General features: G+C 28.1%; 2 protein-coding genes across 3 annotated transcripts; one reads left to right on the top strand and one right to left on the bottom strand.

Moving 5' to 3' along the window:
* The first annotated feature begins 908 nt into the window (after positions 1-908).
* Positions 909-68,591, top strand: LOC129960258 (protein FAM135A-like). Of its 2 annotated transcripts, XM_056073536.1 has the most exons (23): positions 909-1,142; positions 3,655-3,709; positions 6,436-6,567; positions 13,153-13,232; positions 15,541-15,680; positions 17,947-18,017; positions 18,432-18,605; positions 19,592-19,624; positions 25,762-25,861; positions 26,685-26,838; positions 29,787-29,836; positions 30,619-30,684; positions 30,982-31,211; positions 32,634-32,812; positions 34,477-36,223; positions 50,212-50,271; positions 51,188-51,297; positions 56,900-56,991; positions 57,088-57,185; positions 61,358-61,509; positions 61,618-61,728; positions 61,820-61,936; positions 65,356-68,591. In XM_056073536.1, exons 3-23 carry the CDS (start codon positions 6,491-6,493, stop codon positions 65,559-65,561), a joined length of 4,047 nt encoding a protein of 1,348 aa, XP_055929511.1. In that variant the 5' UTR covers positions 909-1,142; positions 3,655-3,709; positions 6,436-6,490; the 3' UTR covers positions 65,562-68,591. The 2 variants fall into 2 exon arrangements, with proteins under 2 accessions (XP_055929511.1, XP_055929512.1); XM_056073537.1 differs by lacking the exon at positions 19,592-19,624.
* A 23,590-nt stretch (positions 68,592-92,181) lies between these two features.
* Positions 92,182-102,292, bottom strand: LOC129960628 (uncharacterized). The gene is made up of 2 exons (XM_056074171.1): positions 102,156-102,292; positions 92,182-94,743 (listed from the first exon to the last, which is right to left on the bottom strand). The coding sequence occupies exon 2, from the start codon at positions 94,721-94,723 to the stop codon at positions 92,489-92,491; it is 2,235 nt and encodes a 744-aa protein (XP_055930146.1). The 5' UTR covers positions 94,724-94,743; positions 102,156-102,292; the 3' UTR covers positions 92,182-92,488.
* Positions 102,293-121,896: the final 19,604 nt, after the last annotated feature.

The following is a 121,896-nucleotide window of genomic DNA, read 5'->3' as shown; positions in this document are numbered from 1 at the left end:
TTTATTTCTCATTTTTCTACTTATCTGAAATGAGCAAACACTCCAGATACTTTTGTACATATCCTGATTTTGATTAAATGTTTCTGTTTTAAAACTACATAAAGCTTTTAATAAAATGCTCTAGATCGTCCTTTATTTACTGATTTAATATAAAATAAACTGATGCTAATTTTTATAAAACTAACAAAATATAATTACAGAAAACCTTTGCTTTTGGAAAAATTTTCTATCTCAACTTGTGCAGTATATAAAACAGGAAAATTATACAGTTTAAGCAAACTAACAGGAACTGCAATAAATAACTCACATTTTACAAATAATTCTATTTTCACCTTTCTCTTAATATATGAATTTCATATTTTAAATTGAAACGTAGAAAACGGCTAACAGTTTCGAGAAGATAATAACCTTCCTAGTGCTTCATATATATTTTTTAAGTTATTACTTTTAACATAACTTTCAGTATTTATTTCAGTTGCAAACTTTAATGACGAGCTAAGATGTCTTCCTTTTCAAATTACCTTCATAAATTATAAAAATAATTAACTAAAAGGATTAATAAAGAAAATCAGGTGTGGAAGTGCATGTGCATACAGAAATTTGGTGATAATTTTAACTTGAAATGGTCTGTATATTAAGTAGTATCTTTAAGTCTTTCGACCGGAAATGGTCCGGAACTGCACCTGATCTGTCTTTTCTGTTTATCCAGTGTATTGTTTGTAAAATTAAAACGCATTAATCATAATATTTTATTTTATATTGCTTATTTATTATAAATTCTAATTCAATATTTACGTTTTAATATCAAAAACCTTTCGATATATTCGCTCGGGAGCCATACTGAAATCGTAATCTAAATCGATTAAAGTACCTTGCAGAAAAACAAGCAGACAAGATTTTGAGTGCTGACGATATATCAACTTCATGTTTTGGTTATCGTGCAAAGCTGTACTCTTTAATTTGTTTTGGTTTTTTTTTCTGTCGTGCATATGCTAAAGTTGAATCTGCTGCAGCTTTAATATGCATAATGTGAAATGCTCAAGGAAAGCATTATATTATCTAGCAGTTAATTTATATTTGAATAAAATAATAACATGTTAATGATTTGGAGAAGAGTTCCTAGAAGCGATCGATGATTTTTGGTAAGGATGGCATAGTTTTTTTCCAGCTAATATGCTTTTGCTGCATTTGCAAAATGTTATGCAAATTGTACAAATTCTCCGCTTTCAGTTTTTCTGTTTGCAACCTTATTTGAAAAAAATATTTAACGTAGGATATAGTTTCTTACTCAAATTAGTTTCGATTTTGAAATTTGTGCAACTATTGAGATTTTTGCATAGCAATTTTTACCTCAAAATAACTGCACAAAAAAGCTACATTTCTTATTATGATTTTTTTTATATGAGCATAATTTCTTTTTGAAAAATAAGTATATTTTTCATCCTAAAAAACAATATATATATAAAATAAAAAGTCAAATTTGCATGCATATATCCATTGTTTGCAAATGCAGTTTTAAATGCTATGCAACATATCTTATTAATATGTAATAACTTTTTATTTTCCAATAATCTTTCATTTCCTTATGATCCCCCACCCCTTTTTAAACTATTGGAATTCCCTGCATGCATGTGTGTGTAATTATAAACAGTGAACTTGTCAAATGTCATTTCAGTTTATCCTAATCTGGAGCTGCAGTATCCTGATTGACAATTTCTTTCTCATGCTTTTTTAATGCATGCATCTGATTGAAATAATTTCTTTGATTAATATTAAATAAGAAATTCATCAATTCCTTTGACACATTATTAGTTGATTCTTGTAAATTATTATAATTTAACAAATATTTAGACAATCTTGTAACTTCTTGTATTTTCTTGCTAGGATTCCTTCTGTTAATATTGTTTAATTAAAAGAAATTCAGTTGTCAATTACATCACCAATATTAAAAATTCTCAAATCATTTTTAATAATGACAACATATGATCTGAATTCCATTGAATGGATATGATGTATGGTATATTATATTATTCAATACATTTATGCTATAAATATTGATTTTGTAATTTTTAGATTTCTTATTCATTTCTTTGACTGAAAAAATTATTTCTTAGTGTTTATTTTCTTTTTATTTGCCTCACTGCAGGTCCAATATTGCAGAAAAATTGCTAGACCTAATAAAGTATTTCTATAGACAACATACTTCTTCAGTTGCATTTGCAGATTTCTAATTAAGATTATAATTAAAATTTTTACATTTTCAACTTTTCTTAAAAGATAGATGGTTCATATTAAATTTTAAAACCAAATAAATTTTTTATGTTCTAATTACTTATATAATGAGCACTGTGACATCAAAGGTAATCTTGGCTGTCTTTAAATTCTTTAAAAAATTAGCAGTTATTTTATTGCTAGAATACTTCAAGCTGATTTCATCAATACATTAGTTTCTTTTACTGAGATATGTGCTCAAAACTCTTATAGAATCATTTAACTCATTTACACATCCCTTGAAAATATTTTAATACCATAAATTGCTTATTATCATTTTCAATATTTTCTGAAGCAATGCAAAAGACTATAATTTTAATTGTATATTTCTAGAATATTTATATTTCTAATAATTTTCATTGATATCAATATTCTTATCAATTATTATTCCATTAAATATGCTCATCAATTTGAAATAAAAAAAATATTTCAAACTTGTTAATTGTATGTTGGGCTTTAATATTATAATTTTGTATGCCATAAGTGTAAAATATTGTTAAAATAAGAAAGATATCATTTAATATTCATACATATTTAATTTTCTGTACTGAATTAATACATTTTAATATAAAGTATATTAATTAAAAAATTATTACTGAAATATTCTATATATCAATGTATAGGTATGGGCAGGTCTGAAGTTCTTTAAATGACAACTCAATTCTTCTTATGATTTAGGGAAAGGTTCTGTTATTAGTTGCTATTAAAATTTTTGCTAAATCCATGATTAATATCAATGCAACACTCTCTGTAGTGCTGAACAGAAAATTGGAGAAGTATAGCATGAACACATTCAGAATTTATATAGCTGCCAAAGGGAATTTTCAACTAAATCTAATTAAGTAAGTATTTATTTTGGGTATGTGCTTCTCTCATGATAATATAGCTTCATGTGGCAAAGCTAAAGTTACAGAAATTAGACTCAAAGAATCGTGGTAAGCCAAAATGTGCATAGTCTCAAAAATTAAAGTTTGTATTTAAACAGGTAGAAAATAATTAATTTTAAGAATAGATAGATTGAGTTTATATGCATATATATAGTTCTATTAATTTTCAAAATATTTGGACTGTTGTTGGGGAAATTTAGTTTGCAACTATATGAATACTTTCCCATTTTAGCTATTTGGAATACAATGAGTTTTTTCAAATACAATATATATATATATATATATATTTAAGTGAAAAAGCTTCTTTATAGTTTATTTTTTAAAGTATTAAAACAAAATGTGTGTCAGAATATGAAATTCATGTAAAAAATAATAAATTTGCATTGAAAATATAATATAATTATGAATTTTTACTGATCTATATAGTTAGAATATTGTCTGTGAAACTATCATTTATAAAATTTACTGAATTAATATTGTGAATTTATTATAATAGGTTCTGACACTTTTGAAGTTCAACTAGTCTTGTTACTACAATAATGTTTTGCCTCGTAAGTATTTCTTGAGTTCAAAATTTTCAAATTATGCCCTGGTAAATAATTTCATACTTGCTTCAAGTTTTGATTATATGCTGAAATTATAGAATTCTTAGCATTATACTTATGTATTATTTTTATATTTAAAACTCTGTATATTGATATTAGTTGTATATTAGTTAACCTATATAATTGTTGCATCAAAACCTTCAGATATATATGAAGCATTTGACTATATATTTACTTTTGTTATTTGTAATTAATTACAAATAAATTGTTTAATTTTCAAATGCAGAATTTTGGACAAGTATATAAGTATTAAAAAGTGATAATCTGTTTGAGATAGCTAATGCTCTTAAGAAAGGTCTGATCAAGCTTTTAATTCAGTATAATTCTGTTATTATAGGGGGGGGGGATCAAGTTTATGCATGTGATTTTGCTTCTCATCTTGTGATTGCTTTTATTATTTTGCTTTAAAGCATTATTGAGATTATCACGAAGTACTAATAAGTGCATTTTAACAACAGGTTTACTTATGTTTTGTTGAATAGAAGATTAATTGTTATTGAAGAAATGGTCATATAAAAATCATTATGGACAAATTTAAGATTTAAAAAAAATTAATGTTATATTGCTTAATGTATGTTAGAACATTTTAATTAAAAATATATGTCTGATTATAAGAGTTCCTTAAGAAATTCAACACATTAATTATTATGAATTAAAAAGAAGCAGGCATGTACCAAAAAAATATATCCATTGTCCTATTGATCTATAATATTATAACTTATAAGAACTCGAATATGGGTAAAACTGTAGGTTATGTCAGTACAACATTCTATTAAATAGCCCTAAACAAAATCTCGGTGTATTTAAAACTAACTAATAAATTTAAGCAAAGTTCACTTTTTAGCTCTAATAACCAGTATGCAGTATAATAAAACTCTATAATGTTGAACAGCAGCAACAGCTATTTAATTTTTTAGAGCTCGTGTGATGATTATAAGGTGTATCAAAGCACATATTTTGTCACTTATTGTCATTGCACTTATTTTGTCATTCACAGATAAAGCTAATGGTAATTTTCTGCATACCATAAATTTCATTTGTCACTGATTTATTTCATAACCAGTAGCAACTAGAAAAAAATTATGACCACAATCCTACTCTATCTCATTAAGTGTAGATTAAATATAATTGTTTTACCTTCATATAATTACGTAGTTTTCATTGTTTGAGTTAAGGTAATTTCATTTAATTGATTCTTAGCATCTAAAATATACAAGTGTCCATAATATAAGGGACTATGACATTTTATAAAAAAAAATAACAGATTTATATTTATTTCATGAATATGAAATGCAAACAAACCTGAAGTTAAAATATAAGCAGAAAAATAGCAATTCAGATTTATTAAGTTAAGTATATATGTTATAACCATTTTTTCGCCTACAATAGCGATGTCCTCAAAGATGAGAATCCTCATATTCAAGAATTTCAACTTTTTAGCATCAAAAAAAAAAAAAAAAAACATTTGGATTTGGGGCTTTTTCTAAACTTAGTAGTATTATCTTAAGAATTTGATTACAGTGGCTTCTATGAAACTTTATAATGTTATGCATCCACATCTTATTTTAATTCAAACATACCATAAATTGTATATAATCTTGATCTGATTATCCAGAAGAATTTGAGTAAATGCTTCTACTCATGTTGCCACAATAAGCCTCTGTTTGCTAAGTGGTAGGAGATTCTGCTCTGTCATGCATCTCCCAAGTGCATCCCATATACCATGGGAATACAGTTGGATTATTATGCAGGCCACTTTATTTGATATATCCCTTCTCTTTAAGAAGGAAGCCAACAAATTTTTTGTTGAAAATACCCAATGAAACACATCTAATTGGTGTATGGGCAAGCAAACAGAGTTTTATCCCCTGGTTACTAACTGTTATAATATTATTGTGCCTATATCTGTATGTTTCCATTGTGCCAATATGACAGCTGTTATCTGATGATTTCTTTTGGCTTTTATAAGTGTATAATGCTTTATATTTATAATAGTGTTCATGACTATAATATCTTTCTAATTTTAGTGACTATTCTAGTTTCATAAAATCTTTTCCTCAAGCATACATTTCGAAATTTCAAATTTGTATGCAATATCTTGATTTAATTATTTTTCTCTTATTTATCCACAATGTTTTTATGAATAAAATTATCTGCATGCATTCTGTGACTCGTTTAATTTATTATATGAAAATTGAAAAAAAAATTCAAATCATCTACACAAAACATAGACTGTCTTTTTTTCATATTTTCTCTTCTCCACTTTTTATTTTGACTGAGAAGCTTGTGATATAATTAAAAATAAATATATAATTATCAACCAACCAGTAATGCCTATTTCCAATACCTGGAAACTATTTTAGCTTCTCTGAGTATTAGCATTTTATGTTTGTCTCTTAATCTGTAGACACCAGTAAGCAGTGAAGCAATTTGAATGGTGGATTCCTAAGTTAAATTTTACGTTCAGTGGACACTAACATGTGCAAATACATATAATTTTTAGTACATGATTGTGATTTTGGTTCCTCCAGATTAGTAGTAGTTATATTTTTTCTTAAGGTTTAATAGAAAATAACTGATTTTATATATTTATTAGATGATTACTGTAGGAAATAAAATTTTTGAACTGTGTTATAAATATATTTTATGCCATTAAAATGTTTTCTTTTCAGCTCTTAAGAAATCCATAATTATCAATGCCAAACATCAGAGCTAAGTGGAAGGAATATGGGTGAATTGCAGTGTACTCTGGAGTTTTCTGTTGAGCTTCATAAATTCATAAATGTTGACTTGTTCCAAAGAGGGTAGGTTTTAATTGGACACTTCTGCATTACTTCATTATTGTTTGTAAGATTTGAATTTTGTAAGCTATTTTTCCCTTATTTTCTTGTGTATTAGTTCTATAATTTTTTAAGTTATTCGATCTCAATGACTATAGAATATTTTGATGATTTTAGAACTATTAACTGTCAATTAATATATTAATTTTGCTAAAATGGATTTCTTGAACATGGCGCCATCTATTATCCAATATGAGAAATATTAGTTTTTAGATTCCATAATATTTATAATTATAAAATATATTGAAAAAATAAAAACAAAGTTTTTAAGTATACTTTTAGTGGTGTAGTAAAAAGTAAGAGATGAAAAATTTTATTAAAAATCTATTAGTCTCATTCCATATATAAAGTAATTAAGAAACAATGCAAATATAAAATAGAAATTCTGGACACTCATTACATGATAAACTATATAGTAAATATGTTTGAAATTCTAGCTTTTTTAGATTATTTCTAACAGCTTCAGAACATCCATAATTACATCATCCATTACATCCATAATTTTGATAAAAAAGGTTAAAAATAAGAATATTATGAGGAAATAAGAATTAAAATATTTATCCTTAAAATGAGAGTTATATTAATTCGAACTGAAATATTGATACCCTTGTAGAGTATTAAATTTACAAATTATGTTCAAATTAAAATATTATTTTTTAGAAATCTAGTGTATTAATCGACGGCAATTTTCTTCTCAGTGAAATTTTATGCATCTGTTTAAGATATGGATATAAACTTCAGGGAAACTGGTTGATCTGATATAGTTGTTTTCACACGCTATTGTCCCCTCAGGGGCTCACCTATTATAGGTGAGATGGGTGTCCCAATCATGAGGTTACCAGGGATCTTTACTTCCTTATGTTTTTAAGACCACAATGACTATCAAAAGAAATTGACTGAAAACTAGAAAATAATAAATATAATTTTTTAAGCACTTCTATCAATGCATTAAAAAATTATTATTTTAACCATAAATCTGGTGGTAAATAAAAATGCTAAAAGCATGAGGCACAAAAATAAATAGAGGGCTATAAAACTACAGTAAATGCCACAGGGAGCAAAGAATAACCCCATGATTCATTATATCATAATGCAAACAGATAAATTTGATTAAGATTTCGAGTTACTAAAAGCTTTTTTATCTTCTGAACCTCAATCTATTACTATTTTTGTTTTGCTTTTCAGATTTTTGATAGCAGTTACTTTTCTTTATAGTGGAGTAATAAAAGCATTTTTTAAAAGTTTTTTTTTATATTAATTATTTTTACAATTTTGCAACGCTCTAAAGAGAGTTCAGCAATATTGCAAATAATGATTCTTGAAAAAATTACTAATTACTTTTTAAAAAATCATTATTTGATAAATTTTTGCCAATAAAATTTCTAAAATTTAAATACATTATACATAATTTTACTGTTATAAACGTGTTTTCAACAACCTGTTAAAAAAGGTTTGCTCTGTTCCTAAAGACAAATAAATAAATTAAATAGCAGATTTCTTTTTACAACTTCTGCACCTATGTATTTTCGATGAGAATTTTATAAGTTGCTGTGAATCAATAGTTTGAAAGGCAACTTTTTATTGAGAGAAAATTCCTGATTTTCACAGAATATAAAAACAATCAAGTCCAGAAATTTGTATTTTTTAGCAGGCCGGTTTAATAAGTAGGCAAACTGCGTAGGTGCTTCGCAGCTCTAGAAAACCCTGATGTGTAAGTTTTTTTTTTACACCTATTTTGCAGAAAAAATTTAATTTACTATTGTCGTGCACTCGAATTTGTTCAAATAAAAAAATATCTTGTAAATTTTAGAACATTATTCTAACAGCATTCGTAATTAATTTTCGGCTTCTATTTTAAATGGTTTAATTTTAAATTTTATTTTAAATGGTTTTGTAATCGTAACGTTACATATTGCTTTAAAATGTAAAAGCTGTTGGATTAGATGATTAAATGCTACTTAGACTGTATTAAAAAAAGCTTTTTTTACGATTAAAAATTACTTAAAATTTTTTTATAGGTGAAACACTTAAACTAATGTTTTTGAAAATTATCTGAAATTAACTGTTTTAATATTTTGAGTTGTCGAATTTTACTACTTAAAGCTGCGAGTTGAGAAATTAAAACCAGTTAAAATTATTTGGTGTTGAAAGTTGGGAAGCAGAAAGGTGGCCCTGCGGCTTACATTGTCTGAGGGCCCCTACAGGGCGTAATCCGACCCTGATCGCGATAATCGGGTGTCGGAGCCATTGTGATGGCTTCATGGCGGAAGCCAATGCTTTTTTCTGCGACTTTTGTGGCTTCCCTTTATCAATTCATCTGATAATTCCATGGTTAATTACTTAAAGATGTAATTTATCAACTTGCAAGTAATATTTATTCTATGCAAGATCTCTTTAAAGACAGACTGAAGAAAAAAAATGAACGTTTTTCGGTGACTTTTATGGCTTCCCTTTGAGTCTTTCAGACTAAAGAACTCGGCATCATTATTAAGTAGCTGTTTTCTTTCTTTTGAGTGGCCATTACCCTTCTCTCAACCACACAAAATTTTTAAATTAAAATTTTAAACAGTTTCTGACAGAGACTTGCAATAAAAGAATATAGTGTTTCCCAAAACCAAGAACCTATTTCTTTTCATTATATTATCATTCTGAAGAAACAAAACGTGAGTAGCTGTTAACTTTGATATGTAGCATTTGTATGCAAATAATTATTGTTTTAATTGTGAATATTTTTAACTATGCGTTTTCTGTCTATCACTAATTTTAGGCAAATTCTAAATTAGAAAGAGGAAAATCTGCGTACTTTGTATGAAAGTTACTTATACTCCTAAAACAAAAGAATTTGAATGTTTTTTCCTCTAGTGGAGAAATTTATTCCATAATTTGACTTTTTATGAAACCTGTATAAAAAGTAATACTGCTCTGTATTAAATTAATCTAATTTTTTAAAGTCAACTTATCTATTTTTTAAATCTTTTCTTAATAAATATATAATTACCATAAATAAATATTTGATATTATTATTCTTTCTTGTTAGTACATACAGTCCTTGCAAAAAGCAAATAAGCTCTTCTGGGAAGTATAACATTAAAATTTCTCACAGTAACAGCGAGAAATAAATATCGATGTCATAACTTATTACGATAAATATTTACCGGTGACAAAACTGGAAGGCTGAATGACAGCACACTGAGCAAGCATATTGAACATTTCCTCAATATGGGTTGGGTTGACGGGGCACCTAGCCCCGGCAAGGGTTTATTTCCGGTAATGGAAGTCTGCAGAGAGCCTAGCAGTCAATCTATTGCCGTTGTTAGCTATGATACGCTCTGGGAATGATCTAAACATATTCAACATTTCTCTCAATATAGCCTACTGTTCCATTAATCGCCATCTTTCGATGAATTTTTGAATAAAGACTGTTTATATAATATTTGGTTGAATGGTCCGTAAATTAAATTTTGTCTCATTCGGAACAGCAGAATGCATGCGAATACCATCTGAAATGGCTAAATTATTTTTCGCTAACACTATATCCATTTCGTTTTTCTCCATCCACTACTTTATTTCATATTTGCGTTGAAATCTATTTTAGCTTAAAATTAATGTTCTGTTTCTCATTACGTTTATATATTTCAGCGTAATTGGAAATTTAAGAAATTTTATGTCAGATACCCTACAAAATAGTCACTAATATCCAATGAAGATATCTGTAATAACAATCCGTGTTTTTTATAAATTCAGGATTGTTTCATCCAGGTCGGGATTGTTAAACTGACAAAGTATGCTACTGATTAGAGGCCTTATAACTTTGGAAAGCCCCGGAATCTCGAGAATTTTTTTTATGGATGTTTTAGGGCTATCTTATTTTGTTTTCTTTTGATTTATTATGTTCATATATTTAAATATGTTCTAATTAAAATCATATATTATTTAAATTTTCAGAAGGTTATTCTGAGGTGCCCCCCCCCATGTTTTCAAAGTTGATTGCAGATGTGTTTTTTTTTAATTGGTTGATTAATTTGTGAGTCAACAATCATGGTCAACTTTATATTTAAGTTTAGAATGTATCAAAAGAACTATACTTTTTTTTATAAATTTGTTTGAAAAATTTTAATTACATTAAAAAATTCTTTTATGTATATGAGCTACTAAAACTGACTGTCTGGAAGACAGCCACAATTAAATGTTTTATTATTTCAGTTTGCTATAATATATGTTATTTAAAAAGTACTTATTTAGAGATTAAATTAAAATCAATAAAAATATGAATAGTTGTAGATGGGGGGAAAAAAGGACCTAAATCTTGCATTGTTTTAGGACCTTTACGGAGCTTAATCTGGCGCTGCTTTTTAGGGTAGTTTTAGATATAATCTCTCAAAAAAAGAATCCAAACTGTTTCTTCACATGGTTGATAAATTATTGTTCTTTGAAAGAAATTATCTGTCTCTTTATAATGAGGACTTCTTGTGTGTATGCAAATTTTTCTTGTTTAAGGGGTCATCTTCATTTAAAAATTTGCATTAACTAAATTTTTTCAAAAGATAAAATCCTATTTTAAGTACAAATGCAAAATCTATATCAAATAAACTTGAATACTTAAAAAAAAAAAAAAAACCTTTATAATTTCAGGGAAGCCATCCATCATTTATGAGGTGCTTAAATTATGATTGCTTAATATTAAATGAAGGTTTACGTTTCTTCTGTATATCACACTATAGTCGGCCGATAACAACAATTATTACTTTACTTTAAAATGTTGCTTAACACATTTCGTTAGTGTGTATTTTTAAGATTTAAAACAAAATTTAACAACTTGCGGTAGAAAGACGTGTCACGCACTTCGAGATGCTTTTGTCACAGAATCGCCAACGACATGCTGTACATGTCAGTAGGCAATTGTTACAGAAGTAAAAATGGTGTTCGCAACCCATCGACTGAGATACTTTGCCGGAACACAGTCTTAAATCGAAAATTAATTCATTTAGAAGATATAAATCTTTTTGAGATTTCTATAATGTGTCGGATGCTTTGTGTGCCCTTCCTGCGAGTTACAGTGGATTGTTACAGGAAATCTGTCTGTTCGGCTGTTTGAATATAGTTAACACGATAACTACAAAACAACTAGAGCTAGACGGATGAAATTCGGTACAGAGATGTAGCATCTATAGCATAAACACCTACCAAATCTTAAGTCAAATTTATCTAGGAGTTGACCTTCTGTCATGTTTTAGAAACATGTAAATGCGATAACTTGAAAACGCATTGACTTAAATATATGAAATTTGGTATATGATTTTGTAACTGTAATTGTAGCTTTGTGTCAAATTTTAATTTCAGGGAAAACGCTTAAAATATAAATTTGATTTTCGGATTCTTTTCACCGCATTTCTTAGATTAATCATCCCCCTCCCCAAAAAAAAAACTGGCCAAGGGTTAGGGTTACTCGATAGATTCAGTAAACACGCTAAATTCACGCCAAAAGTTAATATTTCGTGACTATTATACTCCAATGCCAGGCAAAACTTTCTCTGCCTTACTTACAGTCCACGATTTTTTGTGAGGAGTGGGAATAATACCTTTATGAGAGAGTATGCGAGAAAGTTTTGGCAAGACCACTACCGCTAGTTATTAATTATTAAATTATTTTGAAAACTTCTAATAGAAAAATATCGAAATTGTGAATCGTCCTCCGATGAAGCAAAAACCAAAATATTATTCTGCCAAATTTGAGTCACTTCCGTTCGTTAGATAAATCAAAATTTAAACGTGTCCAGAATTTTAACATCTCCACCTTTTACAGGATTCTCTCAACGTACCATGCATTTAGTAAGAGGGAAAAATAAAGCTAAAATGAAGTAGAAAAGAAAATGCCTTTGGATTAATTTATAGGTCATGCATCATTTTTCTTTTAACATTTTTGCAAAATTGCAATTGTTCAACAGATGCATTAATAACAATATGTGAAAATATATAACATTGGATGGCAAGTCGCTTGAATGCTTACTTTTAAGTATTGCAGAGATTTGTTATTTAATTTCCACCATACTTGGCATTGTATGTCATACTATGTATAACTTGTAATGATATTATTTATGCAACTGTAGATATGTATATCATTAAATCTGGGTTGCACCCTTTATTTAGTGCATCTATTTCTTCTATTTAATTCATTGGCAAATCTATTGTAGCAGACCTTTTTGAGTTTGCAATCTCATTTTCTGTTGTAAAAAAGGACTGGTTATGTATCATAACCCTTAGAGTTTGTCTCTTGAATTTTTAATCGCTGATATATTGAAAAGGAATAGATGTCTAGCTACTTCTGTTTTATGTTTCTTTGGAAACTGCAAATATTTGGAATCAAATTTTAAAAAAATCTTGGTTTAATGCATTTAATTGATAACGACATTATATTAAAAGTAAATTATAAGTATCATAATTGAATAAATGGCACAAATGCGTTTTAAAAAAAGAGAAGTGATTGATTATCAAAAAATTTTATATATATATGTTTCATTAATAAAATTGCATAATATATTTTCTCCCTAGTTTTTACCAAGTAAGGAGTACATTGAAAGCATCACCAAAGCTTCCAGTAAAAGTTGAAGTTAATTTGCCTAAGAATTCATGTAAGTTATCCAACATAATATTATTTCTTTTTCCCTTAGATGAAGCAATAGTTACGTAATATATTTTACTATACAGGGTGTCTCAAAAACCTTGCCTGCGGCTTTTATTCCTAAAATATTGATCGTAGACATATACTATAAATTACAAAGTTGCGTAAAAAAAGGTGCAAATGGCTATGAAATCAATTCAAGTTTTCAGGGGATTAAACTTTAAAAAATACAAAATTTAAATTTTTATATGGACCCCGTACAAAAAAAAAAAAAAAATCCCAGGGATTAAAGTGTGCCCCATCCTCTAATAAGGTCATGTACAAAATTTCAGAATTTTATTATGGAAATTCTCAAAGATATGTTAAAACGAAGTTGGAGAAGGATCAATCACAAATTAAAATGCAATTGCTTACAGCTTCAGTGCAAATGACGCGACGCAGAATTGCATCATAAGAAAATTAAATATGTTTCATATCTTTAGTTTTAAATACAAATTTTAAAATCTATGCTTCCGAAAAATACTTTAAAATTTTATATCATGAATTGCAGAATATAACTTAAAAATAGCACAGTCAGTGAACTTGTAAAAAAATCTTATGTAATCTTTCATTAAAGTAATCTTTCCTTTAAGTTATTATTTTTACGTTTTTAATAATTCTGAACCAATAAATTATATTATTTATTTATTCAATCATTACTTTCTTTGTTAATTTGTGTACGACCTCTAAAGCACGAGCATCCGAAATGATCTTTTTCTTTTTGCGAACTCATATAAAGGCATCGAAAAGTGGTTTAAGTCAGCATTTATATTGTTTCATATCTTCAAGATTTTTTGTGATAAATTGCTGACATTTTCTATACGACCTTGTTAGAGGATGGAGCACATTTTACTCATTGGGAATTTTTTTTGTACGGTGTCCTTATAAAAATATAAATTTTGTATTTTTTAAAGTTAAATCCCCTGAAAACTTTAATTGATTTCATAACAATTTGCACCTTTTTTTACGCAACTTTGTAATTTACAGTATATATCTATGATCAATATTTAAGGAATAAAAGCTGCGGGCAAGGTTTTTGAGACACCCTGTATATTGTGGTATTGAAATATCTTATATTAATATTGTTTTAAATTTTTGGACTTTTATACGAGTAAAAAAAAGAAAGGAATTCAAAAACAATTTTTGCAGCAATTAAAATTATGCTCACATTATAAATCCATCCTGTAAGTGACCATTTTGCCTGAATCAGTTTTATTTTCCTTTAATTCGAATTGTTTCACTGTTATTATTAAATTTATTTTTTTCCACCACAATTAGCTGGCATATGAATCTCTCTGTTTCAAAAAATTATATTTCCTGTGAATAGATTGTCATGACAATTTTCATGTATTTATTATACCGTATGTACCATATAAAGACAAATAGCATTGGATATTACCATAGTCTAATGCTATTTGCCTTTCATAAGTTATTTAACACTCAGCATATTTGTCCTAAAATCCATATTGAACTTTCAAAGTAAACATTATCAAGAAAATGAAATTAATCTGAATGGGATTTTCTTGAGTTTGAAATTTTTTTTTTTTTAAATAACTGGTTTGGAACTTAAAAGTTTAAATGCATGAAATTTGGGAACTGTAGTTATAATGAGTGACTTTTTTTTGTACGTGTTTTTATGTACTTTTTAAATTCTTTGAGCTGTTGCTCATCTTGTATGTTTTTCTCCTTAGTAAAAAAATTGTTAGAACTTAACATTTCTAATGGAAGAACCTAAACCTATCAGCAAAAACTACTTTAATTACTAAATGGAAATGGGTAAGAATGTAATGGGTACTACTTTTTATTCTCCATTTGTGGTGTACTTATAATGTTATTTATTAATATGGCAATGTAAATTAACTGTAATTTTAAGTCTATAGGATATGGAAAAGCTGAATTATGTCAGTGTATTTAGTGTGGCATCCTTTTGAATAATTTAGGATAAAATAATGTGAACCCATTTTGCTCGCATATATTGCATGTTTTACATAAATTATTTCATGAAAAACATGCAGGCATTAACTTATTTTGCACAAATACATGCATTTTAGCTGTTTGATGCATATTTAGAGTGTACTTTTTCAAGACATATTCTTTACTAAATATTTATCTTTATAAAGCATTCAAAAGCCAAATAAGGGTATAAAATTTTTTAATTCATGTAGAATAGAGTAACATCGACTTTTTATCAATTGTTTCCAATTTTAAAAATTTGTTTATGTTGCAGACTTTTATACTTCATTAATAATCTCTCTCTCTCTCTTTTTTTCGTATCTTAGCTTGTACCCTTGTATTTCCTGCCTGCATTGTAAATGGTACAGCTGTTAGTAAAACATTTCAGATCCTTTATAAAAATGAAGAAGTCATTTTGGATGACATAATTATTTTTAAAGTGCATACTCTTGTTGAAGGTCACAGGGTAAGCATTTATTTTTTATATCTAATTTTAAATTGTTTAATTTTACAGCATTTATATAATATTTAATAACTGTAAACAGAAATTGTGCTTATTTCATTTATAGTAATTAAAGCGTTCCCTTTAATATTAATGCAATGTAATTTTAAAATATTTCTGAATAGGAAGGGACAATTGTCTTTATTTTAATTTAATTCTTTAGAAATTGGAATTATAAATGGTTATTATATAAAATGATAAGTTTTCTTTTATTCAGATTATTTGCGAAATCCGAAGTTTTCAACATTTCAATTATTGCTATTTTATAAGCATCTGTCTTCTGTACTGTTTTTGTGAATCTAAAATTGTGGATGAAATTAAAATATGAACTTTTATTTGTGCATGTTTTTGGGATTATGCTTAAGAAAGATGATAATTAGTATTTATTTTAAGCGTGCTTTTTTTTTTCATTAGTAAAGGTATTTAGAAATTCGGATCTACTCGATGACAGTAGCAATCGCACTTATGCAGTATTTTTTATTTTTGTAGTGATATTGCATTAAAGAAAAAATATCAGTAACTCAGACAAATGAGCCAGCTATCGGACGAATTATTATTCTAATATACATTTTCAAAATGATGGTGTACTTAATGAAAGAGAGCAACAGCCATATAGCTAATGAGTTTCAGATAATAGTAATATATATGCTGTATTTTTAAAAGCCCAGGTCTAGATCCCAATATTTAGACTTTTTATTTTAATACACGAAATTCAATTTTTTCACCTGTGTTTAATTCTTTTTGATATAAATAATTATTTATTAATATTGATAAATTGATTTAAAATATATAGAAATATATTAGATTGTTAAAATTAGATATATGTCATTTGTTTTTAATATTTTTTGCATAAACAGGTATTATTATATTAATATTATTTTGAAATCCTCAGCATTCATTACTTAACATCCATCTACTAGTGTGAGCAGAATTGCATTTGAATGGTTTGTAAATATAACATTCAAAAAATGATGTTCAGGCTTCTGTTCAGTTGTTATGAGTGCATTATATTGATCTAGCGATTGTAAATGACACCTGGAACATAATATTCATTTTTTAGTCCCCTATTCCTCCCTTGCTTCATACATCCACTTTTGGCTTTTAAAAAATGTACAATAAATGCAAAGATATTGACTTCACGGCGCCCCCTCTCTCCCCCTCACACATTTACGAGACTGGTGTCCAGAGCAATTATATCTCTTTGTCCATCCTATTTTATGTAACTATTTATTTATGACATGTCTGATGATTATGTTAAAATACATGGATGTAGTTGGCCTTATTAATTATTGTTATTCATATGGCTTAACCATGCGATTCTTACCTTACATTGCAATTATTGGTTTGTTCAGAAAGTTCCTTCTGCTCTCCGAAAGCTGACATGCTATTATCAACCCTTGAAATTAGATATTTTCTTGAAGGAGGTGCTTTTGCCAGTATTTGTTTCTCTCCACTATCAACACTGGTATAATTGTTTCTGCTATGTTGTGACTGTAAAAATAGTGAACGAAAAAGTGCATTTTTTTATATTTAAACTCTTTTCTTTACTATAAAATAAGAATGTTTTTCAGGCAGTTAAAAAGATATGTACAGTTAACGAAGACAATGCTGTAAGTGCGTAAATGTTTTGTAAATTCAGACTAGACTGATTTCACATTTAAGACCGGTAGTGCCCCAGTAGGCAATCCGTAGTTGATGACAATCTAATTAAGGCGATGATCATAAATAACTAAATTATTTGCATTCTTGAAATAGCAGAGGGACTAGAATTGTCGAATTTGATAATTTAGAAATATTTGATACGCTTTGGATAGTCGTCTTGATTTTTAGATACTTCCCTAAATTTAGAGAAAAATTTACATGGACATAAGATCGTCTACAATAATGATAAGCAAAAAATGTCATGGAGTTATTCGGGTAAGCCGCCATTAACCGCCCAAATACTTATATCCATTTTCAGAATGTTATACTTGTTCCTTATGGGAGTAGAAGAGCATATTTTTATTAGCTGCTGTAGCCCAATCAAACAATTAATTCGATTAAATATTGTAGCCAGCTAAGCAATTTAATTCAAACCAGTGACCAGTTTTCAGAAGCGTGCAGTAACCTTTGCAATTTTGAAAAATTTATATGGAATAATATCTCTGTATATTTTATAGAAGTTAATTTTTTTGAGGTAATCAGATATAAAACGTCACATCGTTTTTAAATTTAATTTTGTTTTTTGTAGGTCAGAGAGTCGCTTTTAAAGGCAGATTTCCAGATACTTGTTGAGTTGTGGTTCACGGACCAATCATTTGGGTAAGTAAATCTATGATCTCAAGTTCTAATAAATAAGCTATTCTTTACTAGTGACGTCCTTGCGGAGTAATATAACATTGAAGGCATTAGATGCTATCTTCAAGGATTAATTTATTAATTTCCCGCCTATTTAGTGAAGCTATGTCAAGAGGTCTGGGATCGATTGCTATCGTGAATGTTTATCAGAAGTCTAATTTCTGCCTTCAAGCTTCTCATTACTAAGAAGCCTAAATGCAGAAATTAAACTTAAGCACAGTGTTTGTCTAAACAAATGTATATGTGATAAAAATATTTTTTTATATTAGTGTTTGATTGTCTTTTGTTGTCATTAGAGCACATGCACTCATCTACCAAGTTATAAATGTCAAATTTCCGAAATTCATATAACTCATTTCCCCTCTTGTTTCTTTATAGACCTGACCAACATAATTCCATCCATTGTGTCAGTACAAGAACTTTACTTCTGCATTTTGATCCAGCTAGAGGATTACATCACCATATACCATTATTGTTTGATTACTTCCATTTATGTGCTGTAACTATTACCATCCATGCATCTATTATAGCTATTTGTCAGCCATACCTCAGGTAAATGCATTTAATACTTTGATACGATTTAATTAATTATATATAATTAAATATATTTTTGATTTCGTTTGTGCTGAGTATTTTTCCTGTTTTTACTGATGTTTTTTGTCAATTTATATTTTATTCTATAAAATGTTTAAATTTATGCAAAAATGTAATGTTTGCATGGGCGAAAGTAATTATATGTTTCTAGTCTCCTAATATTCAGTGGTTTTCAGTGGTAAATCAATAGTTTTATTCTCTTATTAACTTTTTCTCCTACTTTGTAAGAATATTATACTCCCTTCCTCGGAAAAGCATTGATTTATTTTATTTGCTTTCCATATCATTTTGGTAAAATTGATGCACAGTTTCTAATTTTTTCTGTTAAAAATCATTTGTTTTCTTTACTTCTCACATTTCTTATCTCTTAAGTCTTTTCTTTTGAAATTTATGGTTTCCTTCTTTTTTAATAAAAATAAAAAGGTAGTGTGTGCATTTTTGAAAAATTCATTATGCTAATTTTTCAGTAATAGTTCTTTATTTTCATCCATTAACTTCATTTCTAGCAATAAAAGTTTTTTTTGGTTATAACAATTTGTTTCCTTTTCAATTGTTTTAAAACGAATTTTCAGATTTAAAAATAATAAATCTAAATTTTATAGTTCTGTTAACTGTTTTTTCAAAAGTGTCTTCAGTAGTCATATTCATACATTAAGTTTGTAAAACTGCCTTTGAGTTTTCTTCTTTGAACTTCTTTTTGCTTTAAACTTTTATATAATTTTTTTCATTAAATATACAACCTCATCTATATTTCCTATTGTACAACTATTATGTTGTTTTTCTTACCGTAACTGTAACTGTAATAACAAAAATAATTAAATTAAAACCATTTTGCTGTTTCCCCCATTTACTATCTAATTAGTTTTTAACAAAAACCTCGTTTCTGAAATCGAAATAGCTTTTGTAATTTCTATTTTCTGTAATCGCACAACCTGTCCATTCAGGAAAGGTATGATTGTGTCTTTCCATCAAACAAGGTAAGTTATTCTGTTAGAATAATAATTAGAATTAATTTAGATTAAAAATTGTTATTTCTTAAATGAGGTTTCAAATTTGAAGACGAAATTTTAAATAATTCATGTGCATTTAATTAAATTTAAAATGATTATGAATTTTTAAAGGTATTATCGAATTTAATACTTATCTACTTCAAAGATTCTGTTAATATTCACTTGAAAAATGACAGTTACTTTTTGATTGATATCACAATTGCAGAGGAGTACCCGCATAAAATTACACCCTGTGCAAATACCAAAATAGCGCCCTCTCTTTTTAAAGAATTAAAAAAAAAAAAAAAAATTACAATTTGTATAGTCAACTTTACTCTGAAACTTTATGCCAGGAAAAACTAAGATTAAGTTTGTAATTAAATCTAAATAATAGTATATAAACCATTTTTGAACTTATTCATTATTCGCCAAACTACCGTTGATTTCCTAATGTTACCCCGCTTCAATTTACTTATTAAATTTACTTAATTTTTGGCACTCTGAAAGCATTAACTACTTCAAACAATTGGAATATAATGGAAAATGCAAAAAGGACTAGTGCATAAAGAAAAGTGTTAATATTTAAACTAAATTTTGATGTATGAACAAAATGAAAATGTCTTGCACATTTTGCTGTTAATTAAATGAAGGATTTTTAAAAAAGAATTGAGACTATTAATTTATTGTTTGGACCAAGCATGAAAGTAATTTGAGTTACAAAAAATTTCATATTGCACTGATATATATAAAATACATATCTAAGCTTCACTACTGCTGAGTAACAAATTAATTGCTCCAGATGCTTTCATACTGAAAATAAGAAATGTTATCTTGTGAAGTGTACAAATACATATGTCTAGAACAGAAGTCGTAACTAACATTTGACTCATTCATTTATTTAAAAAATGTATCACATTCCAAATATGATTCTAAAACAGAAATGATCATATGCGTTTAATAACATGCACAGGGAAAAAAAGCTTACATTCATAAACTGTGAAATATCTATAGGGCTTAAATTTTTCGCAAAAAATCTGATTTGTATAAATTTTTCAGCTTTTGTAGTGGTAGGCAATTGAAATTGTTATAACAATAATTACATTTATATGATAATTTAAAAGTTATGCATTTAATCTAGCTATATCGCATTTTTTAATACTAATTTATGTTTACTATGTAACTCACAGTTTCATATGAAATGCACAATAAAAATATCTAGCTGTAGAATAGCTGAAGAAGTTATACAAATTTTCTAAATAGTTTGTACGTCACATTTAACATTGAAATAAAAAACTATGCGATGCTTAAAGTTATGCAGAGAGAAAAAGAAAGCCTAAATTTCGTATGCTGTAAAATCATTTACTTTCTTTTCATAGTTTAAGAGTGAAATAAAATCATTGATTAAATAAAGTATCTGATAAATAATGATGTTTATCAGTTGAAAAAAAAATGCTTTAGAAACTTAATGAATCAATGAAGTTTGAATTAAATTTCAGTAATGAAAATTACTGTTGCAAATCATATTTAAAAATGTGTTAAAATTACCGTAAAATTATACATCAAATTTATATCACTGAAAGGATAATTTTTTGAATTTCCAGATTTAGTAAAAAAAAAAAAAAAAAATGTTCTATAATATTTTTTAAGGTATTGATAAAAAAAACTTTGAAACTTTGTTAACCTTTTTTAATTAATTAAAATTATATTTAAATTTTCTAAAAAGTTTTTTTCTTAAGACTTTTTAGAAAATTCCATGTCTTCAAAGTATATTTGTGCCTAATTTGATCCATTTAAATCAAATGATCTAACTGTAAACGCCTCAGCATATAGATAGCAACAGATAAAACATTGTTTTTGTTAATATTAAAAGATATAATTACATAATAAATAATTAATATGGATAGTTCTTAGATCTAAAACGCATTAGAAGTTCATATTACAAAAATGTTTTTTAAAAATTTATAATGTTTTGAAAATTTTGAAAGAAATTTTGCTGAACTTTCTTAGAAAATTTGATATGTTATAACTATAATCATTTAAAAAAGGGTTTAAATGAAAAATTCGAAGTTATTTGTGTGAAAGTTTTATATATATTAGAAAAATTGGAACAAATATACATTTCATTGATCTCATACTTGAAGAAACTTCGATGAAATGCACACAATACAATTAATCAGTTAAAACACACACACAATTAAGAATAATGATGTACAAACCATATAAATGTTATTTTTTTATCCATTCAAACTTTAAACATTGATAATTTGGTACTGACTTCCTTTGCACTTTATCAAACATGCAAAAGCATTTTTTATGCTCTTTGAGTGTAGAAAAAAATATTTTGTTCCTAATTTGTGCTATAAGTATGATTAAGGTGGCTATGATACTTTGTCGGCATAAGAATATAACATCGAGGAGATCTTAGGATGGTCGATTGTTATGTTTTCATTTCTAAAATTCTTTTTTTTACTGTCAAATATGCCCACCCCCCCCATTGAGGTCCAAATATTTGAAAAGAACCTTAACTTTTCAGACACAGGGTTTTGATTAATAGATGTGTTAAAATTTTCTGTTTATATTTTTATTTGTGCAAATTAGTTTGAACTTCTTCTCTGCTTGTCAAAAAAAAGGGGGGGGGGGAAAGGATTTTTTTTCTCCCTCTCTTGATTGGAATCACTTTAGTTTTTAAAAAATTTGAGAAACAAAAATTAAAGATAAAAAAGGACTTTTCTGTTAAATGCAACAAACTAGTCCTTAATTTTGCACTTCCTGATAAGGATATCCAAATCACATTCTCTGTCTGCCCCAACTAATTGATTCCTTATGCAGTTAAATTAGCATCCATTCTTTGTTTTTCATGTTACGTTGTGTAATTTCTAGTTGCATTGCATATAGTATATTTATAAGTTCCTCATCGCTGAAGAGTTTATCAGTTGTATGCTTCGATTGGTAGCAATTTTTGTGTGGAGAATATTTGTGTTTTGTTGTCAACGTTCATCAAATTCACGACATAATAATATTCCACTTTTTTTTTTTTTTTTTTTTTTTTTTCTAACTCGTAATGGAAACTTTCGAGAATATAGATGAATTCATTTTCAAGCCCGAAATGGGTAAAATAGAAGACTGTTTCGTGTAAGTTTGTTTATCCGACGTTTGATTGAAAAATTTTCGAACCAGCTTTTTGGCAATCGTAGAATTGTGTATTGCCCATAGGCAGCTTCTGATGTATAAAACATTGACAATCAAAATAATTTATTATTAATTATAATAATACTTTGATTATTCATTCCTTTATGCATCATGAAAGTGAACAATATTTTCAATTGCTTTACTTTGACTTTTATCTATTTTAATTAGGCTCATAAAAACCTTTTGATTTGAAATTTTTCATTGATCAGAGAGCTCAGAATAATAGTCTAGATTTTTTAGTTTGAAATGAGTATATGAAATTCTAATTAATGCATTCAGAAATCTTTTTAAAAAATTGTTTCTGAGATACAGTATATTTTCTAATCTTAAAAACATTTCTGACCAAAACATTTCTTTTCCATTATAGATGTTAATTTATGGGTATTTGGGTATTTCAAACATTTAAATGCACATATTTATAAAAAAAGAAATTATTTATATTATAAATGGAATTGCCGTGCATTATTTTGCTAATATAACACATTTATGTTCCTTTTATTTATTAATTTCCCCCTAGTTTAGCTTTTGTTGTTGCACATATAATGCATAATTGAACTATATCATGAATATATGATTTTTTCTGATTCTACATCACAGATTTTTACAGATTGATTGGCTACATCATCCAAGTGAAAAAAAAGTTTTGTTTGCATTAATTAAATATTTGTTCAATTCTATTTTTAGTAATTTTTTTTGTTTTTCTTTTCTTTTCCATTAGTCTTGTTAAATTATATTTAATTATCATAGAAGAATGTCCGTTTATTTTTATGAAGGATTTTATCAATTATTTTTTTAAAAACCTTATATAATACATTTGCACGTTCAAATTCAAAGAAACTGAATTTATAAAAATAATTGACATTTGAAACGCGATTCCTAATTAGTCTTTTTTTTTTTTTTTAAAGATTTGATTTGAGAATGAAACTTTAATTTATTTGATATTAGTATATCTTCAATTTACATTAAATTTATTGTTTGCTATGATGTAACCATAAACTAAGCATTTTTGAAAGTTGGGATGTGTAATTTAGGTGGTATCTGCGGGTTGGGCGAGAACTAAGAAACAGTATGGAGGGTAAGCAGATGATCGACTCGTAATTAATTTTTTTGTCTTGGTATTGAAATTATAAACTTGAACATGTATATATCAAGCGTTTATATAATTCATACTCTAATTCAAAACATAAGTGTAGTGAATGTAGTAAAATATTTTTTTAAAATTTGTTTTAATTTGCCTTAATGCTAAGTAATTCCTTCATAAAATGATGACATGAGTATGGAATATAAGACGAATCTTGTTTTCAAGATCAAAGAATAAAGTGCATTATGTTCTTAACTCCTTAGACACGTTTTCTGTCAGTAAATGATTACATTTTTTAAATTTAAAATACCATTCATATTTTTGAGGGAAGTTTAATTCAAAGACTACACTGTTTGAAAGATTTCGAATACTTATCATGGCTTAAATTATTTTCCTATACTATTCTAATTAAAAATAAAAGCAGTGCCGGAACGACATTCCACCTCCATGACATTCCTGACATGCTGTTCTAATGAAGAAAATAATGTGTGCGGAATGAGACGCGTGAGGATAGAACCTGGGACCTTTAGGTTAGCAGTCCAGTAACTTAACAATTATACCAAAACGATCGTTCGGGTAGAAGAGTTGTTACTGGCTTATATGCGATTCACCACAAATGTTTCTTGGTTGCTTAGGGGAGGGAGGAGGTATTAAACTAATCTTGAACCTTGTGCTATTAAATTTTTTGTCATAATTCTGTTCATATATATATTTGCATATATTTTATGGTTTTTTACTGGTGATATCATTGAAATATAGTTAAATATTTTAAGGAAAGCGTATTTACTAATTTTACCACCTTTAAACCAAACTTTAGAATCGGGTATCTTTCCATCAGTTCATTAAATCAGTCTCCATGTGATTTGGGATTCATGGATTTGCTTTCATTAATTCAAGCAATTCTGGGGATATATATAGTGATTTTGTATTATTTAGTGATAATGCGTAATATAAAAATGAAATAAAATAAAGTCTGGAACAGTGCTGTTTAAAAAATTAATTATGGGCAACTTGGAAAAACGGTCAAAATTCTCTTAATAATTAACTAATAATTAAAATTTCTAATTAGGGATTAAGCAAGTTGAGGGCAAGTTGTTTTAATATTCCAGGTTCCAGACTTGGGCCCGGAATATTAAATAGTCTGCCGGGCCATGGCTGCAAAATACGATCAAATCGTGTCTGAATTAACAAATTTAAGAAGCAGGAATGAAAATAATAATAATCATTCTTTTTATACCATATGTCCTTGCAAAAATGAAGCAAAATTGTTGAAATAATTCGAATAAAGTTAAAAAGAGGTTTTTTTTTTTTTTTTTTTTTTAAAGTAAAGTATTATATGAAACTTAAATGTGTCAGCGAATTGCAGCTTGCATTCTTTGTTTTGTCGTAATTTCCTTTTTCTCTATTTTGATTGCAAATATGAATAGAATTTGTAGTAAGTGGGATACATTAAAAAAAAGTATGCATTTTTATGTTATAGAATTCTATAGAGATTTTACAGATTTTTATTACTTAAAATTAGATGGAATGGTAACAGTAGATCCTCGAACAGTACTATTTGTAAATGGATGATATCTGTAGAGAATCTAAAGAGGATTTGAAACGTTAAATTCAAGATGTCCTGTTTAGAACTTTATTAATGTAACTTCCATTTAGGTAATTATCGTTGTATAGAAAAAGAAAGTTGTAATTTTTGTGGTAAAACAATAATCCTCTGGTAATTCAAGGGATCCTTCAATAAAGGATTTCCTGTATTAGTAACATTGAATAATTTTGACCAATATGTCATCCTATTTATTTCATGTGATATTTTTTCAATTTAAAAATATTAATGATGATACATTTGCATTTTTAGTATACAAAAGCCCTCTAAACAAGCGTTTCTCACTGGAAGTCCACGTCTTTCAAACAAAAAATCTCATTCCAGTATGGAGACAGTATTTTTTGGACCTCAGGTAAATGGACTCACAATATATATATATATATATATATATATATATATATATATATATATATATAATATTGAAAAATCTCAAAATTTTACACTTTTATCAGTATAGATTTACCATCTGATCAAGCTGTGTTGTAGCTTTTAAACAATGCAAGTATCTATCTTCCACTGTTCTCTCTACCTGACTTAATGGACTAGATATTTTTTTTCCTGGTTCTAGTATAATCGTTTTCTAAATATCAAATATCTTATTGCAAACTGAAACAACAAAACACATAATTGAAATCCCCTTCAAAATATAAACTATGTGTTTGCATGAATGGGAAAATTGTTATAGTGTAGTAAACTTGCTGTATATTGTCTGAACCTTGTTTGCAGATAGGAAACAAAAATGCACTTCTCTTAACTAAGTAGTTCCATGTGTTTGGTATAGAATTCAGGTCAATGTCACTTCATTTTCTCCATTTGTAAAAGTGTCTAGCTGCAGTACTAAATACCTCATGCAGTACTGTTATTGTAATTTTCTCTTTATTTTACTTTAGTAGGGAAATTTTGTCAGGACTTCTGACTTGAATGTCAGCCATCAAAGAGTTTTTAAGAAAAATGAACCATACAGATCTGTAATCAAATTTGGAAACCTGAAATATGATTTTTTTTTTAAATTCGAAAAAAGAGATTAAAAGTACAATACATTTGTAGTTTTAATATTTTGTAATTTAAACTGGAACTTCTCCAGATTAAATTTTTAAAATGTCCTATTTTATTTATGAACTCTTGGTAAATATTATTAGAAAATGCTTCTTTTCTTTTCTTTTTCCTTTTATTAGGTGGGGCGTTCTGTGCCATCTGCCACTCGTTTATATAGAGCTCACCTAGTTCACTGGGAACTCTGTAGCATCTTGCTTTCAGCTCATAACTGTTTATGTAGAAAATTGTTGGAATATATGACACTGTTACCTCCTTGGCAGCAATTAAAATTAGGTATTATAAATTTTGGAATTTTTTAAATATTTCTTTAATTGATTTAAATCTTTGATTTTTTAAAAAATATTTTAATTGAGTGAGATATCAATACCGCTTGAGATAATTTTCATAAAGGTTTTATGAAAATATAATTTTTTTATTTCTTTATTATAGTAAAGATTCTATTTAGGAAACTGTTTAGTAAGATAAATTAAATGATGATATTTAAAACTGATTCAAGAAGCATTAATTTTATGCATTATGTAGGGTGTGCACTCTAATAGTGGCTCAATAGCTGATTTCGAAATCATTACAAACGTACATATATTTCTAACTAGAAAATACGTTAAATGCAGCAAGGACTTATATTGTTTCATTTAATAAGTATACTATTGAAAAATTTATGAAATCTTAATTTTTATACTGCTCTCATCATTGATAGTCATATTTCGTAAAATATTAATCACACATTTACATCTTAGACAAAAAAAATTCACTCTTCTACAATAATAACTGACCAAAATATGAAGTTTTGAATTTAATAATTTTAGATCATGGGGCAGCCTCTTGGAGGATACAGTCAATTGATTGGATAAGGCAATCACTATGACAGCCGAAAGTCGTTTTAAATAGTGATATTCAAAGCTTCATAAATTGGTCAATTTTTTATCGCAGAAGAATAGTGTCTTTTTGATTAAAATATTGGTTTTTATTAGTAAATATTACTAATAAAACTAGAAAATTGTATAAAATTTAACTTCGCAATTTTTTTCAGTAGTACATTTATTGCCCGAAACGGCATAGAATATAATTCTTTATATCATTTAAAGCATTTTTCTTAATGGGACTATATGTCTATTTCTATTATATAGAAATTATTAATAGCCCACGATTAGAGTAGGTATCTTGTATGTTGTTGTTTGAAGATTTCTAGAGTATATTTTACCTTTTAAATTTATTTGCTATTTCTGAAGTCTGCCTCCTCATTTTTTGTTGCATGCCATATTAGGATCTTAGTGTTCATTTAAACTGCATTTAAACAATAAGTTTAAAGCATTAAATTCGCCTTTTTATTGAATTCTTTTATTGCAAATTAAGCTATGATATTTATCCAATGTTTGCTTTATGAGCTTTAAATTTGTTGTGGTAGATTTTAGGTATAAAAAAACCTGAATATATATTATATACAGGTTTGTTATGAATATTATTAATTTGATCTTTAATTTTACTTAATATCGGATAATATATAAACTGTAAAGAAAACTTTAGACTGGTTTAGAATTTATGCGGTCAACATGTGTTTTTCAGCTGAACCATGAACAAGCAAAAATCTTTTAACATATAATACAACTGTCTTGTAGTTTATTTGACTGCGTTATACAAATGCTGTCATTTAGATCAAAATATGTTATAAGGATTTATTTTTAGTTCTGTACTGGTTTTGTTTCTTGTTATTTTATCTATTGTGTTTGAATTTCTTTTGCATTTGAAATTATTTTGTTGCATTTTTGCAAAATGAATATTTTGTTGAAGCAAAGACTAGTCTAAGATTTTAAACGTACTTAATAATCTGCTTCATCTTCGTAGAATCTTAGGATAGCATGTGACCATCTGTCACAAAAGGTTTGCAGAAGAGAGGGAGGAAATTGTAATAATTTGAATACATCCATCCCTTTAAGATTAGCTAATTTCTAATCCCTTGAATTCATTTTTTTTAGTTGGTTTTTTTTTCTTCACAAACCTCAGAGTCAATAGGCGATCGTATTATAAATGCTATGTCAGCTAAATTTGGTGGACAATTTCCTTCTGAAGCTCTAGAAGCTCTAGATGCGTTTTTAACAACCTCTTTTTTCTACTTTCTAGCTTCTTATTTAGAATGTGCTTCTCCTTGATCATGGATTTAATGAAGAAATCTTAATCTATTGAAAACTGAAATGTCTTAGTAATCATGAGAAGAATAATTTTTTAAAACTCATCTTCTTCCTTTGTTAACACATATATGTATTTAAGTAGCAATTGTATACAAATTTGCGCAATAAATGTAAGAAATATCGAAAATATAATTTTAAGCAATTTTAAACCAAATTTTATTTAAAAAAATTTTTACTTTAGAAAAAACTACTGTTCTTGGTGAAAAATTATATTAATTTTATTGATTGTGAAATAAAAAAAATTGAAATTATAAGTGATGTTAATATTTATTATTGTGCAATGTAAAGTTTGGTATATTTCAACTTGAAAAAATTAGATCATTTGAGAATGTGAAAATTCGAGCATTGCACTTAAAACTTTCATAATTTTTGAAAGAAAGGACGAGTAAATTGTTAGGTATGTTTCTTATTTTTTTAAATGTTGTATTCAATTTGTTAATTTCTCAATAAACTTAAGAATGATTGTAAGATATGAATGGCAATTTAGTTTATTGATGAATATTATCAGCAGTTTCGCACTTTATCAGTAGAAAAAGACTAAAAGAAAAATTTTAAAAAATTGTAAGCTCGATTTTGTTTTCTTTTATTATGCTAGAAAAACCATAGTTAAATTGAGAAGAAATAATTCATTGTTTTTATTCGTTGATATTATATGTTAAATGAATGAACCCTAGACATTAGGTTTTGCTAATTCCGAATTTTATTATGTTTTTCATGATAGGATTTATTGCATTCAAGTTAGTTTTTTCTTTCCTTCAAATGGATCTTTCAATTTTTAATATATTGCATATTGAATAAGAAAGAGGGTTTTTAGTGATTGTCGAAAATTGTGTTTGAAAATATTTTGCTTTACGATTTGGAAACTCTAACGAATAGTTTCTAAAGAACATTTGTAATCCTGCTTAATACCATTGCAATCCATTTTTTTTGTCTTGATTAAAATATAGGAAATGGACAGAAATAACTTTTATGTCTCAAAAGCAAAATTTTTATTTTATTTTTTTATGCATTGTGATAATGCTTTTAATTTTTCAGATTCCGTCGAGAGCACTTCCTGTTTAGAAAATATGAGTGATTTTGCAAAGGTAACTTTTTAAAATAAAAAGTTATGAATTTAATTTGAATTTTCATTCATTAATCCACTAAGGACAATTTGAATATGAGTTATTCTTTATTTCAGAATAACTTTATTGAACAGATGGCGCATATCATTATTTGTTAAATTCAAGTGAAAAACACTTTCAACATATGCCAGAAAATTATTTGTTGTAAAATATTTAATACTGAAATTTCTGACAATAATCAAAATGCTGCATAAGCTTACAATCAGCATCCGTTACTATAAATCGGACATGACATTGAATATATTGATTATAGAAAAGGGTATTAATACTTGAAATAAGCAAATTTCGTTTTAAAAACTGGAAATATGTGAAATTTTAAAAATTATTATTAAAATTAATTTAAAATACTTGAAACTTTTTTTAAAGCTTTATTTTCTCCTAAAAGTATGATGGGTCCATAACTAAGATTATGAATTGTTTATTGGTTGCTTTAGGCTTTCGAAAGGGCTAATTATTTTTATTTTTTTTTCAGATGCAATAATCGCCTGCATTTAAAAATATTGTAGCTAAGAGATTATCCCCCCCCCTGTTCTTTTTGTACATATTCTAAACTAAAAGAAAATCATTCTTTTTATTAGATAAAATAGGGAAAGTAAAATAGTGAATCTTTAAAATAGGGAAATAAATCAAATTTTATACAATTGATTGAAGCTTATATGTGATTATTATAACTTTTAAAGTTTTCTAACTTTGCTCATTTCTGACTAAATAAGTTTATTTATTATTTATTTCTTCCTTTTTAGGAATGTCATAAGCATGTGAAGAGTGGCTTAGTTCCATCCAAAGAGCAGCTATTTGGTCCTTATGAGGTACATAAAATGTAACGTTTCCTTTTATTGTTTAACTCTTTCGGCCCTATTTTTGTATGATTAAAATCCCATATAAAAGGGCCTCTTCCTATGAAAACCCAGCAGAAAGTAGGATTTATTTATCCAATAGGGAATGAAGCCTGATTTTCCTGGGCGTATATACCTATTTAAGCAGAAAGGGTTAAAATAATGTATAGACAATTTTTTGACAAGTATCAAATATTTTTAACAAATTAGATTTAAGATTTTTTAAAAAATTAATGCTAATTTTCCTCCTTTTTTTTTTTTTTTTTCAAGGGAATGGATTCTGAAGATGAGTTTTTGATGAAAGCTAACAGTGATATTGCTCAAATATGTGGTGCTATCATAATCCTTTGGCAAAAATTTCTGGAAACTGTTCTTGGAAGAGAAAAAATACGTCAACATTTATCTCGTCAGAGACATTTTCAACGTGTAAAACGTTTTTCAGAAGCCTTTTTTATAATAGAGAGAACCAGAGATTCTGCTTTAGTTCCTTGTGATAGCAGGTAATAATTGTAAATTGTTTTTAACAGTTTTTCATAATTTTTTATTCATTACGAAAATTATTAAATTATGCCACTAAACTATGGCATAATTTAATAATTTTAATAATGAATAAGAAATTGTTAGCTCTTGCATTATTTTTTACCGGTATTTTTATTGTTAAAAAGTAAATTTTTCTTGTAATTTCATATGAAAGTCAGTTTTTTTTTCCAATAATTTACTTTTATGTGATATCTGCAATTGATTTCATGCAAGTCTATATACATTTTTATATTGGCTATCAGATAAAGTCAATGAATTATTTATATTTTTTTATTTATATAAACGTTTTTCTAGTAGTATATAAATAACCTTTGTAAATGATTTTAAGTTTTGTTGGTTGCTATCTTTTATGTCAAGAAGAGCAGTTTCACTATCATATGCCAAACAATTCATTATTTACATAATATTTTTTTTTTTATTAAAGTCGTTGACTAAATATTCTGTGAGTGTTCGAATAGCAAAAGATTTCATAGTTGACTCAAAATTAATTTTTATTATTCTTAGTGTTCACAGTTTTTTATGAACTTGTTTATTCTTGCCCCAAATGTAACAAAGATAACTGGTATTTCGGTCATAGTATTTATTTTCTAAACAAAGTCAGAAATATGTTGTTCCTATGGTGTCCATAAAGCTGGAGTGATATTGGACTTAAGTACCCCCCTCCCCCCACAGACTAGACCAGACTAGTTGCCCTGTACTCAAGTTTTTTGCTAACAAATTAGCATTTTTCTTCAGATAAGATTTTTATTCAATGCATTTATTTTGTTTGGTCAAATTGCAGAACAGCTGCAATATCTGCAAATTTATATGACATTTTTAAAAATAATTACTGGACATAGTGTTGTGCATTGAATTTAATGCAAAAAAAAATTTAATATGGAAGTTTGAAAGTTATATATGTAATCAAATATAGTAAATCCAGCCAGACTGTATTTTCAGAAATATTTATAGTACTGTACAAAAGAAAAGCTATGAAATTTTATAGAGACATAATGTTGCTTTGAAACGTAATTTTTAAGAATTGTTCCAAAATGCAAATCCATATTTAGAATCCTTATTTTTTTTGTTACTCAAAAATCTTAGTTTAAATTATTTATTGCTACTGAATATATTTCTTTATTGAATTATGGATAGCTCTTCAGCAAAAATTAGTGATTTATTTTCATTATTATGAGATTTTGTTTGTTTTGTATTTATAGTTTTTAAATTAAGATGACAAATTTTTATCTATATTTTCCTGTATTATGCATAGAAGCATTTTGGCGGTTTTCAGACTGACATCATAGAATTAAGAAATGGAAAATTAAAAAATATACATTGTTATTATCAGTTATGAAACTTAAGAAATATCCAATTTTATGACCAAATTCTTTTTTTTATAGTGTGGAAGCTTATCAAGAAGTTTCAGAAAGTTTGAGGAAATCAGCGTATCTGAATTTACTACCTCCTTTAGAAGTTGAATGTATTGAATTTGATGGGGATTTAAATTCGTTACCAATTGTTTATGAAGAGCATTATCAAGAAACAGCTCGAAGAGGTTCAGGAAACAGTCAAAGCTCACGTATGTTCATTCCTATACTTTTTTTAATGCACATTTTCTCATTTATAAAGATAATTATTATTACAACTTATTACTTTAAAACACTGGTGCTTTAAAAATAATTTTAGAAACACTGTTCTTATGTTTGATTGCAGTTAAGTGTATCTTGAAATTATTGTTTGTGCTTTAAATACCTCTTAAAACAGTGACATCATTTTTAGAGTGGGATAATTATGTGGTTCATATTTTAAATTTTAAAAAATTGCATGTATTTACCTAACATAAATATATAGGAACAAAATTTTTTCTGATTTTTCATTTAATTTGTCAGCAAGAATTTCACAATAGAATTTTTTAAAAAAATCAGAATTGCAAACCCTTTCCCAATTATCCTTTCAATGATCTTGTTACTGAAATTTCTCATTATTTTTTTCCTTCTTATTTATAAAAACAAATAATGGCAGTAATTTTTAACCAATTGTAGATTCTGGCAGATTTTTTATGATATTCTTAATTTTGCAATGATGTGGTATGTATAACCAAGTAGCATATTTAGATTTTTGCATGATAAAGTTATTCTGAAGTGTTGTGCAATGCCTTTTAAGTATAGTGACACCATCTGAATTCATTGAATTGGGAACTGCTAACTTTACTTTTTTTAGAAAAGCACTATTTGTTGGGAAAACGGTTTGTAGTTAAAAATCAACAATCAACATATTCAATGGCATAGTTAGAACCTACTTCTGGTTATAGATAGATAATTTGTACAAACATTTTTATAACAATTAAATTGAACTGCAATAACTTCAATACTGGTTATATCCTGCTTCTATAACAAAGCAATATAAACTGCACTTTTTATAAAGGTAAAATGTTTATCGGTAAAATGTCTAACAACTTTCTCACAGCTGTTGAATTACATCAAGAGCCATCAATAAGTTGATTAACAAGTAGAAAATATGGAATAAATGAATCGTTTTCTCTCAATTAACCTACAGTGAATCAGATTAATCAGACACATTTTGACTTAATAATATGCGTTAAAGTATTATATTTTTAAATGTGAAAAAAAAATGATTTTGATAAAACTGTTGTTATTATGCATTGTTTATTATAGAAACCGTTGAACAGGTTAACATTTGTTCATTTCATTTGGACTGGGGAGGGGGTATTCGGGAATTCGAAGATTCGAAGAAGACTGTAAGTTAATTCTATACAGTATGTATAATTGTATAAGATGAAAACTAAAATAATTTTTTAATAAAACTAGATATTATTGTGTAGCTTACATAATAATTTTGAATAATCTAAAATGCTAGTAATCAAGTTTTTATAATAGTATTCAAATTACCATGTATAAACTAAAATTATTTACTTAACAATGCTTTAACCATTGTTAAAATTGTCCTAGTATGTTACAAATAGTGTTGCTTATCTCTAATAAAATTATATTAGCTCATACGAGTGTTTACACTGCTTGAAGGATATTCTAAATTAGAAACAACTTTTGGACATGAATTTTCCTCTCAGGAATGGAATTTTCTTTTACTTGAGCTCTTTGCAAACCAAATTCGATGAGGGTTAAATTAGATGTACTCATTATAATTAATTCTTAGTTAAAAAATCTTTTATTTTGTAAATTTTTTATAACTTTTATAATTATTAATTCATATATTACATTGCAGAGTCGGATTCTAATGTTAGTCTTACCGATGTGAATTTCCTTGTGGAAGAAAGTACAGATGATACTGATGCAAGTAGACGTACTTCTCAGGGTTCTCTTGGACAAAAATACAGATCACCTGACATTTCTGCTACTCCAACTAGTCCATCTGCTTATTCTTGGTGTCCTGAATCAGTTCCTGCTCCAGTATCAGGAAAATCTAGCTCTGTGACATCAAAGAAACCATCTTTAAAAGATAAATTCTTCCATAATTTTAAAGAAAATGAATATGAAGAATATGCTGTACCTTCTGGTCCTTTCTCTAGAATTAATCAAAAGATTGCTGTTAGATCAAAAATGAAATTTAGATCTAGAACAGTTAATTTTCTTCGTCAGTTGAAAAAACCTCAGTTCGGTCAAACTCCAAGTACTGTAGTTCTATTAGGTGTCAAAAAATTAGATTCATGTCACACAGTCGCATGTGGATTAGCTAAATCAACTAGAATACCATTCGCTTTCGAAAAAGGTATACGCCATTCACAAAGTACACTTTCTGTGATGAGTACCTTGTATGCAGAAGGTAATTCAACTATTCCAAATAGTGAATCTATGCCAGATTTATCATCAGGTTATGTTCCTCCACCCCCTCCACCACCAGTGTTACAAAAAACACAGATTATGAATGGCAATTACGAAAACAAATTAAATGATTTATCGAAAGATAATTCAGACAAATCATCTTCTAGTCTATCTTATTTAGTGCCAGAAAAATCTAATTATAACAAAATTTCATCACCAAATCACTTTGCCAAGACCAATAAATTTTCTTACACTGATATAGAACTAGCAAATAAATATGCTTCTTTGAAAAAGAATAATGAAAAAATCGCTGAAAATGGAGTTGATGGTAATATTTCTTTAAAGTGTCCTAGTTCCAAAGGTTTTGCGGATGACTTTTCTACCCATTCAGCTGCCAAAATTCAATCTAATAAACATTCAGAATCAATTGTTTCAAACCAGCCTTTGAAGTCGGAAGGTAAAAGTCCATTTAATATTGTAGAAAAGAAAAGGGTTTATAAATATGATCCTCCTCCTCCACTATCTATTAATTCAACAGATGCAACTACTTCAGGGAATGAAACAAAATCTAATTCTAGTGTTTGTGATATGTGCCCTCCTTCACCTCCAATTCAGTTTAAAGATCCACCCACAAGTAATGGACAAAATGTTTCTTGTTCCTCCAAAATCGAAAAAGTGTCAAAAACAAAGAAGAAAAAACATCCCATTGAAATGGCTGCCAAAACTAATTCATCATGGTCTAATGATAGCTGCTTAACAAGTATAATTTGCCAAGGTACTCTTTTCTTTCCCAAACCTCCAGCTCAATTTGGAGATGATGCTGAAACAACTTCAGAAAGTGATCAGAATTTCAAAAACTCACCTGAAAAATCAAGTAATGTTAAAGAACCTTCTAGCATTTCGAAAGATACAGATACAAATGATGATTTTGCTGAATCAGCGGATAATGCAAATGCTAAAACTATGCAAGATAATATAGCTTTTTTTGATACCAAATGTACTATATTCGAGATGTTAAATGATCTGTCAGAGACCAATGATTCATATTCTTTCGCACCTGATAATATAACTGGAGCTCCTGTAAGCTCCAATGAACGCCAAAGGAGTTACAGCCTTAATGTAGAAAATTCTAATGATGAAGAAACTCCTAGTGTCCGTAGGGCATCTGTTATTGGAACTGAAATGATCAGGTAGGGAATTTTTAATTTATTTTATATATTGTGTATTTAATTTATTGAATATATTTTATATCATTGTGCATAATACACAAAGATTAATGATCTTTTTCTGATGATGTATCATAATATGAGACTAATATAGGTTTTTGTAAGACAGTTTTGTTATTGAATTAATTTTTTTTTCGGTCTATTTCTCATCTTTTATAATCATACATGGGTTTTTCAGAACTCATTATTGTTTTGTCTTTCCCGTTTAAAATCGGACAGTTAATTTAAAAATGAAAAAAGTACCTAAAATGTGTCAATACTTTTATGTTCCTTTCCCTTTCAACTGAAGCTAAATTTTCTTGAAAATAATATTTATTGTGTGGACTTGTAAAAGCTTGTTGGTCTGAAAATACAAAACAAATAATGATAATGTGAAAGAGCAGAAAATGGAAAATTCTGTTGGTATTTGCTTGCCTCCAATTAAATAAATTTTTCTAATGGCCTCAAAAATGCTAAGCTTTGTCCGATTCCTTATAGCTTTAGTTAGTGTATGATGATGGATGAATGGAAATTGCTAAGTGCTCCTAACTTGCATTCATCATTATAAATGGAGAAATATGTATTAGTCTTTATTGTATTAGATAACTTAATTTTATTCTATGATAGGAAAGGTTATAGTTGATGAAATGTATAACATTGTTAATGTTTGTCCTATTTTAATACTGGACCCATTAAACTATTTTTAGTAGTTATTTTCCCTTCCGCTATTTAAGGCATCAAACATAATGGAATACAGAAGCATTTTTAAAAATCGTTGAAGTGCTTTACGTATAAAACGAACAAAGATTAGCAGTACTTTCTGCCCATTCATTTCTAAAGATTGAACTGCTGATATTTCAACAAGTAGACCAATCCGTTTTAAACAAAACCTGACAGTGGTTTATTTTTCAAAAAAAATTGACATCAAGGTATCTTCTCTAACTCCTTTGCAAATACTGATGTTTCTATTTGAATTGGATTTAAAATTGATGTGCATATCGCCTTAAGATGGAAATTCTTTTCTTCCTTTTTTTTATATCGCTTCAAATGAGAAGTATCATTACAATTTCTTAAAAACGTTTGACAGTAAATAAAGAGCATATCTTAAATCTTCATTTAACAATCATATTATAAAATATTTAGAAAATGTGTTTCTGTTTATCAAACATTGCATAAATAATCAAAGAAAGTAGTTCTATACGATTTCAATCGAAGTGTTCCTTTACAAATGTTTTCTGTAGATTCTTGAATCTTTTTGTGACCTTTTCAGTTCTGCAAAGAATTGTTATATATAATCAAGTAAAATATTCCGGCTATTGTGTATTAGAAAGAGAATAATTTTGAAACCATGTAAAAGTTATTTCTGTGTTATGTTTTTTGAAAAAAAATCATACAGAAGAGAAATGCAGTAATTTTTAAGTGCCAAGATAGGAATTCCTTGTTTGGATAATACTACTTTTATTTGTTATGAGCATGGATAACTTATGTATAAGGACTACAAAACTGCAGTACTACAGTAGCCCCAACTTTTTTCAGTGCATAAAATAATCGTTTACTTATTTTTTTGTTTTACTTGCAATATCTAAATAATTTTACCATTTATTAAAATTTCCTTTGGACTATTGAAATGAAATGCAGGAGAAAAGAAACCAAGGTTATTTTATAGTAGAAAAAGAGAAAAGCTATTACTTTGATATGTTCTCCGTCTGAGAAAATTGTTGTAGCATTTTTTCCCAGTTCTCTTCTACTGGAGCTTGCACATTTATTATGTCATTTTTTTGTAAATACGATTTTTATCTGAGGAAAATAATATGATCTACATCAATATCAGCCATCGTCAGATGCAGAGGCGGGGGGGGGGGTCATTACCTCTCCCCTAAACCTTAGACAATATTTTATTATCTGGAAGAAATACTGCTATAGAGTTGGTTCGCATTTGAGCGAACTATATATGATTGTTTGATTTAGAAAGAAACTTTGTTGGAAACCAGATGTATAAAAAAAATGTAATAAATTTGTTTATTTTTATAATCTATCCATTTGTAGCCTTGTATATCCAGTCATCTTGAAAAGTCTTTAAAAAAAATAAAAACTTCATTGATGAACAGTCAGTATGCCATAGGAGACTTGCATGTAAAGTCACTGTTACTAACATTAGACCTAATACCTTCTATACAGTCAAGCCAAGACGACATGTATATAAAGTAATATTATATATTATATATTATCAAAGAAGAAAGAATGTTATATATTACATACTCTATGTATTATACAAAAGGTACTAAGTTGGTGTATGTAATGTTAACTCCTTATATTTCCTACGAAAGCTTCAGTAAATAGAACTTTAGCAAATGCATTCACATTGAAAATTACCACTGTTTACCTAGAGATATGGTGCAATAAAATCTTTATTTTTCTTTTATTCAAAGTATAAAAAGAGAGAATATAGTAATTGTCAAAAGGCTTCTACCTCGAAATTTCGAGGTATCTCTGTTTTAGACAGAGGCGGAAGCAGAGATTTTCCGACAAAGGAGTGGATGCTAACAAGATTTCTCTGATTTTACTTCAAAATAAAGCACAATAATTAGTTCATATGTATGTCAAGGTAATTAGTATGTAATTCAATTATAATAAATAATTATTTGCAATAATTAACTATTTATATGGTGTTGAGAATAAAGAACTGTGCAACCGAACGACAAGGAATGATAGGAAACGAAAAATTAATATAGTCGCAAATTGAATGTACTGCACGAAATATTTGAAAGAAATTTTCACAGTATTTAAATTTTATAACAAAATTGAATAATAGAAGAAACAAGCGAATACAATTATCTACTTATTATTAAACTTCACTACTGAACTATTTATACGTTAAAAATTAAATTTACGTTAATTAAATTGATATGATTGGGCATTATATGAAGTAACATCAATCAAATGAAATGTTAAAGAACTTCTCAAAATAAAATTCTGTTCGTTTATCAATCAATTACAGTAAAGTATTAATTACAGTAAATGCTATTATTTTTAGTGAAAAAATAAATACGTATTAAAATAAAATTCCTAATTTTCTATAAAAATTAAAGTATTAATACCAAATTTTTTAATTAAAAAGCATTTTTTTTTAAATATTTTTTTTCTGATAAATTTATAAATACAAATATTTTTTTAACTTTAAGTTTGTATTTTTTACGTCCTCAAACTAAATCAATTATATTCTATCAGATTGAAGAATTACACTATAACACAAGGAGAATTTTTCATATAATATAAAATTCATACGAATCCTTTAAGCATTTTAATGGTTTTAAAAAGTTTTTTCCATAAGTTAGACTTTCATTAAAAGGTAACTGTAGAAACGATTTAGTTTGAACACATAAATTATAATGCTAAAATTATGTTATAAAGTATAAAAATAGTTTCAAAGCATGAAGGATGAAAAAAATTACCTTGTACTATATAGCTATCGGCGTATAACTCTGCGTTTTAATGTGCAGATTGTAAACGCTCGATACATAAAATAAACATTTCTTATTTTAGGATATTACGACCAACGATTTAAAGTATTTTAAAGAAATTAAAATAAAAACACAAACTACGTCAAATCCAAGCAACGGCGAGCATCTCACTCGTTCTATTTATTTTTACAATATCAATCTCGTTGCCAGATGCAACAGCAGAAAAATAGTTTCATTTAACACAAAAAATAATATATAAAATATTTTTGATGCAATTACTTCAAAAACAAACATGAACAATTATAACAATTAAACAAATACAAAACATTAATAATTATTTATAATATTTAGTTACGTGTGAACCACAATAACTTGCGATGATGAGTTGCGTTACTCACAACCTGTTCCTACATCACTCCCTTGCCAGTAACGAAGTTACGTTAATTAGAAAAAAATTGAAAATGACATTTAAATTTAATATGAATAGAATGCACTAGAACAACATTTTATGCATCGTCTGTAAAACGCACAGGTCGTTTTATTTTCCTTCCACAACGTGTTTGTGTGGTTAAAGCAGGCAGTTTCTCGTCCTTTATTGCATCACTTAATGCATTCTTATGTTGCATCCTTTCAGTTGAGTCACTTCTTTTGGGTGCACAAGATGCAGGACTGTTAACAGTTGATGGCAATGGAGCATCAGAAGTGTCAAAATGTGTTAACTTATAGGCTGGTTTAATTCGATCAACAGAAATATTTACATGTTCACCTTTGATTAATAACGTGAAAAATTTTTGCGTTCGTTGTAATACTAAAAATGGTCCTTCATATGGCGGTTCTAAGGGTTTTTTTACGCGATCGATCCTAAGAAATACGTGAGTAGCTGTATTTAAATCTTGTGGAACAAAAATGCGTTGTTTACATTTTTGCTTGGGTATTCTTGGTTTTACTAACTGCATCTGTTTTCGCAGATTATCAACAAAAGATTCTTAATGGACACAGTTTTCGAATCTTCAAAAAATTCACCAGGTAATTTGATAGATTTACCAAATACCATTTCGGCTATTGTAAAACTACAATCGTCTCGAAGAGAAGCTCGTAAACCCATGAGAACCGTAGGCAACGACTCAGTCCATCGAATACAGTTGTGGCATCTAATGGCTGCTTTTAGCGTGCGATGTAGGCGTTCTATCTTTCCATTGCTTTGGGGATGATAAGACGTCGTATGCCGTAATTTTACACCACAAATGATTGCTAATTTTCTGAATAATTCTGAAGTAAAGTGAGTTCCTCGATCCGTAACCACGAGAGAAGGTACTCCAAATCGTGTTATCCAGCATTCGTAAAAAGCTTGTGCAACAACTTCAGCAGTGATCTGCCGTAAAGGAACCACTTCCATCCAAGATGTGTGTCTATCGATGCATGTCAAACAATAGATGTATCCATCCGATGGAGAATACGGCCCAATCAAATCAATATGAATTACACTAAAACGATCATCAGGTGGTTTAAAATTTCCAAATTCGGACTTTGTATGCCGCGAAATTTTATTTTTTTGGCAATGTAGACATGCTCGTGTCCAGTTGCGAACTTCCTGTTTCAGTGAAGACCAAATGAATCGTGATGACATTTCTTTAACTGTTGTACGAATTCCGGGGTGAGCTAAACAATGGATTTGTTGAAACATCCGCATACGAAAAGGCTTTGGAATAAAAGGTCTAACCTTTGATGTAGATGTGTCGCACCATAAAGATTTTCCGGATGGAAGTTGACACTGCTTAAATTTCAAGGATTTACTGTAAAGTCGCAGTTGTTTCAGTTCGTCATCATCAATTTGGGCATCAGCAATTTGATCATAGTCTATAGATGGCAGGTTAACATTAGCAATTCTCGATAATGTATCTGCGACAATATTTTCCTGACCATTTACACGACATATATTTGTGGTAAATTGAGAAATATACTGTAAATGTCTCAACTGTCTTGGCGACGCTTTGTCGTTCTTTTGCTTAAAAGCAAAAACCAAAGGTTTATGATCAGTGAAGATTTGGAAATCTCTACCTTCCAAATAATGCTTAAAATGTTTTACTGACAAATAAATAGCCAAAAGTTCACGATCGTACGTCGAATAATTGGTTTGCGCCTCATTTAACTTTTTTGAAAAAAATGCGATAGGTTTCAACCCATCAGGTTCGTGTTGTTGCAAAACTGCTCCTATAGCCAAATCCGATGCGTCTGTGTGAAGAGACAGAGGATAATCGGAATTTGGATATGTCAACATTGCAACTTCTGCTATATCCATTTTGCATTTTTCAAATAATTTTACAGTTGCCTCACTCCAAGGCACTTTTCTCTGATCTTTCTTTTTGGCACCTTTTAAAAATTCATGAAGAGGGGCTTGAGTTTCCGCAGCATTTTTTATGTATGGACGATAGAAGTTTAGCATACCCAAAAATGTACGCAATTTTTGGAGGGTATTTGGCAATGGATACTCTAATATGGCCTTTACTTTTTCAGGCAGGGGCCTTGATCCTTTAGCCGAAATTTTATAGCCCAAAAATTCTAGTGAATCAACTCCGAAAACTGATTTGCTGACATTTATGCGAAGGCCGTAATCATTTAAGCGTTGAAAAACAATTTTGAGATGTGAGCGATGTTCTTCTGCACTAGAAGAGGCAATCAATACATCATCTAAATAAGGGAACACAAAGTCTAAATTTCGAAATACTTCGTGAATAAATCTTTGGAATGTTGCCGGAGCATTCCGCAAACCAAAACTCATTCTGTTAAATTCGTAAAGTCCAAACGGAGTAATAATAGCTGTTTTTTTCTTGTCCTCCTCTGCAACAGGAATATGAAAATAGGCCTTAAAAAGATCAATTTTAGAAAATATGACTTTGTTTGGCAAAATGTGCTGAAAATCTTCGAGTCTAGGAACTGGATATCTATCTGGGAGTGTTTGGTCATTCAACCTTCTGTAGTCCCCGCATGGCCGGAAAGATCCATCTTTCTTCGAGACCATATGCAGTTGACTGGCCCACTCTGATTTAGATGGACGAATAATATTATTGTCCAGCATAAACTTAAATTCCTGTTTGGCAGTTTCTAATTTCTTCGGATCTAATCGTCTTGCCTTAGAGTACACTGGTGGTCCCCTAGTTTCTCTGTGGTGTTTTATAGTATGCTTTACATCAGAAATAAAAAAATTAGGTTTTGTAATAGATGGGTACAAATACAATAAATCTGAATATTTACAGGCACTGTACATTGTATTTACACTGACGTTTAAGGCAGGTGCAACTTTACCTTCAGAAGAGAGGTTAGTTATTCCATCAATTAATGTTTTATTCTTAACGTCAACTAACAAATGGAAACGATTTAGGAAATCTGCTCCTAAAATTGGCTGTTTGATATTTGCTATGACAAAAGGCCATTGGAATTCACGACGTAATCCCAAATCAAGGGTTAATACTTTCGTTCCATATGTTTCAATTTCAGTTCCATTTGCAGCATATAATTTATAATCACTAGTTGAAATTTGTTTTGCGGTATTGGGAAAAATGCTAACATCAGCTCCACTGTCCACAAGAAAACGCAAACCCGTTGTTTTGTCAAAGACAAATAAACGGTATTTACGGCAATCTTGATTTACTTCCGCAGCAGAACTCGCCGTTAAGTCTGCTGCTGATGCTAGTTTTCCGAATTTGCATTTTTCCACTCGCAAGGTTTCTTGCATTTATCGGGATGACATTTTGCTCCAAATTTATAATGATAAAAACAGTACTTACCAGCAGGATTAAATCGTTTACGAGACGCGCTGCGCCCCCGATTGTTTTGATTAGCAGCTCTGCTCCTTGAACGACTGCGTTCAAGTTGTAAGCGGTTGATTTTACGCTCTAAAGAAACAATCTGCGAACGTAAACTATTTATTTCACTATCCTGCTGTATATCATCTCTAGATGTAGCATATATTTCCCGATTCGGATGCATTTCTACAATACGGTCAGCCATTTCGGCAAGTTTCCGGATATCTTCATTGCTGACGATTAGGATATTTCGGATGGAATCTGGCATTTTTTGAAGAAATAAGGTTTTCAACACATTATCCGAAATCCCATCTGTCGCCAAACTACGCATTTTTTGAAGTAGTTGAGTTGGCCGTAAATCGCCTAACTCCGTTTCTGACACGAGCCGCTGAATACGTCTATTTTCGCTTTCTTTAAAGGTATTCAGCAATCTCTCCTTCGCAGCGGTATATTTATTTTCATTAGCATCAGTGACTATATCCCATAAATTTTCAACTAATCTTGGTTCCATCTGCGCAATTAAATAATGAAATTTTGTTTCCTCTGATTTAATACCACTAATGGAAAATTGCGCCTCCACTTGGTAAAACCAAATTTCTGGCTTTTCTGTCCAAAATGGAGGAATGTTTACACTAACCTTGGCTACTTCACCATTAGATGCAGTATCCGCTGCACTTAGTTTCGGTTCGTGTTTTTCGCTGGTCGCCATTGCAGTTCTGTTTCCGGGTCACCACTTTATCGGCGTATAACTCTGCGTTTTAATGTGCAGATTGTAAACGCTCGATACATAAAATAAACATTTCTTATTTTAGGATATTACGACCAACGATTTAAAGTATTTTAAAGAAATTAAAATAAAAACACAAACTACGTCAAATCCAAGCAACGGCGAGCATCTCACTCGTTCTATTTATTTTTACAATATCAATCTCGTTGCCAGATGCAACAGCAGAAAAATAGTTTCATTTAACACAAAAAATAATATATAAAATATTTTTGATGCAATTACTTCAAAAACAAACATGAACAATTATAACAATTAAACAAATACAAAACATTAATAATTATTTATAATATTTAGTTACGTGTGAACCACAATAACTTGCGATGATGAGTTGCGTTACTCACAACCTGTTCCTACATAGCTTTACTATCATTATTATAAAATTATCTATAATAATCTTCCCACTTTTCAATATTTCTGCCATGTTACAATGTTAGTGTGTACATTCATTATAACATCTCATGCTATATGAAAAACATGGTTGTCTTGGAAATTAAATGTAACAATAAATGGAATTTAGTAAAAATCGAATTCATTCTTTCCTCATATTTAAAACCAAGAAATCTGCTAATGATATAAATGACTAAAAATAATAATTTAAATATGGATAATCACTTACTTCTTTAGAATTATACACAACCCTCTTATGCTTTCAGTTTAGGACAGTTAAGTTGGACCAGTCTTTAAAATACTAAGCATATTTTATAATTCATCATAAAAATTGTAATATGTAATTTCCAAAAAATTAACACAAGTATATAAATAAGTGAAATTTTATAATGAAAAACTCACTGCATGAAAGAATAAAAAATAAAAACTGTCTTTCTTAAAGAAAATCTTTTGTCTATAATGTATATAATAATTGCAAATAACAAAAACATTAGAATACTAAAACAAAGAGAAAACTAATTGCTTTTGATATTTTTTTTAAAATCGAGTTCCCTTTTTATATTTGAATATTCTTCGTGGAAATATCAGAGGAAAGATAGGCAAATAATTGGCATATCTGAATATTGTCTCAAGTACAATTGCAAAATACTTTATTTAGCATTAAGGATCCATATACGAAACAATGTGTTTACTAGAATTTAAATTTTCGGTAAGAACCCTGTAGTTCCTTGTTGTATTTTGCAAATCCAACATTTCATATATATATAATATAATATTATTGATTAAACATTGAAGGACAGATGTAATAGACTACCTATTAACATGTACTTGCGTTTAATTTGTAGATGCTGGAAAAGTCCTCACACATTTAACAACAAAAAAAGGGGGGGGGGGAAGGAGAGAAGTTTACTCCATTCCTTCTCGAAAATTGTTACACTCGAGTCATATGTATATCGAAAATGTCAGATTATAAAAGGAATTGCTTTCATGTTTACCTCCAATTTACAACACTTCTTTTCTTTGTAAAGACATGAAAATGGTGAAAGCTATATTTTAAAAATATTTTATTACATACAAAATGAGATATAGACAAGACGACTGAAATGCTGAAACACCACATAAGTCTTCTGCCCTGAATGTAATAATCTCTGAAATAAGGAATGTATTGAATTTTATCTGCTGCAATTTATCTTCAAATAATGGGCATCCATTTTGTTTTCTTCTCTTCCTCCACACCGAAAAAGAGTGACAAAGTGTGCCTATAGTCTTCAAACCTGCTTTAAGCGTTGAAATATTCTCTTGGCAGCGACGGGAATTATTGACTTCTTGTCCATTTCACGCACTAATTACTTTTCTAAACGGATCTTTGAGAAAACTTTTCATAGGCAGAAAAGCAAACAACTTAGTGTATTTCTTTTTTTCATTATAATTAGCGTTTTGTCTTGGATTTTGTATACACATTTTATATAAAGTTGCAAGAAGTATTTTTAAATAAAAAAAATTTTAGTTGGAGAATGTGAATTTATGGAATTATCATTTTGGAATCAATTCATTCAAAAATAAGAAATATGTTCTTAAATTCGAACTCGCCTGTTTTCATCTTTTAAATGTGGAAAGCTATTTTTTAAAACTTTTTTTCTTAAAACCATTGCGAGCTTGAATGCTCTCCAAGTAAGTTTTTTTCCCCCCCGCCATTAAGTTTTTTTTTTTTTTTTTTTTCAGTTTGTAAGTATGAATATTCTATAGTCTTTTTTTTTTCCATTAATCATCATTTTAGCAAGATACGCTTATTCATATACCGTTAAAAATATTTGGAATAATATATTTTTTTTTTGTCGTGAAGTAATTGGCATAAGGGGGAAAAAAATCACATTCTGATTTCATACTTATAATAGTGATTATGAAATTTGAATAATCTTGAAATGAACTCTTTTAACAAATTTAGTGGGTTCTTATAGAAATTCTTTAACCGTGCATAACAATCTACCATACCATATATTCTTACTTTTTGACTACAAACTGCAGTCGTTATTATTTTATTAATGAAATAATTGTAGCACAGAGCTCCCATGGGACTTAAAAAGTCGTGAATATTAAAATTATTTTAGGGTGCCCCTAAATGGGCCATAATTTTCGTTCCGAGGCTGTGAAAACAAGCTTTTTTTAAAATTCTAAGTCCTTAATTTCTGGGGCTTTAATTTTATGTATTGATTGAGTTTCTTTTTAAAGTATAGTAGCAATACCGAATTCTTCAAAACTTCTGAAATATGATTATTCAAAAACAGTTATTATTGATTTTTTTTTCTTTTTTTGTATTTAGAAAAAGATAACTTTAACAAATTGCGAAAATAATGCAGACACTTTTAGTACATTCTTAAGGGCAAGCTGATATATAAAAAGTTTTTTCTTGTAATAAAAGAATCGAAATTGAGAACCTAAAATAACAATCTATTATAGCTCAACAATATATAATTGATTATTTGAAATAGTCTGAAAATTCAAATTGCCTTGAAATCACGAAGGAACTAAGTTTGTAGTAGGGGCGAGACAAAAATATTTGGTTTGTCTTGAAGATCAACAGATATCGAAAGAAAAAATAATTCAGCTTAAAAAAAAATGAAATACTTTTTTTGATTATTTAAATGAACTAAAAGATAAGGGGGAAAAAATGTTTACAAAGTGCAGCTGAAGAATTGGCAAAAATTTTTGAAAAATCATCAGAGAAAACCTAATTGATAAATGTTATAAAATATGTCTATTAATCGAACAGTTTTCACCGTTCAGCAAAAGAGAGAGGGGAAAAAATCTGAATTAGAAAGTAGCGAGGAGAAGTTAAACAGAATGCTTAAAAAGTTGAAAGAACATTAATCCCCCCCCCTCCCTTGTAATGATGTTTTTAAATCTGATGCATTTCTGTATATTCAAATATATAAAATTTGACTTCTGAAAAAATGTTGCAATTTTTATGCTCTTCATATTGTATGAAGAATACAATTGTAATGAAAACATGAATAATGTTCATTCTTTTAAAACATTTCAAAATCAATAAATCTTCGAGATTTAAATTGTTTATTTTCTTTATAATATAGAAATGCCTCGATTTTTTATTCAAGAAACGAGTGGAAACCCTCTGTCTTAATAAATTGCAAATAACAGATTGTTTATATTTAAGTAAATCCAACTACTCATTTTATTTACACCATTAGTTTATGTTGAATTCATATCATTTGACAACAACAAAGCAATTCTTCTTAGTAAATCTACATTGCACGAGAAAGGTGACAGTAGCTGCCTCTGTTTTTACGAAATTTTGCTGAAGCCATTCACTAGACATGGAAATATGAAGTAAAATATAATAATTTATAAAATCTTGGAAATTTTTTGCTGCAAAAAGATACGACTAGACAAATAAAATATCGCTTCTTTTGTTAAGTGTTCAATAAAATTTAAATTGGATAAAGCAAGAAGTTGTCCATGCGTTTGTTGCATTATCCAAACGCCCCCGGTCTCGTATAAAACTGATTTTCCTTCTCTCTGACAGTTTCGCCGACAGTTGATCAAAACAGTCGATAAATGTAACAATGCATACAAATTTTTATCCGTCGTATTGACTTTCCTAGTCGACTGTCTGAAATCAATGGGCAAAACGCCACATACGATTCACCTGGTCAGGCTGAATATTTGACATTTGAATCAGACTTCCGACATTCTGCAGACTTAATTATTGTGCACAGGGTCGTCAAATTCGAAAAAAAATTTGCCTATTTTAGTTGTTTGCTGTGTAATAACTTTAAGACAGGATTTAAGTTATCAATATCTTTGATGTTCAGTTCTCTTTACCTCTCTTCCAAAGCAGTGAAGATTTTTGCCGATGAAATTCTTTATCGCCGGATGAGGGGCAAGCGGTTGCCGATAGGTGGCAATCGCCCCATATTGCCATCCTTTTGGTTTTATAGCTCTTGAAATTTCATCCACGTTCCCTCGTAAAAATAAATTGGAACCATGTTTATATGAATATAATTCAAAAACCGAACAAATTCGAAGAATAAAATTCGGTACGATATCTATATTGAAATCGAATATCAATGTCAAATTTTGGTCAAAATTTATCAATGAAGATATGTCCGACTCTGTGCACCTTCGTATTATTTGATAGGCATACCAACATAAAAAAAAAAGGTTCTTGGTATTTTCCTCAATGTAAAACCAGTTTTATTTTTCAATATTTTTATCACTAATAATATTATTTTTATCCTTACATACATATTTATATTATCTTTACACCTCTTTAATTTTTTAAATGCTTAGCCATATTTGTCTAAATCCTTACGGAAGAATTCCATAAGAGTATGGAAAGCTACAATAACAATTGAAAATTAATTTAAAAGAGTGTAATTTAAATTATGCCAAAATTATGCGTCATTATGCAAGGGCTTAAGTTGCATCCCACCCCTGACGGTAATGCATGATCTACCACTGGTTACGGGGAAAAATTTTCCGTTCATACTGAAAATTCCGCATTAATATTTGCATTATACATAAACACATGATTCTGTGAAAGTTTTTTTAAACCATTTCATATACAATACAGATGAATTAAACTGTCTTTCAAAGTACTTATTTAATCAACTAATATATACTTCTCACATCCGCTATCTTACAATCATGTACTTTAAGAAAACTGTACTTGTTGATCTTCCTGAGTCTGTCGTAGTATCAAGAAACTCGTCAAATTCTCGAAAAAAGCAATCAAAACATGATGCTAAATCCTGACTGAATATTTATTACAAAAATAGATGTATCCCGTTCTGCAATTCTTGTATATCAAAATTAAATGGGAGAAGTGCCAATTGATCTTAAATAAAAACGATATATTTTATTTGTTTTCTTTAAAAAATTATTTCTTTAAATTGCAAAAATTATTAATCAGTGTGAAATAAAAATATTAAAAAATGTATATTTTTATTATACTACATTTTTGCCAGACATCAGACGCTTTTATTGATTGCATGTTTTGATATATTCTTATATATACATAGGCGAATGATTAAATGATAAAATAGTTACTGTGAAGTCATGCATTTCTTTTTTAGCTTTAAAAATAATTAAAAAATAGTGAATAGCTTTTTTTTAAATGTGAAGTATAATTTTTATTTCAAAAAACATTACCAGTGAAACTTGCTTTTGTATAAAATTAAGGCTAAGTAAAAATAAACTAATATTAATTTATTTGTTTAGAAGAGAGAGAAAAAAAATGAATTTGTATATGTAAAATTTTCATTTCTGTTTAAGTATTATCGGATGAAGAAATTTTTACTTAAGGATTTTATTTAAGGGTTTTTTCTCCTCAGTTTTGGGCGTATTTGAATTTATAGCCTGGCATTAAATGAAAAGCAATAAAGGCACTGACTTTTTCTCTTTTGTCAATTTAAATTTCTCACATTTATTTCTCTGTTAAATGCCACTGTTAAACCACTGTTAAGCTGGTTAAACTTGTATTAAAAAGTATTTCCTTCATTTTTTATTTTTTTTTAGCTTTGTGAAAGCAAAAGAAGAATTTAGAAAACAATTACAGTATCCTTGGTTATGGTACAGGTAAACATTGTTTTTTGAAAATATCTTGTTCTTTATGAATGTCTTTGTACTATTTTTGTCGGCTTGGAAGTGATTATTTTTTATCGAAGTTTACTTCTGTTTATCATTAGTTATATGTAAAAAAGATTTAATTGATCAACTGAATCAAAATACATTAATTTTTGAAGAAATTCTTTGTAAATTTTTAAATTAAGAATGTTCTACTCATTAATGTATTTTGTTTGATTTACAACTTGTTCTTTATATACTGCTATAGGTTTTCAAAAAGAAAAAAAAAAGATTTAAAAAAAATTAACGTTACTTTGCTTTGTAAAAAATGTGTAAATATTGTTTCAATTTGCATATATCAAATACCGATTTTATCAGTGTTAGAAAGCTTTAACTAACCTCTTTATTTTCGTAGTTTTAAAAATTAATATTCAGTGTATTATCTTCTGCCTGTTCGTTTTAAAAATAGCCTTCATTCTCAAGAATTAATCCAATAAGTCATGTTCTATATTTAATAAACATATTTATTTTTAAAACAGTAATGAAGAAAAGGTGGGGGGGGGGAGGAAAGGCCTGAAGTAGAATATACATGGTTGTAACAAATGTGCTCAATATTCTAATAATCATCTATGGTTATTTATTATCTACTGTGATCTTCTGGGGAAAAAAAAGAGATCATAAACAATGTTTATAGAAACAATCATGGGCTGTTTTATTGTAGTTACAAATAAAAGTTTTTTAGAATTTAATGGTTTTTTTGTTCAATTTTGCATTTTTGCTTTATAAATTTTTTTAAAGATTGGAAAGCAGAGTGGGGGAACAGTATGTAGTAATATTAAATGCAAAGCAGCTGGCAAATATTTTAGAACTTGTTAATAAATAATACACAGTTTGTGATTCAAATAAAAATATTTAAACTATTTTTCAGTGACTTCCCTAGCCTTGCATCTGATGTGCCGTATTTTCAATGTGACAATGACTTAAGAGCTTTTAGTCCTGAGGGTATGCATATGGTAGTGTGTGTTCATGGACTGGATGGTATGAACTTTTTTCGTATTTAATGCTTTACTTTTATTTAGCTTCATTAATTGGGCCTTCACTTTACAAATTTCAGATTATTTGATCATTCTTAAATCATAAATTTTACTAAATATGTCAGGCCTTTCAATTATTTTAATATGGTTTTTTTACCTTCATTATTAGTAGATTTAAATTTGAAATTGATATTGAAGGAGACAAATAAAAAGTCATCATTTAACTGCTCAGCAACATCAAATATCTATAATTGCTTAATATTATTTATGTATTAGATTAGCGGAATATTTAGATGCAATACATTCTACAATTGATTGAAGCAGAGTAATTGAGTGCAATGGCAAGAATTTAATTTAGCTTGAATTGTTTCATATAGTTTTTAATTGTTACATAGAGCATTAAAAACAATCAATAAACAGAGGCATGGTCCAAATAAATATTTGAAATAATTTCTCTTTTTTGTTTACTCATAATCATTGTGACATTATAAATCGTTTAAGCCTAAAATGTTCTAGGGAAATCATTTTGATTTTTTCAAACAATATCCAATTTGACTTCTAAAGTTAGGAAATTACTGGTTTCTTTTTCTGTTACAAGGAAAATGGAATGTTGGGATGATAGCTCTAATTTTAGGAAAAAATAAAATAAGAGATCACATTTTTTCAATTACAGACACATTTGTTGTAAAGTTTATGCAAGAATATGATATGCACTTGACAACATTCATACTAAATACAGCGATTTAAACTTCCCATTTAATGGGTTTGTTTTAAGATTTAAACGATATTTTCCAAGAATGGTGCTATTTTTAGCGAAAGTGGCGATGGAAATTTTCTGCCAGGAGGACAAACAGCATATCTGTAATTTGTCAGAATAGCACACAGTAACTCATTTCATATATAAATAAAGGCAAATAAGAATTTAATCGCTAATTTGACTATAATTAATAATTATTTGTATTAATTAATTATTTCTACTAAGTCAAGGTAATAAGAATCCTACGACTAAACGACGCTTAATGATAGAAAATGAGGAATCATCTAGCAGCTAGAACTGCTAGAAGCTCTTCCATGATCTGTAGGTTTAAAATAATCGATAATATTAAGGAACCAATCCACCAGTTATAAACACTGCGACAGATTTCGCACTATTTATTTCTTTTGAAAGTTAGTGATACTTGGATATATAATCAATAATCCCTCTGCTCTCAACCACCGTCCATTTTGGAAAGATATCTCAAACTCTACTTTACTGTACATTCTTTATGGTGACAGAATTTCCCAGTCACAGTCGTTAAATAAAATATCTAATGTACCAATATCACCAATTTTTATTTTCTATGATAGTTTATGACTCCTAGATACATCATCATGGATCGCCTCCTCCGCCTCCATTATCTTGCGATTTTGCAGGCGCAGCATAGCCAGATATGGCTCTTGTGTCACAAAATCAGAAATAACTAACTAACTTGCGATTTTGCAATATAAAACTTATAGAGTCAATCTCAACAACTAGACAGATTTCGTCAATTTTCGTCTCGAATTAAATTCGCAACTTTGAAAACATAGCTAAGCAATCAAAATAATCTACCATTACTATGCAGTTATAATTTATTATGCATTTTCTTTCTAAAATAGTATTTTGATAATGTGTTTCATTAAAATTGATATCATATGAATATCATTAAAGTCGTTGAAGATGGCTAGAATTTATAAGATTGATTTAGTCATGTCAATCTGTTTCAATGAACTACATTTTATCACAGCATATGTATAATGAAGGTATAGTTACAATAATACAAGTAAAAATTATGCGATAATGATAAAGCATTCTGGCTGGTTAGCTATACTTCAAAGTTGCAAAATTGACAATTATGCACTGAGAATTAATGAAGTTCGAGTTGTTTAGGCCTAGGACTGTGTCAAAGTTTTAATCTATGATATTTCTTGAAATGTACAGGAAGGAAGTAGAAGAACATTGATGCTCTCTATCATTGATAATTGTTTACGTGAAATAAAAATCTTCGAAATCAGTACAGTGGTTATGGATGCGAACTTTGTCGTAAATTTTCTCTATTGATAATTTACACTCAGATAGTGTTTTAATTTTCTCTTGAAAATGGAACTCATATGAGGGCAAGTGACAATTGATGACATATCTAAAGGACATAAACTTTCACGGGAAACAAATATTGTTTAAATTGGACCAGAGGTTGGGGTTTGGTCGCTGGTTCATTTATTTTCCTCATTATTTTAAATATATAGATAGCATAATGATATGTATTATATCGAGCTGATACTGGATATAAATTTATGTATTATTTGAATATTATAACAAAATAAAATGATAGATAAAACAAGAGAAAATAATTATCTATTATTAAATTTGACCTTTGAATGATGCTTTAAACTAAATGTATTTATGCGAATTAAACGGACGCTATGTGAAGTGAAATCAATTATTAAAGAACTTTTCAAGTCAATTTTGGATCGTTTACAAACACTTAACTCCATTAGTTAGTATATTGTAACATTTTTGAAGATGTTAATAATTACTTATTTAGAATAAAGTTACTACTTAATAAAAAATTAATTATTAGTATCGAATTCCCCCTGAGTAAATGTATTTATCTGACTATTTCTTCTGGTAATATATTTTTGAACTAGAAATTTGTATTTTTCAATTCCTTTAACTGAAACAAATGTAAGTTCTTTTAAAAGTAAGAATTATAATGAACAACAGGAAACATTTTTTAACTCTACTATGTGTTAACTAAGACTTTTAAAACTTAAAGATGTTTACTTTTTAAAATTCGAAAGTAGCTCTCAAACCGCAAATATAACAATCAATTAATCCTATCAGAAGCGGCGTATTCAAAAAAAAAAAAAAAAAAAAAAAAACGTTATTTTCTTTACAAACATTTGAAGTGAAATATTTTGAATTAAAACTCTTGCTTTGCTCATATTGTTTTGCTCCTAGAAATGCGCCAAATTCTTTATTTATTCAAAGCTTTTTTAACTTTGTGGGAATATATCTAGAAAGAGATGCTTCACTCAATTTATTATTGAAGGGAAAGTTATATTCATTTAAATAAATGGGTACTTAATACTATTACATCAAAGCTTCTTCTAAAATGATGTTAAAATTAGTAACTTAAGTAGCTGAGTAGTTATTTTGCTCGAATTCAGTAATAACTGATTATTCATTAAAATGAAATTAATTTTACTAGGACAATATTAAGAAAATATGTGTTATTTCTGCATTATACAGTTTATATGAAAATTCAAAATAGATTTTTACACTGATATGCGTAAATTATGGACAATCACAAAATGCTAATTTCCGCACTTCAAGTAAATTTTGAATGCCTTGATATAATTGCAAGATTTGGTAAAAGATTTTAATATTAAGATGGGTATTTCCAATTAAATAAAAGATTTAAATAGTATCATGAATATATAATCTAAACTGATCAGTATTGGGGAAATGCATTGTTCCCAGATGAAAAAAATAAGTATTTTTCATCATTCAGGTCAAGGTACCATCAAAATCAACGATTATCTATTTTTTTCTGTGTCTGTTAATTCTTGCAGGGTTGCCTAGGTCCCGAGTTTATGGGGCTCGTAGCTGAGGAGAAAAAAATGTATCGACTTTTCTAAATCAGAAATTTTGTTTTAAATAAATTATTTAATAATATTTGGATTTTCCGTTTTCAAGCTTAGAAATTATTGATCAAATAGAAATAAATTTTATTTCTGATTAAAGAAAAAATGATCGCTAGGAATGATTTAATGACAAATTAGATTATGCTAACCTTGCTACAAAATAACATTACTATATAAGCCAGCTTAGATAAAAGACTTTTAGTTAAGGCTTCTAGGAAGTAGGAGGCTGTATTTCCGAGAGTATTCTGGAACAACATTAGGTTTAAAAGGATAAATCAAAAACCGTGAAGTTAGTATATTTTCTTATAAAGAGAAAATATACCAACTTGTAATTGGTTTTTCGAAGTTATGCGTAATGTTATATAATAACATATAATGCGCGCATCAACGAAATATTTATCAAAAATTTTCCATTAATTTACAGCTGCTTTAATTATCAATTAAAGGCTCAATCTTATTTGAAAAAAGACGGTCTAGATTGGGTTAACTTCTGCCACTTTGGGACCTCCAAATCTTTTGTTACGACTCTGAGTTATGCAATTTCTACATAAAAATTATTTACTTAAGATGAGGCAAAGGAGTAATTTTTCTGCAATCGTATCAGTTACAAGTGATTTTAATATAAATATGTCTCTTCAAGCAAAGCTTATAAGATTAAAATATTACAAAATTTTGTTTATTTTCTTTACATTAAGAGCGAAATATTTATAATGCAAAGTAAATAATATTTTTATAACTTCCAAATCTACTTTTTTTCGCTTAATTTCATCTCTTACGCTATTAACTCTGGTCAGTTTCCCCATTTAGTTAATTTTTATAGCTTGTATTTTATTGCGTGAATATATTTTACCTTTTGATAAATTTTATATTGAAAATTATCATCATCCTTTATTATCATTTGTTTGTGATTCTTTTAACTACTTGTTGTGTGTACATAAATTTTTGTGTGTTGTCATGTAAGGCAACATTTACAGGTTAAGTCAAAAATCCTGGACGAAATTTTAGAGATGATCAAATATATTTAAACAACTACACAGAAGTGTGAAATGCAATGGTGGATTGCTGGGAGATAGTACTTCTATTTCATCAAGAACAATAAAGGAGGAATAATCTTTGTAGATAAAAATGTCAGAATGTTATGAAAAATGCAAAAACACCACGAAAGCATACCACCTACGATAATGCAAATCTTATACTTGCAATATAATGAGCTATGATCATTCTGGAAAACGCTAGGTATTTTCTTGTGCATTCCCAGTCAAATAACTGTCTTGTCAACTTTGGAGTTGGTGGCGCTATCATAAAAAATTAGCATTTTATATGTCTAGTAGAAAAACACTTCAGGCAAGAGTCTTTTGATGATTCTATTGATCAAGTTGTGGGATCACACCTGATTACACCACCTGAACACCCCAAGTGATGTAAAAAAAAAGTACCCCAATCTTCTGCATTCTCAAGGTAAAATAAAAACTGAGTTCACTGTTGTATAAACTGAAAGTAGAGATCAAATTCAGGCCCAAATAAGAATTGATTCTTCATAATTCATTAATATCCTTATCTTTGGGTAACAGTTAAAATATAATTAACGTTCATTTAAAAACTTGTTTCAATATAAAAGAAGTATAATTAGAGAAACCATTGAAGCTTAAACAAGTATATGTTTTCTGGTGCTTTCACTGTTTTATTCTGAATGTGTACTTTGTAATATAATCTCACCAAATTTTGAATTTACAAAATATTATTTTCAATTTAAAATATGGCTAAAGAATGAATTACAAAATAAAATGTAATCAAAATCTATAATTTTTTTATATATTGCACGCTTTGTTTAAATCAAACAGCTCACATTTGAATGAAAGGTCACAGTCTTCCTACTTTATTTTTTAAATGTTTTACTTAAAGTTATCGATCCATTTATAACAGTTTTATTTTATTTTTAGGAAATAGTGCCGATTTGAGATTGGTTAAGACATATTTAGAGTTGGGATTGCCGACTGTTAATTTTGAATTTTTGATGTCAGAAAGAAATCAGGTATTAATATTTCTCAGTTTTTGAAAAACGTGTTTTTGTATATGGTTTTTAATTTTCAGGGAAGAAAATATTTACTGAATATGTTATATTTCTCAGGGCGAAACATTTGATGATTTCGATACTATGACAGATCGTTTAGTCTCTGAAGTTAGTTATTATATTGAAGTCTATGGGTTGAAACCTGCAAAAATTAGGTGAGTTTTAGAAATTTACTTTTTGAAACGTTCAAGTGCTAATGCTTTTTAGTAATTACTTTTATTCTTTGTTGAATGTATTAAAAATTCATGTGAATGCAATTAAGACTTATTTGAATACCGAGGATTTTATTGATCCTTTAAGAAAATGAACTGTGTCTTCCCTTCATGTTGTAAATAATCCTAAACTTTGAAATATTTAATTTTATTTCGGTAAGCTTTTCTCATTTTTGATTTAAATTATATAATTTTATGTAGAACATTTTTTTATATTCTGAGATCCCCTCGTTTTTATGGTGATAATCTATTTTTAAATAAAAATCTTACAAAATTGACTGATTTTTATAATTGTGGTCTTCTGTTCCTACCTGCTTAGATCATCAATGATTTTTTTTTATATTGAATTTGAAATTTTTGCAGGGTTTATTTAGGTGAAGGGTATCGTTTCGTATATCGATATGTTTTTTAATTTTGTCTGTTTTAAAACGCCCTGGAATTTTGTTTCAACACCATTATTTCGATAGATTTTCAAGATTTCAAAAATAACTTTTAAAAATTGTACGAGTGTCTGCAGAAAGGAGGTAGCTCTATTCTGAAAGAGTTTTGAGTTATCTTACTGTCGTGTGGTAGCAAATAAGCTCTTAAGTTTGGCTCTAATTGTTAATTTGAATATTACTTAAGAAATACTACTTCTTATCTTGTTAATCTGTTGCAAAACAAATTAGTTCTTGCACTTGCCTCGATTTTGCTATTGACTTTAAAGCCTTTAATAATTATGTTGCCTACGCCCTATCACTTTAGTCTGCAAAATATAAATATTTAATGGTAATCCTCAAAATCATGTAACTAATCATAAACAGGAATAACAAAATCATATATCCTCAGTAATCCACATAAACATATAACTAAATTGTTCGTGTTTTTTATTGAATTTATCCAGATAGTACAACAACTAAGTCAAGCTTTACTGAGGGAAAATGTGCCAGTAGGAAGATTTAATTTTCTGTTGATAAAACCAAAATATATGCTGCATTTCAGTGGAAGTTTCCTTTAATGAAATAGTTTGATTTTTTTTTATTTTTTACGAAATATTTTTCCAAGAAGTGGATAAGACATTTTATGGTAAGAAAGAGGCATCACCAATTATCATAAATGTGCCAAATAATCTGTAAGATATATTTTTCGTAAAAATACTTTAATATGTAAGAATAATTAAAATTTATCATAAAGAATATTTTCACAATAATTAGGAATTTGAATGTTCAAACGTTTTTCAGGTTTTCTGTGAAATATTTGAGCAACCTCTATTTTACACTATCGTATAGAAAGGATAGAGAAAACTCTATAATCGTTAAAAAAAAAAAAAAAAAAAAAAAAAAAATGCGAGCTCGAGATTTTGACGAATCTCTTATATTAGCCCTCATCGAGTTTGAAAAACACTTTTTTGGCATTATATTTGTTACTGAACACAATAATTCAAAACTGCTTTGAGCTAAACGGATAGAATTCGATATATGAACTTTAAACCAAATTTGTTTATTTGTATCAAATTTGAACGAATTCCATTCAGAAAACGTTTGTCTGTCTACCTGTTCCAGTACGAGAGAATTTGGCAACCAAAAAACGTTAAGAGCTAAATAGATAAAATTGATATACAGATTTAGCATCTAAAATGTAGACTCTTATCAAATTTCAAATCAAATCTGTTGAAGGGTTGACTGTCTGTTGGTCTGTATTTTCGCATGCATGCATAAAAATCCAATAAAATTCGGTATGAGATACTGTAAATACAACTATAGTATCGTGTCAAATTTTAGTTCAATCGGTCGAAAAAAAAAAGAAAAAAAAAGAAAAAAGATATCTAAAATACATATTCGCTCGATAAATTCAATCAGAATGTTGGATTCAAGTCCTACATTTATATACATAACTAATATTTGCCACTGCGCTGCAAAGCATCCGAGCTTCGAAATTTGTCTTTATGAAATGTAATGATAAAAGGCTTATCATATGAACAAAATCATTAAATAGCACATCTGATGTTTTTTCTTTGTTAATGTGCATATATGAAAGGTGAAAATATTTTCATGATGCTGTTGGTCTCTCCATCTTCTGCAAAAACATTTTTTTTCTGTCCTTTTCATGAAGATACATTATATAATTGGCCATGTGAAAAACATGGATTTTTCAGATTTGATTCACACATCTAAAACGATTGACTTTGTTGATAGTTATTGATTATGCTAGGCGAACACGGTGTTGTAGTCGTGGAAATCAAATGACATATCGGTGGGAATACTTGGAATCGGCATATCTTCTCCTTTTGATTTGCTATTTAGAATTGTCGCTTCGATGACTTTTGATGTCATTTTCTTTTGTTATCGAGTCTGTTTCTTTTGGCAATTGTAGTGGATTAATGTTGCCCAAAAGAATTCTTCTTGCGTGGATTTTAAGTGATAAATTGTGCGGTAGCATGCCAGAAAGATTTAACGAAAAGCTTAATTGAATACCGTTTATAAATACCGTTTAAAATATCGTTCGCATTCCTGACACAATCAATCCATTTGCAGGTGACTGACTCGCCCGCAATTGGTTCGTGGTTTTCGTAGTTGATTACTTTGATGTCGATGTTTTTTGCTGTCGAAATAGTACATTCACAAAACTATGAGTGATTTTTGTAATTGCTGGCAATTAGTGAGAAAACTTTTTCAATTAATTCCTCGATTGAGGGAGCAATGATACCAAAAATCAATGGAAATTAAATATATTTTGTGTTGGTATCTGCTGGCACTTTTCCATTACTAATGTCCAATAGCTACTCTGAAAATATGATTGAGGCATCGTGCTGCAGATATACTCGCAATACAGATATACAGATTGCAGTCACACTCGTTTTTAATGTGAATTTCTACACATATCTCCAAAGATGCAATACTTTGAGGCATGGTTGAGTCATCAATTGCTGGGTATTGATTTTGATATGACTTGTAGAGTCTGTCGAAATTTCACTTGCTAGTAAAATTGAGAACTCCCACCGAATGGGTTTGCATTTATTCGTATATCTCGGATTCCAATCAAACGATTTCTCATGTTCATTCATCCGAATTAAACAGTACGCAGCACGTTCCTTGGAACCTGTGAGGGGCCAAGACAATTTCATTTTGAGAATAAATTTGAGCTCATTGCAAACCGATGAGGATTGTGTGCAGGCCGAAACAACAAAGTTAAACTTTATATAATTTCTTGCTCAAATTATGCTTCACTATTCTGGACATGATTAAAATATTGTCACGGGTCAAAGCAAGACTCCACCTGTTTCATTGAATATAAGAATAGTTTAAAGTCGACTCGAATATGTAATTTTATATATGCTGGAATCTAGTAGAGACGCATTTTAAAGTTGACGCCGGGTTTTACAGATGACGCGCACCCAACAATTCACGAAGATTTCATCATAATCGAATGAATGATATAGGAATGCATAAAAACGAAGAATGTCAATTCAATTTTTGTTTTTGTTGTTTGTTTGAAACTTTCACGAATGTGTTCTTAGTAGCTCACCAAAGTATTTTTTATCACAATAGATGAATGGTTCAGGATTGCATTGAAGAGGAACAAAAGATCATTTATTCATTTTTATATATTAGACATGGCAGTGAACTAAATTTTAAAATAAAAGTATGATTTTCCCATGTATTATAGTTTTTAACCATCTTTTTTTAAAATTAATTTTAAAAACAACAATTGTATTTGAAATACTTCACCAAATAAACAAAACCATATGATTCAAATATACAAAAACACAGCATTTAATTGTTGGGTAATAACTAACTAATTAATTAACAATTAATTAGTTAATCCTATTGTTGGATAGCAATATGCTTTTGTCCATATAACAACTGTCTTGTAATGTTAATATTATTCTCAAATGAGTAGTTAAATTATTTCCGAGTATATTATTCACTTGGATAATTGCTTATAAGATAACATAAAGATGCCGAATTTTTTAAATAGATTAGTCCGAAAATTCTACTTTGCTGTCTTAATTGTCCTTTTTTTTTTTTTTTTTTTTTGGCAACTGTTTAATATCGCTGATTATTTCATTTAATACTTCTAATTTTACATTTTCTCTTGATATTAATGATTGATTACAGTGACTTGTTTTATTTCAGCTTTATTGGTCATTCTTTGGGTAATATTATCATACGTTCTGCTCTTACTCGACCAGAAATGAAACCATACTTAAGTAAATTGCATACATTTTTGTCTTTATCTGGCCCTCACTTGGGGACTCTATATAACAGCAGTGGGCTGGTAAATATGGGTATGTATTGTTACATTTTTTACAGATGTGCTTATTTTATGATTAAAATAAGCTATTATCTCTGTTTTCATTAATTGTGGTTTGAAGATTTTTGAACTGTTATTCTAGGCATGTGGTTCATGCAAAAGTGGAAGAAATCTGGTTCTTTGCTTCAGTTATCAATGAAAGATGCTTCAGATCTGAGGCAAACATTTTTGTATAAATTGAGTCAAAAACCTGGTAATTTTTTTAAGTATCTGCTAAATTCATATTCACCTTATAAATGAAATATATCGCATTTCAGTGTTTGCATTGCATTTTCTGTTTCTAGGTCTTGAACATTTTCGCAATATCTTGTTATTTGGATCTTCTCAAGATCGATATGTACCTCTCCATTCTGCTCGAATTGAGCTCTGTAAGCCTGCCCTTAAAGATACGTCCTTACAAGGTATGACACGATCTTTAAATCTGAATGCTTATTTTGAAAAAAAATATTTGTCCGTATTTCTTTCGAGATCTTACTTGTTTATCAGAACTATAAATAATCGTATTTAATTGAACAGATAACTAGTACCTTCCTGATAGAACCTAATTATCGATAATTTTTGTGCCTCGTTAATAAATATGATATTTAATCTTTATAATCTTTTTTGGACAGGGATATTCAGTAATTTATTTTCATTACTTTTTAATTTTGTGGAAAGTCTTAAAAGTTGGTTTTGGCAAACTTGCATAATAAATATTAAATCCAATCTTGTCAGATCTTGTTATTTCAAACTTTTTTATCAGTATCATTTTCTAACATTATGTTTTTTGGAGATGATTTATTCCTTTGTATCCATTATTTAGAATATTATGTTTTTAGTTAATTTTTAAGTGTTTAGAAGGTTCCTTTACAATATACAGATTGTAATGTTAATTTTTGAAAAGAAGTACTATTATGATTAATTGAGGAATCTAGTTTCAATTGTATGAATAATTTTTGGAGAATGCTCACTGACAGATACAAAAATATCTCTTGAATTATTGAACTTTGAGTAGAGAAAATGGAGTAATGTTTCTGAAAACTTCCTTTAGGAATTTATAGTTCACTACCATTTTTTACATTTATTTCTCATTTGGATTATCTAAACATACATCATTGTTTAACCCTAGAATGATAACATTGAGTCATATTAACTCCTCCTCTTACTTTGACAAATATACTGTAACTTTTGGGAGGGGGAATCTATTCCTCTTTCTATGCTATCTATAGACCTTGAAACAATTGATGACTAGATACCATCCATGTACTACTAATCAGCCAGTAATTTTCAAAATTCTATACGTCAAATTAGATTCTTCAGTATAGGACGTAGGATGCAATCATTCTGGCTCCTTGTTTCCATCTAGCATTATACAAGAGGTTGAGCTTGACTTGTTGTCTCCATTATGTGTTCTTTGGATCTTTCATTTAATTTTGCTTGGAATTATATCATTTGCTGATTACATTTTTTGGGGGAGAGGCGCAAAATAGTATTATGTATATTTTAGAAAACTTTAATTTTCTCTCTGAAAAAAAAATGTTGAAAAAGAAGATACGAGGCGTTTTTTAACCTTAAAAAATCATTACTGTGGCCGAACAAGACAGTGATTTACAAGATAACAGCCAAGTCCTGATAATGATTTTATAATTTTGTATTAGTTTTTACCAATTGATATATCATCTTTTTTCCTAATATGTATATAATTTATATTTGCTACCCTTTTTTTTTTTCAAGCTAGCAGTTAAAATCAACACTGAATTTGGACTTTTGGCTTTTATTATTTTTTTTAAAGAAAAGTCATTTTTCTTTTTCATTTTTGCAATAATCCCATTTATTTAATCCCTAATATTGAGATAATTTTTACTTTGCCTCTTTCTTTCCGCAATAACATATTATTTTTACCAACCTTGCATACTATAATATTACATTTTAATGCTTTGCCTTATTTTAATTATAAATGTTACTTCTACCTACAGAAGATCAACTTTTGTATTTTAACATGATGGTTAAGGAATAATAGTATGGTATTTAATTGTATGTAACATGTACTTGCTTTTTTTACTTATACTTATATTTTACTTTAAAATTTATTTTGACGTTTACTTTCCTTGTAAAGATGCCCATTTAATGTTTACTATGTCTTATCTACCTTTTTATAACCAAAAATTTCATTTTTTGGTTATAAAAAGGTAGATAAGTGTTTAAAATAGATAAGTGTATAAAAAGGTCTAAGTGTTTCTTTTTTAATGCCTACTCATCTTATCTGCTCATGATTGATCAATTTCGTCACCCAGACTTTTTAAAAATTTATTTATTTTCAATTTATAAAATCTTTGCTATTTAATTCATTTGTCCTGTAGATATTTAAGATATAATGCTTCAAGTTCTATTTTTTTCTTAATATATTTAACCTACAGAAGATCAACTTTTGTATTCTAACATGATCCTTAAGGAATACTAGTACGGTATTTATAATTGTATGTAATATGTACTTGCTTTTTTTACTTATACTTAGGTTTTACTTTAAAATTTATTTTGAATTTTACTTTCCTTGTAGAGATGCCCATTTAATGTTTACTCTGTCTTATCTACCTTTTTATAACCAACAATATCATTTTTTGACCACTTGTTTTAATTTTAAAAATTGCGTTACAAAATGGGTATATGAATGAACTCCATATGAAAGCATATTTTAAGCAACTTTTTATAATTAAATAAATTTTTTTAAAATTATGTAAACCAACACTATTCTTGCTTTCTGCCATTATATGATTCATTTATAAGTGATATTCTTTGAATGCCATCCATTTAAAAAAAACATTTTTTGTGTTTCTTATTTTATCAAGTTCTAGTTTTTCTCTTAATATACTTAACCTACAGAAGATCAACTTTTCTATTCTAACATGATCCTTAATGAATACTAGTACGGTATTTATAATTGTATGTAATATGTACTTGCTTTTTTTGCTTATACTTAGATTTTACTTAAAAATTTATTTTCAAGTTTACTTTCCTTGTAAAGATGCCCATTTAATGTTTACTATGTCTTATCTACCTTTTTATAACCAAAAATTTCATTTTTTGACCACTTGTTTTATTTTAAAAATTGCGTTACAAAATGGGTGTATAAATGAACTTTTTATTAAAGCATATTTTAAGCAACTTTTTGTAATTAAATAAAATATTTCTTTAATTATGGAAACCAACACTGTTCTTGCTTTCTGCCATTATATCATTCATTTATAAGTGATATTCTTTGAATGCCATCCACTTAAAAAAACGTTTTTTGTGTTTCTTGTTTTATCTTTGAGTTTAATAACATATTTTTTATAATAATATTTTGAAAAAGGATTTTTAAGTAATTTTTAATTTCAAACCGTCTAAGTGTTTCTTTTTTATTGCATACTCATCTTATGTGGTCATGATTGATCAATTTCGTCACCCAGACTTTTTAAAAATTTATTTATTTTCAGTTTATAAAATCTTTGCTATTTAATTCATTAGTCCTGTAGATTTTTAAGATATAATGCTTCAAGTTCTAGTTTTTTTTCTTAATATACTTTATATTTGATGATTTATTCACATTTAATAGCCAGGCAAACAGAAGAATGTGTGTTTTGTATATTTTTTTATATAAGTAATTTCATGTTAAAAAATTTTCTTTGTAAGCTGTGGTTTCTCTTCTACCTTAATGTTATTAACAATTTATTAGTATTGATAAATATATATATATTCTAATTTTTTTTCTTTTATGACTGAAAGAGAAATGTTTACCTTTTTGCTGTTGTATTTTCATTCCACTTAATTTTTTAAATTTCATTTAATATTTACTTTCAATAAGGTGTGGTTTATCGAGAAATGGTAACCAACCTAATGCAGCCAATCATCCAGAATCCAGATATTGCCCTCCTTAGGTATGATGTCCATCATGCTCTGCCTAGTAGTGCCAATTCTCTGATAGGCCGTGCTGCCCATATTGCCGTCTTAGACTCTGAATTGTTTATTGAGAAATTTTTAGCTGTTTGTGGATTAAGATTTTTTACCTAGTTTGTACATATTAAATTGAACAAATATTGTTGCAATTATTCTGTGATGCTTGAATATAACCATTTAAAAAAAGAAAATATTATCTTATGGTGCCATTAATGTGACAGTTGTAAATCGTTATTTTAAAGTTATTTAGTTGATCTGATAAAAATGAAATGATGTCTACATAAAGCCCAAATCTATGTATAAAGTTTTATACTGTTTTTTAATTACTTTTATACTCAGTATATCTTTATACTTTTTATTAGTAAGGAATTCAGTAATATATAACAATAGTGAAATTCATAGAATTTGTACAAGAATTGTAATTATTTAAGAGTTATTCATATATTTCTTAAATTATGTTTATAAAAACAGAATAATTGATATTAAATTTTTTTAAAGAAACATGAAAAAGTTACTGCTGATGGAGTTAATTACTTTTCCTTATTTCTTGTGTTCTGTTCCTTAATTTTTTAAAAACAGTTCTTTCATCGTTGTTAGCGAAATTTCGTCTTAGTTTAGTGAATTTAATTGTGCATATTAAAGTCAAATCTATAATGCAATCCGGGTTTTTGAAATAATTTTGTTGAGAAATATATAAATTCTCAAAGTTGAAGGAACGTTTACAGGACATAAATTTCTTGCTTGATTATAAGATTAAAGTAATTTGCTAGGTGATTGTAAAGTCATTGCCGTTTTCCGTGTGCGTTAATGTTTAGTCTGGAAAACTGTTTAATATGTAGTCTTTCAGACGCTGGTGAGCTTTTGCAGTTGTGATATTGACCGTATGTCCGACCGATTTGAAAAAAAGTTCGCTATGTTTTTATTTGTCTTGATTTAATCATAGATCGAGTAGTAAGATATGGTCTAGTATGATCCTCAATAGCTCAACTATGTGCCAGTTTTGTAGATTATTAAAAAGGAACAAATAATTCATTATATTAGTGAGTAGTTTAATTGCAGCATATTCTTCATAGAAGCACACACAGAGACCCACCGTAATTTTTAAAATAAATTGTTTATTTCTTTTACTGTATAATATAGTTATATCCAATTTTTTTATGTTCTGTTAAAAATTTAATTAGTTCATCTGCAGTTTAAATTATTGTCCATTCTCTTCCATTTCAGTATTTGTGAAAATACTTATCAGTGGTCTTTTTTTAAAAAAACTACTTATAGATATTTAATATTTTGCTATACACGTGCGTATGTCAATGAGCTTAAAACAGCATTGAAATTTTTTGTCATTTTAGCAGCTTTTATGCTTTCACTAATGTTTTTTTTTTTTTTGGTTGAAAAATTATTTATTTCTGCTTGCAGATGCGAGGAAACCTATATCGGTTAATTTATCGTTAGATTAAACATATGAGACGATTTTATACATTGTTTTTTTTATTTGAAAAATCTTGTATGTACAAGCCAGTCATTAACACTTTAAATAATCGCCTAGCGTTTTTGAGGCGTCAAAAGGGGGTTTCTCTTTTAAAGATTCTGCCTACACCAGACTCCCTTTTCTTCAAGTTATTAACTAATGAATTTATTTCATTTGTTTTCTGTTGAACTATTGAAATAATAAAATTACTAATATCTGCAGCTAATTCTATGAACATCAAAATAATTATGGAGATGTTCTTTGTTTATACTTGATTTTGCAGCTAATTTGTCTTTCTGAGTCATAGTTAATAGATTCTTCAAAACGGCAATTTCTTTTGAATCTTCCTAGTGTATTCAATAGAATATCTTTCACAGTTAAGACCCAGTGTTAAAAGCTGATTAATTTTTATTATAATTGCTTAGTAGCATCATTTATTAAATTATTTAAAAAATCATTTTTGTCTTTCACATTTTGCATCCTGGCACATCAGATTAAAATTTCAAAAAACAATACAACACTCTTAATAGGCATCTCTTTATGGATATAAAATGAATTTTAGTCTTGCAAGCTTATTTTCTCAACAGTTGTGTTTTTGTGCAGCTTTCTTTGAGGATACAAAATGTTTTTGAGACGCTTAAATTTGTCAGTAGTATTTGTGTGGTGGAATTTTTAAGCGTGTAAACTTTAAAACTTTCTTAATGTTATGCATTATAAAAATTTAAAATAAATCCTATTTATCTTATTTTTGCAAAGCTTAGTGAATACTTATACTGCGTTTTTAAGTACCTTATTTTTCAGAATAATCTTTTTCAGTTTCTGATTTATTAAATGATTTATCTCTGTTTTAAATATGCGAGCATGTTCGTATATTTGAATTTTCTGAAATTAGTACTCTAAGATATTGAGTAGGGTTTGAATGGACTAATAATTATTTTGATATTCATTGGACCAAATCCAGTGTCCATGGACTCAAAGACACAATTTCAAGGGGAAGATGAAATTCATTATTTGCATATAATATGAGTATAATCTGTAATGTATGGTCATCTTTTCGTAGTCATAGACTATTTTTAAACCTTTTTGACTTGCTTTATTTAGTGTATACTCTCGCATGATCTGATCAAAATATTCTTAAAAAATCACATTTCCTAACTTTATATAAGGAAGATTTTCCTTTCTTTCCATGGCTGTATTGCCAAATAAACTTTCAGATATTTTTTGTCTTGTTTGCATTGTTTCTCAAAACAATTACATTTAGATAAAAGTTATTTTCCCTTTAATTCTTCATTTCACTCAAGTGTGAAATGAACGGAAGAAATAATGGTTATTTCTCTCTGTATTTTCCCTTATTCCTTATAGTTTTTATATTTTATTTCATAGCGGTTGAGCAACCACCACATCTTAAATTTTCTTTTCCCGTTCTTTTTATACGCTTGCACGTCATAATAATTAAGAGACTCTACTCACAATTGTACAAACTTCAACAAGTTGCTAATTTTTCTTCCTGTTTTCATTGCTATATTTCATAAGTCTTCACAAATTGTATTGATTTGAAATGAAGATTTAAAATGAGTATGATCTGAAACACTTTTCTTTATTTCACCATTTTATGAATTTATTTATTTATTCTCTTGTTGCATGTTTTTAAATATATTTTTAATTTATTAAATCTATCTCATTTTAAAATATGATTCTAATTTATATATAAGGTTCTTTATTTCGTTGTAATTAATAGTCATGAAATATATATATAGATATATGATTTTTATTATATTACTCGTTATTCATTTACTCATATTGGGTATTGTTTTGAGAGAAAGAGATCTGATTTTTATCTTATTCATGTATAGAATTTACTTACATTTATGTAAATTGGATATCTTATTTGTACATAAAGCAGTGTTTAAATATTTATTTTATGATCAAATGTTCATTGTATATTTGTAGATTTTATTGTCTGTTCGAATTTCATTATATTTTGTTGATTTATATCATTCTTTTATTTGTTGAATTATTTATATGCATCAGTTTTATATTTATTTATGGTTGCTTCAAAGTATAATTTTGTTCATGACATTTTTTTTTTCCCCCTTCTTGGAAATACTTCTTCATATCAATTATTTGTACTAAGTCACTTGCTATAGATAAGTATTATTTTGATGCTTAACTATTTATCTGTTACAATTTTTTGTAAATAATTTTCTGTGAGCAACAAGACATATGAAATAAAAAAAAAAGCAAATTGGAATTCTTTTTATGAAACTGGCACTTTTTTTCTTTCGGATTATTTCTTTGCTGAGTGTGTGATAACCGGTTATAAAGTTGATCTGCCACTTGAATCTTAAAAATATTGAAAATTACAATGTTGTTTTCTTTCTTATTAGAGCCAATAAACACTCTCTTGGCTTGTATGGTAATGGCTTGATTTAAAATTTTTATGCAGATGTAAACTGTAATTTTATTTAATGCGTTAAATTTATGATATTTTATTCAGATGTTTACATTTTTTGAGCATTTATACATGACTACTCCAAGTTTTGTTGCTGTTATTTATTTCTAAAATACTGCATCTGATGACAAATGCAAAAAAAATTGTCATTAATCAAGGAAATATTCATTCAGGGTTGTAAAATTTGTGTTTGTAAGTAACCTTCACAATTTTATAAATATTATTTATTTATTATTATTATATTATAAATATAAAATTAATCCGGAAGTAAGAATTCTAACTTTTTTTCTCTTTCGTTTGCATCTTGTGCATTTGTTATCATTCACGATGTAAATTATTCTTGTGACGTGTTTATTTTATGTTAGACAATTTCTGTGTTTTTCTATTGTTTCTGTGGTCTATATTTAATCTATTTATTTCAATGAAATTTTGTTAACGTTTTCTAAAAATTCTTGCCATATGTTCGTTATTTATTAGACAAATGTGCATTCTCATTATGAAATAGCAAAAATCTCACTTAGGTATGATTTTATGAAAATGATATATTTCTTTTAGATTGCATCTTAACCTTTATTGTTTAAACCAGCATATACATTCAGGAGACACTTTGTTTACATTTATTTAGGACACTATTTTGTAGTAATTTTCAGTTGTTTGCTGAATTTTTTTCTTTTTTGAGTTTTGTTGAACGATGTTTTGTTGTTGATCATAAAAATCTTCAATTATTTCAGCCTTGGAATTTCTACATAGATTAGTTTTTTATGTCTAGAAAAATTCTGAAATATTACAGAAAAATTAATTTATTTTACTGCTTTGAAAATTTGTATTATAATACTCAATAGGGAAGTTTTAAGCATGTATGAGTATTTTAAACATCATTATAATTACTATTCGATGAATTTCATTAAAACTAAAAATAATTATTTGAAAGGAATGTCCATCCCCTTGAATCAATATCATCTTATTGTCAGAAAATTTATTAATCATTTAAAAATTCGACAATATTGTTTATAGGAGTATGTTATTCCTTGGTATGAAATGTCTTAGTTGTATATATAAATTCGCGCAAATTTTGCTGAGGTTGTGAAAGCAAATTGCATATTGTTTACTAAATTTTATAAATGCCTGAACAATACTGTGTTGATTTAGTTTTAAACATTCTAAATGTATTTCATGGGTCTCTTGTATGTATATCCTGCCATTCCTAACAATTTTATATACATTAAACAGATGAAACTAGTTCTTGTTGTGTTTTTAATGCTTGTCTAGAGAATCTGCAACTTTATACTAGATATGCCTACTGTAGACGACAACGGATTTATAGAAATTGTTCTAAAACTACATGTCCATTTTATAAAGACTTCTGTTTTGTAGTATGAGTGTATATGAAAATGTTTATTAAAGTTTTCCCTACCTTCAGTGATGTTATGTGTATTTTACAAATAACACTTCTCAGAACTGATTTGTTGCCAATGGTATTGCAGTGATTTTAAAGTAATTTCATGATGCTAATTTGGAATCTGACAATATTTTTATGAGATATGTTCGAATTTTCAAGATAAAAGGAAAATTAAATTTGTGTAGTACTATGTACCCAGTTCTCAGCTCTTATTTAAACTGTTTCGCATGTGAATCAGTAATAAAAGTAAATCTACATATTAAAGAAACTTAAACCTAAATAGTAAACGGTATATAAATCAGAAGATGAATCAGTAAGGAAATTGCATGAAATCTGTCAAATGCAAGTTAAGGAATAAAATTTAATGATGGTTCACTGTACCTACTGTAAATATTTCTCTTAAAGACCATCCCATATATTTCCAATGATTTCCGTTTATTCTACTGTCCCACGAACTACATAAATAAGTTTACTTTATATATTAGCTTTGCTGCTTCAGTAAGAAGTTGATCGTCTTTATATCAACTAATTCACAGACTTTTCGATAGCACAACTTTTGCGTAACCAGTTTAACATCTTGATATTATTTCTTGAGTTATGCAGAATGAACAGTTCATTCGGAAGAATAATAATTGTTCATATGCATAAAACGTATTTCGAATTTCTGCTTGAACTGTCTATAATAAGTTTCCCACCTTCTAGTGTATATTCTATTCCTACGTAGAAAAGTAGCTGAAGAATGTCATTCAAATGTACAAACTCTTTATTTTGACTAAAGTATGCAAACATTTTCTCTTGCCTCTTTCAATAAACTGTTATTTTTATACCAGGCTTCAGATAGGTTTTTTTTTTATTATTATTATCTACCTTATAATTTAGATTATGAAATTTTTGAGCTTTGTTTTGACCGACCAAGTCCTTATATCAAATCATTGAGTTCTCCTTCAAAGAACTGTTCTGGTGTTGTTAAACTTATTTTATTAGTGGGTGTAGACGCAACTACAATGTTGAGAATATGCATTATTTCAAAAACTAGAGAGAATTCAGTAAAAACAACATCGAATTTGAAAACCAGTATCCTCAATATACTCTAAAATAGTTTAAAATTTCCTGGCAACGGAAAGAAATTAATTTTTGCATTGAAAATCGTAATTTATATAATACTGGATTTTATAAAATCGATTTATACTACATTAATGGAATTAAATTATCAATATTCTTCTATCTTATATTAAAAAATTAACTCTAGAAAATTCAAATTCTAAATACATTATATAAAAATCCTTTTTATAGTTATGCAAGAATTATTTGTTTTTTCAGAAATATATTCTTCGGTTTTTGCAGTGCTTTTTATTCAGCAAATTTTCAGTATGATTGCGTGCAAGTACTGTCCTTAGGAATACAAAGTTATTTGAAAAAATTCTGTTATTATAAAAAAAAAATGACCTCGAGATTTTGATGAACGCTTTAGACTGCTTGAGTTAAAGAAAGCACGTTCTTGTAATTTTGTTTGTCTGTGAACATATCTAAAAAGTGGAATGAGATAGAATGAAAAAATTTAGCACTTGGTATTTACATCAAAAAATTGTAAATTTTTATTTATTTAATCTTGGACTCAATTGATTTCTTACCTCTATACACGAAACAGAGCAGAAAAAACCCCACCATATTACGTCAATATAAAAACCAGTAGAGCTGAGAATACTTCCATGCAGGCCTGGAATCTCGTTTAATGAAATATAAATTATTTTGAAAGATTTTACATACAAGTTTAAAATTCGAAGTTATGTTGATGAATGTTGAAGAATGAACGATTATTAAGTCATGATGATTAATTAAGCAATTCTTTTCATTGAATATTTTGCATTCTCCTGCTTTAATATAAATGTTTTACACAAATTTGTTGCTTTGAAAAGAACAAATAAGTTCAATCAAAACAATGTTTAAAAACGAAACATAAATCTTTTATTAATTGTCTAAAAAATAATTTTTTTATTTTAATTATTTCTTGCTTTTTATTTTTTAATTTATTGTTCAAATGAATCTATTATTAATTCAAATTAATCAATTAATTTATACATTTAAATATTCTTGATAATGGTGCATAACAATTGTTTATGGTCATCGAGAGCATGCACGTACAAAATTTCAAAATTCTTGGATATCAAAAGGTGTGCGAAAAATCGATAGTAAGATTCCACCGCCACGAATACGAAACCAATCAAATGAAATAAAAGTGCGTGATTATAGAAAATCAGCGCACATATACGTAAAAGCTGTCAATGTTGTTTTGTTATTCAAGTACAATACTTATATATAAATTTTTCTTTTTCTGAGAGTGGATTGAATTTTATTTGCGGTATTTATATTTATCATTATCATATCGAAAATACAAACAATTCATCTTTATATTATAGCAGATATGGTAAGTACTCAGTAATGCAATATATTTAGTAGGACAACAGATATTTATACAACATTCTTGAGATGCTCGTCTTTCTGTAAATGTGTTTAAAAGATGAAATTAATAACATTATATTAAATGTTTTCTGTTATCTTCAATGGAAAATTTAAGTAGAATTTTCTTGTCTGAATGATCTAAGACTTTCCTACGTCTCTGGATTGACCATAAGGGGCTTGGGGTCCTACTGAAAACAAGTTTGGCCTGCCCAACGAATATACACAAAGTCTGAAGGATCATAGGAATTTTATATAAACTGTTATAAATTGCATATTTCTCTGATAGTATGAAAAATAATGAAAATGCACATTTAAAAAGAATAAAATTAAAGAGATATTTTAATATCAAATTGCATATATGTCTGTCTGGACTAATTTGTATAACATTTCTAAAAATTAGCTATCTCTATATCCTATATCTCGATTATTAATTAGTGATTATGGTACATTAAATTACAGTGTAGCATGGTCATTCTATCATTGATAGATTTAGGCGTTTTAAGGCTCTAGGCATTGTACGATATGAAGCATTTGAGTTTAATAACTGGTCAATTTAGTTTCTCAAGGTTAACCTAATCAAATGTTTAACAAGATTTATTTTAGCAACATTTAAGTAGATTTCAGTGAGGATAATTGGAATCATTGACTATAGTATGCACTGGTGAAACCTTAGCGAGTTGGAAAACGTGTACATTCTTTAAGGCATTCTAGATAAGGACAATAAACACTTTCTTATTTTTATCAGTGAAATTTTCTAGCACTTGTTTACCCTAATTGTAACCGTAATAAAAAAAATTAAACAAAACATTTCTAAGTGTCATTATTCATTCCGTACACGGTTATTTGCAATTAAGTTGCTATGTTGTATATTTTTTTGGATCTGCAGGATATAAAATCTACGAATATAATTTTATTTTCATTTTTTAGATTTTCTGCTGAGAAACTGGATAGGGTTACCCCTACAATTTTCATCGTGAGATCATTAGGAAAAGGCGTTTGATGTAATAAAAAAAACCCTATATTTTTCAATGTTATATTATTGATGATATTCAGTCTGGGAACATGGTAGAATCCCATTCAGCTAATAATGTTTATTATAGTATACCACATCAATAACTGATATTTCTAAAGAACCTACCATATGATCTACATAATAATATTTTTCAAGTGTAATAATAGTTTAATACTGGTTGATATCGAGTATAAAAGAAAACTAATCTTGAGGAAGTGAAATAAAACGTGATGCTCGTGTACGGTTTCTTAAGATAATGATTTTGACTCTTTTCGTAAAGAAATGAAGGTTGTGGAGATGAGAAAGTAACAACTCGAATCATCCATGGTTAATTTTTAAGCAAATATGTATAATATGATGTTTTAAGGTATTAGAATGCATGACTCTTGTTCATTCGTCTGAAGGACTGATAGAGTTGATTGTGGCCATATGAATGTGACAAGAGCATCTGATTCAAGATTTGCTTTGGTGATTAACGGTAGTTTATGATTGCCACGTGTTAGATAAAAATTATGTTTCTATTTCCTATCGCTGAGTAGATTTTTTCTGGCGGCATAAATGCCAGAGAAAAATTAGCTGAATTAAAAATTAAACGTTCTGTTTGAGAGTACTAAAATTTAATTTTAACCTTAACTTAGAGTAACTTAGTAGTAGTCCTTTATTCACTTTAAAGTAAATTTCTAAATCGTATGTTTTTCCTTCTTATCTCATAAAGATCAGTTATTTTTGTTTTTAAAAAGTTTCATTTCCCACTTTTTCTCGGCAAAACTGGAGATAGATTATACATTATTGCAAATTGAAGATATTAAATGATTATGACAATCTGCATGTGATAGTCTATGAAACAGAATATATTTTTATTGTTAAAACATTAAAAAACAACAACAATATTTTGGAGTTTGGGGGAAGGGCGGTAAAATAAATTCTAAGGCATTAATCAGTAGTTTCTAATCATTACAGATAATTCTCTTCAAACCAGCTCGTTACTGAGAAAAGAAACTAAAATACGTGTTTCCAACTACTCCATATTTTCTAGGGTAGTTGGGAACATAATGGGTAATTATGAATGTTGCTCTAACTAAGATTGGTTGATTAATAAATTAATTTAGAGAAAAAAAACCCATTGTTTAATGAATCTTCCAGACCATGATTATGTATGCACAGAAATTATAGCCTTATTTTTCTTGTCATAAAAACTTTTAAATCGAATGAAATGACAAAGCCTGCAAAATTCGTTCCCATTTATCCTAACTATCCCTATGTATTTTTATTTATTATGACCCGTGACTGCGCGCCATCCACATTTGTACAAAATATTATTTAAGCCGACGGCTGGTGATAATGATATTATGTATGATATAATAATTAGGAGAGATAGGCCGATTATAAAAGAGTTAATAAGATTTTATTATTTATTACATTTTTATTCGCTGAATTTGTATTTCCTACAAATTTATTTATTTAGGAAATAGGTTAATGAATCCTTTTAATCAACATGCATACATTCCCTTCCTTCTAGTTTCATGCCAGCCGTCTAGACGGAAATATGCTACCGGCTCTTACTTCAGAGAATTAGAAATTATTTGGAAAAAATCTTAATTTCTTCCTTGAAAAATGGCCAGAATTCTAGTGTATTGGTAGAAAGTATTTCAGAATATATTTGTTTTGCTTATTACACACACACAAACTGTTAAAGTAGTCGCATTCTTTCAAAACGAATTCCTTTCGATTGCAAAAAAAAAATGGAAATATATTTGCTAATCAGACGAGTGCTGTATCCCTTACTGATTAAAGACAGAAATAACACTTTTCCCTAAATACTTGTCACACTCTTTGGAAAACGCAATCAATAGGAATGGAAACTATTCGTTGGAGCATTACATTTCCTTGACACCCTATTGAGATTAATCGATTTTCTGATATCTTTTCCTTTTTACTAAGATGTGATGACAATAAAGAATACCTCATCCCTTTCCCTACCACTATCTGGTGATAAGATGATCAAGTTTTTCCTTTTCACGTGCGATATTTTATGGATCAAATTACATAATTTTTGGAAGGATAGTATCTTTCATCTCTGAATAATTTTTTGTCACTTTGCAAAGTCGGTATTGTGTTTTTTTTAATTGTTCTTTTTAAGGAAGCATTTAATTTTTGACAAAAATTATCGAATGGAAGATCTTTATTGAAAGTAGGTTTAATTTATTTAGGTTTTATTATAACCAAGCACAGAAGTATGTTTTAAACAATTTTCAGATATTCCTTTATTTTTGATAGATTTGCACAACAATTGTTGAAAAAAAATGCGCAGTACAGATTTTATATATTTTAATCTTCAATACATTTTCTATAATTTTAGTTAATATATTTTAATAATTAGAGTTTGTAAAAATATTGGCTAGTCATGTAGTTTTATTGAATGAAACTATTATTATATTTTCATTTATAATTCTATTATTTATAAATACAATTATATATGAATAAAATGAAACATAATATAGGATAATATGTAATTTAACACAAAAAAAAACTTTTTAAATGAATAAAAACTTCTCTGATCAAATGAGATACATGCTGCCACTCACACAAACACTAAATAATATGGAAGTAAATAGAATAACATAAATTGCACGAAAAAGCTTTCACGCGCTAAATTTAAAATAATTCCTTATTATTTAAAAAGATTAATAAGTTTGAATGTCTTTCAACTCATACAGATTTTTTGAATAAGCTGCTCTTCTACGTCAGCAATGGCATCATTCGGCACGCTTGTTATGACTGCCCTTGATTGGTGAAAAGTTGTAGCGTCTGATTACGTCATTTGTGGGATGTCTACAGAAATTGAGTTTATTATTTTTCAATTCTTACTATTAGTTCACACTCTCTACTATATATATTTATATATCTTGTTCAAATTTTCAATCGTTAATAAAATTCTTTTTATTCATCCACTCAAGTTCAGATACATTTTTTAAAACTTGTAGTGGATGACACTTGATGTTAATACAGTTTTTTCAAATATTAATTCCTTAATTATTAAATTGAATTAATTTTCAATACTTTAAATAGAGTTTTAGCAGTTTGTAATGAAAATGGAAATCAACAGGCAGTAGCTCAATCGGTAAAATGCAAGGATTTCAGTATATTTCATGTGAAGGAGAAGAATGCGAGTTCAATTCTTGCGAAAAGAGGAATTGACTTTAAATTTTTTTATATTACTTGTTTTATTATATTAATGCAACATTTTGCTAATCAAATTGGGAAGGAAAGAACAATAATTTGCAAATGAAACTATTGCCTAATTGTCCTTTTATTTTAAACATTTTAATGAACAGCAAAATCTTTGGAATCCTACTTCAAATAATTCTGTAATTATTCATTTTATCAAGGAAATCTCCGAAAAAAGAGAGATTGCCAGAATAAACCTTCAACAACAAAATTGTATTATATATTTAATTCAATGCAATTTCATTTTGAGCTCTATCACCAACTTATAGACTTTAGATATTTTTAAAAAAAATTATCAGTTTAATAGGTTCTGTACAAAGGATATTAAAAAAATGCGAATTCATCCCTTATATTTAATCCTTGGAGTTTGCCCTGCTCTTTGAGTTATTATTAACGTCAAATAGTGTAAACTGTCCAGCTTATCAATTACTATTTTCGATGCGATGTCCATCTTTTCTGCAAACGAAATTATTCAAAATCGAAACCAATCAAATATGCACAGCCGCCCGCCAACTCACGCTAACTTCAAGTGTGAACACGATCGACTTGTTATTGCCAGACGAGTCAACGAAAATCACACTGGTGTGAATATACTCTTACCTATTTTGTTAAAGCTTGTGTCTGCTGTGGTCTGATGTTAAGGTCTGGGTTTCTGAATCAGTTTCCAATTATTCCGACCCAATAGTCAATTTGGTTACTGAACTCGAACTAGTTTAGATTCAATATCAGATGGATTTCTGCCCGCTTGTGTGGATGGATTTCTGCATTCTAAATCTGACGATGTGGGTTATTGGAAAGGGATACATCACTGGGGCTCTTCACTGAGTTTTTATCATATGATCGAAGTTCAGAATTGCGATATCTTTTACAAATAGCCTTTCTTGTTTTTTGGAACGGAAGGTAAATAAAATTAAATATACAAAGCAAACAGATAATTAGAAAAAGTTTTCTCGCCCATACAAAAATACTCAGAGGAGAGTCATGAAAAAAAGGTAAAAGTTGAGAACTATTATATATCAGATAATGTTAGAAACGTGACTGCAAAATGAATGTACATATATTGTTATTACTTGGTGTTCAGAAGTATTATAATTCGCGTTTCTATGAATTTAGAAATATGTTTTTTTTTAAAGAAAGATTACTGGCATTACTTTAAAATTCAATATAATAAAAGAATTAATTTATAAGACAGCTGATTCCCATCTAGCCCTAGAATGGTTCTATATTTCAAAGTCAATGAAGAGAGAGAGAGAGAAAAAACGGTATTGAAGATGGGCATGAAATATTTAAAATATTTGAAACAGCTCACTACTTTATTTATTTATTATTTTATAGAGGTTTTTAGAAATAATTACTGATTTATATTTTTCTATTTTTCATACAAATTCAAAAATTTCCTGTGCGATAAATTAAAATGCAAGCTTCCGGAGACATTAAATGTTTTGAACATGCTTCACAAATAATTTATGAGCATAAGAGTTATTATAAAGCTAGTTTATTATTTGTGTATTAATTGAAAACATTATCAGTTTTAGAGAAATGTGAACAAAGAAATATGATGTCATTATTGTCGATGCCCTCTCCTTTCAGTTCTTTTTTCTTTTCCTTAGGTTGGAACTGTATTTTTGCGCTCAAATACATTTCTATATATGTTCCAGTGTTGTTTACATGTGCTCCTGTTGCGGTCCAGATAGGCAGGCGGACAATGGCGACAAGACGACCGCATCTGATAGGTGATGCACATGAAGTGCCCTTAGGAAATCTGAGAAGGGTGCAGAATTCAGGAACAGTGATGAGAACTGTAAGAGGGCGTGGAGCCTTTAGATAGATTCTGGTAGAGACGCTGACCATATGTATATTAATTTGGAATTCAGCCTCGAGACTTCCTATGCAGTCAAATACCTGACTCGGCTGAACCCATATCTGAGAGCTATAAATAATATTCCTGCATTTATGTACTTAAATATTCAACTCTAGATTCAATAGCTGAGGGTTATTCTAGATTTAATAGCTATCTCACTGACTTTCTGAGCTACTGGTTGCATCAATACTCATAAATTAGGAATGCTATTTAATCAAATTGTCCACTCTAAATGGAAGCAATTCTCTTTCACATGATGTACATGAAATGCGCGTCACCCTTTTAATTTTAGGTCTTCTGCGAAATTCGTAGAAATTCTTGTGAAATTAATAGAATTAGAAAAAGAATTTGTGAAATTAATTCTTACTTTTATCTATTTTAATTTTTGTGAAATCATAGACAGTATTTCAATAAAAACGAGAAACATTTCAGATTATAAATACTTTGAAAATCAACACATTAATTCACAGCGAATTAATGAGTTGATTTACAAATGAATTCACTCCATGAAATTTTCGCAGTGAATTAATTTGATATCCACTGAAATTCATAATGGATACTTAATAATTATGCTTAAGTAATTTATTTTCAGAAAATTAGGCCAAATATGCACATTATTGACATATATGGCAACCAGCTTGTTTCCCCAGATTACTAGCTATCCTATACGTTTGTCCTATTATTCTTACAATCATTGGAATTAAGATACCTCGGAAACCTGAAAAATACAAGTTTTTCTTTCAAAGACAAGAAATATTTGCTACCCCCTTTAGAAACCGCAACGACAGCCTATGTTCATCAAGCGTTGATATACAAAAGAAATCTCTAAACTGATTGTTAATAGGTAAATGTGTGCTCTGACATCTTTTGAGATTCAGTTTTGATCCAGTCCACTTCCTGTCTACCCAATTCATCTGGGCCAGCATATCTAAGGAATAAACGACCATTTCAGGTATTCAGTCAATCACACTTAACGAGAGGGGAAGAAATTTCACAGTGATATCCAGGTGTCTCGCCGTTGTTTCGTTGAACGGGAGTATAGGGCCTTTTAGTTTTGATCCAATTAAACTATTAATGCGGAAAGCATGCCTATTTAAAATTTCTACTTTATCATGTATTTATTTAAGGCTGAAACGTATCAATTGTATGAAACAATTTATACTAAAATGATTTACCTCTTACTTGGTATTTTACTTTAAAAATAGTACTTTTACTTTAAAAATAAAAATATTTCAATAGTAATTGTTTTGAATAAATATCTAATCATGGTCAAATTTATCAAGAAATTTGTACTGTAGGAGAGTTGCTAACTGCATATGTTTTCATATATATTATCTGAAAGAATAATATAATGTTTTGGCAAGCAAATAATTTGAAAATGAAACTTAATTTTCAAAAATAGTGTCAAGAAAATAGATTAAAACAATCATCAAAAAGGAAATATGCGTTTGAATATTCTAAATATTTTTTAAACTTTTATGATAAGGTGTCATGATTTCTCTGTGCCTAAAAACAAGAATTATCGTAGCCAAGAAATTAAAATTAAATCGAAATTCTGTAATTAAATCAAAAGAACAAATGTCAGTTAAAATATTATGAAAGCATTAATTGTCATGTTTTGTCTAATTTTTATATTTGTTCAATTAGTTTATTTTTCATGTGGTAAATTCATCCATAAAACAAAGGAAAGGTGATATTATTGGTAAACATTTTTATTGGAAATTTCTACTTATCAAATTTTACTAGACTTACCAAAAAGAACATTCATGAAAAAAAAATAGAAACAGACAGTTGGAAAATATAATATTGGAAATATTACAGCAAAATATATAATAGAAGAGGGTCAACTAATAATGGAACATGCCACTTTGCTTATAAAATCCTAAAACGGTATGTTCTAAACACTGTTTCAAAGTACAGGTAAAGTTTTGGGTTTTTTTTTTAAATGACATATTAGATGATTGAAATCCGCCAAAGTCAAATCCACAGCTGCTTGGATTAAAATCTGGAGATCAGATATTAGTGTTAACAGGAGCTGAAGGAATTATGAATAGATTGAGGTGACATTTGTTTTCTCCGGATTAAATACCACAGTGAACTTAATCTGGTCTTACAATAGAAGCATTCATTTTGCATAGGAGTAATACGTCTGTTTATTTACAAACAGACAAAGAGAGAAAATTACTAAAAAAATATAATAAAGTTAAATTAAAGTGGTAAATATATATATACATATTTATCACTAAATTAGGTGGCATATTCGTTAAATCTATTTTTATTAAGAAGTGACGAATTCGCAAAATATATTATGCAGGGAATCTCGTAAATAAAAGAGCAAACTTTAAAGCTTGTCCAAACATATATATATAATTAAGTCTCTTTTGTTAAAGAACAAGGGGTTGTAAATTTTTGTAGTGTTCTCCTCAAAATTTTCCCGCATTTTCTTTGACAAAGGTGTTGGCCCCTTCCCTACATATAAAACCGGATGCCTTGGACAAGACTATGAATTCCAGGAATACTAAGTTTTTTTATTTTAAGAATTCCACACGTGAATATAATGTGTTTTGTAATATAGTAAAAAAAAAAAAAAAAATCTGGCACTTGTGTATTAATTGCTTGTGAGTGACGAACTATAGTTACAAAAAATCGATCTACAGCATGAATTTATCTTTTCAAATGAATTTTGCCCTCATTCTTTGGCGATATTTTTTTGATAAATTAATCAATGACATGAGGTTAATACACAAGCACCAGAAAATCGAATATGCATTTTGGGCTCCTTTTTTCCGACCTATTGAAACCAAATTTTGACATCGAACTACAATTTTTATTGCAAAATCACACGTTAAATTCATTTATTTATTGCGCTTACTTGCATGTGAATGTACTGACCGATAAACGGTTAACCCTCTAAAAAATAGGATTCAAAATTTGATGAGAATCTATACATTAGATATTAAAACTGTGGACGGAATTTTATCTGTCAAGCTCTTCCCACTTTATAGTTATCGTGTTCATTAGCACACGATCAACTGGTCAGACTTCCTCTGAATGAATTTTGTTCAAAATTCGACAGAAATCTACAAATTTTCTGTACAAACTATATATCAAATTCCATCTGTCCAGTTCAAAGTATTTTTGAGTTATCGAGATAAATAGATATGATTAGAAATATATATGATTCCAGAAATGCGTATCTCAGACTCGGGAAAGTCTAAAACGTAAAGACTCCTTAAAATCTCGAGGTCGGTGTTTTTTTTTTTTTTTTTTTACAATTATAATATTTTCTATTTATGTACTTCGCAAAAAAAAAAAAAGTTTAAAAAATCATGAGATTTGAAGTTATGCTTCAATATCAGATGAAACCACTGCCATGCAAGTGAAAGTTAGAAAGGATAATACCAGGGGACATTCCACAGACTTACTGCCATCCGAACGTGATATGTCAAACGTTTCTGCTGAATATCGGATACTAGTTTTGACCTAAATATTTGAATATCTGTTCTCCTTCCTCTATTTGATCTACCGAAGCTAGTTTTTGTCTTTTTCCTGGATGGACAGAAATCGTGTTTCTATAAATCGTATTATCATTATTCGGATTCTTGTAACCGCCACTGGACCTGCACGAACTTCCCTTTTTCAAACTCCACAATATCAATGGAAGAAGTGATGAGGATTCATGATTTTAATAAAGCAAGTTAAAATCCGCTATCTCTTAATCTCAAAAACATTGTTCATGGCGAGCAAACTGAATGTTTGTTGGTTTTATAATAGTTATTGCGTCACGTCGAAAACAATATTTGTATACTGTGGTTATTTATATGTCCTAAAGAGCATACAAATAACTATTTAAAGAATGTGCGCTGCTCATTTGTGTGATGTGTTTCTTGTTCAATCGCATATTATTTTTCACCATACACCCTATGTCGACCATTTAGGGAACTATTCTTATTCTTCTTATTATTATTTGTTGAAACTTTTTTCAATTCCTTTATTAAATCGTCCAAGAAAATTCATCCTTTTCTGATGAACTATTGTGGGTTCAAGCAGCTCTGAAAAGTGCAACTTATTATCGATGTTGATGTTAACAATTTACCATTTTTAATAAATTCAATTATGGAGGTAAATTGTTCTACTTTCTATATATTATGGTCTTTTCCTGCATTGTACCTAAATGGGTAATATTTTATTTTATATATTCAATGTTATTTCCCTAATTTAAAAAAAAGAAGCAAAAATATCTTGCTCCAGTACAGGGGCAAGATAATAATTTTGATAAAAATTTAAGATATTTTTATTTTTAGAAGATAGAAGACAGTATACAAATCAATTAAAAATTGGGAAATGCGTTTTGTGGAATAGTATGTAATGAAGGTGTTATTGTGTTCAAAACTCAAACTCACAGTAAATTGATATTATTGAAAATCTGTATTTTTTATTATAAAATATCCTTTACGTTCGAACATCCCTCGTGCCACCATGTATAGTTTTTGCAACCTTTTATCTAATTTTCCTGACGGAGGATTAAAATGGATCTCGCAACATGCTGTACCTAACCTGTACATTTTTAGGGAGTTTTAGCTCATGCCATGTATGGTGAAAAACAAATTTCAATTTTCTTAGTACGGATTCCTTTTTTTTTTTTTTTTTTGCACCTCGAGCTTTTTGTTTTTGTTTTAAATATTCTTGTTGTGCTTTATGTATTTATATTTTAACTAACATTGCTTCCAAAAATGAGATACTTAAAATATTATATGTAGGTGTATGCGACAATGAACAGGTATGAAACAATTTGTGGATTAAGTTGATTAAGCAAATCTTACAAAATAATTAATAAATGCATATAAACGCCGAATAGAATGCAACAAGAAGAAACTGAGGCTAGATGGCTAGGTCGTCAACTTACCCTGATTATATTTCCCTAATTGGAAACTTTGAGGGGTTTTTATGTTACGATTAGTGTAAAATAATGATTAAAAAATGATAGCGTCCAAGGGAGTTATGTATAACAAAGAAAACAAAATATCTTCCTTATGAATTTGAGAGCTCTTACGATGGAGATCTTGAAAATTACAACATGTCAGTTAAAACACACGAACATCATAAGTCCATACGGTGGCGAAATTAAAGTGATATGAACATAAACTAAATCATGCTTTATCCTATATTAGTCCTATCCTGCAGACTAGAATAAAATATTGACATAAAATATTGCGAGGAATTAGTTTTCCTATTTCTTTTTCTTAATCTGGGAAAAGAAAGATCTAACTATAGCCGTCTTTATTCTCTATCTTTCATCGACTCAATGTCTTGTTTTTCTTTGTATTGCATAAATGGAAAAGGAGCGTGACTACTTTGAAGATTTACTTCTATATTGTTAGAATTGTTTTGTTCAAAGAAGAATGTTATTTTCCTCTCACCATTTTCGGTATTTTTCATACAACAATGCCCACAAAAATTGATTTCGTGGGAAAAAAAGCTTGCCGAAGTAGCAGAAGGCTTGTGGCTGCTGAGGCTTAAACTCATTTTTCCTTTATGTTAACCTTTTTTAGTTTTTTAAATAATAGAATTTCAAAATTATTGCTATTATTTTATTCATCGTAAGTAGAATTATTCAGTCACACATGCAAAAATAAACTTTGTCAGTCCATCTCATCACATTGCATCAATCTTGTATTATTTTGCAAATCGAAAAATTGAGTCTTTCATACACGTTTTTTTGTATTTTATTTTATTCATACATATGTTTTATTTATATTTGAGTCTTTTAACGTTTAGGTTCGTATAATCGTCAAAAGCAGCTTTTGAGACATAACATTCTAACCAAAGAAACTCATTTGTATCAACGAATTTACTTGCATTTCTGATGAAAGTTATGAAGCAAAATTAATAAAAAGCAATTTTATATCCCCTTTTATTCGGTGAGAATCCAAAGTAATGTATAATAATAAATGAAGGTGTAAAGTTGTGAAACGATTTTGAAGAAAGCCTCCAGTTTAAAATCATAAAATGCACTTTTTTTCAATGGATCGTTTATCTTATTTGTTTATAAAGATTTTAGGATTTTATTATGTCGAAACATACGTTTATTATGAATTAAAGATCAAGAATTAATAGACGCAGCAAAGAAATTTTATCAGACAACTCTGTGGCTAACATATTGTTGTGATTTAGGAATTGCTTTGAATGCAATAAACATGAGAAATAATGTGTTTTGCCTAATATTTTCAATGTGTTGTTAGTCTTTAAAAATATGAATTAAAAATTATCGTTGTACATTAAAAGAACGTTGTGCATAAACAGAATGTTTTTCTTTTTTAGGCAAAATGACCAATAATTCTTAAAAACTGGTAATTTTTAATGATAAACTCTTTTTTTTTTCATTAAAAACATTATCTATAAACAGGTTATTTTTAATTTTTTATGTGCAAATTGATCATTAATTCATAAAACACGACTAATTTTTTTAATGTTATCGTTTGAAAATTATTTGTTTTATTTTAATTCCAAATTTAATGAATAATAATAATATCAACATCAGATCGTCTAAAAATGATCTATTATTCATTTCAGAATGAAAAGAATTTAATAAAAATAATCAACAGTAGATTTTACTTGATTATTGAGTGTTCAATGAAAATGTTATTCATAAAATTAATTAAAGAAATAATTAATTTAAAACTGTTTCATAAGGAAATTTGAAATCGAAAACTCATTTTAAATTTAAATTCTATTTTAACTATCAATTTAAATGTAATAACCTAAGTAATAACTTGAAACTAAAATTCAAATATCTAAATTAATTTTCAAATAAGAAAATTAGTTTGCGAACACTTACGAGTTCAATTATATTATCTTTTAACTCAGTCTCTTGTTTCTCAAAATGTAATTATGTCACAGAATAAATAATTATAAGCAAATGAAACTACATATAGTTTTATTATTAAAAACAAACTGTACAAAAGAGCAAATTCACCACATTATTTATTTAAATCTAAATAGAACGGGAATCATCACACAGAGAAGGAAGTGTATAGATATATTATCTATAGTATCAACAAATGAAGTAAAATACTCGAATTTTCAAGTCTCTAAACATGTTGATGATATAATATAGTTTGAATTATAATTACTTTCACTAAACAACAATGTAAATATTCTCTTAGCATTAGTATGCTTTTGATATAACAAATAAAAGTACACGATGACAGTATTATTTTTAACATTCATATTGTAATAGAACAAAAATAATATGCTTTCATAAAATTATCATATTTGAAGTACACTTTCACATTCAGGTGTTACAAAAAAGTATTCACTTTTTTGATTATTGTACAACAGGAATAGTTTTCATTTCATATTGCTTGGTGAATTATAAGAAATTTTTCCCCATGATATGCAATTTTAACGATATTGTTTCGCGATTCACAATCCCCCCCACCTCGTTAAATAGGAATGGGAATTACAATATTGTAAATATTCAGAAAAATGATATTGCTGAAGACAATGATGAAAACTAAAGATGATAGTTTTGTTAAAGGAAAAAAAATTGAGATCTATAAAAATATGCAAAATTTATTTCTTATTTTTTAAAATAGATATGGAAAAGTAATGTTACGATTTTTTTGCAGACACTAAAGAATATATTAAAGACTACATTCGTTGTATAATTGGATTATTTGTGATTTGTCTGTCGTTTAAGCTACATTCTTATTTGAATATGATTTTTTGAATATTCGTATACATTATTTTGGGAATTGTATACATTAAATTATCTCTCAGGTAGAGTTTGAAAATGGTTTGATAGTGAGAAAATGTTGATGACTTCTATATTCATGCTAAAAATTCATTAAGTCTAAATAATACCTTCCATTGATTAATTACCCCGAAATTCATAAAATAAAGAATTTATATAATTCTATATATTTCCAGAAGTTCTTTTCCTTTTGAGAGCGCTTTAAATCTTCTAGTTAAAAGTTCAAAATTTTTATTAGTTTCATCAGTTTTTAGCTGCGCAACTTAGCATATTTCTGAGTATTTCGTCCAATTTAAACACTAATTAACCTTTTTATTTTTTATAATTTGACTTTCAGACGTTTCGGCTTGTATCAAACTAGATTGAACTTATTGAAAATAACAATTCAGAATTCGTACAATGTGCAAATATTCTGTATGCCTCAGCAGAAAATTTAAAATATTGTACAGACGTTTCGTCAGAAAAGCAAGTTTTAGTTTGTTTAAAATTGATTATAAGTCAGCCATTTTCACATAAAAAACGGGCAAACCATGTCTTGACATTAATTCCTTTTGGAAAAATGGTTAGAATACCTTTTGTCCACCATGATGTCAAGGTTTATGTACTAAATATAATTTTTTTTGTAACTGTAAAAATTATTTTCAGATTTTTACGCAACGCTTTTGTACAGTTTCATGCTACATGCATTTCTCATAAAATTCATACACTCTATGTAACAATTATGTTCTAAATTTTTCTATTATTTGTGTGCAATAATTTTTTTTACCGAATCAGTGAATTTTTAGCCTCTTTTTTCTTTGGCACAATATCAAAACAAAGTTGTGCAATAATTTTAGAATACATGTTTTTTATTTAACAAATTTTTCTGTTTAATTTTTTGTTTGCTTGATAAGAAATATACAGTACCAAAAATGCTAACACTTTGTTTTAATTTTATAGATTTTTCTTTCAAAAATGAGCAGAAAACAATAATTCGGGATACTTTTTAAAAGCAATTTATATCGCTGTTAGAAAGAAAAGAAATCCTTTAACGTATAAACGTAACGTATCTGTAAAATTTAAAATTTAGTGTCGCAAATTCTAAATTTTAAGTTTCTAAACTGTATGCTTCAAAGGATGAATAAATATTCAGGTACATAAAAGACTACATTATACTGTCTAAGACACACTGGAATCTTGATAAATTTTAGCACTATTGGAAATCTTTTGAAGAAATTTTTACTTATCCGCAACATGTATTCTACCTTGGGCACCTCAAATACGGGCATGAGAAGTTTCTGTATATGTAAGAAGATTCTAGCTTCCTTGGAGGGTACAATAAATGGGTGCAGCCGAGTTACAGCCACTCTGATGCAGGGCTGTACTCCTTAAGTGGGAGTGGAAGTATGCGCTACGTCGTAATAGGAGCTATTTTGCGTCTACTTCTGTGTCTGATTTAGTAGCGTGGCGATCGGCCATCCAGTTCGCCCCACACACATTTAGATAGTCGGGGATAGTTCAGTTGTGGTTGTAGTTATCATCGTGGTCATTAACTTAACCACACCATTTTTAATTTATCTGTTATATTACATGTCTTTATATTAAATGTATACATTAAAATCAAATGTTTCCTATGTATGAAATTATTATATTAGTTCAAGTTTGGGGGCTAAAAACTTACAATTTCCTCTTTGTTTTCACATTCCTTCCCATTTAATAAATAATAAAAAAAAATCACTTCCAACACCAACATAGAATTTCAAGTAAATAAATCATAATAAATCTACAATACATAGGTATGTCTAGGTAATAGTTCTAGGAAAATGACACTGGAGAAGCTAGTGCGTTCTGAGCCAAGCTTATATTTACTTGAAAATATTTACATTTTGATACATAACATTTTCCTGACATTTCAACCAGCATAGAAAATTACAGTACAAAAGATATTTTTGAAGGAACATGTAATAAATTTACATCTGTGCAAATATATAAATATTGTGCTTGAGATACAGAAATAGTACTCACATATTCACGGTAAGAGCTATCCGTGCAGAAATGCAATATGGAGATTAATAAGGCCTATCTGAATAAGATTGTGTCAACATGCTGCTATAGGGTATCTACAGTGTATTGAAGCTCGGATCATGTTGTCCTGAGATCACTATATACTAATCCAGCAGGGAATAGTTTACATAAAATAGAGTAGCATGATCAGAGCTTCTACTTACATTTCTCAATAAAATTCACGCAAGTACAATTCATATATATAAAAATAACGTTTCATATATCACTCACAAGATTTATAATAGAGCTCTATTTTAAGCACAAAATTCAAGATGCGAGTCGAAAGAATGCTCATACGTGTAAGGAATCACACTAGCATCAGAAAGGGATTGACAAAATTCAATCATTTTGAATTCTAGTAGTTTCTTTCCAAGATTTAATTCTTGAAATTGTCCGCTGTTTTACGTAATATTTTTATGAGACTTTTCTTTTTATGATTAGCTGTAACTTTCTTGTGATTATAATTTGGAGAATTTGCCAGTTTGCAAATATTGAAGCCACTTTAAAAAGTTTTGACGGATTTTGGCAGTTTTTAGGTTTCGTACCAGGGTAGCACAACAACCCGCACAATATTGTACAATATTTTTCAATATAATACAATCCTATATGGATTGTACAATATTATACAATTATTATGGATTGTACAATATACAATTATTATATTATACAATTATTATGGATTGTACAATATTATTAAGACATCACATCATTCTATATTCTACAATAACTATGTGCTACTGGGGCAATGGGTTCATAACTTTTGGAAAAATCACTTAAAAGTTTCACACAATTGTTTACAAATTTGAGAGGAAGAGTAATCTGATTTGATTTTAAGTGCCCGGAATGACAATTTTTTTGTGATAATAATGTTAATTATTAACATTTGGAATTCAAATTCTTTCAGTTTTAGTTAATTTATTTTAAAGAAAATTGTATTTACTTTTGATTAGAAAACCATATATTTGCATCTGGCTTGCATAGAAAAGCCTTCTAATTTTGCTTCTGATTGAAATAAAACATCTAATTTTACACCTAAATAGTTTTCATAAATTCGAAAATATTTTGTCATTTCATGAAATTTGGCACTATTCTCAAATTATACAATGTCAATCCTCTTTATTTCTAATCCTCTTTATAAGTTTCTGCATTTAAACAGATGTTATTGGGATATTAAGCATATTCGAAAGATTGCCAAGTTGGAAACACGAAGATTCGTTGACAGTTTGATCTTAAACCCGAGCTTGAACAAACTCTGGAAGCATTTATTTACAAGCTGAAACTTTATTTGAATCGGCCAGAAGGAGAGCGGTATTTGTCCGGAATTTTCATTTCGAGACAGCCAAATTTTAAGTTTAGACAAGTACTATTCTTCTTTTCTTTTTTAAAATTTGAAACATATTTGACATAAGTGAAGGCTGAAATCGTACTACTTTTAGTCTCAATGTTTAGATATGAATTTATTGAACCGATTTATATAAGTTGGAATTAGGAATTGTATTGATCTTCTCCTTGTAGAATGTGATCCTTGTAGAATGTGAAGGATAGTACTGATTTTGGCCTTAGTACTTAGGTCTACATTTATCGAACCGATTCAAAAGAAATGAGAATTTGGAACCATACTCATCTTCTCACCGATTCAATTATAGAATATGAATAAGCAGTTCTTCCTTAATTACCAGCTAAAATAAATTCCGATGAAAAAATGTTTTACTCCTTTCCTTAATCAAAAATTGTCATAACTTTAAATCCAACAAACCAGTAATTATAATTTATTACAATAAAGCAGAATGGATAATATATTTTTCGTAAACATTTAAAATAAATCTGATACACATCTGCGACATAAAAACTTAATTTTTCTTTCAATTCAATCATTACCAAGATCAGCTTAGTGATTTTTGAATTATTCCTTAAAGAATAAGAAAAGATTTTGAAAACGAAGTAAGCATATATATAAAAAGATATTTTCTTTCAAAAGATGTAAGAAGTCTAATCGGTTTTCAGGTACATAATGTATTCATAGGCGTGTTTTTATTTTGACGTCTAATATATCTTTTCTTCTCCAAAAATTTTTAGAAGTTCATTATTAGGTTTATTATTATGAAACGGCAATTAATTTCAACGTGCAAGTAACTTATATCATATTTACAGACATTTAGCTTTCTACAGAATAGCATTGTTTGTGCGTCTTTTTTTAGATACGACTTTTGATCACAAATGAGATCTTTCAATAACATTTTACTGCGATACTGCCTAATAATTTGAAAACATTGTTTCATTTAAAAGATAAATAACACCAACAGTTTCATGGCATTACATTTGTTTGAAATATATTTAATATTTGAAATTTTGATTTTACCATTCACTAGAGAATATATATGCAATGATATGTTCAATGAAATTATTAAATGACTGTCGCTGACGGAATAAAAAGCAAGCAAATTCCTTCAAGCTTTATGCTTTCGTATTTATGTTTAAAAACATTTTGAATGCCAATTTTCACAGATGATATACTTAATATTTATTTGGAATGAATCAATAAGATTACGTATTACTGCTACAAAGAAATTTAGACATTTAAGGAGAAAAGATTATAAATTCTTAAATGTTATGCCTTGCACATTTCATTCTAGAAGAAAATGATTTAAAAAAAACAGTACGAGTATGCTTCTTTTATTTTTACCTCAATAGGCAAATGAACCAGTTCGATAGTTATTAAGGTTGATTTATTTTCAAAATATCACTTTTCAATTCATTCACTAGTCTCTAAATGTTAAAAAGTTAGCCTTTATTTTTTATAGACGAATATTCAGGAAACATTGCACTATAAGAGACGCCAAACAATCTTTTTGCAAGGTGAAAATTCATTATGAATTTTTAAAATAAAATGTTTTATTTATATGCAGACTTATTCTTCATAATATTTTCTGCATGAACTTAAAATTAAAAAAAAGAAATTCTTAAACACTAGATGATGTGATAAGAAATTACTCATAACAAGATTTCCTTCAAGGAAGAAAATTATTTTGAAAAGAAAAATTAGAATCACATCTCTCTTATCTAAAATCCAAACCCTCTAACATTCATATCAATTTTAATAACATGAAACACCAGCATATATTTGATTTTGCATGATAAGAAAGCATTGCTTTTTGCAGGAATAACAAAATTATGAACATATCTGATAATAAGGTACAAAGAAACTCTCATATTGATATGAATCTTCTTTAAGAGAGTTATCTTCTATGGCTTTTATCAAGTAACGACTGTGTTTTGCCATTTCAATTATCACAGAATTTTTACCACTCGTCGAAATGAAATCGAAGGAAATGGTGAAAGAAAAGACACCATTAGAAGAAATATTATGAATCTTTAGGAGAAGAGATTTGTGTCTGGGAACGATCTAATCGATGGACAGATCCACCTTCTTCAGCAAAAGCATCTAGGGCTCCTTGCCTTAGAAGGGGGAATCGTTTCAGGGATGGTGCTTGCCTTCGTTCGGGCATGCTGTCTGATCGAGCTTTTCTTGGTGAAAAAGTCAAAACAGTTGGGGATGTCAAGGGTGAAACTGACTTTGGGCTTAAAAATCGAGGGGAAAGGGGAGGAAGTAGAAAGGCATCATCAGAGAGTCTAGAGCTTTCTAATGAAAGCTGCGGTCTTTTAGGGCTTCCTGATGATTTGGGTTGCGATTTTGATGACTGGATTTGAGCAGACTCTAAAGAGCTATGCTTTCGGGGACTTGATTTGACTCCTTTACCTGTTTGGTCGGGTTCTAGTGTGATTGAAACTTGCTTTCGTGTCGATTCTGAAAATGAATGCAATTTCTTTTTAGGAATTTCACTTTTTAATTCAGATATTTCTTGCGATTTTCTCATGTAATCATTGGTGTTTTTATTCCCAGAAGTTGTTTCCTGGTCATAATCGAAGCACCTTGGGCTTCCGCAAAACACCAGTGGTGAACTTATATCCTGAGATGATCCCATCGAATTGAGGGAGCTGACGTTAAAGAAACTAGTATCAGTTTGTGACAAAGAAGGCTGAACGCACATTTTAGAAGAGAATGGATTAGAAATAACAGAATCCATGCCAGTATCTGGAGAATTAATGCTAGGCTCAGAGCAATCAAAAGAAAAATTAACGGAAAAATTGGGGGAAATCGGGCTACCTTCCGGAGAGTGTACTTCAAGAGATTCTGATCTATTTTCTGTGTGAGGTATTGCTGTATGACATGTTGCCCACTGTTCTACCGATGAAGTATTCTTGCATTCGATGGGTAGAGAATGATTGTCAGGTATATACGAAGGACTTTCTTCATTTCGTTTAGTTGAGTCCTCTGTTTCCAGAATAATTTGAGGAGTTGAAATGCACGGATCAGGGTTAAGAAAAACACTATCATCCAACTCAGTGGATAAAAAGTCGTCATCGTTATCGAACGACTGAATTTCGCTGCGTTGACTTGTTTTAGTATATCGACTTTCATTCGAATAAGCAGGTTTAAGAGGAGATTTTTTGTGTTCTTTCATGTCATCATGAATCTTCAAGGTAACGGCCCCTTGAGGAAGATAAATATCAACGGACATTGAGCCACTTGAACTTGTAGCACAGGATATTTGCAAAGGCAATGTCTGAATTCTACTTTTATCAGCTGCTTGCAAAGTAGTATCTGGTACTGTTATGGCAACATGAGATTCCTTGCTTTCGTCATCATATCTATTTGATCTCGGGCAGTCCATAGAAACTGCCTGTCGATACGTGTCTGGTGCAACCGAGAGCAACTGAGGTTTCGACGTACCGCTGATAGTTTTGAGACCTCCTCCGTAAGTTGTGCGTTGAGATGGTTGAGGTGTACTAGTTTCGAGTAGCATCATTGCTTCAGGAAGATTATTACCATTGGCATCTCTTAGATTTTTTGCAAGACTTGGTTCAGAAGGACATTTGCGAATTTGCTGATTTTTGGCGTTTGGATTTTGAAGTTGTAGTTTATTTGTATCGACACTATTCTGTAAATATTTACTGAAATTTACCAATGCCTGTGTAACAGCAGTTCTCGTATCACCAGCGTCCTCACTAGATCTTTGCTGGGATAAAAATCTTTCCCATGATGCTTTGCTGGATCTCCCAGACGGCGTACTTCCACTTCCTCCGGATACGACATGAATTCTGGTTCTTTTAAACCATATTGGTACAATCTTAGCTGCTGTATCTCTTGCTTCGAACGTCATAACACAGGCCGCAACAATAGTGAAGCCACCTATGCCCATAACAACTGGACCAAAATAGGTAAGACTTCCTAAATGGGAATCCTTACTTTCATTTTTTACCCATACTGTGGTGTTGCCTTTTGTTTCTTCTACTCTCGATAGGTGATCAGAGTAAAACCCAAGGGTAGCCATCCCAGCTCCAACTACAATAAACAAGAAGCCTGCAGTCATTGCTTTACAAGCAGACCATAAACACTTGTCAGTTACTTTTCCTCTGACAGCCATGACGTTCCAGTTAGCTCGTGCTGTTTGAGTAGAAGGCAGTTTTCCTTTACTTTCCGAGGATGTTTCACCACTAGATTCTTTTTCGTCGTTTCTCTCTTTACCTTCTTCCATTGCGTCCCCTCACTGATTATCTAAAAAATGAATGCAATGCATAGTCAATAGACATTTAATGTCAAAATTCCCGACATAGCATAAATGTGCTTTTGTTAATAAAAATAATTGTGCTTCAATAGATTGTTATGCATTTTCAATTAGAAAGTATGCCTTTTAAACTTAAATATAATATTCATAGTCTACTGTAGAACATCGGAAAGCAGGTTTAATTTAAATTATAATTTAAAGAAAATGACGGTATTAAAACTTATTTCAAAGAAGAAAAAAAATACATTTATTGTTTACATATGTTAAAATAATAATGAAGATTCATCTATTCAATATAATCAGTGGTGGATTTTGGACTAGGCAAATTAGTCTACTGCTTAAAAACACTGCAGCAAGATGGCTATGCAGACATGACTGTTAAAAATGTTATGTGCCAAGTTACCAACTAAATAAATAAATAAGGCAGATTCTGTGAATTATAAAATATTAAAATAATATAAACACTTTTTTAAGCATAATTAGTCAATTTACGATCTTTTACCTTACGTTTACTTTATTATCAAAATATTTATATACATTAAGCATTTGTTTAAATAATATTGTGTAAATACAGGAAATATTATGTGGTATAAATAGCCATGTGCATAATAAATAAATACATATACATTTGCACAAAGTTATTCAACTAACTGCATTAGCCTGAAATAAATAATTTATTTATTGACTAAATTAAAAATGTGTTGAAAGATGAAATTAATTGACTTTCTTATTAAAAAAAACTGCATAAAGCAGCTAAGTGCCTAAATATCCTAATTCTCGTTTTAAAGTAAAAAAGACTCTAATTCATTTTCCTTAAATTCTTTTTCAATAACTAAAAAGAAAAAAAGTTGCTGGCCATTGTGATGACTGTAAAATACAATTTAATGTTGGAACCATTTATAGTCCATAATAATGCTCCCATTACATTCGATAATAAAGTTTTTCAGTCAACAAATTTTAAATTTAAAAAAGAATTTTGTTCAATAGTTGAGAAGAAGGATATAAAATAAAAAAGAATGATATAAAAAACAATCTAAGCTAATATACTTTCTAATAGAACAGTATAACCAGATTCTTCGCTTTTAGAGACAGAAAAAGGAAAAACAGACTAAATGTGTTTAGATCTATTTTACATTTCACGAATTATAGAGCTGACCTTTAACTGATATTTGATATTCCAACTATTCTATTGTAAAAGTATAACTTCTGTTACATTATAAGATCATTATTGATTTCCAGTATTTTGAAAACATTAAAAAATCAATGTATCTCCTCATCTTGGGAAAATGGAGTTCTAATAACACGCTTCTCTTTTTGTGAGACACAATAAAATAATACTTAAAAACATATTTTCTTTATTCAAAAAATTCGACCGAACTTAATGATGAGAGTGGCGCACTGGCTAACTTAATGATAGGAAGCAGAAATGGCAGTGTTGCTAAGTCATTAGTTATTAGTTTAATTAAATGATATTTCGATCAATTTAGTTAGGTAATTTATCCGAAGATATCCACTCAGGCGCCAAGCCCATGTCATAACCACAACGCAGTATAAAAACAGGGTACATGCTCTGTAATATGATTCTAATTTAAGCAAAGTCTATGAAAATTTGACTAACTAACTATTAAACAGGTTTCCCTTGTTACCCTAATAAGTTACAGTGTAACATTGATAAAAAATTTTTGCTATATTTTTTAAAATTGCGAGTAAATTTTTTAGCAGAAAGAACATTTAAAATTTTTTGGATATGGTTATTTAAACCATATCAAATCAGATGAAAATAAGTTTAATTTATGGAAGTGTCTGTTTGAATTAAGAGGAAAGTTGTATAGTTAATGACGCCTCTATCTATTTGATGTGTTAACACATTGGTAACAGTAATAGGATGGATTCTTTTTTTATTGAATCATATTGTTTCTGATATATTTTACACTTGTTAAAAAGCTTTTGTAATCATTCCATCAGTATGAGCATTCTAATTTTTATTAATATTACAGTAAATATTTTAGTTTTCATTATAATAAATGAATGATATTTTTTTAAAAGAAAGGACAAAAATGGTGCACAACTTTTAAAGTTTCTTTTTAGCTATCTATGACGATAAATCTTAGATTTTTTTCGGTCTAAAATTGTTTGTCATGGAATGAAGTTTTCTAATTTTACTCGACTGATAAAATATTTACTAGCCTTTAAATCTTTAAATATCTTTATTGGCAGAAAGTATCACTTTCTATCTGTACTTCTTGTCAGAAGTTTGTCACAAGAAAATGATGGATCATTTTTGTTTGCCACAACTAACTTAGGAGAAGAAATAAAACAATAATAAATGGATTGAAATTTGACATTTATTCAGAGATAATATAATAAAAAAAAGCCCTTATTTTAAAATTTAGTTTGCATCAGTATTAATTAAAAAAATCCTAAAGTATATGTCTAGTTCTATATTATAAATAAAAGAATCGAGAAAAGCAAGAGAAACGGTACTACTAAGTTATAAGAAATTCTTTATTGCTATGTATTGGTTATGTGATAAAACCAATTAAAAAGCCTTGAAATATTTTTAATTCCGCATATTCCAGAGTTTTTTACTTTTATTTCTCAAATATGTATAGAAGATTCTTTAACCATTTTGTTGTTTGAGGAATGAGGTTTATTAGCACAAATATATTAAGAATTTGTAGAACAATTATTGCTTATTATAAATTTATGAGGTTAGCGAACAGCCATTGTTGGATTAATTGTGTAACTCCAATAATGTTTTTCGTGGAAGAACTGTGGAACTAAACAGGAGAATTTGACATTGTCTATAGAAAATTTGCTGATGAAAAGATGATGAAGTGAAGATTATTCTGATCTTCACTTCATAGACGTCAGCATTTATCGCCGATCAGAATGCCAGATAAGATATTTCTTAATATTTTCGAAGTTTAACCAATATTTGCTGTTATATGTAGAATATTTTTCTAGCATGTTTTTTATTTGAAACCGCGGCCACACTTTAAGAATTTTGCTTATAATTAATGCTCAGCTTATTTACAAGCGATATTTTGAAAGAAGAATATACTTAAATGCATGCGATATTTCTTATTTTAAATAATAAGCAATTGGCAGACATTTTTATTCTAAAATATTTGCTTCCTTCTTTAATTATTTCTCGAAATTATTCTAAAAATGTGTAAATATCTGCTGTATGATATTTTTGCGAGTTAAGTCATCTGATAATTGGAACTCAGAAATTTCCCAAAATCAATGCATTTTATGCTTGAATTAGATAATTCATTAATACCAATGTCTGAGCGCATGATCACAGAATGAGCTGATCAAATTAAACATTACAAGAGAGAACATTAATTAATTGCAGAATTATTAAAAGATTAACGGTAATTGCTAATGAGCGATGAATTACAGTTTATAATACCGATATAATAATTGCATCTTATTAATTTTCTCTTCAAAATTCCCAAAAGTCTGTAATAATACAAATGCAAGAATATCTTCAGTAATTTTCATAGTATTAATGTTTCTATAAAAATGAGATCATTATAGATTTTGGATTTTTTATAAGATGCTTAGTATTTGTTGATTTTCCAAGTAAAAATGAAAAGTTAATTGAATTATTATTAGCTTAGAATTTTCTTTCTAAATACAATTTATTAGCCTAAGGATATACGACACTTTTTAGCAGTTGTATAGACTCTATATAGATTTGTCGTAACATAAAGCATGTAACACTAAGATGGCATTTTAGTCGTTTTCTTATGTTTGTTATAATAATAATAATAATAAAAGTAACATAAATACAAAAATAATTATTCATTTTGCAAAGCTGAATGAATAGAAAGATTAAAAAAAGAAGTTCTACTATTGTTAACAAACTTTTCTTAATCATGTTACTACAAAAGGCTTGTTTTGTAATTTTAAAATAAATCGCCGAGAAAAGCTTAAGATAAAAAGTTGATAAGATGGAGATAAAAACAATTTATTGAAGTATTTTAAAATTAAAGATATAAGCTGCAATACATTTTCCGTATGAATAAAATCACTTCATGTTTATTGAATGCATGACAACAAATATTTTATTTAATGTTTATAAAACCTATTTAAAATATTCAGGGTTTAAAAGATAGATTTCATTTAAAACAATTGTTGATAAAGATTATAATTATCCTTCATCCTTTTATGACAAGTTACAGATTCTTATTTAAAACAAAAATATTATTATCTGACAGTATATATGTATAAGAAAATAAAAAATAAAGATATTATTAAGCATGAAATTTTTAGTTAATTCTCAGATTTTCTTTACCTCAGCAAACATATATTTCAAGAGAACAAACATATATTAATACATATACAAAGCTTATATTACAAACATATATTTCAGCAAACATATATTTCAGCAAACATATATTAAAACAAAGATAGAAGAATCACAATGAAATAGTATTAAAATGTGATTTATACATTGATAAAATGTGAAGTCTAGAACGAAATAATACATAACATAGATAGATAAGCTTAATGCATAATAGCATAAATAAATGATAAAACCGTTAAAGGAATCGACATGCAAGATTATGGCACTTATTGCTTCTAAATTCAACAAATGGAAATCACTGACACACGAGAAGAAAAAAAAAAAGAGTCGAAAAGCACAAAACTAGAGAAATATGAGTAGAATATTTATGGAAAGATCATAAATTCAAGAACTTAAAAGGAATAAGGTATTGCCTCAGTATATTTCATCTGTCATCTAAAATGCGAGGACAAGAAATATGATAGCTGAAACTTGAGAAGTGATGATTTATTAAAAAACCCAGAAGTGTTTTGTAGATATTCAGAAAGAAATATTTTTTTAGTTTTAAATTTACAATCGGTCATAATTTAAGTCTTTTATGCAAAAATTTATGGAACATAAATAAAAGTAAATCAATCACAAACTATTTGTGTTATTTTGTGAGTAGTAAAAGAAAATATATGGAGGCATTGTTTTAAAATATTAAATAAAGAGATTATAAGATAGTTATGAACATACATAAATGCAAATAGATTAATTTTTTTACTAATTATTAAATAAAGACGTTTGATAAAATAAATTAATTGAAGAATTTAAAAGAAGGAAATCTTAATTGAAACTAGAATAATTCGTATGTCCTTCTCTTTCTGCAAAAGTTTAATTTCAAATATCTAACTCAATGATATCTTTATTAAAAATAATGGAATACCAGTATATTGCATCGACATGTAATTATACAAGAATCAAATTACAGTTTCCAAAAATTTATGAATATTAAAATGTTATTTATATAATTTTAGAATTGTACAGTTTCTGAAAAATCTAAAACTCCTGGAACACAAAATGTAATCCTTAAATGAACTCGAAAGAAGCGAAGAAAGTTTTGAAATCAAACAATAAAGATTTTCTTAACTAAGTATGTGAAATAATACTTTTATTAATCGAAAAAATATGTTTTTATTATTCGAGTCCATTTAATGTGATCATTAAATGAACTTGAAAGAAGAGAAGCAAGTTTTGAAATTAAACAATAAATATTTTCTTAATTGTGTGAAAGAATACTTTTATTCATATTCTAATTTTTAAATAGAAATAAAGGGCATCAATCTAATGAATCTGATAGAAAGTATCATGAGCATGCCAGTATAAAAATAAACATTTTAAAGCAAAATTTCTGCTTCAACATCTTTGTAAATTCATAGAATTCGATAATGGAAATAAAAAAATGGATAAAGCAAATAAAAAATTGATAGATAGTAATAAATTAATTTTTTCATTTATTTATTGAAAAATATTCTGTATTTTTATTATTTAGAATGTATATGCGTATATTATTTGAATATTTTGAATGAATACGTATATTTGAAAAAGTTATTATTATATTTTATTAAAGTTACTAAAATATTACCTGAAATTTATGCATATTTTAAAAGAAGAAATTAGGGTGTGGTTGAATGCATATATATATATATATATATATATATATATATGCATTCAATCACACACACACACACACACACACACACACACACACACACATATATATATATATATATATATATATATATATATATATATATATATCAAATATGTTGTGGAATTTATTGAGATTATATATTTGAATAAATGGTATATATATTTATGATGAAAAGGTGCTATGCACAATTTTATAATGTATCATTATGTGAAAATCAAAATTATAAATATGAATCATAACATAATAATCAGCAAAATAAGAGTATAATAAAAATATTATAAATTGTCAATAATAGAGTCACCCTATCTAGGTCGATTCTGTCTGCTGCATTTTTTTTTTGTATAATCATTTTATGATTCATATATCATTTTTTTTAATGAAACGTTTTTGGCTCAATATAAATGGTTGAAAAGCCTATGTCTATATTATACTTATGTTAATGTGTAAGTTGTTTTCACTCTCAGATATGTTTATGTTTTTAATTATTATTTTGTCAGTGAAACATATTTCATTAAATATTAGTTTACAAGTATTTTGGAATATTTAAAAATGCAATGTTCTTTAAAAATTTGAAAGACAAATGATATTATGAAGGATATTCTGCAATATTTGTAAATATGAAAAATAATCATTACTTTATTGTAGATGTTTTATGTTTCTCATTTTCTTAGAAATGAGGGTGGGGTGTACTTCAGCTGTCCTTCATTGTGAATACAATCTAAAATTAATTAAAAAACTTCGAAATTCTTTTCTCAGTTAAATATTCAACGCTATTTTTTACATTTCCTTTTAACAGATTTAATTTAAACTTATTTTAAAATATCTTATTATATTCAAGTTAAAAAAATAACACTAATTATTCGCTAAAATATTATGAATAAAAGAAGTAAAATAAAACACGCATTAAATGTAGCAAATGTGCAAATAGTGCTTTCTCTATTCAAAATAAAATCAGCTGATTGAGACGAACTCTAGTATTCAAAATTCATCTGGCTAAAAACCACCAAATGTCTGATTTGAAGAAACGATTAATGCTCAGCGTAATGCACTGCTTTGAAAACAGTAAATCTGTGTGTTGAAGAAGTGTGAGAAAAATAAAGCGCCTCATATAAAATTCAGCGGCAGTCTAATAAATTAACTGCAAGCGAAAACAACAGTTGGGATGCTCAACAGGTTCCTGCGGAGAGAATCCCAGAGGAGCTTCCGGTGAAAGTAACAGGAATGGGGAAAGGAAAAACGAACACATCAAAGGATCCTCATCTTCAGCTTTTGATTTTCAAATAATTCAATGATTTTAATATAAGAAAAAACATCAATTTATTATGAAAATAATTGGATCTATTTGAAAAGATGCTATCCTAGAAGATGGATGCGATCAGGATTGGGTGAAAAGTGTATAAATTTTTTACCTTTGGAGACACTCATCTAAACGGTTGTGTGGGGCAAACAGGATGATGAATTCTACTTTTTAGGTTCTAATAGACTACATATTCAAAATAGTTCTTGTTGAAAGATTGTGCTCGTGGTGAAGATGGCTGACGACGAACAATCCGACTTTTCTCTATGCTTCCTCACTTTACCAAAACAGAATATGGATCGATTTCGGAGCTTGCGCAGACACTGACTGCGCGACTTGGTCGATGAAGGCAGATGAGTGGGTTTGAAATGCGTGGGATCTGGTCCTCTGTTATACCACCACAAAATGCAATTTCATCTTTTAGCAGCGTAGCTTTTCGGCTGAAAGCTCAGCCGTTTTCAGTCTTAAGGAGGGAGAACAAAGACGTGGCTTCGTAATGGATTTGATTCCAGAGTTTAAAAAAATGCGGATTTTATTTCTACGGGGAAAAATAAACAAAGGGATTCCGAATTTTCGGGGTAAATAAAGGAGCGGTAGTTTTCCTTTTTGTATTCTGAGCTAGTAAGGTAAAATAAAAAGTACAGTTTTAGGAAAATGCTTTCCAAGTCGAAGCCAGTAGTTGAAATATTACTGCATAGAAACAAAGATATAAATTTAAAAAAAATTTTATATCTTTTATAAAGCTACAAAATTTATTTTTGCAGTTTTTGAATACAGTAATTTTATTATGAAATTTATTACAGCATCAATAATTATTTCAGGAGTAGAATTTGTTTCCGTTCTTTTTGTTTCAGACTTCTAAAAACGTTAACACCATTTAATAGACAAATTTTTTGAATAACTTACGAAAAAATATTGTTTAGCCCATTGCAGATCTTGATAAAGCTTTTGAATCCGAAACCCAATTCAACAAAATAATAAAATGATGTGGAATGAATGTACTCAATTAATCAGACTCTAATTCTTCCGAATTCCTCAACGAATTTCAACTAATTGATAATCATTTATTGTTTTTGTAAGGGGATTATTAGTAATTAATAATCTTTTTAAAATGTTGATGTTAATTTAAACAAACAAATTAATTAATATCTCGCATAAACGATTCAAATAGAGTATTCAAAAAGATATTCCTTGCATGGGAAAAATTCCCAAAAGGCTCTGTTTGATACTTTTTAGAGTCTCGATAGTAGAATTTAACTTCAATAGTCATTGAAACTGTTACTGATAAAGCTGAAAAGATGTATTATATACACATTATTTAGGCATTTTGCAGAATAATTGATACTGTACCATTAAAGCTCAAAATCGCCATAAAATTCTACTATTTTCCCAGATAATGTTTCATTAACGCATTCCAAATCATTCAGATTCAAAAGTTTGATTTTTTTAAAATTTGCCCTGTTCTCTTTCTTATCTGTCAATTTGTACCAGTGAAAGATACACAATATTTAAAAATTAAATACAGCTCTATAAGAATATAACCCGACTCGAAACAATACTAATTTCAGATATCCCCAGTAGCACAGAAATATTGAATAATAGTGGGGATTGCGTGGAATACCGAATGCCGTATGAACAATATTGCCAAATAAGCAACAATAATAAAAATATATTGAAATTTTTAAAAGCACTAATATAATATTATTTTGGACCAAAAATATACTCGCGTTAGTTATAGCTTAGTAATACATTCAATTTTAAATTTTCTTCCAAAAAATTAGTTGTAAAATTTTTTAGTTAAAAGCTAAATATCGTAGAATATTATACAATGTTGTGAAAATAACATTTAAAATTCTTCATGGATCAACAGTAAATAATACTGTGCAAATGTCATTGTAAATTTATGAACGTTGTGATGACATTATTGTAAATTATGTAGTATCATCAACTATAACAATAGAAATAACAGTTTATTACAATGCAAAATAACAGTTAATAATACGATATAACAATTTAGTGTTCATTGTTGTTTGTTTCATATGAAGTGATCAAATAACCTAGATGCATTTTTTGATATTTTGATTCTCTGTACTAATTGAAAAAGACAACATTTTCTTAAAATAATATCTTAGCTTACTCATTTGTATAAAATGAAATGAATTAAGGTTACTAAAATAAAAATAATCAATTACTATATCAATAAAAAAAATTGGTTTCGAAAATTCTTCACCCCTTTTTAAATACCAAAGAAGACAAATTTATTATGTCTTTATAGCAATAAAACATTTAAAATTGAAGTTTGAATATTTATACATATTTCAGATTTTAAATTTGTAGTAAATAAAGACTTTGTCTATTTCATAAACAAAATGCTGCCACTGAAAAAATAAATATACTCAAAAACTTAAATCTAGTGATACCTCAAGAATATTGAAGAAATGTAAAATAAAATACTAAAATCTGGAAGAAGTTTCCTTAAAAATAGGTTTATCTATGAAAAATCTTATTTTTCATAGCTAAACACTCTGTTTGCTAAAACACTCTGTTTACGCGACAAAATTGAAAAGACTATTTCTCATATTAATCTGCGTTAAGGGCCGCAGTGGCCTGGTGGTAAGTTCCCGGAACGGAGAGCTTCAGATTCAAGACCCGATTCCACCGAAGAAAGCCGTGTAAGCTTGTCTGGTGCACGTTAAATCCGTCGGGTAGAAGTTCCCGCTCATTGGTGTGGTGTGGAAGCATCGGGAAAGAGTGCCAGCTCAGGTGTCACCCTCGTTATCTGACCGTGGTTCAAAATTAAGATGTCCGTCCCAAAATGGCCCTAGTGTTGCTTTAAAACGGGACGTTAGTATGTATTTAAACTAAACTGCGTTAAATGCTTTATTACTTCATTATCTTTTTATTAAAATGTGTATTGATTAATATACGAATTTTGAATGTATTCCCAAACTGAAATGAAATGTTTCTACTAAAATCTCAACAAAATAAAAAAAAAATTTTAAAAATTAAAATCCAGAATTGAGGTTTAATCGAAATCTTTAGTTCTCTGAAACACTCTATTTACGTGACAAAAGAATGAAAATTTTATACTCAACAGCGTTACATTCTTTACCACATCCTTTTTTAGTGAAATACATATCGATTTATGCGTGAATCAGTGAATATACCCAGAAACATAAATTAAATGACTCCACAGAATCTTGATAAGAAGGCCCTAAAAGATATATACATATATATTTTATGGAGTTCATTTCTGCTCTTGATAAGGTAATCGAAATTTAGAGCGATCATGAGAAGGAAAACTAATGCGAGGGCAGATGAGATTCATTGCTTTTTCAAAACGAATGGACTATTATTTTTCCGATTTACAGCTATTCTTGTTGCTTCCATAATTACTTTTAATTGTCAGTATTTATTAGTAACCCGAAAATACTTCAATAATATTCGTATCATAAAAACGAAACATGCTGGCAATAATCAGTATTTATAAGTAATATCAAAATGCATCAACAATATTGGTGTCATAAACAAGAGAATATTCTTGATGAAGCAATCTTAAATGGATTTTTGATAGGTTGGGCATAAAATCTGTGACTCACTTTATGACGAGGGTGAGCCAATGCGTGAATTTAATTAGCCAAATGGTTCACTCTTGTATTCATATGTCCCTTTCTAACAATCGCAAACTTAATTTGTGCACTGTAAAATAAATAATAGAAAAAAGTTATTATACTGCTTTATAAACATTTTGTATGTATGTCTCATCGTATTAACCCTTTAAATCTGAATTTATAAACATATTTTTCTCTTTATTTTCTGCTAAAGTGAATGGAACAGATACTGAATAAGGCAAATTTGTTTAAATTTTTTTTCCTAAAGGATTTTTAAGCCAGGAGTGGGACATGATGATAAGATAACCTAAAAAAAAACTAATTTTGTTAAGAGCTTTTTAAACTAATTTTTAAGATTTAGTAGAACGTGTGTATCCCATTAGGTGCTCAAAGGGTTAATAGTCGCATATATTTCAAATAATACATTTGTTAATGTCGCTAAATAGAATGGATAAAGATCTGATCCGTATGTTTAAATCCAGATGTTATTCTAGATGGATTCTTTCAAATTCTAAAATAAATCAAGTCTTACCAATAAGTGCGATATAAAACACTGCAATAATCTCTTATAATTAGTTGTTCTTACTTTTTTATTCATTATTATTTTTAATAATTTGTTGCCTTAATACACCTTGATAAATTTTCGATCTTTTGAAAGGTCAGGTAATAGATTTTTTTTTTCAGAAAAATTAAAGATGTCTCGTTTTAAATTGAAGAGAATTGTTGAGCTTTTTCGTAGCAATGCTGTTTTCTAAGAACTATCTTGGACGGAGAAATCTATATGAATTATTACAGAAATGGCGACACCAATTGAAACTTTTCTAGAACTGAATTGAAAAAATACTACTATGATTTTTTAAATTATATATTTTTTTATAAATGATATTAAATGTAAATTTTGAAATTATATTTTTGGCTAAGTATTCTGGGACATTTTATTGAGAAAATTTGATCAAATTGTTTCACAGCATTCTTAGAAGTTTCGTTTTGGAACATGAATATTATATTCAATTAATTAGAAATTAATTGAAAAGTTGACTTTTCTGCAATAATTTCAGGGCAAATTATTTTACAATAAATACATTAATACTGTTTTGAAATTCAAAATTTTACTTTTTCAGTGATATCAAATTCCCTTCAACGTAATTTTGTCTTCTGTTGTTATTAATCCTTTTGAAATTTATTGCAGGCTATTTTGAAATGCAATAACAATAAAACTGTAATCTTCTATTATTTTTTGAAATTTCTGTTTCATATGTTTTAGAATTTTGTTTAATTAAAAGAGTTATTTAACAGTTCCTAAATAAACTGAAAAAAAAAATAATTGATATAATACTCATTTTCATGTGACTACAAGTGACAAAGTGGTCAATCAAGTGGTGTGGTATAGTAAAATAATTGTGTGTTTTATAATAACTTATATAGAATTAGGTTCTTGAAAATATTATGCATGAAAATATTTAAAAATGCCAATTGAAAGAATTGAAAAGAAAAAGAAAGAAGGATAGAATATTTCAGTTGCCTTCTCACAAACTTTGAAAATGATAGATTCTTTATTCTTAATACCTATGGATTACGTTTTTGATTGTGGAATTAATGGTTTCATCTAACATTTCACTTTTTCTTAAACATTAAATTTGGTTAATAGTAGTCATTTTTTTTAAAATTCATCTACTTCCTTCTCAAAATTAGCAGTTTATTTTGTTTAGAAATTTCAGTTGAAAATTATTTCTTCGGATAGCCTTCATTTCAAATTATCAATATATAATATGACAATAACAACTATTTTAAACAATTTGTAAATTTTATAACTAAAATGAAGTTTGAACCGAATCCGCCTAATAATTTAACTAATTTCTGATAACAGACTATGCAATGCTCCAGTAGGAAAGAAAATATCAATATTTGCATGTTTTTTTTTTTTTTTTTTTACTTATAACAACTTTTTTCATCAGAATTTTCGTTTCTAAAATTTTATTTTGATGTCAATTTTTAAACTAAGTATTCAAAAGTGAATAAATAACCCATACTAGCAATGGAAAAAATATCATAATATAATTATTTAAAATACGTGTGTTTATTACTTAATAAAAGGATAATTATTATTTTGTTTTTCATAGATGCATTCTTAAAAAGATGAAAAATCTCTAATAATTTTTATCTATTCAGTTGCAAATATATAAATGCTAAATACTTATTTTAGAGATTGACTGTTTGTCATTTATATGGCTTCTACGACTTTATAAACTAAAAGTAAATTTATCAATCGGCTTTCTTTATTTTGTGCAATCCCAAAATCCATCAAATTTCTTAGTTTACAAGTTATATTTAGGAGATCATTTTATATCTTCATATATTTAATAAATTATCATTGCCTAGTTACATGTAAACAAAAATATAATCGATTCACTTAACTGACAGCCTCATAGAAAACTTATTAGAAGCATGTAATCAAAAAAATATCTTCTTGCACTTTATGCCGTGCTTTGACATCATTTCCCTGCGACCAAATGACCGGACAGCAAGGGGAGGGGTATAGACATTACGGGAGCCAATCATAGGGGCCCATAGAGACAAAATATAAATGCTTCCTTGGCTATTTTTAAAGCTAAATAAAATGAGGAATCAAAAGATAATATCATGCACACATTTGAGCCACTCATGACGAATGGGGACGAAAATGTCATATGATGTATTAGGCGCCCTTCATTTTACTCGCCACTGCAACATAATTCATAGCAGTATTAATAAAATTTTGCTTCATATTTTGTGCGGAGCACATGAGTATAAACTCATTTTCTCATTTTTAGTGTTTAATCTCATTTTTGTCATTTTTAGTCTTAATATTTTTTAGTGTTAGTTTTAGTTTAGTGTATATCTCATTTTTAGTGTTTAAAACCTGCCCGGGTCTATGTCCGTACATGTGCTGGCACACACACCATCTGGTTCAAAATATTCAAAATAAGTGGCTTATAGACATAAATTCCATTTTACTTTATTATCAAAGTTTTTTTTTTTTTAAATTGCTAACTTATTACAATAATGGATTTTGCATTCTTTAACGGAATACTCTAAAAATGTACACCAATAGTGCAGTTAATAATTGCTGCCTGACGGCATTAATACCGGTTGCTCCTTCTGTCCACAATCCAATAAAATGAAACTTAAATATGAGACAGAACTACAATTAAAGTCAAACATTAAGCGATTATGTGATAATTTTCATTGTGTCTCTCCTAAGTCAACTTTCACTATTATGTAAAGAATTTTTTATTTATACTTTCAGCTCCCATATGAAATGTTAAGACAGATTATATGACAGATATCCACATGAAACGAAATCAAATGGAGCAATTTCGATATATTTATATAACCATATATAATGTGTGGCTTTTGAAAGCACATTAATGATTGTAAGCATACTTCACAATGTATGACATGAAATGAATCCTCGCATTGATGTCTGTGCAAATCAAAGGAAGTTACATAAGGGTAATTAATATGTACTCAAAGAAGGCTTATGTTTAAATTTCTGCCCTTAAAATAGTTTTACTTGCAATATTTATTTACAAAGAAGCTATAGCCATTTATTGTCAAGGAAATTGTTTTGCATAACCCAGTAAATACAGCTATTGATAATTATGCAAAAAGTTTCAAGTAACTCTTCTATCCTAGTGGTTTCTCTAACAAATTATAAAAAAGAAAAAGATGGCATACTTTGTTTGTCGTCACAGATTTTATATTCTGTTTGTTTTCCATCATACAAAGTGTGATTCTTTTTGCTACCCATCACATTTTTACAATATACACTCTCATATATATAAGTTAAATCATTTAGATATATTTTTTAACTATGCAGAGATATATGAAATTTAAAATATATATAAATTTATTAAATATAAAAATAATCAATCAGAAAATAAATCCAGCCATTCTACTAAAATCATTAATAGGAGATATTTCACAGAATTTAGATTGATGTTAGATTAGATGATTAGATTGATTTAGTTTCATATGATTTTCTGCGTACTCCGCTGAAAGACGTATTTCTAGAATTTCTATGCAAAGAATCCTGCTGTGATTCTTTTCATTCATATTTTCCAGGAAGGAATGCATTTGAAGAGATCTGTTGAAAACACGAGGCAGAATATTTTCTCAGGAATTTCCTCATGACATTTAGCCTTTCTGCAGAAAATCCCTAGAAAATATTTTCCTTTCAGCGGCACCTATCTTGGAAACTGGTTTATAGGCGGAAAAGCTTTTTGAATCAAAGTGAGCCGTGAATGCTAGAATTTTGAATCAAAGCGAGCCGTGAGTGACGGCTGCGTTAAATTTAGAATTTTTTTAAATTCTAACACTGAAAGACTGATTTTACTTTTTAAAGTTCTTTGAAATAAAAGTACTCTAGATCTGAGAGAGTAAAAATTGCTAAATTTCATGTAAATTGAATCGGATGAAAGATCAAGTGCATAGGGAAAGTACTCCTTCATGGGTGGGGGATGTCATCATGATTCATTCAACATATGTGTTTACCAACAAGCAAAATTTGTTTTTTGTTTAAATAAATCATTCGTTACTGAAAATATTTATCATATATGTAACAGTGTACTTTTTACATTTTATTCATACTTCGGAACATTTAGTTCAGTTCAGTTATAATAACGTCCCGTTTTTAAAGCAGCACTAGGGCTATGTTGGGACAGACCTCGTAATTTCGAAACGAGGTCAGATGACGAGGACGACATCTGAGTTGTCAACACCTTTCCAAACTTCCACACCACGCCAACTGTAGGACGACGGATTTAACGTGACTTCGCAACGTGAGAAGGCCTTCCATAAATCTTCAGTGATAATTACTGCCATTTGGTTACCATGACTATTATTAAATTTTAATTATATTTCAGAATGAAATTTTAAATTTTGCCAAATTTTAAATTGTGCATAGTCTATAATAATATTTTGAAGGCTTTAGTGGAAAGGATGTGCGGTGTTTATAAAAACATTTTCAACATTTCTTATTACTTTTATTATCATTTCGTTTAGAAAATATTCTTTATTATTAGAAGTGAGTCATTGCTGCACACAAGGAGCTGCATATATATATATATATATATATATATATATATATATATATATATATATATATATATATATATATATATATATATATATATATATATATATATATATATATATATATATATATATATATCATATTTGAATTTTACAATAACATCCAAGTTTCTTTCTAAATTAAAAAAAAATTAAAAACCTACATGTTTTAAAGGTATGGCTGTTTCGATAACTTTTATATTTTCAGAGAAATGATTCTCGTTCTGCATAGATTATCTGGTAGTGTCCAAAAATTTAGTGTAACGAGATAGTTACTCTGAATAAAAACACATATCTGGTTTAGGGTAACTATATTTATTTTCTGTAGTTGACTTTCTCAACTGAATAAATGAAACAAAATGCTATGTAAAAAATATACGTCATTGTGAAAAAGTTAAAAAATAAATAATATCATTATATACATTTGTATTATTATTGGTGCTATTTTTATTATTACATTTTATTATTTGTATTATTATTTTTATTATATTTGGTTAGGAGATTGCTGAGCAGAGTCATTGAAGAAACGCACTTATACTGTGCATGACAGGATTATCAATTGCTTATAACTTAGTGAAGTTCTTTCGAACCAGTCAATTGAGACTTTTATAAAATTCCAAGAAAGATCCAAACGGATTTCTGAAAATTGAAAGACTAAAAGTGTTCAAAATTGGGGATATCAACAAGTTTAAAACCAGAATACCATAGAAATTGCTTTAGAGCTTTCCTTTTAAAAATTAACTAGAATTTGGGTAGTTTTCTACATTTTAAGACATTAAAATTAGAATAAACACACATATCTATCAGCGTTAGACATTCGTATTTACTATAGTTTTCATATAAAATGTAAATAAATCTATCAACGCTAAGGCATCGATTTTACTGCATTTATTATACAAGTATGTAAATATATTTTGCCATCAAAATGGCAAGAAAAAAAAAATCTTCAAAACCGAAAGTTTTAACTGAATGTGATGTTTGGTTTTTGAAGTGGTAAAATAAATCGGAACAAATTTTGGGATTAATTTTGTTAAAGATATTGTTTAATTTGTGAATGAAATTACATGAATGAAAATAGCTTTGTCTGGCACTACTTTTGTCCGTAACTCTATTTGCAAGGGAATTTCTGAAAAGTGATTAATATTGGATAATGCAATCAGTCTATGTAGTACAGGAAATAACCAGAATATAATCATCTAAAATGTCGCTTAGAATATTAATCAATTTAATGGATTGCTAAACATAATAAGATATAATCACTTTAAACTATCCTTCATTTTAGACATTTATGTAAAAATGGCAATGCCAAACAAAGTGGTAATGGTTAAACAAAAAAATGTTGTAATTCTATGAATAAACAGATACAAAGTTGAAAGAGAAAGTTATCTGTTATAGCTGCGTTATTTTTTGCAAAATAATAAAGAATAACTAGAGTTTAAAAAGAAAAAATCACAATAAAAGTAAAAGCAACAAAATATTTGTTAACAGTGAATAATAGTTAGAGCGTTCTTCTTCAAAACAGAGTTTTTGAATTTTAGCTCGAGTTGAATTTAGGTCTTTGTTAAAACAAAAAGCCTTTCTTTTTCCTGATTCTAAAATTTAAGTTCTCAGAAACGCTGAAAGAGAATTCTGAGACAATACAATTAATGTTATTGTTTGTCAGTCGTTTTCTTGAATTGGAGTTTTTTAATTGAATTCATCAATAAATTTGCTTGAAAATTAAAGTTCACTTTGAACACGCGTACATTTGAAGTTCATTGCTTTGCATAAAAATGTTCATGTTGATTGAGTTTGAAATGAAAAAATTCATGAAAAACTTTGTTTCTAACTATAAGGAGCCATACTTGTTTTAAATATTGCAATAACTTACAAGAACAAGCAAAAATTTATTAATGGCTAAGTCAGTAAGGAAATCGTCGACTGTTTTTGAGTGCCATTATTATGTAATTATAGTTTTTGAATGGTAAAAAAATGATCAATTTGAAATACACGAGTTAAATAAATTATTTCCCTGCTCAGATTGAAAATATTTGTAAGTCATTTTTCTCCAAAAATTGAGTTTTCGCATTCTTGATTCTCGTCCATTAATGTTTAGAAGGTAGCAAAATATCGTATGTAACACTTTTAACGTTTTTTTTTCTCTGGCAAAGCAATTTTGCAATATTTTAAGATTGAGCATGTCACGAAAAATAACAGGTTGTTACTATCACATAACATTTTTTAAAGGCGATATAATATTTTGCAATCTGAGTACAGATTTATGAATGGTATATTCTTTCAAGGCGATTTCATTTCGTTTTAGAACAGGAAGCCATGATGTTTAAATCTAGAGTTCTGGAGAATTGGGGGCATGATAATAAATTTCCTTTTAACATATGTTTCTGATTATTTGTAGCAAAACCTTTTTTCTGTAAATCCTAATTGAAATAGAATCTGATGATTTATCGAAATTCTTATCATAGAACGCTTGCTATAATGTCATGTTGAAATGACGATTTGCTCTGTTTGTTTTAAGAGGTATTCTATAAATGTAAGATGAAGTCAGCTGTAAAAGAAGTTTTGTCCTAGATGTTGCTTTATGTGGTGAATGTTCATAATTTATTTTCAATGTCTAAATAGAGATGAATAATTCTTCTAGAACATACATCGGCGAACATTCATTTTGCACCGAAGATATAAACTTCCATGAAAAGAGCATGGGATTCTGATACGTCCAGATATTACTTGCAAAACATATAACTATTCTTCTTTATACTATTAAGTTGTAAAGAAACAGATGTTTAGGGCATGATTTCATTGATTACTTATCTTTTGCTATTCGAACTAATATGTGCATTTGGTAATCAGAAGGTAGGATGGTGAAGCATGCTTAAGAGGCAATTGAGCTAATGCTATAAACTTATTCTATTATAGTTTTATTCTATTTAAAAGGGAAACCATCTGAAGTTTTCACTCGAAACTTTTTTGTATAGTTCCTAATAAATGTGCTAAATGTGTGAGTATTATAAACTGCATATCATTGACGAATTATGATGTGCCCATTAACGTGCGATCTTCGTCGGTTAGTTGCTTAGAGTATTACTGTAATAATAATATAAAGTTTGAACTAAAAAAAAATTAAAGTTGAACTTCTCGACTGTACAACATAATTGCACTACAAACCATAAATAATACTCCAATCAGCTTTAGCATGTAGTAAACAGAATGATCTATCGTCGCAAACAATAAAACGGATACTGGCATCTTTACAAAAGAGCTTAGCTCAACTAACCCCATGCGCAGCCTCCTCAAGTAGGAGGCAAGTCCCATCATTAAAGATGCGTCCATTAATTAGGTAACATCAGGAGGCATTTGATCATACGTCGTTACGAAAAGTTCCTTGAACGACGCAGAAAAGATTGGCCGAACACATTATATAGTTACTATAATAGGAATATTATGCATTACAACAACTTGAATTCATGCTTCAACTAAAAAAATTTAGAGCTGAATTTCTCGATTGTACAGCTTCTTTTTAAATACTTCGATGCTATATATTTTGGAAAATCCTATGTCGTAGAACTCATGCAAGAGTCTATGATAGCATTTTGTTCAGATTTACGGTAGTCAAGCTACTTACTTGTAGTGAATTATAAACTTCATATATAATTATTAATATTTATAGGTGCATCATTAAGGTCTAGCGTATATTTTCATTCCAGAAAAGAAAGAAAAAATATCTTCTTATGGTTATCTTTTATTTATTTTTCTTCCCATCTAATATCTCTATTTAACCTTTAAAAAGGAAATTTTACTTTAAAGATAAGAGAGTAAGCTCATAAATTATGACAGTGAATTCTATTTATCTAGAGCTTGAAAATTTTCATTAAAGTTAAGTTGGCATTCATTAAAAAGTCTCTATTCAATTCAGACGCTAAAGCGTGCCTTATCTTTCATAAAAAATAATAAATTCAACGATACGATGAAAAGAAAATTAATAACTGACCTAGCTTTTTCGCACTAATTTTTCACTTTGCGTAATATTTAAAAACCCGTAATTAAGTGAAGGGACAGAGCGAGCATCTCTTCCGAAGATAAAATGTTTTAAATTGATTAGTTTTCATACAAACGATGTAGTTTTAGACCTGTGAAACCTTTACAGGGAAATATTAGTCTAGATTTATCTAGGTATCATTAAATTTACTTATTAATAATAAAGAAAGATATGAATAATAGTTAAATTTCTTCACTTGCTGGATGACCGAAAATAGAAACAAAAGAAAATTACTTGATCGCTCCTTAAGCTATAAATAAAGCCCTTAAAATATTTCTATAAATTAGCTTTAATTTATTTAATTTATCTGATATCTTAGATCTAAGTCACAGGAATCCTATAAATCCACTATACAATATGCTCAGCTATACATTGAAAATGCTGTCCTTTCCCTTGAAATAACTACACAGTAATTAATTCCAAACCAATATCTTCTGCGTCCAAATTCTAATTTTTTGCAAAAGATTCTTCTTTATGTCTTGGTTTTGAAGATAACAGAGAAAATATTGCAACTTCTGATAATTTCATAGATTTTCAGGCAATTACAAAACTATATAATAAATTGATATGTTTAACTTTCCTTTTGTCGTGGCTGATCTCTCAGATCGTTTAGAAATATTTATGTTCGCTTTCGTAATAAGTTGTCAATAGTTTCCTGTCCTTTTAGCTATCTCCATAGACCTTTCAAGAATGAACAGTAATAAAGTTCGGATATGAATCACTTAGTAAAAAGAACCAGAAGCTTTGATTCAAATTTCCAATCTCTTAGATCGACATGCCTAAAGCCGTAATTATTTTCATTTTTTTTTTATTACATGAAGAATAATTATTGTCTAAAATTGCAATCTTCTGATGGTGAACCAATAAACGTCCTGCTTCAAACAATTTCGAGGGTGCTCTTGTTAAAAGTTATATAAAGATAATTAATTTTTCAATAGAATGGTTTGCGTTTCATATTATTGTGATTAATATAACCATGAAGGATTCATAATTAATTCCAGGGATTCGTATCCCTGAAATTAAATACATCATTGGTGGCATGATTATGTTGACTACATATCGATGGCGAAACATACCTCCCCGTAGGACTGATTAGCTCATGGGTCAATGATGGTTATGTTGTTATTGATTCGTAGTATCTATGTTATAAGTCGAGGAGGTTTAGTGTCTATATTATAAGTCAAGGAGGTTTACTGTCTATGTTATAAGTCAAGAAGGTTTAGTGCATATGTTATAAGTCAAGGAGGTTTAGTGTCTATGTTATAAGTCAAGGAGGTTTAGTGTATATGTTATAAGTCAAGGAGGTATGTATTCACATAACCAATTGACATATGCCTAGCTGGAATGATTTAATTTGAATAATAAATTATGATAGAAATCGATAGCTTTTGTTTGTTTAGATGAAAATCATATATTCACAACTAAGGTAAGCAAATCCTAAATTATAAATTATTTTCAGTGTTTCAACTACCTATTTATTAATGCTTCATGAAAGAATCTATCCTTTTTAAAAAATTTTGTTTGAAATATTTTAGAGACATCTGGGGATTGAAAGCAAAACATTTCGGTAAAGTTTATATTAAATATTAGTTAAAGATGAAAAATTGGGGCATTTTTTGAAATCGCTTCTAATGCTTTGAATCATTATCTCTTTTTTATTATTATTATTTCTTTTCTTAGGAAACTAGAATAAAATACAGAAATATATATATTTAATTTGTTGACCTTAAACATTTGTAATTAATTTCCGCTATATAATGGGAGAAAAAAGGAAATTAGTCACAATTAAAATAAACGAAATTCATAGAATATTAATTTATGCAGTAGTAGTTAACTTTTACTGAAAATTCAAGTTTTAGATGTGAACGAAAGGGGTTATTTAATATTTCAAACTAAACAGCCATCTACTGAACTAAAAAAATTGAATAAATTCTTGAATTTATCAGAAAGCTTGGAAATCAAACAAAATGATTAATTACCATTTTTTAATTGCTCTGATTCAATTTGGAGGTAAATTAGTTACTTAAATTTCTTATTAATAATATTTGAATTTGAAATTATTCAAAGCATTATAAATTGAATTGCCATTATTAAAAAACATATAATAACCTACCTACATTTATAAATCGTTAATATAAAAATTGGAGCAGTATTATCTCTTAATTGCTAAATACATATATCTATAATGTTGACTGGATTAAAATTATATTATTTGATGTGCAATCATTATAAAATTAAGTCTAAACTGACATTCTAAACATTTTTACATTCTGGTATGATCAAACCGTTATTATATATTGCGATGATATTTTCCTTAAAACAAATGAAAAATTTCTTGCTTCATTTTACATGAATTATAAATTCGAATACTACAGCCTTTTAAACCTGAGCAAGTTGACAAACTCCTGTCATTAAATACATTTTTCAGGAGTTCTTAGATGACAGCGCCATCTATTGTTGACTGAAGGAATAAATATAAAAATGCTTTAAATATTCTACGCAGTTTCTGTTCAACTTTCTAATTAAATATATATGAAATACTTTTTACCATGATTTAACAAAGTAAGTATTAATCAATATTATAATATTAAAATTCAAACATCATTAATCACAAAACTGAGTTCAGTTGAATTTCGTATTTATTATACAAGAATTGAAAAATTGATTCATTTTTAATGTCATTATTTTCGATTAAAATAGAATTTAGATTTTTCTACTGAAAGAAAAATTAAGATATATTGCATTTAATTATGATATTTGTATTTTATATTTATCATATTTATAAAATATATGTAGCTAAAGTATAATAATTTAAAAGACATTTTTGCTAAAAGTTATCTGATGAAATACTTACTCCTGCTGTTTTTGTAATTAATTTGTAATTAATTAATTTAAGAATGAATATTATCATTAAAATTTATTAAATTTTGTCTATTGAACCGAATTTGATTTTCCATTCAATCTGATAAATAAAGCTAAAATTATAAAGTATATTGAGGGTTAATGAAGAACTCTATCCATATTAATAGAAACACAAGTTAAAGAAAATAATAAAAATTTTAATTGTGCTTTAAAGATGAATTTACTATAAAATAATAAGAGAATTACAAAACAACAGAGAGATACTTTCTTTTATAGTAGAATTCCTTGTATAAAAATTATTCTATCAATATAAGAATGTATCATATTTATTTCTATATTTTTTGCTATCATCATGAAGGTTTAATAATAAAGGATGAGTTTTAACAAAAGAATTTTATGATGTTTTATATTTAATTTTCCAATATTTACTCATTTTGATTTCGTAATTGTCATAAAATTTGGAAAACATTCTGCATTTGAAAGAAAATCATTATTTTTATTCCAAACTTTGATTAAAATTCAACTTATGATACGAAGCACAAAATTAAATGTACATAGAATATATTTTATTAGAACAAATTAATATGAAACTACATTTGAAACCAAATCAATGTTTTTATTCCAAACTTTGATTAAAATTCAACTTATGATACGAAGCACAAAATTAAATGTACATAGAATATATTTTATTAGAACAAATTAATATGAAACTACATTTGATACCAAATTAATGTTTTTATTCCAAACTTTGATTAAAATTCAACTTATGATAAGAAGCACAAAATTAAATGTGCGTAGAATATATTTTATTAGAACAAATTAATATGAAACTACATTTGAAACCAGATCATGTTTTTATGCCAAACTTTGATTAAAATTCAACTTATGATACGAAGCACAAAATTAAATGTACATAGAATATATTTTATTAGAACAAATTAATATGAAACTACATTTGAAACCAAATCAATGTTTTTATTCCAAACTTTGATTAAAATTCAACTTATGATACGAAGCACAAAATTAAATGTACATAGAATATATTTTATTAGAACAAATTAATATGAAACTACATTTGAAACCAGATCATGTTTTTATGCCAAACTTTGATTAAAATTCAACTTATGATACGAAGCACAAAATTAAATGTACATAGAATATATTTTATTAGAACAAATTAATATGAAACTACATTTGAAACCAAATCAATGTTTTTATTCCAAACTTTGATTAAAATTCAACTTATGATACGAAGCACAAAATTAAATGTACATAGAATATATTTTATTAGAACAAATTAATATGAAACTACATTTGATACCAAATTAATGTTTTTATTCCAAACTTTGATTAAAATTCAACTTATGATAAGAAGCACAAAATTAAATGTGCGTAGAATATATTTTATTAGAACAAATTAATATGAAACTACATTTGAAACCAGATCATGTTTTTATGCCAAACTTTGATTAAAATTCAACTTATGATACGAAGCACAAAATTAAATGTACATAGAATATATTTTATTAGAACAAATTAATATGAAACTACATTTGAAACCAAATCAATGTTTTTATTCCAAACTTTGATTAAAATTCAACTTATGATACGAAGCACAAAATTAAATGTACATAGAATATATTTTATTAGAACAAATTAATATGAAACTACATTTGAAACCAGATCATGTTTTTATGCCAAACTTTGATTAAAATTCAACTTATGATACGAAGCACAAAATTAAATGTACATAGAATATATTTTATTAGAATAAATTAATATGAAACTACATTTGAAACCAAATCAATGTTTTTATTCCAAACTTTGATTAAAATTCAACTTATGATACGAAGCACAAAATTAAATGTACATAGAATATATTTTATTAGAACAAATTAATATGAAACTACATTTGAAACCAGATCATGTTTTTATGCCAAACTTTGATTAAAATTCAACTTATGATACGAAGCACAAAATTAAATGTACATAGAATATATTTTATTAGAACAAATTAATATGAAACTACATTTGAAACCAAATCAATGTTTTTATTCCAAACTTTGATTAAAATTCAACTTATGATACGAAGCACAAAATTAAATGTACATAGAATATATTTTATTAGAACAAATTAATATGAAACTACATTTGAAACCAAATCAATGTTTTTATTCCAAACTTTGATTAAAATTCAACCTATGATACGAAGCACAAAATTAAATGTGCGTAGAATATATTTTATTAGAACAAATTAATATGAAACTACTTTTGAAACCAAATCATGTTTTTATGCCAAACTTTGATTAAAATTCAACTTATGATACGGAGCACAAAATTAAATGTACATAGAATATATTTTACTAGAACAAATTAATATAAAACTACATTTGAAACCAAATCAATGTTTTTATTCCAAACTTTGATTAAAATTCAACTTATGATAAGAAGCACAAAATTAAATGTGCGTAGAATATATTTTATTAGAACAAATTAATATGAAACTACATTTGAAACCAGATCATGTTTTTATGCCAAACTTTGATTAAAATTCAACTTATGATACGAAGCACAAAATTAAATGTACATAGAATATATTTTATTAGAACAAATTAATATGAAACTACATTTGAAACCAAATCAATGTTTTTATTCCAAACTTTGATTAAAATTCAACTTATGATACGAAGCACAAAATTAAATGTACATAGAATATATTTTATTAGAACAAATTAATATGAAACTACATTTGAAACCAGATCATGTTTTTATGCCAAACTTTGATTAAAATTCAACTTATGATACGAAGCACAAAATTAAATGTACATAGAATATATTTTATTAGAACAAATTAATATGAAACTACATTTGAAACCAAATCAATGTTTTTATTCCAAACTTTGATTAAAATTCAACTTATGATACGAAGCACAAAATTAAATGTACATAGAATATATTTTATTAGAACAAATTAATATGAAACTACATTTGAAACCAGATCATGTTTTTATGCCAAACTGTGATTAAAATTCAACTTATGATACGAAGCACAAAATTAAATGTACATAGAATATATTTTATTAGAACAAATTAATATGAAACTACATTTGAAACCAAATCAATGTTTTTATTCCAAACTTTGATTAAAATTCAACTTATGATACGAAGCACAAAATTAAATGTACATAGAATATATTTTATTAGAACAAATTAATATGAAACTACATTTGAAACCAAATCAATGTTTTTATTCCAAACTTTGATTAAAATTCAACTTATGATACGAAGCACAAAATTAAATGTACATAGAATATATTTTATTAGAACAAATTAATATGAAACTACATTTGAAACCAGATCATGTTTTTATGCCAAACTGTGATTAAAATTCAACTTATGATACGAAGCACAAAATTAAATGTACATAGAATATATTTTATTAGAACAAATTAATATGAAACTACATTTGAAACCAAATCAATGTTTTTATTCCAAACTTTGATTAAAATTCAACTTATGATACGAAGCACAAAATTAAATGTACATAGAATATATTTTATTAGAACAAATTAATATGAAACTACATTTGAAACCAGATCATGTTTTTATGCCAAACTGTGATTAAAATTCAACTTATGATACGAAGCACAAAATTAAATGTACATAGAATATATTTTATTAGAACAAATTAATATGAAACTACATTTGAAACCAAATCAATGTTTTTATTCCAAACTTTGATTAAAATTCAACTTATGATACGAAGCACAAAATTAAATGTACATAGAATATATTTTATTAGAACAAATTAATATGAAACTACATTTGAAACCAAATCAATGTTTTTATTCCAAACTTTGATTAAAATTCAACCTATCATACGAAGCACAAAATTAAATGTGCGTAGAATATATTTTATTAGAACAAATTAATATGAAACTACATTTGAAGCCAAATCATGTTTTTATGCCAAACTTTGATTAAAATTCAACTTATGATACGGAGCACAAAATTAAATGTACATAGAATATATTTTATTAGAACAAATTAATATAAAACTACATTTGAAACCAAATCAATGTTTTTATGCCAAACGTTGATTAAAATTCAACTTATGATATTAAGTAAAAAATTAAATGTTCCTAGAATATATTTTATTAGAACAAATTAGTATGAAACTAACCGCACTAAATCCAATACTAATGAAATCTTTTTTAGTTTAATAATAATTTTCA

This window comes from Argiope bruennichi, chromosome X2 (genome assembly GCF_947563725.1).
Source record: "Argiope bruennichi chromosome X2, qqArgBrue1.1, whole genome shotgun sequence".
In the NCBI taxonomy this organism is placed as follows: domain Eukaryota; kingdom Metazoa; phylum Arthropoda; class Arachnida; order Araneae; family Araneidae; genus Argiope; species Argiope bruennichi.
The sequence above is the reverse complement of the archived record's forward strand: the minus strand, read 5'-3'. Positions and strand labels throughout refer to the sequence as shown.

Excerpts from the sequence above, each read along its gene's own strand:
- LOC129960258 (XM_056073536.1), top strand. The coding sequence starts at position 6,491 with ATGGGTGAATTGCAGTGTACTCTGGAGTTTTCTGTTGAGCTTCATAAA. Across the intron at positions 25,862-26,684 it reads CAGTATTTTTTGGACCTCAG|GTGGGGCGTTCTGTGCCATC; the intron begins GTAAATGGACTC and ends TCCTTTTATTAG. Across the intron at positions 61,937-65,355 it reads TAAAGATACGTCCTTACAAG|GTGTGGTTTATCGAGAAATG; the intron begins GTATGACACGAT and ends ACTTTCAATAAG.
- LOC129960628 (XM_056074171.1), bottom strand. The coding sequence starts at position 94,723 with ATGGAAGAAGGTAAAGAGAGAAACGACGAAAAAGAATCTAGTGGTGAA.